This window comes from Phyllobates terribilis, unplaced genomic scaffold (genome assembly GCF_046119375.1).
Source record: "Phyllobates terribilis strain yellow unplaced genomic scaffold, ASM4611937v1 Scaffold_4__5_contigs__length_816908805, whole genome shotgun sequence".
Lineage (NCBI taxonomy): Eukaryota > Metazoa > Chordata > Amphibia > Anura > Dendrobatidae > Phyllobates > Phyllobates terribilis.
Window position 1 is genome coordinate 478,355,886 of NW_027362764.1, and position 144,179 is coordinate 478,500,064.

A 144,179-nucleotide genomic window follows, 5' to 3' on the forward strand; every position below is an offset into this window, starting at 1 on the left:
GTCATTTTTGACCGGACCTAATAAAGTCTTGATTTTTAGCTAATTTAAGTGTTTTAATTGAAGAATTTTTGCAGTATTATTTTGTATGTGAACCTGGTTGTTTAAAAACAAATGAAAAATGGAATGAAAAACTTACTTTTTATTTTTTTTTGTGTCAAAACATTTAACATGGCTTTATTGGAATATTTATGCATATTGCATATTTGCACATACAAAAATAATTATTCATCCAACTGTAAACTATAACTAATAACAATAAACTAAATGTAATTATATTATTTTCCAACAATAAAAACACCAAAAAAAATTAACAGTTCAGTTTTTTTATGTAAAATGATAAATAAGTCACACGGTGCAAAATTTACTGTTTGCAATTGTCACAGGTATAATTGACATGTCTTTTGCATAAATATTTTCCACATCTGTAACATATCACATTTGATTTGTGATTTCTTGATGTTGGACAGAAGTCGCATCGTTTCCGTTTTAGGCTGGTTGCGTTGCTGGTGGCGTCCGTAGGTATTGTAGCAGTGCTGGTGTAAGCTGTTGGTTCACTTTCTTTATCTTGCTGTTGGATCCTGTGGACAATGGCTGCCGCTCCATCAGCTCTGGGTGTTACCTTTCGTTCTTCAATATATGGGCTAACCAGTGATTTTCCCAACTCCTCTATAAAAAGTCTTCTCTTATATAGTTTATTTTTGTTCCAATTTGGGTCTATTTCCTTCCATAGAACGAATGCATTGTATGCTGACTAGTGTTGAGCGATACCTTCCGATATCAGGAAATATCGTATCGGATTGGATCGGACCGATACCCAAAAAGTATCGGATATCGCCGATTCCGATACCGGAAACCAATGCAAGTCAATGGGACACAAATATCGGAATGAAAATAAACCCTTTCTTTCCTTGTAGGTTAATTCTACATGAAGTAAAACAACTAAGAATAATGTAGAATGTATTACGCGAAAAGCCGGCAATTCATCAGCGGCAGACACCGGTACCCGACAATTTACAACAGAAAGAATAGAGCTTCACACATAGATTAGATAGATAGAAACATGTCAGTCACATATATATGAAGTACAGTGACAGTGTTGATTACTGTACTTGTCATTTAGTGTTAAAATAAAGGATTTATTTTAAAAAAAATTGGCGTGGGGCTCCCCTTAATTTTAGTCTCTAGCGGAGGTTAAGCAGACGGCTGGGGCAGATGTTTGAAGCCTGGGAAGGGGGTAATACCCACGGAGCTTCCCAGGCTACTAATATGAGCCCCCAGCTGAATACCTAGCCTTTACTAGCTATTAAAATGGGGGACCCCCTCAAAAAAATGACGTGGGGTCCCCCCCAATTTAATAGCTAGCAAAGGCTAGGCAGACAGCTGGGGGCTGATATTAATAGCCCAGGAAGGGTGCCATGAATATTGGCCCCTCCCAGGCTAGAAACACCAGCCGTCAGCCTCCCCAGAAATGGAGCATCCATAGGATGCGCCAATTCTGGCACTTAGCCTCGCTCTTCCCACTGCCCTGTAGCGGTGGCAGTGGGGTAATAGGGTTGGGGTTGATGTCAGCTTATAATGCCAGCTGACATCAAGCCCAGGTTAGTAATGGAGAGGCGTCTATAAGACACCCCCATTACTAACCCCATAGTCAAAGTTAAAAAAAAAAACACAAACACCCAGAATAAAGTCCTTTAATTGAAATAAACACACAATTCTTTATTGTTCTAAATTAAACTCTACTTACCATCACGCCCATTCCAGCTGAAGCCAACGATCTCCTGCAATAAAAGAAAAATAATAAAGCAACCTCATCCTTACCTTTCCATGGTTCCCAGGACAGCTTCAGCTCTGCTACATCGAGATGACAGGCTGGAACGCAGCAGAACGCTGCCATCCAGCCTGTCATCCCGCAGACACTGAGAAGCGCAGGCATGCTTGCGCTCCTCAGTGTCTCTCTGTGACGGCATCCAGATGAGCCGAGGTCATGTCCAATGAACTCAGCTCACCTCATGCACGTCACTGACAGCGTGGGAGAATTCTCCTGCACTCAGCGCTTCAGCGTGAGAATTTTCCCACGCTGTCAGTGACGTGCATGTCGTGAGCTGAGTTCATTGGACATGACCTCACCTCATTCACGTCACTGACAGCGTGGGAAAATTCTCACGCTGAAGCGCTGAGTGCAGGAGAATTTTCCCACGCTGTCAGTGACGTGCATGAGGTGAGCCGAGTTCATTGGACATGACCTCGGCTCATCTTTATGCCGTCACAGAGAGACACTGAGGAGCGCAAGCAAGCCTGCGCTTCTCAGTGTCTGCGGGATGACAGGCTGGATGGCAGCGTTCTGCTGCGGTCCAGCCTGTCATCTCGATGTAGCAGAGCTGAAGCTGTCGTGGGAACCATGGAAAGGTAAGGATGAGGTTGCTTTATTATTTTTCTTTTATTGCAGGAGATCGTTGGCTTCAGCTGGAATGGGCGTGATGGTAAGTATAGTTTAATTTAGAACAATAAAGAATTGTGTGTTTATTTCAATTAAAGGACTTTTTTCTGGGTGTTGTGTTTTTTTTAAATACTTTACCAGAAATTCATGGTGGTCATGTCTAATATTGGCGTGACCCCATGAATTTCGGGCTTAGGGCCAGCTGATAATGCCAAGCTGGCCTTAACCCCTTTATTACCAAGTGAGTCACCGCACCAGGGCCCTGGATGAGTTGGGTACAGCGCCAGAAGATGGCGCTTCTATGAACGCGCCATTTTCCGGGGTGGCTGCGGACTGCAATTTGCAGCGGGTGGGGCCCAGAAAGCTTGGGCCTCCTTGCGCTGCGGATTCCAGCCCCCAGCTGCCTAGTTGTACCTGGCTGGACACAAAAATAGGGCGAAGCCCCACGTATTTTTTTTTTTAATTATTTCATGAAATTCATGAAATAATTAAGAAAAAAAGGGCTTCCCTATATTGTTGTGTCCAACCAGGCACAAAAAGGCAGCTGGTGGTTGGGGGCAGCCCGTTTCTGCCTGCTGTACCTGGCTGGACACAAATATAGTGCGACGCCCCACGTTAATTTTTTTTTAATTATTTCATGAAATAATTTTTTAAAAAAAGGGCTTCCCTATATTGTTGGGTCCGGCCAGGTACAAATAGGCAGCTGGTGGTTGGGCGCAGCCCGTTCCTGCCTGCTGTACCTGGCTGGACACAAATATAGGGCGAAGCCCCACATCAATTTTTTTTAAATTATTTCATGAATTTCCTGAAATAATTAAAAAAAAATTGACGTGGGGCTTCGCACTATATTTGTGTCCAGCCAGATACAGCAGGCAGGAACGGGCTGCGCCCAACCACCAGCTGCCTATTTGTACCTGGCCGGACACAACAATATAGGGAAGCCCTTTTTTTCTTTATTATTTCATGAATTTCATGAAATAATTTAAAAAAAAAATACGTGGGGCTTCTCCCTATTTGTGTGTCCAGCCAGGTACAACTAGGCAGCCGGGGGATGGAATCTGCAGCGCAGGGAGGCCCAAGCTTTCTGCCCCCCCCGGGTGCAAATTGCAGTCCGCAGCCACCCCGGAAAATGGCGCGTTCATAGAAGCTGGATGCTGTACCTGGCTGGCATACAAAAATATGGCAAAGCCCACGTCAAAATTTTTGGGAAAAATTAATTAAAAAATAAATAATAATTTAGGGACTGCATCTTTATTAACTCCTCAAATGTCATTTAGTGTTAAAATAAAGGATTTATTTAAAAAAAAATTGGCGTGGGATCCCCCATAATTTTAGGCTCTAGCGGAGGTTAAGCAGACGGCTGGGGCAGATGTTTGAAGCCTGGGAAGTGGGTAATACCCACGGAGCTTCCCAGACTACTAATATCAGCCCCCAGCTGAATACCTAGCCTTTACTAGCTATTAAAATGGGGGACCCCCCCCCAAAAAATGACGTGGGGTACCCCCTATTTAATAGCTAGCAAAGGCTAGGCAGACAGCTGGGGGCTGATATTAATAGCCCAGGAAGGGTGCCATGAATATTGGCCCCCTCCCAGGCTAGAAACACCAGCCATCAGCCGCCCCAGAAATGGCGCATCCGTAGGATGCGCCAACTCTGGCACTTAGCCTCGCTCTTCCACGCTGCCCTGGTGCGGTGGCAGGGGGTAATAGGGTTGGGGTTCATGTCAGCGCCAGCTGCCATGAAGCCCTGGTTAGTAATGATGGGCGTCTATAAGACACCCCCATTACTAACCTACAAAGTGTTAAAAAGAAAAAACACACTACACCCAGAAAAAAATAATTTATTTGAAATAAAACACACAATTTTATTTAATTCTTAGTTTACTAAAAAAAAATAGTTACCTGTCCACGTTCCTGCGCTGATTTCCCATGCACAGCTGTCACATCTAGAGATGGTGACAGCTGTGCATGGCTGCTGTAAGCTCACACTGCCGGGAACACGTCCGCTCCCGGCAGCGGGAGCCACTGACTGAGGTCACCGGAGTGCATTCAGGCAGCGCAGCTCCGGAGACCTCCTTTACGGCACTGCTGTACCGTGGGAATTTCTCACGATACAGCAGGGCCGTAAAGGAGCTAACCGGAGCAGCGCTGCCTGAACTCCGGCGAACCCACTTATGCAATGACGGGGCTGCTTTACGGCCCCATCATTCTAGCGGCGGCAGCGGTTCAGAGCGGTCACATTCTATGTGGCTGCTCTAAACTGGAGATCTTCGTGGGACACTCGTGGACTACTACGGAGGGGTAAGGATAAGGTTGTGGTTTATTATTTTATATTTTATTACAGGAGATTGATGGCTTCGGGGAATTAGGTGTCTAGGTGAGTATAGGTGTAGTTTTTTATTTTTTACTTTATTTTATGTGGCGATCGGCGGGGACAGGTAATGTATGAACTAATTTATTGTAGGTAACCACTGGCCACCAATGACATGTATTTAAAATTTATTGGGGAAACAGTAGGGCAATTTAAATAGCAGGATCAGGCTGATGGGAACTACTGCTCCCATCGAGCTGATCCTGCTGGCACGAGTGGACGGGGGACAGACATAGGCCGATGGGAGTAGTAGTGTCACATCGGCCTATGTCTGCCTGCACGCACACACCCGCAGACACCGCACACACCCGCAGACATCGCACAGACACCGCACACACTCGCAGACATCGCACAGACACCGCACACACTCGCAGACATCGCACAGACACCGCAGACATCGCGCAGACACCGCGCACACCCGCACACATCGCACAGACACCGCACACACCCGCAGACATCGCACACACCCGCAGACATCGCACAGACACCCCGCACACACTCGCAGACACACGCACAGACACCCCGCACACACTCGCAGACACACGCACAGACACCCACACACACCAATCATGATGGGCTGATCGTCTGGGAGGTGAGGCTAACCTGTGCGGCCGTGGGAAAGTTCATGTGAGTTCATGCAATGCAGTCAAGCATAAACTCACGTGAACCCTCTGAGGGCACCGCGGCTACTTCAAATTAACAGCTGATCAGCATCACCTGATACCTCAGCTGTTCATTTGAAATAACCGGCGGGAAAGCACAGCACAGAACGGGAAAGCCGGCGGTGAAGTCCTTTCACTGCCGGCTTCCCCGCCCGGGTCCTTCGCTCCCCGCTCCTTGGTGCTGCGCTCCCCGCCCGGTCCTAACTTACGATCAGGATGGGAGGTGGCGAGGGGAGCGGAGGATCGGGGTGGGAGGCTGCGGGGAAGCAGTATGGGGTTGTGTGATTGTTTAAAAGCCGGCGGCTTTTTACCGCCCGCCGGCTTTTAAACGATCAGGAGAATTCTCCCACGCTGGGATGGCATTCTGATGACAGGCTGGATCTCAGCTGAGCGCTGCCATCCAGCTTGTCATACTTCACAGACACTGCAGAGCGCAGGCATTATGGGAACTTCCGATTCCGGTATTCGATATTGTAAAAGTATCGGAATTAAGTATCGGAATTCCGATACCGCGAATATCGGCCGATACCCGATATTTCAGTATCGGAATGCTCAACACTAATGCTGACACATCAAGCATATTGTAAAAAATCACCATTGGCCACCGATTTGTTTTGCGCTTACAGGTGTAAGTGCCTATCAGTTAATCTAGAGTATCAACAGCCCCTTTTGTAGCATTATATTCTAAAATGATGTCCGGTTTTCTGTCATCTCTATTACTTATTTCACTATCATGATGCATTGTGCTCATCAGAATTACCTGCTTGTGTTTTTTTGGGACGTAAGAAACTATTGTGGTATCCTTAGTAAAATAAAACATAGAACTATAAATGTCTCTCTTACTGAGAATACCTTGTGGCAGTTCTGGCTTATTTTTTCTAATAGTACCCAACATGGTCATTTTTCTTTTCATCAACATCTGCCCTAATTGATATGATGTAAAAAAATTGTCGCATGTGACATTTTGTCCTTTGAGTCCCTGGGTCAAATCCAAGACTACTCGCATGCCTTGATTTTTTTCGGCTCTTTCTCCAGCTTGTTTTCCTATGTATACCTGTGCATTTAGAGCGTACGCACTTTTGCTGTCGCACAGAGTCCATATTTTGATGCCGTACTTTGCAGGCTTACTTGGAATATACTGCCTGAACGAACACCTACCTCTGAACGAGACTAATTGCTCATCTACAGTCACATTGTCACCAGGATTATAAAATATTGGTAGATGTTCTACCCATTTGTTCCACAAATCTCTAATAGGGGCAAGTTTGTCTGTGGCTCTTCTTTCAATTCGATTGCTTTTATTATCAAAACGAAGGACTCTTGAAATTTGATGAAATCTTTTCCCAGACATTGTGGCCGTAAATATGTGGCGACCAGTTTCTGAATCCCAAAAACTACTGGTTGACTCACCGTATGACCTGTAGACTCCTGCTAACAGTAGTAATCCTATGATAGCATTTAGAGCTGTCAAATCTAAAGTATTCAATTTCTCGCCATAAACTTGTTGTCCCTCAATGTTGGACATTTGGATTATGATGTTTTGAATGGTACTATTTATAAACAATTTGAATGCAGATTGTATGTCATCAATTCTTGATATAGCATACCTGGTAGGACCCGGTGTACCTTTTATGATCTTTAGAAGACATTCTACCGGACTGAGTAAAAGACTGCAGGTTCCAAATGACATCTTTGTTCTTTGAAAGGATTTCTTGGATCCCACTAGTTGTCTGGGTTTCCTCATCAGATTCCACTTCAGAATCAGATTGCTCTGCATTGGATTCCCAATCACTTAGGTGGTCCTCCTCTTCTGACACATTCTCAGGCGGGGCATCATCATCATCATCAGAATTAGAGGCGTTTACAAAGTCCTCCAAATCTTTTTCAGTCATTATACGTTTTCTCATTAGGCAAAGAGGCAACACTCTGGAATGAAAACATAAAATATACATAAAAAATAATAATACAATGAGAGAACAAACTATTACCAGTTTTACAATAATAAACACAATTAGGGCCCCATCACACATTGCAAACAAGACCATCCATATAAGCATGCACTCATTCTATCAATTGCTGCTTTACACTATACCATCTAATCAAAAGAATTCAATACTTTGACAATAAAAAAATAGTTTATCTGCTACATACCTGTAAAGATGATCCTTTATAACTCTGTTGTCTGTATATGTCCTTTCTGCTCTCTCTCCAGCTGGACTGAAAATGAAACTGGATAGACTACTATGGCAATTGTCTACTGATAGGATAAAATAAACCCCACCCCCACCCTTTAGGATAAGAGCTCAGAGTAAAGTAAACACACTTTTCAGACAGAATTTATTAGTACTCTTTCAGGTCAGCATTTCACAGAAATTAGATCAGGGAACACAAGTAAAAAAAGAGAATATGTTCATTTACAATATGAAATGTTGAGAACTGAATTGAACGGTTTTACAGGAACAGCAGGGTAAAAATATTTGTCACATAACTATACTGGAAAGTAATCCATCAACAGTATTGTAATGAGAAAATGTATGTATGTGTAAATGTGCATGGACCAAAAGGACCTAAATAAATTGATAAATAGTAGTAGATGTAATATATAGTCCAAAATGAGATTATAGCTCCTTTATTTTACTCATAAAATGGCTGGAGATCACTATAAAAGGCTATCGGTCATTTTTGACCGAAGAGTACAAGTGTATAAAAAATTGTGGAGCAAAAAGTAAACATAAAAAAATATATATAACAATACGCATAGTAAGAAACCCTCAAATGAGGAATAGTCAATCAACCACAAGTTTCAGAACCGCATCTTGCATATTTTAAAAAATACTAAAGTTCAAAATCGGTCGTTTTTGACCGAAGACAACAGCAGGGTTAACTCTCTCAACGAGCTTCTAATTATTCTTGATCACTTCTCTAAGATTTCATACTTTAAGATAAATCCAGATAAATCAAAATTTTACATTTTAATATTGACATTGCCCTAATAAACGATATACAAAGTATTTCAGCTTTTAATTGGGAGGGTGAAGCTATTCTATATTTGGGAATCTTACTAACAAAAAAATTTAACTCAATTATATCCTCTAATGTTAAAGCAATCATAAACACGATATCTAATGATTTAAATAATTTTGATAGATCAGAATTGACATGGTTAGGAAAAATATTGGCGATTAAGGTGATTATTCTTCCAAAAATTCTATATATTTTTAGGACTCTACCCCTGCCAATCTCTTCCTTCTACATAACTAAACTTCAAAATATGATAAATAGATTTGTCTGGGGTGGTAAGAGAGTGAGGATTGTCAGAAATACCCTGTATAAAAATAAGCTGATGGGTATGGGTGGTTTGGGCCTTCCAAACCTGTTCAGGTATTTCTTTTCGAATCTAATCAAACAGAGTGTGGTTTGGGGAGAGTGTCTCTTCTCCATGGCTGGAACTAGAGTTTGCTCTGAACGGCAATTCTTCTCTCCAGAGCTTACTTTTAAAGCATCTGTTTAACCCAACTTCTCCTAAGCTAGCGCATCCCATCTTCTTGGCTACATTGGATGCATGGGAAAAATTGGCAAGATCCAGTAAAAAATGTTTGAGATATGATCAGATTAATAATTTTCCTTTGTCCTGCTTGAAACTTCTGAGTAAATGGAAGGTTCCTGATTCTTGGTCCTCTGCTGGACTCAAAAAAATTAAAGATTTATTTAACGGATAAATTTTTATTCCTTTTAGAGACATTAAAACTAAATATAATTAGTTGAATCTAGACTTTATGGAATATTTACTGATCAAAAACGCTATACAGAATTTGTTAATTGATAAGTCTATTTTGTCTAACGAAGTTAGCCTTCTTTTGAGTAATATTGACAAAAAAATGTTCTGGAATACTAAAAATCTTTATAATTGCCTTCATTTAGACAATTCTATGGATAAGAATTCCCATATGAGTAAGTGAGTGATTTTAATAAATCCTATTGCTTGTTTCAGTGGGAAAACAGTCTAAAATATACTTATGCTTCAAATGTAGCCATGTCTCTTCATAAATCACACTATAAGCTATTCTCCAGGTGGTACTATACCCCTACAAAACTTGCCCATATGACTCCAGGTCAGTCTCCCTTATGTTGGAGAAATTGGGGATATAATGGGGACTTATTTCATGTCTATTGGAAAAGTCCACAAATTAGAAAACTATGGAGTCAAATCTCCGAATTTATTAACCCTCCGTCACATACAATATCGGTTCTAACGAGTTCTCATACAATGTGACTGTCAGGCGCAGGCTAGAAAAATACCTATAATATCTAATGTTTGCAATTTCAGTGCTCTAAAAGTGATCAGTGACCTTCATAGGGATGTAATAAAAGAGACTACACATAATCAGGTGCAAAAAAAACCATTTACTTAACATAAAACTAATAACTCTGAAATACAAACATTTCAAAACTCCCGCCAAATAGTCCCCAGTTCGACTCTGTCAAAAAACTCTACAAAGAAAATTTATGTAAACAAACTTAATTTTAAGGTACCTTAAGTACTATTAAACACATATTCAATCAGAATTAGATCCTGAAGTTTCCCCAGAAAAATTACACTTGCAGAGCAAAGAGCAAGACTAACACATCATTTTTGCATGTGTCAGGCAGATTGCATTATGACATTTGTGACATTCATAATTAGAAAGCCTTCTGATTCCGCTTTCTGTGGTGCAGGTGGTGCATCTCCTTCTTTTGGGAGGTGGTGCAGGTGGTGAATTTTCACTATCATCTTCTGGGCGGAATCTTTTGAGCAGAACTTGAAGGCGAGAGGGGATACTGATTGTTTTCATACTTCTCCTGCGTAGCTCTCCAAGCACTAGTTCATGGGCCAATTTTTTCAGATAGAATGGTCTACGGAGTGGTTCAAGCTTGTTTTCAAGGTAAATGACTTGTGAATTTATACCACCCAAATTCAACATAGCAAAAAATATGACCATTGGCCAGCGTTTGGTGTTTCTGCTGACGTTGAAAGTTGAGCACATCTGATCAGCTGTATCAACACCCCCTTTGGTTGCATTATGAAATGTAATTATCTCCGGGTTTTTTTGTGCCTCAGTCCCAGGATCGATGGCATCATCATCATGAAGTGTTGATAGAAGAAGTACAATTTTTTTTGCTTGTGGTACATAGGAAACCAAAACCTTTCCATTATGGAATGCAAACATACTGCTGTACTGTTGTCTCCCTTTCACACTTACACACTGTGTAGGCAATTCTTATTTATTTTTTCTTACAGTTCCGACATATGAAAGCTTCTGCATTTTCAGATAATCAATCAGATCACAATTTGAAAACCAATTGTCAGCTGTTATATTGCGACCCGAACCAAATAAGGGCTCAGCCAGTCTTTTTACAACATCACTGGGTTTGTTGCTGACACAGTAAGGACCTTCTGGTTGTTTTCCTGCATAAACTTCCAGGTTGTAAGTGTAGGTCTTACTGGCATCAACAAGGGCATACATTTTTATTCCATATTTGTTAGGCTTTGATGGAATATATTGACGAAAGGCACATTTACCACGAAAACCAGGGAGCATTTCGTCAATAGTGAGATTCTCCCCAGAGCAATAGCTTTTTTTTACAGTTTTCAACAAATTTTTGGAATATATCACAAATTGGAGCAAGTCGGTCATGTGTTTTACGCTCGGTTTGGGTAGATCTATCGTCAAACCGAAGGCAACGAATTAGAAGCTTGAATCTGTTTATGGACATAACAAGGCCAAATTTTTCAACTCCATCCCCATCTTTACTCCAAAGTTCCTCCAAACTTTGTCTATTTGCCCTATAAGCTCCTGCTAGGTATAATAATCCAAAAAAGCACGCAGTTCTATTTCATCTGTGGCCTAGATGGTTCTGTTGCAGATGAACTTGTCCTTTATAATGTCTATATATTGGTTGGTATATGTGACAATAGAGTCCAGAATGTCATCTGTGAATAAACTATTCCAGCATTCAACTGCAGTTTTTGCATTACTTGCAGTTCCTATAACTGCAGGAAGGTGAGTAATAATGTTTTGAGGTTCCCTACGTTTTTTCTGGAGTGGCTTCTTGTTCCATTGTTTTTTTTTTATCTTTTCCCATATAATAAGATTCTACATCTTCATCCTCATCACTGTCACCATCTTGCTCTATTTCAGAATCCACTTCACATACTTCCACCTCATCATGAGAATCAATCTCACTTTCCTCTCCTAAATCCTCATTCAGTGTGGGGTCTGCATCATCTAACAGCATGTTTGTTACTTCCTCAACATCAAGGTTTTTTGATAAATTGTACATTTTCCTCTCCATTTCAGCAGATAATCTGAAGCAAGAGAAGGAATATGTGTTAGGGAACTACTGTATATGCCTGAGCAGCACACTTTCTTTTTTAATCTGCCTTATTTCTATGAAATATCCTCACACTTTGTGCTATACATTCATAAAACAAGCTAAATAAACAATTGTGATGAATAAAAACATAAAATACCAACCTTATTGAGTGTGACGTGTTCACATACAATGAGCCTGAGAGATTAGCGCAGATATATCTGTCCTCCTGAAGCTCTGTAATCCAACTGTGGTATGAGGTTTCACAGAGCTGCTAGAGACAGGAGACTACCTGGAGGGAGGGGATCTCCTCACAATCTGGTGAGGAAGGAGAAATTAAAGTAAAAGAGATGTGCCTGTCAGGCCTATTGTATGTGACGGAGGGTTAACAAAATACTTAAATGAAATTTAGAAATCATTCCACAAATGGCTCTTCTCTCACTCAATATGGAAAACTTGGACGACTCAGTTAGATCCATCTTGATTCATATCTTCTTGGTGGTGAAAATTTCGATTGCATTTCCCTCCAAAATTCTCTGATATTATCGAAAAAATAACTGCACATAAGTCATATGAATACAGATTGGCTATTGCAAATGATTCTGTTAGAAAATTCCAAAAAAATGGGAAACTTGGAATCCTTCCCTTGCTTAAAACTAGATAATAATTATAATCTTTGTAAAACTATCTTACTTGTTTCGGATTTAAACACTGCTCAAAAAAATAAAGGGAACACTCAAATAACACATCCTAGATCTGAATGAATGAAATATTCTCATTGAATACTTTGTTCTGTACAAATTTGAATGTGCTGACAGCAAAATCACACAAAAATCATCAATGGAAATCAAATTTATTAACCAATGGAGGCCTGGATTTGGAGTCACCCCCAAAATTAAAGTGGAAAAACATACTACAGGCTGATCCAATGTTGATGTAATGTCCTTAAAACAAGTCAAAATGAGGCTCAGTATTGTGTGTGGCCTCCACGTGCCTGTATGACCTCCCTACAACGCCTGGGCATGCTCCTGATGAGGTTGCGGATGGTCTCCTGTGGGATCTCCTCCCAGACCTGGACTAAAGCATCCGCCAACTCCTGGACAGTCTGTGGTGCAACCTGACGTTGGTGGATGGAGCGACACATGATCCCCCAGATGTGCGCAATCGGATTCAGGTCTGGGAAATGAGTGGGCCAGTCCATAGCTTCAATGCCTTCATCTTGCAGGAACTGCTGACACACTCCAGCCACATGAGGTCTGGCATTGTCCTGCATTAGGAGGAACCCATGGCCAAACACACCAGTATATGGTCTCACAAGGGGTCTGAGGATCTCATCTCGGTACCTAATGGCAGTCAGGCTACCTCTGGTGAGCAAATGGAGGGCTGTGTGGCCCTCCAAAGAAATGCCACCCCACACCATAACTGACCCACTGCCAAACCGGTCATGCTGAAGGATGTTGCAGGCAGCAGATCGCTCTCCACGGCATCTCCAGACGTTGTCACGTCTATCAGATGTGCTCAGTGTGAACCTGCTTTCATCTGTAAAGAGCACAGGGCGCCAGTGGCGACTTTGCCAATCCTGGTGTTCTGTGGCAAATGCCAAGCGTCCTGCACGGTGTTGGGCTGTGAACACAACCCCCATCTGTGGACGTTGGGCCCTCATACCACCCTCATGGAGTCGGTTTCTAACTGTTTGTGCAGACACATGCACATTTGTGGCCTGCTGGAGGTCATTTTGCAAGGCTCTGGCAGTGCTCCTCCTGTTCCTCCTTGAACAAAGGTGGAGGTAGCGGTCCTGCTGCTGGGTTGTTGCCCTCCTACGCCCCCCTCCACGTCTCCTGGTGTACTGGCCTGTCTCCAGGTAGCGCCTCCAGCCTCTGGACACTACGCTGACAGACACAGCAAACCTTCTTGCCACAGCTCGCATTGATGTGCCATCCTGGATGAGCTGTACTTTGATTTCACAGACGTTTGATTTACTTAGAGTTATATTCTGTTGTTTAAGTGTTCCCTTTATTTTTTTGAGCAGTGTACTAATGTAAAATACTGACGATATACTGAACGTAAAATTGTGGCCAGGGTCAAATTCCTTGAAATTAATTTCGAACATTTTGAGATTTGATTAGTTGTTCATAAAAAAAAATTGCTGGCAACATTTGCCACACTTCTGAAGCATCAGGGAGCGGGCTAATGTAGTTTTGCGTTGCTGTACGGGCTTCCTCATAATGCCCTGCAGCTATGACATCTTACGGGATATAATACCTTGTACAGTGGTGGTCAGTACCTGGACCATCACAGGTCACAGTTTTTACAGCAGAGTCGTTTTCCATCTCCAGAGTCACTGGGTAAGTCTCTCTCCTGTAGAGTGTAAGCTCTTATGGTAAGCAATGATCCTCTCACCTGTAGAGCGTAAGCACTTATGGTCAGCGGGGTCCTCTCTCTCACTTGAAGAGTGTAAGCTCTTATGGTAAGCAGGATCCTCTCTTTTGCTTGTAGAATATAAGCTCTTATGGTCAGCGGAGTCGTCTCTCTCTCCTGTAGAGTGTAAGCTCTAATGATAAGCTGAATCCTCTCCCAACTGTAGAGTATAAGTTCTTATGGTCAGTGGGGTCCTCTCTCTCTTTCCTGCAGAGTGTAAGCTTTTATGGTCAGTAGTGTCCTTTCTCTTTCTCATATAGAGTGCAAGCTCTTATGCTTAATGATCTTTCAACTTTCATTGAAAATGGACATACCAGTACATCTGCCCCAAAGTTCTCATGTTACACAGCCAACATCTATCACTAACAGCAGTAACTGATTCCTCGCTCCGATCGACCATTTAGATGCGGCTGTCAATAAACGACAGTGGTAATTTAATGGAACAGTCACCGATACACATGTGCTTCAGATCCCATTGGCCCCCGCAATGCGATGGCAGAGTACCAATGGGCTACCAAGGCAATTGGGGGCCTGCTAGAAGCCCCCCTGGCTGCCATAAGCTATGTTTCATAGGAGACCAACATTTACAGTCTATATTATAATGTACTGTAGTATTGCAGCATATAAAACAAGCAATAAAAGGATCTCATGTTTAAGTACTAAAAATAAAGTAAATAAATTAAAAATATACAAAAATTTGAATTGCTACCCTTTTCCTCAGTTAAAATGTATAAAAACATAAAAAAGCAAAGTATCAAAATATATAATTAATTTACCTATACCATGGTCCAGTCCATTCTACTCCTCCGGTCCATGCTGCTCCTCCGGTCCAGTAGCATGTGTAGATCACAGTGCAGTCACCAACAAAATACTGCTGCACTTTGATTCTAGTCTTTATTCTGCATTGAGCACTGTAATGGGCTCATTATACTGTGGCGCACTATGTGGGGCCCATTGTACTATATGGAAGCAATGTGGGGCCCATTGTACTAAATGGGAATCTAAGAGGTTCAATAAAATGAAAATTACTTTGTAAGGGCCGCAAAGTTATGAGATATGCTTTTCCGTGACCCTGCTGAATATTACATTTTTGGGGGTAGGGTGTCAATAAATGTTTGACCCCGCTCTGTCCACTTCTATGGAAGCAGTGGTGTAATGTGTGACCCCGCTCTGTCTACTTTTATGGGAGTAGTAATGTAGTGGACGGAGCAGGGGTCACACATTACACCACTGCTCCCATAGAAGTGAACAGAGCAGTGTCACACACCAATGCTCTGATAAAAGTGGATGGAGAGGGGTCACACATTAATTGCTCCCCCAACCCATCCCCCAAAAAATTATATTCAGTGGGGTCACACATTACACTACTGTTCCCTTAGAGATGTGACACCGCTCCATCCACTTCTATGGGAGCAGTTATGTAATGTGTGACCCCGCTGTCTACTTCTATGGGAGCAGTGGTGTATGCGTGACCCTGCTCTGTACACTTCTATGGGAGCAATGGTGTAATGTGTGACCCCGCTTTTTCCACTTCTATGGGAGTAGCAATATAGTGGATGGAGGAGTTATGCATTATACCACTGCTCCCATAGAAGTGGACGGTGCAGTGTCACACATTACATACATTAGATACTGCATATCTAATCCCATCCTGTGTGATACACTCTGCTGAGCTCAATATCTAATCCCATCATGTGTGATACACTCTGCTGAGCTCAATATCTAATCCCATCATGTGTGATACACTCTGCTGAGCTCAATATCTAATCCCATCATGTGTTAAACTACACTTAGCTCTGTATCTAATCCCAGTGTCTGTTACTCAAAGCGTATCTAACCCAGTTTATGATACAGCGAGCAGCACCAACTAACAGAATAGGTACTGCCGGCCATCCTTGGTGACACTGTCTTCTTGTCAGTATAACTTTGCAATCACCAACAAAATGGCTCCACACTGTGATCCTAAATTTCATCCTTTCTTATCCTGTTGTAGGTCTTTTTTATTGATAGAAGAAGTGCAGTACATGACACAACAATAATACATTACAGGACACAAAACATAAGAACAAAACTGCAGAACAAGACGACAAAAACCCGACACAAATCACAGAAAATAGAAGCAAAATAAATCAACCAGAAAGGGGAGAAGATTTGACCTACTGAGAAAAACAAAATAACCATCACCACAGGAATATATACATACACTTTTTTTTTATAAACAATAAATAAATATTATAAAACCTATAAAACCACCGGCCCAGCTTCATTCATACTACTTTATACAGTCCAACACAACGTTCACACTGTCCTATATACCCATAAAACACCGTCCTATATACAATATTATATACAATAATACACTATAAACACAAAACACTAAACCTAAATATAATTAACACACAACGTATATATAACCGGAAACTAATACTGACCTACTGGTCCCACAGCCTTACCTTACAGTCACACCCTTACCGCACCTCATTCACACCACAGCAAACCAAAAATAACAATATATACACACAATAGTGACATGGACTAATTTTATTTTTTTTGGTATTTTTATATATATATATATATTTTTTTATATTTTTTTCTTATCCTATTGTAAACACCCAGAAATGGAGGAGAGGAGTGACGTCACACACATGTGAGCAGACACAACCCACATTTGCTGCAGTCGTAATGTGAGTTAGTAGTACACTAGGTTTTCATGGCAAATTTCAGCAGCTGCTCCCCCTTGTGTTTAAAAGTGGAAATACCAAACTTTTTAAAATTATTTTTCATATTTTACTTCATTAAAAACAAATGATAATATTTTTTTAAAAAAATGAAAACATTAATACTTTACATTTTTTTCATACTTTTCATTTTTGTGGGCAAAAAAAATTTTGATGGCATTTTCCGTTTAAGGCTAAGTGCACACGATGCGTATTTCATGCGTATTTTGTGCGGAAAATTCCGCAGCATAAACGCATGAATTACGCATGTTAGCCTTCTGCCATGCTCCCCTATGGCATTCCGCAATTGTAATGCCCACGCTGCGGAATTTTCCACAGCGTTTTGTTGTGCGGAAAATTCCGCAGCATGTCAATTCTTTGTGCGTTTACGCATGCGGAATTGCCATCTACAATGCAGTAGAAAAAGCAAGGCAATTCCGCATCTGCAAAACGCGCGAATTACACGCGAAAAACGCATGCCAAATTCCGCATGCGTTTTCCAGGAAAAAGGACATGCGGAAATGAAGCGGAAATTTCCGCTTCAAATACGCATCGTGTGCACTTAGCCTTAGGGTAAAACCCAGGCAGTCTGTGTCATCAGCTGTCTCATTAGGAATCAGCTGAGATAGCTACTTAAATGGGTTTTCCACCACTTTAATATTAATGACTTATTCTTAGGTTAGGTCATGAATATTTAATTGTGAGGGTCCAGCACCTGGCACACCCACCAATCAGCTGTATTCAGTACCAACAGTGGCCAGATGTAAACAGTATACAGAGCAGTAGAGGCCACTGCCGGGTACTACAGAACAACTCTGATCTCAGTACACTGTTTACATCTGGCCTCTGCTACTACTGAAAACAGCTGATTGGTGGGATTGCCAGGTGCTGGACCCCCTACCAACCTAATATTGATGACCTATCCTGTGAATAGGTCATCATTATCAAAGTGGTGGAACATCCATTTACAAAAAGGTTTCAGCAGTTCACACAGCCAGGCTTTGTGGATGTTGTCTATCTGGGCTTATAAAAGATGTTTGATACGGTGCCACATAAAAGGTTGGTACTTAAAATCAGAGAAATGGGACAAGGAGAAAATATGTGTAACTGGAGTAACAACTGGCTCAGTGATTGGAAACAGAAGATGGTAACGAAACACTTGGATTGAGACATAGTTAACAAAGGGGTACCACAGTGGTCAGTATTGGGTCCTTTTCTTTTTAACATCTATATTAATGACCTTGTGGAGGGCATACAAAGTAGAATTTCAACATTTGCAGATGTAGTTAACTTAGGGTAATCAATGCAGAAGAGGATATATTACAATGGGATTTTTGTAAGCTGGAGGCTTGGGCTGATAAATGGCAATTGAAGTTTAATGTAGATCACTGTAAGGTCACACACTTAGGCCGAGGAAATAAAATGTATTACTATGTACTAAATTCTAGAACAATAGGTAAAACTGTCACTGAAAAAGACTTGGGCGTATGGGTGGACAGCAAGCTCAGCTTTATGACCAGTGCAAGGCAGCTGCTGCCAAGGCAAATAAAATCATGGGGTGTATTAAAAGAGGCATAGATGCTCATGATAAGTACATAGTTTTGCCTCTATAATAGTGACTAGTGTGGCCACACTTTAGAGTACTTTGTACAATTTTAGGCAGTCTATGAGAAGGACACAGCTGAACTATAGCGGGTACAGAGAAGAGCGTCCACGATTTTTAAGGGAATGGGTGAACTGCAGCACCAAGTCAGGTTATCAAGCTTGGGGTTATTCAGATTGGAAAAATGAAGGCTTAGGAGTAGAGATGAGCAAACCTCTAAAAGTTCAATTCATTTCAGATCGGCGAACTTCATGATGTTCTCCAAACAATTCGTTGAACAGTTCGACGAACATATCCGACTCCCATTGGATTCAATGGGAGGCAAAACCAAACGCATACACAACACCTTCAAAGGGGCCCAAAAACAGCCAAAACAGCTCAAATTAGGGGCAGACACCAGGAAAAGTGGCATCAATTGACTCACAGTCTACATTTTATAATGGCACAGCAGCAGTCAGCCATGGGCCATGTGTGAGGTATCAGGGTCTGGGCCAGCATTTACAGCTTTGAATTTAAATTTCAAATTAAGATGAGGTGGTTGAGGGACCAGTGTAGGCCTGCTGTGCTGGGAGCCCTGATACCTCATGCAACAGCTCAAGCTGATTTTCTGCTCAGCCACACTCAAGTGGCCCAAATATCAGCTTTGTAGACTACTATTGCTAGAAAAATTTAAGGATAATAACACAGGTAGTTGACTGAAAGTAAGTGCAGGCCTGCCAGTCTGGAAGCCCTACTGATACAGGCAACACACATGAAGGAGACCCAATCCGGAGTCTCCACATTTCCAAAAATTAGGGACAGACACCACCAAAGTGGCATCAATTTCACCAGCGTAGAACTAATATAATGGTGCACTGACACCCATTCCACTACAGCCAATCCAGCAGATGGAGACCCAATCAGGAGTCTCCACATTTCCAAAAATTAGTGCTAACATCAGCAGCAACAGCAGACACAGAAGCCATGACAAAGATATCACAGACTGCAATTGCGCAAGATCAATGCAGCACAATAAAAACAATGCCATCATCTAGTCTGCACAGTCAGCGATTGGGGTGCAAAAGTCCTTGGAAATCCATGACTTGTTCATCTTTATGAAAGTTAAGCAGTCCACACCTTAAGGGGACAACGGATGCGCTTATCCCTCAGGAAACCACCAGCAGCACTGAATACACGTTCTGAGAGAACGCTGGCTGTCGGGCATGATAAAACCTCCAAGGCGTGACAGGAAAGCCCAGGCCATTCTTCCATTTTTGAAGACCAAAATGTAAAAGGGTCCAACCCCACCCTGATGGTATTGATATTGAGCTCGAGATATTCCTGCACCATCCTCTCCAGTCGTTCACCACGTGTTAGGCTTGCACTCTGTTGTTCTGGTGCACGAGCTAGTCTAAAAAATGTGTGAAAGGACTCACAGAAATTGCTTCTGTCACTTACGCTGCTGCTGCTAATGTTTTTGCATTGATGAATTGATGTTCCTGGGGTTGGAAGTCTAGAGCTGCGATGCACACTGTGTGCCTCACTGCTGTCTTGGGGAAAACCTCTCTTAAGGTTGTCTAAAAGCGTGCTTTGATACTCCAGCATACACGGGTCCCTTTCCAGGGTGGGAAGCATCTGACAAAATTTACTCTTGTAAGGCTATGTGCCCACGATGCAGAAATGCTCCGGATTTTTCCTGAGCATTTCTGCATCTCCCTGGCAGAAAAAACGCATGCGGATTTTACATGCGTTTTTTCAGACAGGGACAAGTGTTTGTCACGCGTTTTGCACATGCGAATTCGCATGTGGGTTGTCAAGCGCTTTCCAAGTGATTTTAGCATCACTTGGAAAAGTGCTTGACAACTTGGTCACACTATATAAATCCATGCAACCGGCATAGATTTTATATAGTGTGACCAAGTTAGTTAAAAAAAAGAATAAAAATGGTAAAAAAAAAATACTCACCTTCCGATGGCCCCCGGTCTCCTTCTCCGATGCGTCCGATCTCCCCGGTGTCTTGCGGTGGTGTAAAAGGACCTTCCATGATGTCATTTAGTCATGTGACAGGTCACGCGTCATGGAAGGTCCTTTTACTCCATCGCGAGCCACCGGGGAGCCAAGACATACCAGATAGAAGACCGCAGACCATCAGAAGGTGAGTATAATGTGTTTTTTTATTTTAAATTTTTTTTTTCTTACAGGTACTATGGTACCCGGGTCTGGATGAGAGTCTCCTCTTCTCTAGACCCGGGTATCATCCACACATTGAATCGCTTAATATCCGCATATGCACATGTAGTCATGCAGATATTAAGCGATTCAAGGCAAGTCAATGGCGGCAAAAACGCTGCGATTCCGCAAAATAATTGGTAGTGCTGCGGATTTTTCCGCAATGATAATCCGCAGCGGAAATTTCCGCAGCATGTGCACAGCACATGCAGATTATCATTGGGGAACATAGCAGACCTAACAAGCGTTTTTTAAGTGTTTGGTAACACGAGCCCCCCTCAATCGCTGTAATACACACACCTGTGTTATGACAGTCTGGAACTTAGAGACATTGTTATCCCTTCGACATCCTCCTCATTCTCTGGGACCACCACCTCCTCCTGCAGGCTATTCAAAGTCTGCTCCAGCATGTACTGTAGATGACCAGAATAGTGATGCTGATGATGGCATTGTCAGCGCTAACCATCTTAGCAGCCATTTCAAAACTGTGCAGAAGGATGCAGAGGTCCTTAATCTGTACCTACTCCGTAAACGTTATTTGTCCCACGTCCGTAGTGCGTTGGCCCAGGCTATACGACATGAGATACTGCATCAGGGCTTGTCGCTGCTGCAACAGTCGCTACAACATGTGCAGAGTGGAATTCTACCATGTTGACACATCGCATATCGACTGGTTAACCGGTAGGCCGAAAGACCTCTGTAGTGATGCAAGTCGATGACCTGCGGGGTGCAAAAAACAGAAGTGAGCACACAGCGACCCTGCTTTTTGCAGCAGCGCATCCAGGCCGGGATAGTGGCGGAGATATTGCTGTACCACCAGAATGAGGATGTGAGCCATGAAAGGCACGTGTGTGAGGTTGTCCTGGAATAGGGCCGCTACCAGGTTCGCACCATTATCGCACACGGCCTTCCCTGGCTCCAGGTTCAGTGGAGACAGCAATTGCTCAAACTCAGCCTGGATCGCTGTCCACAACTCTTGACCTGTGCGACTGCGATCTCCAAGACATTAATTTTAAGACTACCTGATTGCGGTGAGCCCTAGATGCGCAGTACGTAGGTGGTGGGGATTTGTTCTGCACTGTTGGAACGCGTGTCTCATTAAGGCAGAGGTTGAGGGCGCAGGTGGAGACCCTGGAGGTGGAGGAGGCAAAAGCAGTGGAGGAAATGTTAGATACAGAGGTTTGTCCTGTAAGGCTTGGGGATTCCAAGACTTGTGGAGCAGTCCCTTTCCCGTAGGCCTCCACAGCCACCAGAGTCACCCAATGCCCAGTAAGCGAGATGTCACACCCCTGGCCATGCTTACTCGTCCAGGTGTCTGTGGTGAAATGCGCCCTGGCAGACATAGATTTAGTCAAGGAACAGATGATGTTGTCTGTGACATGCTGGTGTAACGCAGGCACAGCTTTCTTAGAGAAGTAATGGCGACTGGGCAACTGGTACTGGGAGACTGCGACGGCCATCAGTTTTCGGAAACCGTCTGTATCAACCATGTGGAAAGGCAGCATTTCCATGGCCAACAGATTGAAGATAGTGGAGTTCATCCTCTAAGCTTTGCCATGTCACCACAACTGCAGGACCGAGGGCTGGCTGCTCTGCAAAGAGAGGGCGAAGTAGGGTGAACACAACAAACTGCTAGACTGTGAGTAAGGTGCAGGCAGAGATGTTACGGTGCATTGAGAAAGATGTGGTGTTCTCGGTGAAGCAAAAACAGCTGGCATGTCCACTTCCGTTACAGCTGACAGCCCCAGACTGTAGCGGATAAACAAGTGGAGTTTCTGTGGCCGAAGAACTGTGTGACAACACTTGGAACGGTGACAGAGGAGGAAGAAGGAGCAGATGCGGTTGATGGGGCAGCCGATGGTTGGTGAGGCCTGCTGGTCCAAATTTTATCCCCATGTGTTGCCAGACTAATGCATGTTTATCGCGCATGTGATGGTTCATGCATGTAGTAGTCAAATTGTTGCAATTTTTCCCTCTACGGAGTCTTTTTTTTGCAAAGATGGCAGACAACGTGAGTTGGCTCATCCTTTGTGGTCTCAAAAAAGGTCCAGGCTAGGCAACCCTTGCTACCCCTGCGAGCTGTAGACCCATGACCACTGCTGGCTACAGCCACAGTTGTGGCTGAGGATGCAGTGCTCGGCGTGGTTGCATCACTCAGTGTCTGTGCAGTAGGCTGCAACATGACCTTCTCGTCTTCCTCCTCCTCCCCAGATGAGCTACTCAGCTGCGTACCTCTGGGTTCACACTAAGTGGGATCTACAACCTCATCATCATCCTCTCTGTTCTCCCATTCCTCGCCCCCAAAGTCACCCTCCTCCTCTTCCTGTCCTGACCCTACTTTGTCCTGCCCCAGATTCAACTTAAAAAAATTTGGGCATCGGTGTAGATGCTTTCCTCCTCTTGAGTCTGTAAATCTTTGGAGCAGACCTCTGATTCCATGGCATAGAATGTGTGAACAGCTCTGTAGACTCGCCCATATGTGGTTCCCTACAGTCAGTTGGGCAGTTGGAGAGTTGTGATGCGGGGGGAAACAAGGGTAATTGGAGTGCCACCTCTGTGGACTGTACAGTTTGTGATGTTAAGGTGGAGGAAGAGGAGGAGAGGCCACTTGATGCAGCGCCTGCCATCCACTGGAGCACATGCGCTTTCTGGCCCCCATCTACAAGGCGTACTGCTGATGCCAAAGAAAGGGAGTGGAGTAGTCCGTCCAGTAACAGAAGTTGTCAGTTGTCTTGGGATAGGATGTTATGGTGTTGGCTTACTAGAGCTTTCACTAACATTACCACCTACCCCACGTACACCTTGAACACCAAGCCCTGGATATAGCAGAATCTCAGCACCAAAAAAAATTACAAGCTGAGATGTGGCCTGCTGTATGTATCACGTTAGTAACAGAAGAAATTTGATTTTTTTTTTACTGTGGATGAGCTCTGGATACAGCTGAATTTCACTGCAAAAAAATACAAGCTGAGATGTGGCCTGCTGTATCACCCTAGTAACAGAAGAAATTAGATTTTTTTCTACTGTGGACTAGCTCTGGACACAGCTGAACTTCACTGCAAGAAAAATACAAGCTGAGATGTGACCTGATGTATCACTTTAGTAGCATAAGAAATTTCATTTTTTTTACTGTGGATAAGCTCTGGATACAGCTGAATTTCACCAACAGAAAATTACAAGCTGCGATGTGGTCTGCTGTATCACGTTAGTAACAGAAGAAATTAGATTTTTTTTTACTCTGGACGAGCTCTGGATACAGCTGAATTTCACTGCAAAAAATACAAGCTGAGATGTGGCCTGCTCTATCACATTAGTAACAGAAGAAATTTGATATTTGAACTGTGGACAAACACTGGATACAGCTGAACTTCACTGCAAAAAAATACAAGTAGAGATAAGGTGTGCTGTATCACTTTAGTAACAGAAGAAATTTTTTTTTTTTTTACTGTGGACGAGCTCTGGATACAGCTGAATTTCACCACACAAAAAATACAAGCTGAGATGTGGCCTGCTGTATCACGTTAGTAACAGAAAAAATAGATTTTTTTTTACTCTGGACGAGCTCTGGATACAGCTGAATTTCACTGCAAAAAATACAAGCTGAGATGTGGCCTGCTCTATCACATTAGTAACAGAAGAAATTTGATATTTGAACTGTGGACAAACACTGGATACAGCTGACCTTCACTGCAAAAAAATACAAGTAGAGATAAGGTGTGCTGTATCACTTTAGTAACAGAAGAATTTTTTTTTTTTTTACTGTGGACGAGCTCTGGATACAGCTGAATTTCACCACACAAAAAATACAAGCTGAGATGTGGCCTGCTGTATCACATTAGTAACAGAAGGAATTACATTTTTTTTACTGTGGACGAGCTAAGGATACAGCTGAATTTCACCGCCAGAAAATTACAAACTGAGATGTGGCCTGCTGTTTGTAGCACAGTGGTAACAGAAAAAATGAGAGTTTCAAAGGTGTATGGAAAGAGAAAAAAAAAAGTTTAAGAGCAGTCTTCGCTCGAAACACGTCTGGTAGCACAGCCCTTCTTGGTGCCCCTGTGTTTCCCTTTCAGTATTGTTTTTCTACTAGCTGGAGTTACATTATTGGCATTTGGATATTTTTTAAAAAATTCTAAATAAAAGATATTTGTTTTTACTATTGGAGTCTGTGGAGCTGAATCATCGTCTTTCCTATTAACTTTCAAAGGTGTACGCCTGCATGCAGCACAATATTAGCAGTGTACAACAGAGTTCTATGCTGAAATGTGGCCTGCTGTCTCTGTCTAGACCACACTAATAGCAAAAACGATTGATCTGTTTGAAGGTCGATTTCACAGCCACACAGGATCCTATCTATCTAAACTATCTGACTTAAAAACAACTGCCTAGCTAACTATCTCAAATCTCTCAGTATACAGGAGCAGCGTCAGGAGTAGCCTCTCTGCGCTGTTACACTGACAAAATGGTGCTAAAACAACATGTCCGCTCGCTATATGGAGAGGGGCATGTGACTTCACCAGCCATTGACAGAATCCCTTGTGTCTGGACATTGTGCCCTGATTGGCTTGGCGGAATCTGCAAACATTAACCCCTTTACCCCCGAGGGTGGTTTGCACGTTAATGACCAGGCCAATTTTTACAATTCTGACCACTGTCACTTTATGAGGTAATTACTCTGGAACGCTTCAACGGATCCCCCTGATTCTGAGAATGTTTTTTCGTGACATATTGTACTTCATGATAGTGGTAAAATTTCTTCGATATCACTTGCGTTTATTTGTGAAAAAATCAGAAATTTGGCGAAAATTTTGAAAATGTAGCAATTTTCAAAATTTTTATTTTTATGCCCTTGAATCAAAGAGATATGTCACACAAAATAGTTAAAAAATAACATTTCCCACATGTCTACTTTACATCAGCACAATTTTGGAACAAAAATTTTTTTTAGTAGGGAGCTATAAGGGTTAAAAGTTGACCAGCGATTTCTCATTTTAACAACAAAATTTACAAAACCATTTTTTTAGAGATCACATCACATTTGACATGACTTTGAGGGACCTTTATGACATAAATACCCAAAAGTGACACCATTTTAAAAACTGCACTCCTCAAGGTGCTCAAAACCACATTCAAGAAGTTTATTAACCCTTCACGTGCTTCACAGGAATTTTTGGAATGTGGAAGAAAAAAATGAACATTTAACTTTTTTCACAAAAATGTTACTTTAGACCCAATTTTTTTTATTTTCGCAGGGGTAACAGGAAAAAATGGACCCCAAAATTTGTTGTGCAATTTCCCCTGAGCATGCAGATACCCCATATGTGAGGAAAAAAAACACTGTTTGGGTGCACGACAGGGTTTGGAAGGGAAGGAGCTCCATTTGACTTTTTGGATGTAAAATTTGCTTGAATAATTAGCGGGCACCATGTTGCGTTTGGGGAGCCCCTGATGTGCCTAAACAGTGGAAACCCCCCACAAGTGACACCATTTAGGAAACTAGACCCCTTAGGGAACTTATCTAGATGTGTGTTGAGCACCTTGTACCCCCAGGTGCTTCACAGAAGTTTATAACATTGAGCCGTAAAAATAAAATTTTCACATTTTCCAACAAAAATGTTTTTCAGCCCCCAATTTTGCATTTTGATAAAGGTAACAGGAGAAATTGCACCATGCAATTTGTTGTGCAATTTCTCCTGAGTAAGCCGATACCCCATATGTGGGGGAAAACCACTGTTTGGGAATACGGCAGGGTTCGGAAGGGAAGGAGCGCCATTTGACTTTTTGATTGTAAAATTTGCTTGAATAATTAGTGGATGCGCCCCTGATGTGCCTAAACAGTGGAAACTAGACCCCTTAGGGAACTTATCTAGATGTGTGGTGAGCACCCTGAACCCCCAGGTGATTCACAGAAGTTTATAACATTGAACCGTAAAAATAACATTTTCACATTTTTTCAACAAAAATGTTTTTCAGCCCCCAATTTTGCATTTTCACAAGGGTAACAGGTTGCGTTTTGGGAGTCCCTGATGTGCCCAAATAGTGGAAACCACCCCACCCTCCCCCCAGTGACTCCATTTTGGAAGCTACACCCCTCCAGGATTTTATCAAGGGGTCTTGAGTGCAAGTGCTAGCTATTTAAGTTTGCATCAGGTACTAGGGTATGCACCAAGTATCGCGGGTGCTCAAATGACATGCTCGAGTCCCTGCCCCGCATGTTTTTTTTATTAGACACCCAAAAAAAAACATGCGGGGATCGCTCGTGCATGGCAGGCAATCCCCACAAGTTTTTTTTGGCTCTATAACAGCTGCAAAACATTTGGGGAGGAGACTCGAGCATGTCACTTGAGCACCCACCATACTCGGTGCATACCCAAGCACCCGATGCAAACTCAAGTAGCGAATACTTGCGCTCACTAGTCGCCATATTGTCGTCATTTTTTTTTTCTTTACTTCTGAAAAAATCCCAACCCCAACCCGAACCTTAGCCCAACCCTAACCCTAGCCTAAACCTAATCTTAGCCTAATCCTAGCCTAACCCTAACCCTAACACTAGCCAAACCCTAACCCCAATACTAGCCCAACCCTAACCCTAGCTCAACGTTAACCCAAACCCTAGCACAACCCTAGCACAACCCTAACCCTAGCACAACCCTAACCCTAAAGTTTATTTTTTACGCCGTTCCTCGTGTGGTATAAGTGATTAGACAACGTTATTCTTCGGGTCGGTGAAATTACAGCGATGCCAGATTCATATCGGGTTTTTATGATTGACAGCTGTCACACACTAAAAGACGCATTCTTTTGCAAAGACTAGTTTTTGCATTGCCATATTTTGAGAGCTATAATTTTTCCATATTTCGGCCGACAGAGTCATGTGATGGCTTGTTTTTTGCGGGACAAGTTGACGTTTTTATTGGTATCATTTTCTGGCAAATTACATTTTTTGATCGCTTTCTATTCCGATTTTTGGGAGGCAGAATAAACAAAAGCCAACAATTCAGGAATTGTTTTTTGGGGTTTTTTTTTATGTCGTTCTGCGTGTGGTAAAATTTATAAGGTAGCTTTATTCTTTGGGTCAGTACGTTTACAGCGATACCGCATTTTTTTATTTTTTTTATATTTTGGCGCTTTTACACAATAAAAACTATTTTATAGAAAAAAAAATTGTTTTTGCACTGCTTTATTCTGAGAGCTGTAACTTTTTTATTTTTCTGTTGTTGGAGCAGTATTGCAGCTTGTTTTTTTCAGGACAAGATGACGTTTTCAGCGGTACCATTTTTATTTACATTTGTCTTTTTGATCACGTTTTATTCCATTTTTTGTTTGGCGGTATGATGATAAAACGTTTATCGTTTTATGTTTTTTTGTTTTTTTTACCGTGTTCACTAAAGGGGTTAACTAGTGGGACAGTTTTATAGGTCAGGTCGTTCCGGACGCGGCGATACCAAATATGTGTACTTTTATTGATTTATTTATTTTTTTCATAATAAATAAATATTATGGGTTCAATATATTTTTATTTTTGGGGATTATTTTTTTCATTTTTTTTTTTTTATATTTTTACTATTTTTTTTTTTTCACTTTTCTACTTTTTTTTTTACTTTTACACATTGTCCCACTAAGGGACTTTCACTTTTTGCAGCCTGATCGCCTGCATGGCATAGAGAGCAGCAGCTCCCTATCCATGCAGCCTGTCAGCGCTGCACAGGGAGAAGTTACTTTGGTCGTGCACTGCGCATGACCAAAGCAACTTCCTGCCTCCTGGTGACCCGGATGTTATCATGATGATGTCGGGTCACCATGGCAACATCCGGGACCGGATTCAGACGCCGCTGGACGCTGGCAGAGAAGGTAAGTATAGCGCTTACCTCCTCCTGCCACCGGAATGCTGCGATCGATTTCGATCGCAGCATTTCGGGGGCTAATGTGCCGGGAGCGATGCCAATCAGCTGACACCCGGCGGCAATCTCGCCCGCACCGCTTGTGTGCGGGCGAAATTGCCAGGGCGTATTAATACGTATCAGGCCCATAAGGCCCAGGGCACAGATACGTACTAATACGCCCTGGGTCTGAAAGGGGTTAAGTTAAGAAAAAAAAAAAAAAAACTCTACCTCCTCCCCTCATCAAACACGTTCCCCCTGCTCATCATGCAGCACCACTACCCTAGCCAAAGTCCTAATAAATACGGTAGTGGAAACGCAATCATTTCCCGCACTTTTGCCGAATTGGGCCGATTTTCAGTAAAAACGCTCGGGTGTCCGAACACGAATCCGAATGTGCAATGTTCGTGACGAATTTGAAAAAAACAAACGTTATTTGAACATGTTCGCTCATATCTACTTAGGAGCAATCTTATTACAATATACAAATATATGAGGGAACAGTACACTTAGGCCTGCAATGGTGACAAGGAGACATCCTCTACTTCTAGAGCAGGGATTTCAAACTCAAATACACAGAGGGCCAAAATTAAAAACTTACACAAAGTTGTGGGCCAACCTTGATATTGATTATAAAAATGTCTACAATTGAAGAAGTTTTTCTTTATTGCCGAGAGCAGATTTTGGATGCATGTGAACATAGCCTTTAATATGAATTTAAATGATTCATGTGCCAGTAGTTTAGTCAACATGAGTTTCATCTCATGATTAGCCAGACTAGCAAGATATCACCTGTGCGCTGCACAATGAACAGATGATGTCACACTAGGCCGGCGAATCAAATGCTCTCGGTTGGACTCGGTTATAGCAGTTATGAAGTAAAATAAACTGCTGGATTGTGAAATACTGGAAAACTTGGCTGGTGTGCTTTAATTGACCCGGTGCAGCGAGTGTCCCCCAGCATGATGACTAGCGCTGCCTTACAGTATATATATATATATATACACATATATATATATATATATATATGTACAGTGCCTACAAGTAGTATTCAACCCCCTGCAGATTTAGCTGGTTGACACATGCGGAATTAACTTGGCATTGTGACATTTGTACTGTAGATCAGCCTGGAAATGGGAAATGCACTGCAGCAAATTTTTTTTTTTTTTTTTTTTTTAAAAACATTAAAAGTTAATTCAGAGTGTCATTTATTATTCAACCCCTCAAACCACAAGAATTCTGTTTGGTCCCCCTAAAGTATTAAGAAGTAGTTCAGACACCAAGAATAATGAGCTTCACATGTGTGGATTAAAGATCTCTTTTGCCAGCCTTTTCTGACTATTTAAGACCCTCCCCAAACTTGTGAACAGCACTCAGACATGGTCAACATGGGAAAGACAAAGGAGCATTCCAAGGCCATCAGAGACAAGATCGTGGAGGGTCACAAGGCTGGCAAGGGGTACAAAACCCTTTCCAAGGAGTTGGGCCTACCTGTCTCCACTGTTGGGAGCATCATCCGTAAGTGGAAGGCTTATGGAACTACTGTTAGCCTTCCACGGCCAGGACAGCCTTTGAAAGTGTCCTCCCGTGCCGAGGCCAGGCTTGTCCGAAGAGTCAAGGCTAACCCAAGGACAACAAGGAAGGAGCTCCGGGAAGATCTCATGGCAGTGGGGACATTGGTTTCAGTCAATACCATAAGTAACGTACTCCACCGCAATGGTCTCCGTTCCAGACGAGCCCGTAAGGTACCTTTACTTTCAAAGCGTCATGTCAAGGCTCGTCTACAGTTTGCTCATGATCACTTGGAGGACTCTGAGACAGACTGGTTCAAGGTTCTATGGTCTGATGAGACCAAGATCGAGATCTTTGGTGCCAACCACACACGTGACGTTTGGAGACTGGATGGCACTGCATACGACCCCAAGAATACCATCCCTACAGTCAAGCATGGTGGTGGCAGCATCATGCTGTGGGGCTGTGTCTCTGCCAAGGGGCCTGGCCATCTGGTCCGCATCCATGGGAAGATGGATAGCACGGCCTACCTGGAGATTTTGGCCAAGAACCTCCGCTCCTCCATCAAGGATCTTAAGATGGGTCGTAATTTCATCTTCCAACAAGACAACGACCCAAAGCACACAGCCAAGAAAACCAAGGCCTGGTTCAAGAGGGAAAAAGTCAAGGTGTTGGAGTGGCCTAGTCAGTCTCCTGACCTTAACCCAATTGAAAACTTGTGGAAGGAGCTCAAGAATAAAGTCCACATGAGACACCCAAAGAACCTAGATAACTTGGAGAAGATCTGCATGGAGGAGTGGGCCAAGATAACTCCACAGACCTGTGCCGGCCTGATCAGGTCTTATAAAAGACGATTATTAGCTGTAATTGCAAACAAGGGTTATTCCACAAAATATTAAACATAGGGGTTGTATAATAATTGACCCACACTTTTATGTTTAAAATTTAATAAAATTCAACTGAGCAACATAACTTTTTGGTTTGTAAGATTTGTGCTTCTGTTCATAAAACCTACTCTCGTTTGCAGTTTGAAGGCTCTAACTTATTTGCATCTTATCAAACCAGCTAAATCTGCAGGGGGTTGAATACTACTTGTAGGCACTGTACATATACACACACAGACATGTAGAATATACCCATATACAATATATATATATGTGTGTTTACTAGATCTATATGAGTACTTATTGTAACTGTATATATATATATATATATATATATATATATACATATATATATATATATATATATATATATATATATATATATATATATATATGTGTGTATATACACTGCTTAAACAACAGAATATAACTCCAAGTAAATCAAACCTCTGTGAAATCAAACTGTCCACTTAGGAAGCAACACTGATTGACAATCAATTTCACACAAATGGAATGGACAATAGATGGAAATTATTGGCAATTATCAAGACATCCTCAATAAAGGAGTGGTTCTGCAGGTGGGGACCACAGACAACATCTCAGTACCAATGCTTTCTGGCTGATGTTTTTGTCACTTTCGAATGTTGGTTGTGCTTTCACACTTGTGGTAGCATGAGAGCCGTGCAAAATGACCTCCAGCAGGCCACAAATGTGAATGTGTCTGCACAAACGGTTAGAAACCGACTCCATGAGGGTGGTATGAGGGCCCGACGTCCACAGATGGGGGTTGTGCTCACAGCCCAACACTGTGCAGGACGCTTGGCATTTGCCACAGAACACCAGGATTGGCAAAGTCGCCACTGGCGCCCTGTGCTCTTCACAGATGAAAGCAGGCTCACACTGAGCTCATGTGACAGACGTGACAGAGTCTGGAGACGCTGTGGAGAGCGATCTGCTGCATGCAACATCTTTCAGCATGACCGGTTTGGCAGTGGGTCAGTAATGGTGTGGGGTGGCATTTCTTTGGAGGGCCACACAGCCCTCCATGTGCTCACCAGAGGTAGCCTGGCTGCCATTAGGTATCGATATGAGATCCTCAGACCCCTTGTGAGACCATATGCTGATGCGGTTGGCCCTGGGTTCCTCCTAATGCAGGACAATGCCAGACCTCATGTGGCTGGAGTGTGTCAGCAGTTCCTGCAAGATGAAGGCATTGAAGCTATGGACTAGCCCGCCCGCTCCCCAGACCTGAATCCGATTGAGCACATCTGGGACATCATGTCTCGCTCCATCCAACAACGTCACGTTGCACCACAGACTGTCCAGGAGCTGGCGGATGCTTTAGTCCAGGTCTGGGAGGAGATCCCACAGGAGACCATTCGGAACCTCATCAGGAGCATGCCCAGGCGTTGTAGAGAGGTCATACAGGCACGTGGAGGCCACACACAATACTGAGCCTCATTTTGACTTGTTTTAAGGAGATGACATCAACATTGGATCAGCCTGTAGTGTGTTTTTCAACTTTAATTTTGGGGGTGACTAAAAATCCAGGCCTCCAATGGTTAATAAATTTGATTTCCATTGATGATTTTTGTGTGATTTTGTTGTCAGCACATTCAGCTTTGTACAGAACAAAGTATTCAATGAGAATATTTCATTCATTCAGATCTAGGATGTGTTATTTGAGTGTTCCCTTTATTTTTTTGAGCAGTGTATATATACAGTATACAGTTAGGTCTATATATATTTGGACAGAGACAACATTTTTCAAATTTTGGTTCTAGACATTACCACAATGAATTTTAAACAAAACAATTCAGATGCAGTTGAAGTTCAGACTTTCAGCTTTCATTTGAGGGTATCCACATTAAAATTGGATGAAGGGTTTAGGAGTTTCAGCTCCTTAACATGTGCCACCCTGTTTTTAAAGGGACCAAAAGTAATTGGACAGATTAAATAATTGTAAATAAAATGTTCATTTCTAGTACTTGGTTAAAAACCCTTTGTTGGCAATGACTGCCAGAAGTCTTGAACTCATGGACATCACCAGACTCTGTGTTTCCTCCTTTTTGATGCTCTGCCAGGCCTTCACTGCAGTGATTTTCAGTTGCTGTGGGCCTTTCTGTCTGAAGTTTAGTCTTTAACAAGTGAAATGCATGCTCAATTGGGTTGAGATCAGGTGACTGACTTGGCCATTCAAGAATATTCCACTTCTTTGCTTTAATAAACTCCTGGGTTGCTTTGGCTTTATGTTTTGGGTCATTGTCCATCTGTAGTATGAAATGACGACCAATCAGTTTGGCTGCATTTGGCTGGATCTGAGCACACAGTATGGCTCTGAATACATCAGAATTCATTCGGCTGCTTCGGCCCTGTGTCACATCATCAATAAACACTAGCGACCCAGTGCCACTGGCAGCCATGCATGCCCAAGCCATCACACTGCCTCCGCCATGTTTTACAGATGATGTGGTATGCTTTGGATCATGAGCTGTACCACTCCTTCGCCATACTTTTCTCTTTCCATCATTCTGGTAGAGGTTGATCTCGGTTTCATCTGTCCAAAGAATGTTCTTCCAGAACTGTGCTGGCTTTTTTAGATGTTTTTTAGCAAAGTCCAATCTAGCCTTTTTCTTCTTGATGCTTATGAGTGGCTTGCACCGTGCAGTGAACCCTCTGTATTTACTTTCATGCAATCTTCTCTTTATGGTAGATTTGGATATTGATACGCCTACCTCCTGAAGAGTGTTGTTCGCTTGGTTGGCTGTTGTGAAGGGGTTTCTCTTCAGCATGGAGATTATTCTGCGATTATCCACCACTGTTGTCTTCCGTGGGCGCCCAGGTCTTTTTGCATTGATGAGTTCACCAGTGCTTTCTTTCTTTCTCAGGATGTACCAAACTGTAGATTTTGCCACTCCTAATATTGTAGCAATTTCTCGGATGGGTTTTTTCTGTTTTTGCAGCTTAAGGATGGCTTGTTTCACCTGCATGGAGAGCTCCGTTGACCGCATGTTTACTTCACAACAAAACCTTCCAAATGCAAGCACCACACCTCAAATCACCTCCAGGCCTTTTATCTGCTTAATTGAGAATGACATAACAAAGGGATTGCCCACACCTGTCCATGAAATAGCCTTGGAGTCAATTGTCCAATTACTTTTGGTCCCTTTAAAAACAGGGTGGCACATGTTAAGGAGCTGAAACTCCTAAACCCTTCATCCAATTTTAATGTGGATTCCCTCAAATGAAAGCTGAAAGTCTGAACTTCAACCGAATCTGAATTGTTTTGTTTAAAATTCATTGTGGTAATGTCTAGAACCAAAATTAGAAAAATGTTGTCTCTGTCCAAATATATATAGACCTAACTGTATATTTATATATATATCTATATATATAATACACAGGTACAGTGTGTATATTACATGCAGGGCTGCCACAGGGCCCCATACTGTCAAAATTACCGGGCCCCCTTTGAATCTTCCTAGGTCACTGGGTCACTGTATCCTGACCCAAAGGGGTTCTGGGCAACAGAACAGGCATCAAAGTGGGCAAATAGCCAATTTCACACAGATTTAAATAAGTAACTAGTGTTTTTCGGGGGTTAAATGACATTGGGCCACTGATCTCATGCCACTATTACATACATAGTGGTGGCATGCATGAAATTCAGGTCACTCTACTCTGGCCCAAAGGTGTTCTGGGCATCAGAACGGGCATGGGCAAATAGCCAATTTCACACAGATTTGAATAAGTAACTGGTGTTTTTCAGGGGTTAAATGACATTGGGTCACTGATCTCACACCACTATTACATACATAGTGATGGCACGCATCAAATTCAGGTCACTCCACTCTGGCCCAAAGGGGTTCTGGGCATCAGAACGAACATCAAAGTGGGCAAATAGCCAATTTCACACAGATTTGAATAAGTAACTGATGTTTTTCGGGAGTTAAATGACATTGCACCACTGATCTCACGCCACTATTACATACATAATGATAGCCAGCATCAAATTCAGGTCACTCTACCCTAGCCCAAAGAGGTTCTGGGCATCAGAATGGGAATCAAAATAGGGAAATAGCTAGTGTTGAGCGAGCACTAAAATGCTCGGGTGCTCGAAGCTCGGGCCGAGCTCACCGTGATACTCGTGTGCTCGAGCCGAGCATTTTTGCGGTGGCACCCCCGGCACTCTGTAGAAAGCCTAAAAAGTGCCCAAAACGATAGTGACAGTGTTCAAATGACATGGGGACAGCATGGGGATCGCCCCAGGAAGCATTTCTGACCCCCAGGTCACTGCTGTCAACAACGTGGTCAGAGGTATTAAACCACTTTTACGGGCTCACAATAAAACGTTCAAACGCTAAACTGAAACAGTTTTCCTGTGAAATATGTTAAGGAACTTCCTTTCCAGAGTAAACACTTGTGTATAAGGTAAAATAAATAACCAAAAACAAAAATACTCCTCCACACCTTGGACTATGTTCACAAGTAGCATTTTTTATGCGTTTTTGCACTTTTGTATTGCTTTCAACCGTGACAAATGCATTCACCAGGAAATGTCATTTTAACATTTTACAACCTTATCTGGCCATGTGCTGTGTGACACATGCATACAGTGCTGAAAAGACATGGGAACAGCATGGGGAAGACCCCTGAAAGCATCTCTGACACCCAGGTCACTGCCTAAAAGTGTGCCCATCAGAAGTGATCCTTGCCGCATCAGAAGATGCAGACTTGCAACTATGCCCGTGCAAGTCCTTGTCCCAGGGCAGTGTTCAATTGTACCTCCCCCATTCCTTGCAATGCAAGCGCAAGTATGCAGCCTGCCACCCACCCAACCCCAGGCTGCAATACCATATTGCTTGCTTGCACTTGAAATTGGGCCTTTTAGGCATGTGGAGGCGGAATCTGGCCACCACGTCATGGCTGCGTCGGCGGCCTGGTATCCATACTCGGTCCCCAGCCGCCCCTATTTCTCCTGGGAACTTCCCCCACACTTTTCTTAGCTTGGCCTGCTTTAGGGCAGCATTGGCAGAGCCCAACAGACAACCAGACTCCTCCGGTGGGCCCTGGCTTCTCCATCAGGGGAGTTGAGAGTGCCAAGGTGAGAAGCATGATGATGATAGAAGTTAGCATCTGCTTTGTTTTCTTGGAATGCAAGCGTAAGTGTGCAGCCTGCCACCCACCCACCCCCAGGCTGCAATACCATACTGCACTTGAAATTGGGCCTTTTAGGCATGTGGAGGCGGAATCTGGCCACCACGTCATGGCTGCGTCGGTGGCCTCGTATCCATACTCAGTCCCCAGCCGCCCGGCGGCCGGGTGCCCATGCTTGGTCCCCAGCCACCAGGGGGCGGTTGGGTGTTCATAAACGGTCCCCAGCCGCCCCGCGGCCGGGTGCCCACACACGGTCCCCAGCTGCCTGGGGGCGGTCGGGTGTCCATAAACGGTCCCCAGCCGACCCTATTTGAAGGACAGCCTAACCACAAACACGTGGACAAGTGAATGTGGCCAGGGATGGTCCATCTGATTGACGCCTTCACACTGGGTTAATATTGTGGAAGCCGGAACACAGTTGGACACTGGGATGCAACACGTCCTCCAGACATAGAGGATTGCGGGTCCTGGGTCAATCAGGCTTCAACACAAAGTTCAGAAGGTAGACAGCAGCAGTGGTCGGCCTCCTACACAACGATTAAATTATTCATGATCATGAGGCCATCCATCTCCTTAGCTTTCTGTTCCTTGGAATGCAAGCGCATGTATGTAGTAGCGGCTAGGCCTGAGGTGGTCAGCGTTTTGGCGCATATCCTACCTCCTCCAAGGATTGCTGGATGTTTTCCTGCTACTATCCCAGTTCTATGACTCCCGTTAAAACAAAGCTTCAGGTGATGAATGATGGATGAGGTGGTGGCAAAGGAGAAAGAGCAGGAGGAACAGGGACCATTCACATCAATATCAGGCCAGTCAACCACACATGTCTTGTAGGATATGTTTCTGTACCAAAAGGAGCGGTTCGGCGACACAGTTATAGGGCATACAGTGAGTGCAATGCCTACCAAAAATTTCAAGGCACTCCAATGTCCCTTTGAAGTGACAGCTCAGAGGGCCTTAACGAAACCGTTTTTTCCATTTATAGCAACTGGGTTTCATGTACACTGCTGGCCTAAGCAGTGAATGGAAAGCTTTCCAAAAATTATGAGGAACTGCAATGCCCCTTGATACAGACGTGGATTACAGCATACTAAAAACCTTCTACCCATTATTGGGGAGTGGGTCTCCCTTAGTGTTCGCCTATGCATTGAAAAGCAAAAGCTGACTAAAATTAGGAGGAAATGCAATGCCCGTTAGAAGAGTGGTGGAGGTCGCAGTAGCTTAACAAGATGGTTTTAATGCCCCTTGGAAGAATGGTGGAGGTCGCAGTGGAATAAAAAGACAATATCAATGCCCCTTGGAAAAGTGGTGGAGGTCGCAGTAGCTTAACAAGACGGTTTTAATGCCCCTTGGAAAAGTGGTGGAGGTCGCAGTAGCTTAACAAGACAGTTTTAATGCCCCTTGGAGAAGTGTTGGAGGTCGCAGAAGCTTAACAAGACGGATTTAATGCCCCTTGGAAGAGACGTGGAGGTCGCAGTAGCTTAACAAGATGGATTTAATGCCCCTTGGAAAAGTGGTGGAGGTCGCAGTAGCTTAACAAGACGGTTTTAATGCCCCTTGGAAGAGACGTGGAGGTCGCAGTAGCTTAACAAGACGGTTTTAATGCCCCTTGGAAAAGTGGTGGAGGTCGCAGTAGCTTAACAAGACGGTTTTAATGCCCCTTGGAAAAGTGGTGGAGGTCACAGTAGCTTAACAAGACGGTTTTAATGCCCCTTGGAAAAGTGGTGGAGGTCGCAGTAGCTTAACAAGATGGTTTTAATGCCCCTTGGAAAAGTGGTGGAGGTAGCAGTAGCTTAACAAGACGGTTTTAATGCCCCTTGGAAGAGACGTGGAGGTCGCAGTAGCTTAACAAGATGGTTTTAATGCCCCTTGGAAAAGTGGTGGAGGTCGCAGTAGCTTAACAAGACGGTTTTAATGCCCCTTGGAAGAGACGTGGAGGTCGCAGTGGAATAAAAAGACAATATCAATGCCCCTTGGAAAAGTGGTGGAGGTCGCAGTAGCTTAACAAGACGGTTTTAATGCCCCTTGGAAGAGACGTGGAGGACACAGTAGCTTAATAAGACGATTTCAATGCCCCTTACAAGAGCCATGCAGTACAGCATATTAAAAACATTATTCCCATTATTGGGGAGTGGGTCTCCCATAGTCTTTGCCTATGCCTTCCAAGCAAAAGCTGCCAAAAATTAGGACGGAGGAACTTGCAAAGCTGGCAACACGGACGACGGTCTCCCTGGTGGTATAGTGGTGGTGGAGGCTGAGGATAAGGAGAAGAGCAAAAAACAGCCAAAATGAGGAAGCGTACACCCATGTGTGGGTGTGAAGCGGTGCATGGGAATACACCTACAGAAATAACACAGTGGATTTGACTTTATGTTACTCTGCTGTAATTTGAGGGTGATGAGAAGTCTGGCCTAATCCAGCCCTTGTTCATTTTGTCAGTTGACAGGCGAGTGCGCTTATCAGTTATAATTCCCCCAGCGGCACTAAAAACACGCTCCGATAACACGCTAGCGGCAGGGCAGGCCAGGACCTCCTAGGCGTACAGAGCGAGTTCATTCCAAGTGTCCAGCTTGGATACCCAATAATTAAAAAGCACAGAGGAATCACGGAGGATGCTGGTACGGTCGGCAAGGTACTCCCTCACCTTCTTTTGAAACTTTCCACTCCTTGGGAGAGTACCCCGCGCCTCAGGGCCTGTAAGCTGGGCGGGTCTCAGAAAACTGTCCCAGAATGTTGACAGTGTTCCCCTGCCTCTGCTGGATTGGAGTTGCATCTCTCTCGCCTGTAAGCCTTGGTTGGTCAACAAACTGTGACCTCTGCCGCTAGCGTGTTCAGATGGGAATTTTTTTTAAGGAGTTCTGCAGCAAGGGCCTTCTGGTACTGCCCCATTTTTGTAGACCTCTCCACCTCAGGAATAAGAGAGTGAAAGTTCTCTTTGTAGCGGGGGTCTAAAGGTGTCACCAACCAGTAATGACTGTCACCCAACATTTTGACAATGCGAGGGTCACAGTTAAGGCAGCGTAACATAAAGTCAGCCATGCGTGCCAGACTTGTAACGGGCAAGACTTCCGTGTCCTCACCAAGATGACGACTGACCATGCTCTCCTCCTCCTCCTTCTCCGCCCCCCTGTCCTCCGGCCACCCATGCTGAACCAACGGTATGACAGTTGTACAGGTACTACCGTCTACAGCGCATGATACCAGCTCCTGTTCTTCCTCCTCCTCTCCCTGATTGTCCCCCAATGCACATTGGGATGAGATGAGGCTGGGCTGTGTGTAATCGCCCATTATGGCTTCTTGATCCAGCTCATCATACTCTGGCTTCAATGCCTCCTCTTTAATTCTCTGCAGAGAGCATTGCAAAAGACAGACAAGTGGGATGCTGACGCTAATGATGGCGTCATCGCCACTCACCATCTTGGTGGACTCCTCAAAGTTTGTCAGGATTGTACATATGTCAGACATCCAGGTCCATTCCTTATGTGTGGAGTCTGACCTGAATATCGACGGCCTTGTAGCAGCTGGTACTCCACAACTGCTCTCTTCTGCTCACAAATCCTTTGCAACATGTGGAGGGTAGAGTTCCAACGTGTGGGGACATCACACACCAGTCAGTGTGCCGGAAGCTGCAAACGCTTCTGCAACACAGCAAGGGCGGCGGAAGCTGTAGCCGACTTGCGAAAATGAGCTGACAGGCGCCGTACTTTGACGAGCAGATCTGGCAACTCGAGGTACGATTTAAGAAACCGCTGAACCACGAGGTTAAGCACATGAGCCAGGCATGGTACGTGTGTGATCTCGCCTCAGAGCCGCCACCAGGTTACGGCCATTGTCACACACAACCATGCCTGGATGTAGGTTCAGCGGTCTCAGCTACAGATCTGCCTGCTCTTTCACAGCTGTCCACAACTCACCTAAGCTTATGAGTTTCAGCACAGCCTGTTGCCGCTTGGCGGAGGCAGTACTGCAGTGCTTCTAGCTTGTAACTGATGTGGTGATATCTGAGATAGAGGCTGAACATGAGGAGGAGGAGGAGGAGGATGCGCAGGAGCTGTACACTGTGGGGGCAACTGACATAGGGCCCGCAATCCTCGGTGTGGGGAGGATGTGTTCCGTCCCAAGGTCCGACTGGGTCCCGGCTTCCACTATGTTTACCGTCAGGGAGATGTACCATCCCTGGTCACAAGCACTTGTCCACGTGTCCATTGTCAGGTGGACTCTCCCAGTAACTGCGTTGTTGAGGGCACGGCAGATGTTTTGGGACACGTGCTTGTGTAGTGCGGGGATGGCACACCGGGCAAAATAGTGTCGGCTGGGGACCGAGTACCGAGGGACGGCCATCGCCATAAGGTTGCGGAAGGATTCCGTCTCCACCAGCCTAAAAGGCAGCATTTCCAACGCAAGCAGTCGTGAAATGTGCGAATTTAGGACTGTGGCCTGTGGGGCGTTGGCTGCGAATTTGCGCTTTCGTTCAAAGCTCTGGGATATGGACAATTGAACGCTGTGGTGGGACGTGGACGTTGATGCTGTTTCTTGAGAAACTGCCATAACAAGTGAAGACTGAGAGGAGGGGGCATCTTTGCATGCAGTATGGACAGGGGATTGCCTTGCACGCAGAACAGGGGGTTCTATTACACACACAACAGCGGAAGAAGCAGTGGTGACACCCGCTGACACTGATCGTGGACCCTGGGGTTCGCCCCACAAAGTCGGGTGCTTTGCTGCCATGTGCTTGATCATGCTGGTGGTGGTCAGGCTGGTAGTTTTGTCACCCCTGCTGATGCTGGCATGGTAGGTGGTACAAATGGCCTTTTTGGGGTTATCAGCAGAGTCTTTAAAAAAATTCCAGACTCTGGAAGACCTACCGGTTGTACTGGCAACGTCCCTCGTGTTGGTGTTACGGGGAACTGTTGCCCGCCTTCTGTGTGCGGCCACCACACTGCTTCTTCCTGTCTGTTGGGGTACTCTGCCTCCCTGCCTCTGTGTGCTGCTGGCCTCGCTCTGCGTGTCCTCCTGCCACGTTGGGTCAGTTACTAGATCATCCACCACCTCCTCCTCTTCCACTTGCGCACCACGATCCTCCTCCTCACTTCGTGGCAATTGTGTCTCGTCATCGTCCACCTCTTGTGACAAATTGCCAGCGTCGACTTCCTCTGGCCGTGGCTGTTCAAATATTTGGGCATCGCTACATGGGATCTCCTCTTCCACCACTTCAAGCGGAGCAGGCGAGGGGCACAAATATGGAAATGGACCAGTGAACAGCTCTTCAGAGTGTCCAAGTGTGGGATCAGTTGCTGTCTGACGACACTCGGCATGGTGGGAGGAAGGAGCATCAGGGTGAGAAGGAGTGTGCGGTCGAGACTCACGGCTACTAAAACTTGACCGTGTGGAAGACAGACCGGAGGTGGTGGTGCCCAGGTAACTGGAAGTATTATCTGCTATCCAATTAATAACCTGTTCACACTGATCAGTTCGCAATACTGGTGTTGTAGTGTGCTTCCCTAGTAATTCGGTCAAGAAGTGGGAGCGAGAAGATGTGGCTGTTGGTTGTGGCACATTTTCATCTTGGCCACGGCCCCGTCCTCTACACGCACCATTACCAGAATGTCCAGTTCCACGTCCCTTGCCACGCGCCTTGCCTATTGTAAATGAAGTAAAATAGCTTACACTCGCACTATCAATGGAAAAAGGGTAATAAAAAGGAGTTTTGACCCGTGGAACTGCAAAACCACAGTTCTAGTTATCTGGCCTACACCAGACACTATTACAGTTTTTTTTACGGAAAAAATGCCAAAAGCAGGATAATACAGAGATTTGACCCGTGGAACTGCAAAACTACAGTTCTATTTCTCTGGCCTACACCAGACTCTTTTAAACAGATATATTTGTGTCTGAACAGTCAGGGAGACACTATTACAGTTTTTTTTACGGAAAAAATGCCAAAAGCAGGATAATACAGAGATTTGACCCGTGGAACTGCAAAACCACAGTTCTAGTTATCTGGCCTACACCAGACTCTTTTAAACAGATATATTGGTGTCTGAACAGTCACAGACACACTCAATTTTTTTGGGGGGGTGGGGGGGGGATACCAAAAGGTTAATAAGATGCATATTTGTACAGTCTGACTGAGGAAAAAGAAAAGATACAGGATTTAGATGAAAAAAAAAGGATTTTTCCTGGCCCCTGAGACCGGGGATAAGTCTAGAAATTTGACCAACAGGAGCACACAGGACTGTAATGCAGCGTTTGCTGGTATAACCACTGCGTTTCCTATACAGCCTGCCTGCCTGATATCTGGGATGGATATTAGTCCTGAGAAGGACTGTTTGTTTGATTTGGCATGCTTTAGAGACCCTACACTACCTATTTTGCACTATATATCTCTCCCTGACTCAGCAGCACTCTCCCTACACTGTCTGATCTGGAGCGACTGTGTCCAAGATGGCGGCACCTGGTGTTAAATACTCGAGGTGATGCTGTGCGGCCAGCCAATCACTGTAATGCCCACAAACAACATGGCTGCGGCATTACAGTGACTGGCTGGCAATCCCTGCATGTTCATTGGCTCTGTAAAGAGCGCCAAACGTGCAGGGTGGAGACTCGAGCTCCGGCCAAAGTAAGGCGGAAATGCTCGGTGCTCGCCGAACATCCCGAGCATGCTCGCTCAACACTAGAAATAGCCAATTTTGACAGATTTTAACTGGTGTTTTTCTGGGGTTAAATGATGTTGGGCCACTGATCTCTCACCACCATTACATACATAGAGATGGCCCACATCAAACTCTGGTCACTCTACCCTGGCCCAAATGGGTTCTGGTCATCAGAACATGCATCAAAGTGGGCAAATAGCTAATTTTCACAGATTTGAATAACTGGTGTTTTTCAGGGGTTAAATGACGTTGGGCCACTGATCTCACACCATTATTACATACATAGTGATGGCCCGCATCAAATTCAGGTCACTCTATCCTGGCCCAAATGGGTTCTGGGCATCAGAACGGCCATCAAAGTGAGCAAATAGCCACTTTTCACAGATTTGAGTAAGCGTTACTTATGGGCCACTGATCTCACGAGTTCTGCGTGTGGTGTATGGCCAGCGTGAGTGCTGTGTGCGATATAAGGGCATACTGAGTGCTGCGTGCGATATATGGCCAATGTGAGTGCTGTGTGCGCTATAATGCCAGCGTGAGTGCGGTGTGCGTTATAATGCCAGCATGAGTGCTGTGTGTGCTATATGGCCAGCGTGAGTGCTACGTGCAGTATGTTTGTAGTGTGGAGTAAATGAGGAGTGGCAATGCCCACTCAGTAGGTTCATCATTTTTTACACAACTAAGGTAGAGTAAATTACACCAAAAAAGTACAACAGTCCAAGGCTTAAGTAACATTTCTGGTGGAGCAGTACAGCAGTTGCAAGATGTGTTTTAATCACAAATATGCACATGTTTAAAAGACATGAAGAAACTGGAGCAAGTTCAGAGAAGAGCAACCAGAATGGTGACCGGTCTGCAAACTATGTCCTATGAGGAACGGTTAGAGGATTTGGGAAAGTTTAGCTTGCAAAAGAGAAGACTGAGAGGAGACTTAATAGCTGTCTACAAATATTTTAAGGGCTGTCTTCAAGTCTTCAAACAGAAGCTGGACAGACATTTATCTGAAATGGTTTATTGAGTCCTGCATTGAGCAGAGCAGTAGCATAGCTACTGGGGGCGCAAAGGGTTATGGGTCCACTCAAAAGTTTCTCCCTCCCTGAACCGAACCCCTAGCTACGCCTCTGGAGTTGGGGTTGGACACGATGACCCTGGAGGTCCCTTCCAACTTTAACATTCTATGATTCTTATTGGGTTGCTCCACTACTTTTAGGCTATGTTAACACATGTTGGGTTTTTCAGCGTCACAAATGTGCAGCAAAACCTAATCTCTGGCAGGAAATTAGCTGTGTCAAAAACGCAGGTTATGCGTTTTTTGTGCATTTTTTTAAGCGTTTTTTTCACTGTCCTTCTGTCTCTATTTATGCATGTACATAAAGTTCTGTGAAGAGAAAGAACCCCTTTCTATTTTGCCATCAAAAACGCTGGAAAAAACGCTGAAAAAACGCTGATGCAAATTTTGGTGCATTTTTGTTGCGGTTTTTTCAGCATTTTTTTCACTACCCATTACTTCCTATGGAAAAAAAAACGCTGAAAAAATGCTGAAAGAAGTGACATGCTCTATTTTCCAAAAACTCAACCAACGCACAAAATACACAACAACAAAAAAACCATGATGTGTGAACAGAGAATTCTGGTTTCTCATAGACTTTTCCGGTACAGCAAAATGCAGCTGAAAATTTTCATAAAAATCTGCAGCAAAAAACGCTGAAAAACCCAATATGTGTGAACATAGCCTTATGTTATCGGGTTTGTAGAGTTCCAACACCTGCAAACTGAGTAGAAAAAACAATGGAATGAGGGGAACCAAAGGCAATTTTGCACAGGGTACCATTTATCTCAAGGCCGACCCTGATGCTAATCCACAAGATAAAGGGCAAACAATTTGCAGTCAGTTGGTCCCTCAATTAAAAGTAATGAGAAAATGGAGTGTTCCATTGTTCAAGGTGGAATGGGTATGCCTGAGCTAAATCTTACCTTATCACCTAAGGCACAGCAAGCTATTGGAGAAGTCTTTAGGCTGTGTGCCCACGATGCGTTTTTGGAGCGTTTTTTGGTGCATATTTGCATCGCGTAAACGCTCCAGGAACGCATTGCATACCTTATCCCTTATCCTATGACATTCTGCAAGTTCTGTGCACATGGTCAGGATTTTTTCTACGCAGATTTTACTCACAGAAAAAATACGGACATGACCAATTCTTGTGCGTTTCTGCATGCGTATTTGCCTATACAATGCATTGGAAAAACGCATGGCATATACGCATGCAAAAACGCGTCAAATATGCATAAAAAACGCATGCGTTTTTCTGCCAAGGATATGCAGAAATGCTCAGGAAAATTTCGGCTTCATTTCTGCATCATGGGCACTAAGCCTTAGGCTATCTCGGACAGACTGTGCAAGCAACTCAGGCAAGAAAGGTCGTCACGCAGGGTTAATATCAACGGGTCACATCAAGGACAAAATAAGAATGAAAGCAGGTAGTCAAAATACTAGCTGAGGTCATAAAACGGGTTAAATAAGGTGACATAACAGGAGAAAGAACTAGGCCTATAGATCAGGTAAGCAGTAGAAATGAGCAAACATTTCAATGTTCGGTTTACGACTGTCGAATTTCCAATATTCGCAGATTAATTCATCGAACATATCCGAACCCCATTGGATTCAATGGGAGGCAAAACCAAACGTATACACAACACCTTCAAACGGGCCAAAAAGCTGCCAAAACAGATCAAATTAGGGGCAGACATCACCAAAAGGCATTAATTTCACTAGAGTAGAAATAGTATAATTAGGACCAACACCTCTTCCACTACAGCCAACCAAGCAGATGGAGACCCAATCAGGAGTCTCCACATTTCCAAAAATTAGTGGTAGACACCTCCGAAGTGGCATCAATTTCACTAGACCGACACCTTTGTTCTGCAAGCCTTGGGGATTCCAAAACTCGAGGAGCAGCCCCTTCCCCACCTGCCCCCATAGCCACCAGAGTCAGCCAGTGCCCAGTCAGCGAGATGTTACGCCCTTGGCCATGCTTACTAGTCCTGGTGTCTGTGATGAAATGCACCCTGGCAGACATAGATTTAGTCAAGGAATGGGTGATGTTGTGTGCGACATGCTGGTGTAGCGCAGGCACAGCTTTTTTAAAGAAGTAATGGTGACTGGGCAACTGATACTGGGGGACTGCGACGGCCATCCGCTTTCAGAAACCATCTGTATCACCAGGTGGAAAGGCAGCATTTCTGTGACCAACATATTGAAGATGGTGGAGTTCAACCTCTTAGCTTTTTCATGTGTAGGAGGAAACAATTTTTACGTGATTACAACTGCGGGACTGAGGGCTGGCTGCAGTACTGAGAGCGGGCGGAGTACAGTGAGCCGGACAAACTGCTGGACCGTGAGTGAGGTGCAGGCGAAGATGTTACGGTGGATTGATAAAGTTGTGGTGTGCTCGTTCTCTGACATCGGTCAAAAACAGCAGGCATGTCCACTTCCGTTACAGCCGATGGGCTTTCACTCAGCCTGACTGGAGCGGGTAAAGAACTGGAAATCCTGTGGTCGGAGACCTGCGTGACAATACTTGCACGGTAACAGATGAGGAGGAAAAAGCAGCAGATGTGATTAATAGGGTGGCTGATGGTTATTGAGATCCGCTGGTCTGCATTTTATCACAGTGAGATTGCCAGAGCAATACATGTTGATTGCGCATGTGAAGGTTCATGCATGTAGTTGACTAGCCCAGGGGGATGGGGATGACTTGGTACCCGGGCCTTTAGCCTGACCTTTAGGGATGTCGCGGTGGTCGGCTCCCGGGCCAGTACCCTGGGTCGCTCCTTTAAAAGGGTTGGTGATCTGTTAAGTTTATAAAAGAGTTCGTGACGCCACCTGTGGCTTCTGGTGATGGTCACCAGCGCTGTGCAGTCCACTGAGGCTGGTAGTAAGGCAGCTGGATGGTATAGCTCCCCACAGGTGGAGCTAGGCCTCAGGGCAGTGTATGAACGGGGTATGCAGGACGGAGAGACTCAGCCGGGTCAGAGCAAAAACAGGGACTGACACAATAGTCACTTCAGTATCTTTTACTGATGGAAATTCAGGCACTCCCCAGAGCACTGTAGGGTGAAGGGTGTATGTCCGGATCCTCCCCAATGAGCGTGTTTTGGGCCTCCTGTTTCTTGCCTCTGCGTAGTAAGTTTCTGACCTGCCTGGAGCTAGGCCTAACTTTGTCTCTGTCCTGCGCTGGCTGACCTTGTGGTAGGGCCTTCTCTTGGAGTGCACGCTCCCGACCTACGGGGCCTATGTGTCTCCTGGCTCTAGTACGTATCAGCACTTTAGCGATCCTGGGACTTGTAGTTCTTCAGGGATTCCGGTTTATCTTACTGGGTCATGGAGATTCCGGTAAGCTTCGGACCCGGTGTCCGGTAACTGCTTCTTCGGGGTGAGCTAGTTAAGCTCCTCTGCCCCCTATGAACTAACTCTCTCTTCTCGCCTTCGGCCTACTCGGGCCCTCAATAGGCTACTCACACTAACGGCAGCTTGCCGCGCTTCACCGATCTTATGGGCGCCGGCACACCTAAAGCTCACCTCTCTGAGCTACAACTAAGTCTAGAACACGCTCCACCGCAGACTGACCTCTCTCAGGCTTCTATTGCAGGAACTCTCTCAACAGGTTTGCTCTCTGTCAGTTCCAGTCTAGACTAACTGAGCTCGACTCTGCATTCAGGTTTGTCTTGCTGAACTCTCCAGAGGAACTGAGCTGCCTGGCTCCACCTTCCCTATTTATCTATCCCTAACGGGCTCCCTCTGGTTGTCTGAGGTTGAAGGTGGAGATGTGTGAATGGTTATGGGGGCCTCTTGTGGAGGAATCCTTCAATACACCCTTCTAGGATTTGTGATACCAAGCACAGCTGGGCTTCACATAGTAGTCAAATTATTGCACTTTTTCCCTCTACTGATTTTTTTTTGCAAAGTTGGCAGATAACGTGAGTTGGTTCATCCTTTGTGGTGTCAAAAAAGGCCCAGGCTAGGCAATCCTTGCCGCCCCTGTGAGCTGCAGACCCACGACCACATAGAATGTGTGAACAGCTCTGCAGACTCGCACATCTGTGCTTCCCTACTGTCACTGGGGCAGTTGGAGAGTTGTGATGTGGGGGGAAACAAGGGTAATTGGAGTGCTACCTCTGTGGACTGTACTGTGTGTGATGTTGAGGAGGAGGAAGAGGAGGAGAGGGCACTTGAAGCAGCGCTTGCCATCCATGCTCTTTCTGGTCCTCATCAACAAGGCATACCGCTGTGCGGCTGCCAAAGAAAGGGAGTGGAGTAGCCTGTCCAGTAACAGAAGTTGTCAGTTGTGTTTGGATAGACAGTGACGGTGTTGGCTCACTAGTACTTACACTAACATTACCACCTACCCCACGTAAACCTTGAACATCAAGCCTATTCCCCCTTCCACCACAACCTCGCTTTTTCCCACTCATGTTGCTCAGATAGTTTGGTAGGAGCACGCTATTAGCAACAAAAAAAAATGATTTTTACTCTGCACAGCTCTGCACACAGCTGAATTTCAGCGCCACTAAATGACAAAGTGAGGTACGGCTTGCTGTATCACGATAGCAACTGAAAAAACATAGTTTTCTTTTACTCTGCACACAGCTGAATTTTAGCGGCACTAAATGAAAAGGTGAGATATGGCATGCTGAATCACAATAGCAACTGAAAAAAATATAGGGAGGGGCATGTGATTTCAGCAGCCAATGGCACAAGCCCTTGTGTCTGGACATTGTGGATGGTTCCTGTGCCCTGATTGGTTAGCCACAAATTGCACACATAAAGTTAAGGGAAAAAAAAGATTACAAGCACGCTGCTCCTCTGAGCTCTCCCCACCCCCTTCCCTCATCAAATACGTCACCCTCGCTCATCATACATCACCACTATCCTAGCCAAAGTGCTAAAAATACTTTAGTGGCAATGCAATAATTTCCTGCACTTTTACCAACTTTTTAGGGAATTTTGCCGATTTTAAGAAAAAATGCTTGTGTGTCTAATCACGAATCGAATGTGCCATATTTGTGCCAAATTTGAAATTGGCAATCATTTTTCAAACATATTCGCTCATCTTTAGTGAGCAGAACTTTTTGACTGGCAGAGGAAATTAGAGGCCCAGGAATTTAAATAGCAACCAGCCCCGCCCAGGGCTCTCAGAAAGAAGTAATCAAACCCAAACAACAATTAACCCAATAGCACCATGATCTAGCAGCACCAAAAGGAATAAAACAGGATTGTACCAGTCATGCGTCACCCACAACAAAGGCACAGTGGTGTTCAGTAGCTGAAGCAGAAATAGAGGGGCCAAAAACCAGCACAGATGTTACATTAACATGTTAGGTTATAGGTTGAACTTGATGGACTTATGTACATCTTCAACCTTAAAACTATGATAGTTTTGATGTGGTTGGCAGTAGGCATTTTATGAGAAGAATATGCCATTTTAGTAACTACCCTGCTACATTATATATAAATATAGAAGTGGTAAAGAGAAAGATCAATGATCTACAAAGTATTTATCTACTGCAAGAAATATCTTACTGCTGGCTGTCTTTTGTATTTCCGGTGTTTAACTACCTTCATAAAACCAAGCTAAATTCAATTATTTCTTTTACTGTGGTTAGTGGATTGCGCTCATAAAAATTAATTCTTGTAATTATTTTAATTACACTGCAAAATATCTTTTAACGATGATAATGTATATCCATAAGAAGTAATTTTTCGTGCATTGCTAACTTATTTAGCGTAACAACAATAACAATATCAGTTGATTATGATTAGCTCCCATGACTCCTTCCGATAATAAAGTTTTTTAATTAATTCTAGAACTGAAAAGGATTTACTGATGATCTAGTACTAAAACAGATTTTTTGCATATACAGATTAACAAGCATATAACATAACTGTGATAGTGTCTCATGTTGAGCTTTTAATGAGCTTAAATAATTTTGGATATAGTGTAACATCCTATATATGGCATATACATCAACGGAGAGAACCTGAACACAGCACGACCTATCACTTGTGAATGTGGTCTATTCTGAAAAACACTGGGTTTCTCAGATCAGTCTAGTTGTTGTCATCTCATGAACATTAGAAGCAACCTCTTTTTTTCTTTTTTAACCCCTTTACCCCCGAGGGTGGTTTGCACGTTAATGACCAGGCCAATTTTTACAATTCTGACCACTGTCACTTTATGAGGTAATTACTCTGGAACGCTTCAACGGATCCCCCTGATTCTCAGATTGTTTTTTTTCGTGACATATTGTACTTCATGATTGTGGTAAAATTTCTTCGATATCACTTGTGTTTATTTGTGAAAAAAAAACAGAAATTTGGCGAAAATTTTGAAAATGTAGCAATTTTCAAAATTTTAATTTTTATGCCCTTAAATCAGAGAGATATGTCACACAAAATAGTTAATAAATAACATTTCCCACATGTCTACTTTACATCAGCACAATTTTGGAACCAAATTTTTTTTTATTAGGGAGCTAAAAGGGTTAAAAGTTGACCAGCGATTTCTCATTTTTCCATCAAAATTTACAAAACCATTTTTTTAGGGACCACATCACATTTGAAGTCACTTTGAGAGGTCTTTATGACAGAAAATACCCAAAAGTGACACCATTCTAAAAACTGCACCCCTCAAGGTGCTCAAAACCACATTCAAGAACTTTATTAACCCTTCAGGTGCTTCACAGGAATTTTTGGAATGTGGAAGAAAAAAATGAACATTTAACTTTTTTCACAAAAATGTTACTTTAGACCCAATTTTTTTTATTTTCGCAGGGGTAACAAGAAAAAATGGACCCCAAAATTTGTTTTACAATTTCCCCTGGGCACGCAGATACCCCATATGTGGGGAAAAAACACTGTTTGGGCACATGGTAGGGCTAGGAAGGGAAGGAGCGCCATTTGACTTTTTGATTGTAAAATTTGCTTGAATAATTAGCGGACGCCATTCATAAAAATGAAAAAGTGGAAAAAAAAACACTTTTTCATTTTTACGAATCAATTTGTGAAGCACCTGGGGGTTCCAAGTGCTCATTATGCATCTAGATAGGTGCCTTGGGTGGTCTAGTTTCCAAAATGGGGTCACTTGTGGGGGAGCTCCAATGTTTAGGCACACAGGGGCTCTCCAAACGCAACATGGTGTCCGCTAACAATTTGAGCCGATTTTCCATTCAATTTGTTAGCGGACACCATGTCGCGTTTGGAGAGCCCCTGATGTACCTAAACAGTGGAGCTCCCCCACAAGTGACCCCATTTTGGAAATTATACCGCTCAAGGATTTTATTAAGGGGTATAGTGAACATTTTGAACCCAGAGGTACGACACAGAATTTGATAACATTAGGTCATCATATTGAATAAGTTGTCATTACTCTTGAGCGCAAGTGCTCGCTACTTGAGCTTGCATCAGGTACTCAGGTATGCACCATGTATCACGGGTGCTCAAGTGAAATGCTCGAGTCTCCGCCCGTATGTTTCACGGTTATTAGACACTCCAAAAAAAACATGCGGGGATCGCTCGTGCATGGCAGGCAATCCCCGCAAGGTTTTTTTTGGCCGCGAAGCATATGGGGCGGAGACTCGAGCACCCGCGATACTCAGTGCATACTCGAGCACCCAATGCAAACTCAAGTAGCGAGCACTTGCGTTCAACACTAGTTGCCATATCGTCATCTTTTTTTTTTTTTTTTTTTATCTTTTGAAGAAAAAAAACAACCCCAACCCTAACATTAGCACAACCCCAACCCCAGCCCTAGCATTTATTTTTTACGCCGTTCCTCGTGCGGTATAAGTGATGAGATTACTTTATTCTTCGGATCGGTGCGATTACAGCGATACCAGAATCGTATCGGGTTTTTATGATTGACAGCTGTCACACACTAAAAGACACATATTTTGTAAAATCTAGTTTTTGCATTGCCATATTTTGGCCTACAGAGTCATGTGATGGCTTTTTTTTTGCGGGATGAGTTGACGTTTTTATTGGTGCCATTTTCAGGCATGTGACATTTTTTGATTGCTTTCTATTCCAGCTTTTGGGAGGCAGAGTAAACAAAAACCAACAATTCAGGAATTGTGTTTTTTTACATTTTTTTATTCTACTCCGCGTGTGGTAAAATTAATAAGGTAGCTTTATTCTTTGGGTCAGTACGCTTACAGCAGTACCACATTTATATAGTTTTTTATGTTTTGGCGCTTTTACACAATAAAAGCTATTTTATAGAAAAAATAATTTTTTTGCATCGCTTTATTCTGAGAGCTATAACTTTTAGATTTTTCGGATGATGGAGCTGTATGGCGGCTTGTTTTTTGCGGGACGAGATGATGTTTTCAGGGGTAGCATTTTTATTTATATTCGTCTTTTTGATCGCGTGTTATTCCATTTTTTGTTTGGCGGTATGGTGATAAAGCATTGTTTTTTGCTTCGTTTTTTATTTTTACCGTGTTCACTGAAGGGGTTAACTAGTGGAACAGTTTTATAGATTAGGTCGTTACGGACGCGGCGATACCAAATATGTGTACTTTTATTGTTTTTTTGCTTTTTTTTCATAATAATATTTATTGATGAAAAAACAAGGGGAAAGGGAAAGGGAAAACGTATGTCAGCTCACCATGTAATAGCTAGACTCATCCAGTCCCAACGAAGTCTTGCAGCGGAGACGCCCAGGTCATGGGCTACCAAGGTTCAAGTAATAAGAAAGCAAGCAAAGATGTCTCCAGCTGGACCAGGGTTGTATATATCTTGTTAAAACTTCACTTTTAATTTCAAATTGTAAAAGCCAAGGATGAGTTACAAAATGAGCAATATAGTGGCTCTTAGGTACAGCACATTCCAACGCACTTCGGCTAAACCTTATTCATGGAATATATACAACCCTGGTCCTGCTGGAGACATCTTTGCTTGCTTTCTCAATATTTATTGATGGGTACATTATATTTTTATTTTTAGTGGATTATTTTTTTTATTTTTTTTTAAATATTTTTACAATTTTTTTTTTTTTTTTTCACTTTCTGGGAGTTTTTTTACTTTTTTACCTCGTACCACTATGGGACTTTCACTTTTTTTATTCTGATCGCCTGCATAGCATAGGGATTGAGCACCATCCCTGTGCCATGCAGGCAGTCAGCGCTGGACAGGGAGAAGATAGTTTGGAGATGCACTGCGCATGTCCAAAAAATCTTCCTGCTGTCTGGTGACCCGGATGTTGTCATGACGACATCGAGTCTTCATGGCAACACCCAGGAAGCCCCGGCAGACAGCGCTGGAGGCCGGAAGAGGAGGTGACTTCGATCGCAGCATTGCGGGGGTTAATGTGCCAGGAGCGGTGCGGGACCACTCCCTGCACATAGTAAAGGGTGTCAGCTGTGACAATCAGCTGACACCAGGCGGCGATCGCGCCCGCACAGCCTGTGTGCGCGCGCGATCGCGATGACGTACTAATACGGGTCAGGCTCTTAAAGCCCAGGGCACTGACGCGTATTAGTACGTCTTGGGCTTTAAAGGGGTTAAAGGAACCTGACAGGATGATTTTACTACTATAATTAGTAGTATGACTGTATAGGTCCTAATACAACAATAAAAATGGCTTTGTAGTAATCTAGTATACCACAGCTGAGAAATCAATCTTTGAAGTCACATGCAAATCAGCCCAGTGTGCCTCAACAGTGAGCACTTTCAGGCTAATTTTTCATGTAGTTTCAAAACTTGATTTCTCAGTTATGGCATATCAAATTATAACAAAGATATGATTTTTTTCCTATTTGTACTAGGACAGTGATGACCAACCTTTTGAGCTCAGTGTGCTAAAATTTGTTATATTTTTAATATATGTACTGTATTTATTAATAAAACAAAAAAAAATAATTCTTTACCTTACCTTAGTGACTTTTTTGCTGCTGAATTTCATTTGCTAAATCTGCAATTGAAGGTTGGTATTTCGTACACTTCAAGCCCAAGCAAGCGCTACTAACTTCATCTGTCAGTCGGTTTCTTTTATTGGTTTTAATATTATTTAATGCTGAGAATAAAGTAGAGGGAAACATTGTGAGTAAAGCCATCGCTAGATTTTTCAGGGTGCTAAAACTGTCCTATAATCGGTTCCAAGCATTCCAAATTTCCTGTTTGTAGTGGTACTCCTCTTCATTCTTTAAGTGATTCCTTTCCAGATTCTCAACCATTGACCTCAAGTCAACAAACACCTGAGCCCAGATGCTGTCTTGAAATTCTGCAAGTTGCATCTCTAAATCATCAATTTGCATCCATTGGAAACCATTTAATTCCAAACTACTGTAGACTACTACATCCGGATGCTTAATTATTTTCATTGTCTGTTCCAGGCTTCTAAATTGTTTAAATATTTTGCCGAACTGGTCAAGTAACGAGTTTAAAATATGCCGGTACTTTATATGCAAGCCCCATTTCATTTTGTACAAGTGCGCTGGCCTTCTCAAAATACTTTGTTACTCAAGGAAAATACTTATAAGTTTTAGTTTCTATATCGCGCTTAAAAATTTTAAGTTTACTTTCAAAAGCTTTTATGTATCCAAACATAATGTCAATACTTTTGCAAAAACTTTCAGTTCAGTTCATTCATATGACAGAGAGATCTGTGAAAAAAATCAGTGTGTTGACCCACTTATGATCATTGAGCTGAGGAAAGTTTGCCAGATCCTTATCGTTAAGAAATACCTTAATTTCTACAAAGCATTCCACAAACCGCTCAAGAACCTTTCCTTGGCTCAGCCATCTTACATTATTGTACATCAGCAGTCTCAACTTCCTGTAAAGTTGACTCAACTTCCTGTAAAAGTGCAGAAAATTCTCACTTGTGAAGGGGTGGAGCAGCTATTAAATTCTCTATTTTTGTTACAATTGACATTAAGTCATTTAATTCTGTGAATCCTGCTTTGGCACATAACACCTCCTGATGGATAATACAATGAAAAGGCACAAGTGGACATAGCTTCCATAAACAATTTTACAAATCCCACTTTTTTTCCCACCATGTTGGGTGCCCCATCTGTCGTAACTGACACAACTTCAGAGATATCAATGCTTAGGTCATGGAATTTTTTTATAACAACCTTACATATTTGGCTTCCTGATGTACTTATTGGCACTGATTCTAACTTTATAAACTCTTCTCTCGCTATAAGACCATTAGAATATCGACCAATAATGGGCAACTGGGCATTTGATGTGATATCAGTAGTTTCATCAAGAGTAGAGATGAGCGTTGTTCTACTCGAACTGTTCGCCAATCTCAAATTCGAGCTGTTTTGGGTGGTGTTCGAGCCGGTCGGCGAACACGAACAATTTGAGAAAAATTCGGCTGTTCGAGGTTATGTTCGATAACTGTTCGTGCACCAAAATCATAACTGGATTTTTTCTCAGTAATGATGAAAATTAATGTTAATACGCAGTTTGAGTGTACAGCGGGGCGGGGGGAGGGGCAGGGGATGGATCTCTGCAGGAACAATGAAGATCTCCATTTTTTTTTCTCTTTCCCGCATTTGCAGTGGGGAGGTGCAATCTGTCAGCCTATCAGCAGCGCACACACGGAGCGAAGTGCTTTTTTTCACACAAGCAAGGGCATGTGTGATTGGCAGTGTATGTCACATGTCCTTGCCCTATAAGACCAAGCCATTTTCCCCGTCGCCACCATTTTCTCACTGCTGCAGCTGCGTGTTAGACGGCACCGCTGTTGCTGTGTGCGCTATACCTTGTTAATTTCAAGCCAATTTTCGCACAAATATACAGATAGCTTGGGAGTAGGGAATAGTTGTGATTGCAGTCCTTTTAAGGACTAGGTTACAGCATTTCCTACGACTTTTATCAGGCAGGTCTGTGCTCTTAAATAGATAGATTGTGGGAGTAAAGACTAATTGTAATTGGAGTCCTTTTCAGGACTAGGTTACATCAGTTCCTATCAGTTTTTGCCAGGCAGGTCTGTGCCAGTGCTGTGCAAGTTTTTTTCACAGCATTTGGCTGAATCTAGCAAAGCTAATCCTTTTTGGCCTATTGCAGAGTGTGTTAGTCAGTGGAGTAGCCTATCTGTGTTGCAAGATATACCACCTGTGTATAGAATACCAATTTTTTTACTGCACCTAGTGAAGTAAAATCTTTTGGGCATAGCATCATTCTATTAGTCCATCTATACTGACCTCCATCAGGTTGCAAATTAAAAATAATTTTTTTCTGCATCTAGCTCTGAAAAAATATTTGGGCTTCTAGCAGTGTGTGGGACTTGGTCTATTAGTCCATCTATACTGACCTCCATCAGGTTGCAAATTAAAAATAATTTTTTTCTGCATCTAGCTCTGAAAAAATATTTGGGCTTCTAGCAGTGTGTGGGACTTGGTCTATTAGTCCATCTATACAGACCTCCATCAGGTTGCAAATTAAAAATAATTTTTTTCTTCATTTATCTCTGAAAAAATATTTGGGCTTCTAGCAGCGTGTGGGACTTGTTCTATTAGTCCATCTATACTGACCTCCATCAGGTTGCAAATTAAAAATAATTTTTTTCTGCATCTAGCTCTGAAAAAATATTTGGGCTTCTAGCAGTGTGTGGGACTTGGTCTATTAGTCCATCTATACTGACCTCCATCAGGTTGCAAATTAAAAATAATTTTTTTCTGCATCTAGCTCTGAAAAAATATTTGGGCTTCTAGCGGTGTGTGGGACTTGGTCTATTAGTCCATCTATACTGACCTCCATCAGGTTGCAAATTAAAAATAATTTTTTTCTGCATCTAGCTCTGAAAAAATATTTGGGCTTCTAGCAGTGTGTGGGACTTGGTCTATTAGTCCATCTATACTGACCTCCATCAGGATGCAAATTAAAAATAATTTTTTTCTGCATCTAGCTCTGAAAAAATTTTTTGGCTTCTAGCATTGTGTGGGACTTGGTCTATTAGTCCATCTATACTGACCTCCATCAGGTTGCAAATTAAAAATAATTTTTTTCTGCATCTAGCTCTGAAAAAATATTTGGGCTTCTAGCAGTGTGTGGGACTTGGTCTATTAGTCCATCTATACTGACCTCCATCAGGTTGCAAATTGAATAAAAAAAATTTCTGCATCTAGCTCTGAAAAAATATTTGGGCTTCTAGCAGTGTGTGGGACTTGGTCTATTAGTCCATCTATACTGACCTCCATCAGGTTGCAAATTGAATAAAAAAATTTTCTGCATCTAGCTCTGAAAAAATATTTGGGCTTCTAGCGGTGTGTGGGACTTGGTCTATTAGTCCATCTATACTGACCTCCATCAGGTTGCAAATTAAAAATAATTTTTTTCTGCATCTAGCTCTGAAAAAATATTTGGGCTTCTAGCAGTGTGTGGGACTTGGTCTATTAGTCCATCTATACTGACCTCCATCAGGTTGCAAATTAAAAATAATTTTTTTCTGCATCTAGCTCTGAAAAAATATTTGGGCTTCTAGCAGTGTGTGGGACTTGGTCTATTAGTCCATCTATACTGACCTCCATCAGGTTGCAAATTAAAAATAATTTTTTTCTTCATTTATCTCTGAAAAAATATTTGGGCTTCTAGCAGCGTGTGGGACTTGTTCTATTAGTCCATCTATACTGACCTCCATCAGGTTGCAAATTAAAAATAATTTTTTTCTGCATCTAGCTCTGAAAAAATATTTGGGCTTCTAGCAGTGTGTGGGACTTGGTCTATTAGTCCATCTATACTGACCTCCATCAGGTTGCAAATTAAAAATAATTTTTTTCTGCATCTAGCTCTGAAAAAATATTTGGGCTTCTAGCGGTGTGTGGGACTTGGTCTATTAGTCCATCTATACTGACCTCCATCAGGTTGCAAATTAAAAATAATTTTTTTCTGCATCTAGCTCTGAAAAAATATTTGGGCTTCTAGCAGTGTGTGGGACTTGGTCTATTAGTCCATCTATACTGACCTCCATCAGGTTGCAAATTAAAAATAATTTTTTTCTGCATCTAGCTCTGAAAAAATATTTGGGCTTCTAGCAGTGTGTGGGACTTGGTCTATTAGTCCATCTATACTGACCTCCATCAGGTTGCAAATTAAAAATAATTTTTTTCTTCATTTATCTCTGAAAAAATATTTGGGCTTCTAGCAGCGTGTGGGACTTGTTCTATTAGTCCATCTATACTGACCTCCATCAGGTTGCAAATTAAAAATAATTTTTTTCTGCATCTAGCCCAGCCAATAGTTTTGGCCTAATACCACAGTTTGGCCACTCAGCTCTGCTCGGTTACCATCCATTGTTTTTTTGTGCAAACAACTCCAGAGTTGTGAATTAGTTAACCACCAAAATGAGTGGAAAAAGGCTGCTGCTGGTGGAAAGGGGAATAGGCGTGTTGGGAAGGGGAAAAAAGGTTGTGTCCGTGGGGTAGGTGCAGAAGAAAGACCATCTTCCAGCCAAACTAAAATGTCTACTTCTTTTAGCGGACAATGTGATAAGATCCCTTTCTTATGGCCACGCCAATCGCTACAAATTCCAGATGAGGCACAAAAACAGCAGGTGCTTCAACGGATATCAAGTGCTCCTTTAAGTGGGCTCTCCTCCACATCAACTTCAACATCACAAATACTCCAGTCCTCAAAGGTGTCACCCAAATCGCACTTGCTTCCTCACAGCTCCCAAATCTCCAGCTGCCCGTCTGAGTATGAGGTAGAACAGATGGTTGAGTCTGCAGAGCTGTTTACTCATACTATAGCCTGGGAATCAGAGGTCGACTCCAGCGCTTCTGTGAATCCAGACGAGGAAATGATCTGCACTGATGCCCAGAATCTTTATGAGTCGGATCCAGGACCAGACGCAGAAGGTTCTGACCATAATGTAGACCCTCATTCCCAAACTGTAACTCCTGTTGGTGGAGACAATGAGGAAGACGATGATAAGACTCAAATACCTGATTGGAGCGACAACTTTAGTTTTTTGTCAGGGCAGGAACAGGTTGGCTCTGAGGACGACGGGTGTGATAACGCACAGGGTGATGATGATGAGGTCGGAGATCCCACTTACTGTCAACCCACAGTCAGCCAAGAGATGAGGTCAGCAGAGGAGGTGGAGGAAGATGCTAGTGACGACGAGGTCAGGTTGCGCCTTCCTGGACAGAGACGTAGTACTGGAAGCACGTCAACAACTGCATCCTCAAACACAACTCTGCCTCTCACCACAAGTCGTGGTGGCTCTTCAGGTCGCATGGGTGCTAAGCCTTGCATAGCCTGGGCATTTTTTCAGATCGATAAAGATGACCCAACTCGTGTTATCTGTAACATTTGTCAGCAAAAGCTAAGTAGAGGCCAAAAAATACATAGTTTGAGTACTTCATGCATGAACCGCCACATGGACATGAAGCATAAGTTGCAGTGGGAAGCTCAGTGTGCTACAATGCGGCCTAGCCGGCCGGGCCAATCACCGTCTGCCATATCTTGTGCATCCGCGGCCTCTTCATCCTCTGTGACTGGGGGGACAGCAGTCACACCTGTTTTGGGGCGCAGACCTGCCACCTCTTTACCCGCAACAGCCAGCGTGATTGGCAGGTCATCATTTTCTTTGGAGGTGGTAACACCAGCTGGTGTTGAGCGCTGTCCGACATCGATAGCACCACCTTTGGATCAAGGCAACCTAACATGTCCGCCTGCATCTTCCTCACAGACCGGCAGTTTGCCGGGGACACCCTTATCAACCCCGTCTAAGCACAATAGCCAGCCCTCGGTCCCTCAGATGTGGACAAGTAAAAGACCATTTCCTCCTAGCCATGAGAAAGCTAAGAGGTTGAATTTCACCATCTGCAAGCTCTTGGCTACAGAAATGCTGCCTTTCCGCCTGGTGGACACAGAGGATTTTCGAGACCTTATGTCCGTCGCAGTGCCCCAGTACCAGATGCCCAGTCGGCACTACTTCTCAAAGAAAGGTGTGCCTGCGCTCCACCAGCATGTCGCACACAACATCACCGCTTCTTTGAGAAACTCTGTGTGTGACAGGGTGCATTTCACCACAGACACTTGGACGAGTAGGCATGGACAGGGGCGTTACATGTCGCTGACTGGGCACTGGGTAACTATGGTGACAGCAGGACAAGGGGCTGCTGTCCAAGTCTTGCCGTCCCCACGAGTTGTGCGTCAATCCTCTTTATGTCAAAGTTCCTCCACTGCTTCTGCCTCCTCAACCTCCTCTCGGTCTTCCACCTGCACCCAAAGCCTGTCTGGTCATGCCACAAGCTTTCTAACTGCGCAGAAGGGATCCTGCACACCTCCTTACTATGCTGGCAGTAGGGCTCAATGTCATCAGGCGGTTTTTACATTGAAATGTCTGGGAAATGTGAGTCACACAGCTGAGGAGTTGTGGTCAGCTCTGGAGAACCAATTTCATGAATGGTTGTCTCCACTGGACCTGAAACCAGGGAAGGCCGTGTGCGACAATGCTGCAAACCTGGGTGCGGCCCTTCGCCGGGGCAATGTCACACACGTGCCTTGTATGGCTCACGTGTTGAACCTGGTTGTCCAGCAATTTTTAGCCCACTATCCCAGACTAGATGGCCTTCTGCAGAGGGCACGGTCGCTGTGTGCTCACTTCCGCCGTTCGCATCCCGCAGCTCAGCGACTTACATCTCTACAGAAGTCGTTGGGCCTGCCACTTCACCGGCTAAAATGCGATGTGCCTACCCGGTGGAATTCAACTCTGCACATGTTGCAGCGACTGTGGCAGCACCGACAAGCCCTGGTGCAATACGTTCTGACGTATAGCCTGGGCCAACGAGATTCAGAGGTGGGGCAAATCACGCTGGAGGAGTGGTCTCAGATCAGGAACCTATGCACCCTTCTGCACAGTTTTGAAATGGCGACGAAGATGTTTAGTGCTGACGATGCCATTATCAGCATGACTATTCCGGTGATTTACATGCTGGAGCACATGTTAAACAGAATTCGGAGTCAGGTGGTGGCACAAGAGGAGGTGGAGGAAGTAGAGGAGGAGGAGTTGTATGCGGAAGGGCTAACATCTGCAAGGTCCAGACGGTCGGCAGCACCAAGGCGGCAGGCATGTGAGGGTGGGGGAGATGGTTTTACCAGGGCGCATGGTAGCAGCCAAACTAGTGAGGAAGGTGCAGGAGCCCAGGAAGAAGTGGAGGACGAACTGATGGAAGACTCATCAGATGAGGGAGACCTTGATCACATTTCTGTTGTGCGAGGTTGGGGGGAGAGGACAGAGGAAGGAAGCATGATTGTTACCTCGCCACCAACACAACAGGGACTTGGTGCTCCTGGATGCGCAACACACATGAGTGCCTTCTTGCTGCACTACCTGCAACATGACCCTCGAATTGTGAGAATTAGAAATAATCCTGACTACTGGGTTGCCACACTGTTAGATCCCCGGTACAAAAGTAAATTTGCAGAAATTATTCCTGCCATAGAAAGGGATGCACGCATGCAGGAGTATCAGCAGAGACTGTTGCAGAATCTTACATGTGCTTTTCCACAAAATACCAGTGGTGCACGTAGTGAATCTCACAGTTCCAACTTGCCAACCGTGGGACCGTCAAGTGTTCAGCACTCAAACCGTAACAGAACCACAGTATCTGCTGGTAACATCAATTTTGCGGAATCATTTCACCACTTTTTTAGCCCATCCTTTGCAAGGCCACAGGAGACAAGAAGTCTGACACATAGTCAACGCCTAGAGACGATGGTACAGGAGTATCTCCAAGTAAACATTGAAGCCACGACTGTGTCACTGGACCCTTGCTCTTTTTGGGCTTCCAATCTGGATAAATGGCCGGAGCTAGCCACTTACGCCTTGGAGATCTTGTCATGCCCCGCAGCCAGCGTTCTGTCTGAACGTGTGTTCAGCGCTGCTGGTGGTGTGCTGACAGATAAGCGCACGCGGCTCTCCACTGATAATGTAGACAGACTCACGTTCATAAAGATGAACAAATCATGGATCCGAAACGACTTTTCTACCCCTGTGTCATCCTGGGGAGAGTAAAAGCTTGATGATTGGTTAAAATCACCCTACCAACCGTTTTAAGCTTTCAAATTACTAATCATGTTTATCTGTATCTTGACTGGAAAATAATTTGGGCTTTGTAGCAGTGTGCAGCACTGATCCTATTAGGCCATCTATAATAAGCTTCACCAGATTTAAAATTAAAAATAATTTTTAGCTGCATCTAGCCCGGAAAATAATTTTGGGGCTCCGAGATGCGCAAGACACATAAGTGCCTTCTTGCTGCACTACCTGCAGCATGACCCTCATATTGTCAGAATTCGAAGTAATCATGACTACTGGGTTGCCACACTCTTAGATCCCCCAAACTTTTCGATCAACCTTTTCATTTTAATAAAGACCAAAAAAATGGTCATTTTTGAAATTATAAGCATTAGCAGGTTGTTAGAAACTGAAATCAAACAGTTTTCAACTCAAAACTTTATTCTAGGTGATGTTACATTTTCACATAGGACCCCTTGTTCGAAAGGAGCTTCTGAACTCTCTCGTCCATTGAATTTGTCAGGTTTTGGATGGTTTCTGCTTCAATTGTTTTGCATGAGGATAGAATACCCTCCCAGAGCTGTTGCTTAGATGTGAACTGCCTCCCGCCATCATAGACACTCCTTTTAATGATGCTCCAAAGGTTCTGAATGGGGTAGAGGTCAGGGGAGCATGGGGGTCACACCATAAGTTTGTCCCCTTTTATGCCCATATCAGCCAGAGATGCAGATGTTTTATGTGCAGCATGAGATGGTGCATTATCATGCAGAAAAATGATCTTGCTGTGAAATACACGGTTCTTCTTCTTGAACCATGGCAGGAAGTGCTGTTTGAGAAAATCCACATACATTATGGAGTTCATCTTTAGCGCCTTCAGGGATCCTAAAGGGGCCGACAATCTCTCTCCCCATGATTCCAGCCCAAAACATTACTCCACCTCCTCCTTGTTGGCGCTGTAGCCGTGTTTGCGTGGGGTGTCCATCAACCAGCCATCCTCCACTCCATTCATCTGGACCATCGAGCGCTGCACGGCACTCATCCGTGAACAAAACAGTTTTGAAATCAGTCTTCATGTAATGTTTGGCCCACTGGAGCCGTTTCTGCTTGTGTGAAGTGGATAGAGGAGGTCGACAGGATGGCATATGCACAGCTGCAAACCTCTGAAGGACCCTGCGTCTTGTTGTTCGGGGGACGTTGGAGGCACAAGCAGCTTCAAAAACTTGTCTGCTGCTATGACAAGGCTTTTTTGCCGCTGCTGTTTCAACCTGACGTAATTGCCTGTAGGAAAGAGTCCTCAATTTGCCCTTATCAGCACGCACACGTGTGTACTGTGAATCAGCTACATACTTCTTGATTGCCAAGACACTTCATCCTGATCATCGCACAATGTTGATTGTAGTCATGCCTTGACCTAAACACTCCACAATTTGTTGCTTCTCAGCAGCCGACACATCCTTTTTCTTTCCCATTTTGGCAGAAAATGTAGGCTGCTAAATAATGTGAGAGAGCCTTCTTAAGTAGTCTTGCCTTTCATTGGACACACCTGCCAAACTAATTAGCACAGGTGTCTGCAATTGCTTACAGTGATATAAAGAGCCCTGACACACATCACCATCAATGAGTTTAACTGACAAACAAACAAATTCTTCCCTTATCACTCCTAAACACTTTTTGCATAATAATTTGGAACGCGGTGTACATGTGCTTTTCATCAAAACACCAGTGGTTCACGTAGTGAATCTTACAGTTCTAACTTGCCAACCGTGGTCTGTATGGAATTGTTCAATAAAGGGCCCAAAATTAAGATAACATAGATGGGAGAGGTCTCTATGAATAGGAATTCCTAAGTATTTGATACCCTGTGAGGGCCAGGCAAAGGGAAAGTTGGACTGGATGGAATCCTATATGGATTTAGGGAGGGAGACATCGAGGGCCTCAGACTTCGCTGCATTGATTTTAAAATTTTACCATGTAACAAAGTGATCTATTTCAGCCATAACAGCAGGGATGGATATATGTGATTGAGTGATATATACTAGGACATCATCAGCAAATAGAGAGCACTTGTACTCGGTGCCTCCCACCTCAATCCACCTAATATTGGGGTTATGGCGAATTGATGAGAGCAGGTGCTCCGTCACTAGGATGTATAAGAGAGGGGACAGAGGACATCCCTGCCTTGTCCCATTGGTGATTGTGAAAGGTGATGAAAATGTTCTGACGCACCCCCTGGGCCTTGGGACACCCGGAGCCGGACACTTTTTGGTGGATGCTGGTGGTTGTAGTCTTCGTGGCGGCGATCCGGTTCCGTGGCTCAGGGCGGTCAAACCAGTGGCGGAACTATTTATGTGGTTTTGATGTTTAAATGTCCGACTACGCCACCCGTGGATTGCGGTCAGAGTGAACCGCCGCTACAGGGCAGACCGCTAAGGCTGGTGTTGTGGGTGCAGCAGAGCGTAGCATAACTCCCCACGGGAGGAGTATAGCCTCAGGGCAGTGTATGCGGAGGATGGGGGTGATGGTGCAGGGCAGCAGCAGTAACGACACGGAGTCAGTGATGCAGTTCAGGGCCTTTACTCACAGTTCTTATTATCCAGACCACGTCTGCAGGTAACGGCTGCCCACGTCGTACTGTGCTCACCAGGTGAGGGGCTCAGACAACTCCCAGATAACTTTGGAGCGCTTCACAGGACCCCCTTTGTGTGTCCTTTGTCTGGCCTTTCTTACCAACACTTCTGTCCGGCTGCCTCGGGCCTCCTCTTGGTAAACTTGGCGCCAGTTTCCCTGACCCTATGTGGTGCCTTCCTAGCGGGTGGAGCAAGGGGCTGCGCCACATAAAATGTCAGAACCTCCGGTTTCTAGCTGAGGGTCGTTTCCTGCCTCCACTAGTTCGGGGACCGGTCTCCCCCTTTGGCCTGACCCCTCCACGCAGGTGGATTCGGGCGTGCGGTGGCGACTCGCCCGTCCGCACCCCTGGGATCCCTTCATTCCTCGTTCCTGGAGCCTTCTCCGCTCCTCTTCCTTCCTTCTCCCTCTTGCAGGCCTGGGCCTCTGTTACTAGGCCCGCCTCCGGAGCAGAGCTCATGCAGAGCCCCTGCTCCCTGCCACTTCTGCTCAGACTTCTCTGCACTGAACTAAGATGGTGCCCACCTTTTATACTCCCTTCTCAATGCACCCAGGAACTGCTTCCTCCCTGCTCCTGCACTGCAGGGTTCCCCTTCCTCAGTGTTCCCTCCCCCCACTCCAGCCAGGGACAGGGACTGTCGTGCCCATCTCAGGGGCATATTGGTCGCCCTGCCCCACGGCAATGTGGTGTAATGCATGCAGGTGTCGGGTCCTGATCCACACTCCATCCTTATCTGAGAGTGAGATATCACACCTCTGGGTGAGGTGCAATACGTCTGTAGCAACCGAGCCCTCGGTGCTACAGTTCCATTTATCTTCAGCCTAGGTGACGTATTGTGATACAGGGCCGTGATTTTGGCTATAAAAGGGTCCCCTAGACCCCTACCCCAAGCTTTTTAAGAGAATCATATATGGCGTGCCAGGAGACTCTATGGAATGCTTTCTCAGCATCCAACGAGAGTATCTACTTACAAATTTTTAACTGCATCTAGCCCAGGAAATACTTTGTGCCTAGTAGCAGTGTCTGCTAGTCAGCGGATTATCCCGGCTGTTAAGCAAGCTACACCACCTGTAGTTTGGACACTTAATTTTTTCAAAGGAAATGCTTCGGGACCACGGGATACTTAGTGAAGAGCATCAGGAGGCACCCCAAGGCATAGGGGCTGGGACTGGCACTAGGATGCCTTGCGGTGGACAGCCGAGCTCGATCCTTATAAAAGCTTTTTAACTGCAGCAGCTTTAGTGGACGCTACTGGAGCTGGAATTACGCGGCTGCTGGCATGAGACTTGCCCTCCAATAGATCCTTGTAAATGGATTTAAAGTGTATTCATTCAAATTAGAGGGACAATTTAAATTAAAAAGCTTAGAGCTGCCTCCACCACAGGGGGGCTCTCTCGACCCACCAGCGGACAGGCACCAGTATTGGGAGAGGGGGGCTGGCCGTCAGGGTTCACCGCGGCTCTGGCACAAACCCGGCGACACGGAGGTGGCACGGGCAGGAGCGGACTGGCCGTCTCGGCTTCTCACTTTTTGGATTTTAGAAGGGCATGACATGCCTATATCTGTGTCTCCCCCTCCTTTTACTCCTCCACCTCTTTTCTTTTCGCATGACTATATGTACTTGTCACTTTTCCATGTGTTAGTTGTGTCTTCTGAGCAGTTTGTCAGCTTTTGGACACCTTTGAAGGTGTTTTCTATGTGTTTCTATGTGTTTTTGTTTGCCTGCCATTGGTTTTAACGGTGTTCGAAGGTGTTCGACGAACAGTTCGACGAACAGTTCGGCGAACACACGGGTGTTCGACGAACCGAACCGAACTCGAACACTACGGGGGTGGCTCAACACTAATCAAGAGAGATCGAAAAATATTTCCAATTATTTAAGTCTCCTTTTAATTGTATGTTCTTGTTCAGTCTCATTATTTTGTCTGGTAACTCAGATATTCGCTTAATAATTGCATCTTTATTCTGCATATCGTGAAATAGAATTGATGCAGAACTTAGAAGACTTTCTTTAATAAATTCTCCTTCACTGAGGGCTTTTCCATGCTGAGCTATGGAGTGAGCAATGCTGAAACTTGCAGATGTTAAATTTGTAGAGGCTCTTACAAATTGAAGAATAGAATTTGATTGACTCTTATAGAGGAATAGCTGCCTGGAAATGTATTTCTTTCTTTCATTCTCACTTATTTTTCAAGAGCTGGGAATGATTAGTTTCAAAATGTCTATTTATATTTCACCTTCTTTTTACTACTGTTTCGTTACACAGTACACAAAATGATCTGCTGTTTCTGTCGATAATACCGTACATCTCGGTCCATATCTCTTGAAAGGGTCAACTACGGCTACTTACCACTTCCTTTATTTAATCTTGCTTTTTTATTTTTTGAGCTCTCCATCAGGGGAGCCGTGACAGGAGATAGATAGCCTGTTAGCTCTGCAGGCAATTAGTGGTTAACTAGAGTCTTGGATGAGGTGTTCCTTACCCCCAGAATTGCTAAGCAGTAACTGTGTTGGGGTACAGTGGTAGCACAGTGAGGTCTTGGCAGGGTTAACTGTCTCTTATGAGGTGTTCTCTTCCCCGAGTATTGCTGAGCGGTAACTTTGGTGGGTACACTGGCAGCAGGGTGAGATTTTGATAGCTGCTTTAAGATAATGGCCGGGGTATAAGGAGCACACTTGCCTGAGATGATTCTCTTATCCCCCTTTAGTCATTGGAATGGACCTTGGTCCAGTCGTCTGCCGCTGACAGGGCAACTCTGGGACACAGTTCTAGTGTTCCCAGCTGTCTGGGTGCAAGTCCGCAATAAATTTAGTGAGGGTGGGAGCTTTGACTTAGCTGTCTAATTAACAGGCTTCACTAATGGAGGTAAGATGACCGCCATTCACGCCGTGCTTTCAGCAGGAGAGTTCCCCTGCCTCCGGATGCTGTTAGCCTGCTGTGTGTCAGCAAAAACGTCTTTGCATGTCACCTCTGACACATGTGTCATAGGTTAGCCATGACTGTACTAGGATCCATAAAACCATACCAGAAGTTTCACTAGTAACATCATCCTGACAGGTTCCTCTTAAACCTGATAAGTATTTTACCCTGTGAATTAAATAATTAAAAGATTTAATGAATAGTTATTAAAGTTAAGGTAATACAATTAAATGTGCACTCAGTGCTGTAACTAGAGTCTGTGCCCCCAATGCAAGATTTGAACTTGGGCCCCTACCTGTTTGTTGGTCTGATGTAAAGGGGGCTGTAGCATTGTAGAACCTATAAAGACATATGTGTTCATCCCTTTGTAATAATGTCCCCCATCCTGTAATAATGTTCCCACCCTGGCCCCTTCTTGTAATAATGTTCCTATCCTGGACCCCTTACTGTAATAATGTCTCCTATCCTGGGCCCCTTCCTATTAGAATCTAAAAGAAAAAACAGAAAATCACACTGTATGATTTTTAAATAATTAAATTGCATTTCATTGCATAAAATAAGTATTTGATCACCTACCAACCAGCAAGAATTCTGGCTTTCACAGACCTGTTGGTTTTTCTCTAAGAAGCCCTCCTACTCTGCATTTATTACCTCTATTTATTCCACCTGTTTGAACTCCTTATCTGTACAAAAGACACCTGTCCACACACTCAATCACACTCCAACCTCTCCACTATGGCCAAGACCAAAGAGCTGTCTAAGGACACCAGGGACAACATTATTGTAGATCTGCACAAGGCTGGGATGGGCTAGAGGACAACAGACAAGCAGCTTGGCGAGAAAGCAACAACTGTTGGCACAATTATTAGAAAATGGAAGAAACACAAGATGACAGTCAATCTTCCTTGGTCTGGGGCTCCATGCAGGACCTCGCCTCGTGGGGTAAGGATGATTCTGCACGGGAGGACCTGTCAATGACCTGAAGAGAGCTGGGACCACAGTCTCAAACATTACTGTTAGTAACACACTACGCCGTCATGAATTAAAATCCAGGGGGGTTCACGCCAGCACATGTCCAGGCCTGTTTGAAGTTCACCAATGACCATCTGGATGATCCAGAGGAGGCTTGGGAGAAGGTCATGTGGTTAGATGAGACCAAAATAGAACTTTTTAGTATCATCTCCACTCGCTGTGTTTGGAGGAAGAAGAAGGATGAGTACAACTCCAAGAACACCATCCCAACAGTGAAGCATGGTGGGGAAAAATCATACTTTTGGGTTGATTTTATGCAAAGGGGAGAGGACTACTGCACCGTATTGAAGGGAGGATGGATGGGGTCATGTATCGTGAAATTTTGGCCAACAGCTTCATTCCCTCAGTAAGAGCATTGAAGATGGGTCATGGCTGGGTCTTCCAACATGACAATGACCCAAAACACACAGCCAGGGCAACAAGGGAGTGGCTCCGTAAGAAGCATTTCAAAGTCCTGGAGTGGCCTAGCCAGTCTCCAAGCCTAAACAAATAGAAAATCTTTGGAGGGAGCTGAAACTCAATGTTGCTGTCATGATTCTGTTGTCAGATTACCCAGGCCAGGGGCTCTTTCCCTGTCCCTAATGCTAGGGGCGACCTAGCTATCCTTGCTCCCTGAATTACTTCTGATGGTGAAGATGCTTGGGTCAATAACCTTGCTGAACTCCTCAATCAGCCCCATATCTGTCGCCCTTGTCCACCCAGGGAAGTGGGGAGGAATAGTGTATGTATATACACAAAACAGACAAACAAGGAAGGACGTACAGGGATAAATGAAAATAACAATTGTAATGCACACGCCCGGGCTGAGCGGCGTGTGCGTGTGATTCCACTGGAAAGTGCCGGAGAGTGAATGCCTGGAGGGGCGTAACTAGGTATTCACCCGATCCGACCAGGGTCGCACGACGACATACGACGCCAGTGCACCAAGGAGGAACCAAGCAGAGGGACCAGGTGCTACTCCAGGACAGACCCCGGACACGGCTGTTGACCCACACAGGGGAATACAGGAACAGACAGGTTAGGCTGGCACACAGACTGGTGGGTATAGGCAGGCACGACTGGTATGCAGGCAGGCGGGTATGCAGGCAGGGGGGTACAGGCAAGCACGGCTAGAGTGCAGACAGGGAGGCACTAGCAGGTAGGAACACAGGCAGGATAGGACCCAGTACACACTGGGACTCAGGAACAGAACCACAGATGTGGCGGACAAACACAGCAGAGTAAGGCCGCCTAGAGTGGTGAGCGAGAGCAGGGCAAGACGAGACCGCCTAGAGCGGTGAGCGTGAGTAGAGCAGGACGAGGCCGCCTGGAGCGGTGAGCGAGAGTAGAGCAGGACGAGGCCGCCTGGAGCGGTGAGCAAGAGTAGAGCAGGACGAGGCCGTCTGGAGCGGTGAGCAAGAGTAGAGCAGGACAAGGCCGCCTGGAGCGGTGAGCAAGAGTAGAGCAGGACAAGGCCGCCAGGAGCGGTGAGCAAAAGGTCAGAGCTGAGCGAGACTGCCGGAGCAGTGAGCAAGGAGTCAGAGCAGAGCGAGACTGCCGGGGCAGTGAGCAAAGGAGTCAGAGCGGAGTGAGACTGCCGGAGCAGTGAGCAAAGGGTCAGAGCGGAGCAAGACTGCCGGAGCAGTGAGCAAAGGGTCAGAACGGAGTGAGACTGCCGGAGCAGTGAGCAAAGGGTCAGAACGGAGCGAGACTGCCGGAGCAGTGAGCAAAGGGTCAGAGCGGAGCGAGACTGCCGGAGCAGTGAGCAAAGGGTCAGAGAGGAGCGAGACTGCCGGAGCAGTGAGCAAAGGGTCAGAGAGGAGCGAGACTGCCGGAGCAGTGAGCAAAGGGTCAGAGCGGAGCGAGACTGCCGGAGCAGTGATCAAAGGGTCAGAGAGGAGCAAGACTGCCGGAACAGTGAGCAAAGGGTCAGAGCGGAGCGAGACTGCCGGAGCAGTGAGCAAAGGGTCAGAGCGGAGCGAGACTGCCGGAGCAGTGAGCAAAGGGTCAGAGCAGAGCGAGACTGCCGGAGCAGTGAGCAAAGGGTCAGAGCAGAGCGAGACTGCCGGAGCAGTGAGCAAAGGGTCAGAGCAGACCGGGACTGCCGGAGCAGTGAGCAAAGGGTCAGAGCAGAGCGAGACTGCCGGAGCAGTGAGCAAAGGGTCAGAGCAGAGCGAGACTGCCGGAGCAGTGAGCAAAGGGTCAGAGCAGAGCGAGACTGCTGGAGCAGTGAGCAAAGGGTCAGAGCAGAGCGAGACTGCCGGAGCAGTGAGCAAAGGGTCAGAGCAGAGCGGACAGGGCTCTGTACACACGGAACAGGCAGGAAGGGAAAGGCAGAACCAGATACCCACAGGGTACTTACAGTGAAGTAGCGAGTGGACCACTAACTCACAAACGGGAGTACAGTGACAACGAGCAGGAGTTAGGTACGAGTTCAGACTCTGCAGAAAAAGGAAAGGTACGGACATAGAGAAACACAGGAAACAGGCTATAAGAGTATACAGACAAGAACAGACACAGTAGCAAGATACAGGAGCGGGTCTAGGTATGCAGCCCCTAGAAGGCGGGAGGAACAGGCTAGGAGCGTGTTCAGACAGGACAGACAAGATACAGGAGCGGGTCTAGGTATGCGGCCCCTAGAAGGCGGAACGAACAGGCTAGGAGCGTGTTCAGACAGGCCTGAAAATACAGCCTCCAGGAAAGGCAGGCAAGCAAACACAGAAAGGGACCTGGCATATTCAGAGTGAAAGAGCACACACACTGAATGAAACACAATGCTCAGGCAGGGTTTCTTGGGAGGAGCTGGGTTAAATACCAGATGACAGACAGCAATAGGCTGAGGACGCACAAGGGGTGTGCCCGCAGCAGGTACAAGAAACAGGAAGTGATTGGGCGCCGCCCTTAAGCAGCAGAAACAGAGGTAAACAGACAGCATGGAGGGAAGCCAGGCTAGCAGACTGGACTGGAGATCAAGTGCGCGCTCTTGCACAGTGGGAGATGGACCACTATGCAAGGACGCCGCCAGGTATGTTACAACAATATTACAAACATGCACTCACAGACAACAGAGAGGAACACCAGGGAGAAAAGGAAGGGAAACTAAATAGTATCAAATACTTATTTCATGCAATGATAAATGAATGTAAAAATCATTCAATGTGATTTTCTGGATTTTTTTTGACATTCTGCCTCTCACAGTTGAAGTGTACCTACGATAAAAATTATAGCCCTCTCCATTCTTTGTAGGTGTGAAAACTTGAAAAACCGGCAGTGTATCAAATTCTTATTTTCCCCACTGTATGTATATGGGTTTATTTTACTACTGATATATTTATTACAGTAAAGTAGTTGGTTATTGTGCTTTTTCAACATGTTCTATTAAAAGGGCTTTTTGGTTATAGCATTCTGGCCACTTATGAACTAAAATAATTAAATCAGCTATTACTCATCTTCCCCCAGTCCAGCACAGCGTCTCCGCCACTGATCTGTCTGTTTATTGTTTGCAGCATAATGTCACTACTACAGAGCACATCACCACTGCAGTCAATCACCGCTGCAGCCAGGAAACAGGTACTGGAGAAGGAACTTTAAATTAGTGCTGGTTCCTACCTGACCTATAAATTTGTAGGCTTTTGCCTAGGACAGGCATGTTTGATAAATATTAGGTCAGGGTCCCATAAGAGAAAGGTCACCTTGTCATGTCTGGTGGGCTCTCATGAATTGGGCAATTCTAATTACCTTCATTTTATAAATATATTTTATATAGCAGTAATGAAGGATTCAGGAGCAGCAGTGGAAAGGAAGCATAGGACAAGGGGAGGGTGAGTAACATCTGATTATATTATTTTAACCCAGTGATGCCATCAGAGGCCAGAATACTAAAACCATAAAACCCCTTTAAGAACGAGGAGCAGATTTGCAAAGCTTGTCATCAATCATATAAACACTATATAATATCTGTTGAACTCATCTAATAATAGTTACAATAAACTACATCTTTCCATAGTAATGCTATCGCTCTTGCAGTAACATGAAAATACATAGAATAAAATAAAGTATATATTGTCAAAGACAATATTCTCAATTATAAATACATCAATGTGCGAATAGACAATTGTTAAACTGGGAGATGTCAGTTTATCACACTGCTAGTCGTCAGTCTTTGATCAATACCTTACTAATGGCTGAAAACATCCTTTTGGTAATAAATGTCTTCCACTGATTGATTTTGCTGTCCACCCAATACCACACACTAGGCAGATTCAATATTCTATCTTTGAGTGACATAAATCTTGTTCTTTCAAGCTTTGAATATAAGGAACAGTAATTTATTGTAAATGGGTATGTATACAGATCAATGAACTTTAAACCTTTTACCATAGAGATTAATTTCACAGATACATATTACTGTAAAATCTCATTCCCAAAGTCTTAAAAAACTCAGCTTGTACCTTTATGACCCAGCAACATTAACAGCATTGAATGTCATACAAACAGTCATTTATGCAGAGTAGCTCTATGGGAGGTAAGCGTAGCAGACGCAATACGGCTAGTGGCTGATATTTAACACATAAGCATTTATTCAAAGTAGCACTCCAGCATTTTTTTTTAATCTACTCCTTTGGCTATAGATATACCTTTGGCTATAGGTAATAAGTGCATGCATTAAAATTTTTACCCAATACTTCCTTCTTCCATTTCCCTATTCGCTGCAGTCCCCATAGCATAATAAACGTAATATGTAAAAATCCTTATACTCACCTTACCACTCACCTCTCTGGACTCTCTGATACTCAATGCCACATCACCAGTCTGTTATCGTCGCATCTCCTGATCTCCGCCGCTCCCTCTGGATTCCCTAGGCCTCTCACACTGTGTTAAAATTCTGGCATTCATGAGGCCCGAAGGGTTCTACGCAAGTCTTGATGTCATGCGCAAAACCCTCACAGTCCCATGAAAGTCGAAAGTCCGGCACAGAGCTAGAGGCCTAGGGAATCCAGCGGGAACAGCAAGGGATCATAATATGCTATGGGGATAGGATGGGCGGTATTGAGTAGCTGAGAGACCCGAGAGGTGATCTGTAAGGTGAGCATGAAGATTCATTTATTTTTTAATTTTTTGATGGCCCATTATGGTTCAGAAAAATTGTGGCCATCTCTAATCTTTTGTTAATGCTTTGCTGTGTTCAACTATTTATAGGAGAAAAATGTATGGGTAAGTGGGGAGCAGAGAAAATGTGTATATTCAAACAAAATTATAAATACAAAAGTGTTGGCACCCTTGAAGTTGTTCCAGAAAATTAAGTATTTCTCCCAGGAAAATAATTGCAATTACACATGTTTCGTTATACACAATTTTATTTCCTTTGTGTGTATTGATATTTATAGGAGAAAAATGTATCGGTAAGTGGGGAGCAGAGAAAATGTGTATATTCAAACAAAATTATAAATACAAAAGTGTTGGCACCCTTGAAGTTGTTCCAGAAAATTAAGTATTTCTCCCAGGAAAATAATTGCAATTACACATGTTTTGTTATACACATTTTTATTTCCTTTGTGTGTATTGAAACAACACAAAAAAATATGATAAAAAAGGCAAATTGGACATAATTTCACACAAAACCCAAAAAATGGACCAGACAAATTTGTTGGCAACTTTCCAAAATTGTGGGAAAAAACTTTGTTTCATGCATGTGATGCTCCTTCAAATTCATCAGTGGCAAGTAACAGATGTGGGCAAAATGAAAATCACACCTGTAACCAGATAAAAAGAGAAGTTGACTCAATCTTTGCATTGTGTGTCTGTGTGTTCCACACTAAGCATGGAGAACACATTGATTCTCCATTGATTATGTCCACGGTGCGCAACATAATCAAGAAGTTTACAACTAATGGCACTGTAGCTAATCTCCCTGGACATGAGTGGCAGAGACAAATTGATGAAAGGTTGCGACACAGGATAGTCTGGATGGTGGCTAAGCAGCCCCAATCAAGTTCCAGGGTGCATCAGTTTCAGCGCAAACTATCCGTCAAATTTGAATGAAATAAAACGCTATGGCAAGAGACCCTGCCATATATACAGTGGGGAAAATAAGTATTTGATACACTGCCAATTTTGCAAGTTTTCTCTCCTACAAAGAACAGAGAGGTCTGTAATTTTTTATCGTAAGTACACTTCAACTGTGAGAGACAGAACCTAAAATTAAAAACCAGAAAATCACACTGTATTATTTTAAAATAATTAAGTTGCATTTTTTTCCATTAAATAAGTATTTGATCACCTACCAACCAGCAAGAATCCTGTCTCTTACAGACATGTTTTTTCTTTAAGAAGTCCTCCTACTCTTATTATCTGTATTAATTTCACCTGTTTGAACTCGTTACCTGTATAAAAGACACCTGTCCACACACTAAATCAATCACAAGCAGTAATGGCATATTGCTTGGATATGCTATCACATACTTTTTCGGAAGGGTCCAACTTCTGTGACCAAGACAGATCCTCATTATGATGGAGTTGCTCATTATGTTGTTGTTGCTTCACAGTATTTCCCTGTATCTGCATTCTATACCACTCGGAATTTTTCTATTGAAATATAGAAATATTGCCTTTCAGCTGACTTTCATCTAATGTGTAGACCAACAGAGATGTTTCTATTAATTTGTTTCTTGCCTCAATAACCAAGGATGTCTCACTTTCAGTATCTGAAAAAAGGAAATTAATTCTGAAAGTTTATTAACTGAATGACTTTCTCAGTTTATTTATTAATTTTCATGTTTTCTGTACAGATCAAATTTTCCTTTCCCCTTAAATGACCTGTACTGATGAAATGTTATCAATACATTTAAAGCTGTTGCATAGCTTGGATAATAAGATCCATTTAGCTTGGTCTGGCCTCTATAACATTTTGTGGATCTTGAAATCTGAAAGTATTTTGAGTATGCAAACGTCTGTGCCAAATATATCTTATTATAGGATAATAGATAAAAGGTTTTACCACAATTGTTTTACAGCAGTCTATGTATCCTAACTCGGTAAAGATTATCATTACCTTATTAACACTACATCTGTTTATTTCCCTATAACATTTAATTGTCACCTTTTCTGAGAGTTTTGGAAGACAAGTTGCAGAATATCAGAATATCTGCAAAATTGATGCATTAATACCATATTTTGTATTTTCTAGAAAACATATAGATTGTCAGATGGGGAGCCAAGCTATCGTGATGCATGTGTGGTGGTTTTGTACACCACTCCCTGATGCCCTGATGGTGTTTATACAATGGGCGCCATTGTATATAGCACAACATAAGTGAAGTCTTTCTGAAAATATAGGACCCAATTTATTAAGACTGGCATTGAGCACACCAGTCTTAATGATCGGTGTCTAATCTCACAAGGGAGTGAAGCGGCACCAGGTCTCGTCTTCAGCCTTACAATCTGTGACCTCTGACCAGAGTACAGAACCTGACTGGCTCGCAGCTTACAGGTAGTGTTCGCCAGAAGCAAAAGCTATTTATCACAAAGATAGATTTGAGCAGAAAGACAGCACCCACCAACAGTCGCTGACACGGAGTCCTTTAATCCAGACTGGACATTTCAGAAACAGCAGATGGCTAGGGGTTGCGGGGGTGAGATGAAGACGACGGCGCACCAAACTGCACTTCTACGGGTCCATTAAATTTAAACTTTGTTCCTGAAATGTCCAGTCTGGATTAAAGGACTCTGTGTCAGAGACTGTTGGTGGGTGCTGTCTTTCTGCTTGAATCTCCTTTTTGATTAATGATGGGCGTGCTGGCATAATAGCTACCTAATTCGTTAGTGCCATCAGAATTTTATCATACAGTGCTCGGACTCAAAGTGTCACAGATGATCCATTCACACCTCCGTGAAAATGATGGATCCAAGAATGAGATCCGAAAAACTCAGAGTACACCCTTTTCTGATCTGATGTTTTACTGGGTCTGTGTGATATCCAATAAAAAAATTGGCAGCACACAGATATAGCTGGGATTTCTGTGGCTATCACTGTACATGGTGACATGTAGCTACTAATGTATGAGTTGTAGCTGTACCTATATTTGCACCCTGTACCTGGATCTGAAATCACATAAAAAGGAAAGGCACAAAGTTTGTCCAGTTTTTGTCTGTGTGGGGTACATTAAAGATTTATTTATCCATCTAGAAATCAATTTAAATGAACAGCCTTGTTAATTTTCTTGTAAACATTACAGCCGATGACTATACAGAAGTAGGCTCGCTTGTTTATAGAGTTAAACAGTTTACATAGATTGTCTAATGTTATAGAACATTTTGCTTCACAGCGTATTAAAAGCAAGCTGTGTACATCAGCTAATAAGAGCCATTTGGCGGACACAGGCTTTTATGAAGTTTTGTGGTGTTGGGGCTCTAAAGGCTTTTTACTAAAGTAAGAAATAAAAGGTTGTGCTAAATCTGGCAGATTGATAGATAACAGAAGGAAAGTTACAACTCAGTAGTTTTACAATAGCGTTGGTGCCTAAGCCTCAAAGTTTGGGCAGGCTTTTGTTCTTTAATACATACTGCATTATTATTAACCTTTTAGTGAAATACTTGATCTACTATACCAGTAGTCCCCAACATTTCGTACTTTGAAAGATCATCGCTAAAATAGAAGCCAAAGCCATTACTACATCACAGCATAATGTCAGTAATTGAAAGAGGGTTGCGATGCAATCCACAAGTTACTGTGAAACACAAGACACAAAAAATCAAACTCAGGATTTTTTACGATTTGCTCGTAATAAAGCGTAAAAAAATCAAATTACATGTCACAACACAACAACATTCACTTCTTACAATATTCTGCAATGTAGCAGCAGCATAGCGTAATCTTTGGTTGCATGGCGTGTGTTACGACCTAAGTCACCCCATCCTTGGGCATCTTTCAGATAAGCATATCTCATTCTCCATATTTGGACCGGCTGTAAGTCTACCGACCTAAACAGACAGCCTCATAGGCATATATGAGCTTGCTATTTTGGGTCAAGATATGTACTGCTAGTCCGTGCCTTGCTATCCATATATGGAGCATGAAATATGTTTTTTTGTTTGTGAAAATATTGTACTTCGTGGTAGCGGTAAAAATTTGTTTGATATGACTTGCAGTTATTTGAGAAAAAACTGAAATTTGACGAACATTTCGCAATTTTCAAACTTTTAATTTTTATGCCCTTAAACCAGAGAGTTGTGTCACACAAAATAGTTAATAAATAACATTTCCCACATGTCTACTTTACATCAGCACAATTTTTGAAACATCATTTTTTTTGTTAGGAAGTTAGAAAGGGTTTAAAGTTGACCAGTGATTTCTCATTTTTCCAACAAAATTTACAAAACCATTTCTTTTAGGGACCACATCACATTTGAAGTGACTTTGAGAGGCCTATATAACAGAAAATACCAAAAAGTACACCATTCTAAAAACTGCATTCCTCAAAGTACTCAAATCCAAATACAAGAAGTTTATCAACCCTTCAGGTGCTTCACCGGAATTAATGGAATGTGGAAGGAAAAAATGAACACAACTTTTTTTCACAAAAATGTTAATTTAGACCCAAATTTTTTATTTTCACAAGGGTAACAGGAGAAAATGGACCCCAAAATTGATTGTGCAATTTCTCCTGAGTATGCTGATACCCCATATGTGGGGGAAAACTACCGTTTAGGCGTATGGCAGGGCTCAAAAGGGAAGGAGCACCTGATGTGCCTAAACAGTGGAAATCCCCACAAGTGACCCCATTTTGCAAACTAGACCCCTCAAGGAACTTATCTAGATGTGTGTAACAGGAGAAAATGGACCCCAAAAATTATTGTGCAATTTCTCCTGAGTACGCAAACACCCCATATGTGGGGGAGAACTACTGTTTAGGCGCACAGCAGGGCTCAGAATGGAATTGAATTCTTGATCCTCTGACATGCCAAAAGCAGCAGAAAATCCCACAAGTGACCGCATTTTGGAAAGTACACCTTTTAAGGAATTCTCTCAGAAGGGAAGGAGCCTCTATTGACTTTTTGAACGCAAAATTGTCTGTAATCAAAAGTGGACGCCATGTAGTGTTTGGAGAGCACCGATGTGCTTAAACAGCGGAAACCCCCCACAGGTGACCCCATTCTGAAAACTAGACCTCTCAAGGAACTTATCTATATGAATGGTGAGCACCTTGAACCCCCAAGGCTTCACAGAAGTTTATAACTTAGAGCCGTGAAAATAACAAATCAAATTTTTCCCACAAAAATGTTCTCTTAGCCCCAATTGCTTTATACTTACAAGGTTAACAGAAGAAAATGGACCCCAAAATATGTTGTGCAATTTTTGTTGAGCACACCGATACCCAATATATGGGGAAAACTACTGTTTGGGCGCACAACAGTGCTCAGAAGGGAATGAGCGACATTTCACTTTTGAAGCGCAAAATTGGTTGGAATCATTAGTGGATGTCATGTTGCGTTTGGAGAGCCCCTGCTGTGCATAAACAATGGAAACCCCCCACAAGTGACCTAATCTAGGAAATTAGACCCCTCAAGCAATGTATCAAGATGTGTAGGGAGCACCTTGAATCCCCAGGTGCTTCACAGAAGCTTATAACGTAGAGCTGTGAAAATAGAAAATCACATTTTCCACAAAAATATTTTTTAGTCCCAATTTTTTTATTTTCACAAGGGTAACAGGAGAAAATGGAATCGAAAATTTGTTGTACAAGTTCTCTTGAGTATGCAGATACCCCATGTGGGGGAAAACTACTGTTTTCCCCCACGGCAGGGCTCAGAAAGGAAGGAGTGACGTTTTGGAATGGTCTGCAGGTGTCATGTTACATTTGGAGAGCCCTGATGTGCCTAAACAGTGGAAACCCTCCACAAGTGACCTAATTTTGAAAAACTAGACCCCTCAAGGAATTTATCTAGATGTATGGTGAGCATCTTGAACCCCCAGGTGCTTCACAGAATTTTATAACGTTGATCTGTGAAAATGAAAAAATATATATTTTTCCCGCAAAAATATTGTTTTATCCCCAATTTTTTTCATTTTCACAAGGATAGCAGGAGAAAATGGACCATAAAATTTGTTGTGCAAATGTGACCCCATATGTGGTCAGAAACTACTTTTGAAGCACAATGCAAAGCTCAGAAGGGAAGAAGCACCACATCGGAGTTCAGATTTTACTGGAATGGTTTGAGGGTGCCATGTGCAGAGGGTGCAGAGCCCCTGAGGTGACAGAATAACAGAAACCCCCCATAAGTGACCTTATTTTACAAACTACACCCCGCAATGAATTCATTTAGGGGAGCAGTGATCATATTGACCCAACATTGCACCTCACAGAATTTTATACCGTTGGGAGTTGAAGAAAGAATAATTTAATTTTTACCACTAAAATATTGTTTTAGCCCCAAGTGTTTAATTTTTCTAAGGGCCAGTAGGAAAGCATGGACCTCAGCTTGATGTAAAAATTTCTCCTGAGTGCACCAATACGCTACATGTAATCGGGAAATACTTTTCAAGCAGAGTTCAAAGCTTAGAAGGAAAGGAGCATCATATTATAGTGCAGATTTTACTGTTATGGTTTCTGGGTGCCATGACCCACTGGGAGAGCCCGTGAGGTGTTAGAACAGCAAAACCCCCATAAGTGACCCCATTTTCTAAACTACATCTCTGAATGAATTCATCTAGGGGTGCAGTGATCATATTGACACCACAGAATTTTATACTATTGGGCAGTGAAGAAAAAATAATTACATTTTTACCACCAAAATTTTGTTTTAGTCCCAGATTTTACATTTTCACATTGGGAAATGGATAAAAAATGCACCAAAATTTGTTCCACAATTTCTGCTGAATGTAGAAATACCCCATATGTGACTGTACAGTACTGTTTAGGTTAACGGTAGACAGAGTCCAGTCCAGGGTGGTTCAATAAAAGATGAAGGTTACTCTGCCATTATCAAGACCTTTAATAGGTCGAAACATTGTATTTTTAATAATCGCAGAATAAACTTCATCTTTTATTGAACCACCCTGGACTGGACGCTGCCTACCTTTAACATGGGTGATGTTTTTCCAGTTGGGTTCCTTGGAGCTTCTGGATGTGTGTCCTGACATTGAGTGCTGTCAGCTTTTCTTTATTGTACAGTACGTCTTAGTCATACGACGAGACTCGCGAGTGATGGAGCGCTATATGCCTCCTCGAGCACAGATTTTCCTAAAATAGTTTGCGGACTCCAGATACTGAGCCCCTAAATACTAAAAGGGCAGAATACCCTCCTCAAGTGACCCCATTTTAGAAATGATACACCTTTGGAAATGTATCTACAGGTCAAGTTATTATTTGACTCCAAGGGTATTTTCCAGAAAAAAGTAGCAGTGGATGTTGCTGAGTGATAATGCAAACTGCCATTGTAGTGCCCAGTACATTGCAGTGCCCAGTACATTATGCCCAGCTTGTGCTTCTGGAGACATGCACCCGTAAGTTAGGCGGGTTCTCATCGCTACAGAATGCCAAACATGTGCAGGCTAAATGTGGTTTAGGCATACTGGGGCTCAGAAGGGAGGGGGGCATTTGGATTTTGAACTGCAGAATTTGCTGAATTTCTTTTGGAGGTCGAGGAGCCAATTTGCTTTTCCAGAGCCTTTGTACTACCAGCAACGTGGAAGCCCCACTGAGTGGGGAGTTACTTTTTTTGTGGATTGATTTGAAGCTTTTGTTGGGAAAATTTTACATAACGTTATGGATCACATTTATCCATCACTCTACACTGAGTAGTTACTTTGAGATTTCCATCTAAATTACCGAGTGACGTGATTCAGATGAAACCCCCGAGAGATCCATTCACTATAATGAGGCAGCAGTGTTACTCTGGACGCCATCTGGCCTCTGTTAAGCGTTATCTTATATTTCTGAAGTGCACACAACTGTGGCCGACCGTGCTTTTATGCATGCCTAAAAATATGGTCACCACCGGATCATATGCCAGACAGCGTCCACAGTGCCTCCACCTGTCTCATTATAAGGAATCTTCCGCCGGGGGTTCTGTCTGAATCACATTTTTCAGAGATTAACACAGTTGTAAGCGCTCAGCGTAGAGCGCAGGATAAGTGTGAGCCGAGCCTTACTGCGATCTTTGGGAGGCAGAATGAACAAATCAACAGCAGGTGAAGAATTGGTTTTATTTATTCTTTTATGCCGGTCCTCGTGTGGTATAAGTGATTATTCTTTGGGTCGGTGCGATTACAGCAATACCAGATTTACATTGTTTTTTTTATATTTGGCTCCTGTAAAACACTTATTTTTTTTACATAAAAATATAAATTTATGGGTACAATATACATATACACTGCTCAAAAAAATAAAGGGAACATTCAAATAACACATTCTAGATCTGAATGAATGAAATATTCTCATTGAATACTTTGTTCTGTACAAAGTTGAATGTGCTGACAACAAAATCACACAAAAATCATCAATGGAAATCAAATTTATTAACCAATGGAGGCCTGAATTTGGAGTCACCCCCAAAATTAAAGTGGAAAAACACACTACAGGCTGATCCAACGTTGATGTAATGTCCTTAAAACAAGTCAAAATGAGGCTCAGTATTGTGTGTGGCCTCCAAGTGCCTGTATGACCTCCCTACAACGCCTGGGCATGCTCCTGATGAGGTTGTGGATGGTCTCCTGTGGGATCTCCTCCCAGACCTGGACAAAAGCATCCGCCAACTCCTGGACAGTATGTGGTGCAAAATGACGTTGGTGGATGGAGCGAGACATGATGTCCCAAATGTGCTCAATCGGATTCAGGTCTGGGGAACGGGCGGGCCAGTCCATAGCTTCAATGCCTTCATCTTGCAGGAACTGCTGACACACTTCAGCCACATGAGGTCTGGCATTGTCCTGCATTAGGAGGAACCCAGGACCAACCACACCAGCATATGGTCTCACAAGGGGTCTGAGGATCTCATCTCGGTACCTAATGGCAGTCAGGCTACCTCTAAAGAGCACATGGAGGGCTGTGTGGCCCTCCAAAGAAATACCACCCCACACCATTACTGACCCACTGCCAAACCGGTCATGCTGAAGGATGTTGCAGGCAGCAGATCGATCTCCACGGCGTCTCCAGACTCTGTCACGTCTGGCACATGTGCTCAGTGTGAACTTACTTTCATCTGTGAAGAGCACAGGGCTCCAGTGGCGACTTTGCCAATCCTGGTGTTCTGTGGCAAATGCCAAGCGTCCTTCACGGTGTTGGGCTGTGAGCACAACCCCCATCTGTGGACGTCGGGCCTTCATACCACCCTCATGGAGTCGGTTTCTAACCGTTTGTGCAGACACATCAACATTTGTGGCCTGCAGGAGGTCATTTATCAGGGCTCTGGCAGTGCTCCCCCAGTTCCTCCTTGCACAAAGGTGGAGGTAGCGATCCTGCTGCTGGGTTGTTGCCCTCCTGTGGACCCCACCATGTCTCCTGGTGTACTGGCCTGTCTCCTGGTAGCGCCTCCAGCCTTTGGACACTACGCTGACAGACACAGCAAACCTTCTTGCCACAGCTCGCATTGATGTGCCATCCTGAGCAACTTCTGTGGGTTGTAGAGTCCATCTCATGCTACCACGAGTGTGAAAGCACAGCCAACATTCAAAAGTGACCAAAACATCAGCCAGAAAGCATTGGTACTGAGATATGGTCTGTGGTCCCCACCTGCAGAACCACTCCTTTATTGAGGGTGTCTTGATAATTGCCAATAATTTCCATCTATTGTCTATTCCATTTGCACAACAGCATGTGAAATTGATTGTCAATCAGTGTTGCTTCCTAAGTGAACAGTTTGATTTCACAGAAGTTTGATTTACTTGGAGTTATATTCTGTTGTTTAAGTGTTCCCTTTATTTTTTTGAGCAGTGTATATATATATTTGTTTGTTTTTGTGATTTTTTAAATAAATATTTTTACAATTTTTTTTTTAACTTTTTTTCACTTTTCTACTTAGTCCCTCTATGGGACTTTCACTTTCATCTGCCTGATCACTGTTATAAACCATTGCAATGCACGAGCATTGCAGTGGTTTATAACTGTTAGTACTGCACTGACACAAGCTCTTTAGATCATGCTCTGCACATGGTCTAAGGGGCTTGCCATAGCCTGGTAACCCGAATGTCGTTGTTGGGGCAATAATTGGGCCCCCGCATTTATGTCGCGGGGGCGGAGATCAGAGGGCAGCTGAAATGATAGTTACTCTTAAAACAAATTTCCAGTATTAGACAGGACCATCATCTAATGTCAGTTTTTTAGACAGAAATTACCCTCTCAAAAATAGGAAAACACATAAGGGGAGAAGCATCTAATACATCCCAAGTGATAAAGCTCACCAAAACAGCTCTCATCTCCCTCGAAATGAGTGTACTTACTAAAGGACTGTTTTATGTTCCTATAAGTGGTTTTTGCCTTTTTAACTGGGTGAAGGATTTAAATTTATTTGCCAGGAAATTAAGATGGCGCAAATATTTTTCACAACAAGATAAATGCATTTGTACAGACCTCATCATTCCTCTTGACTTACTACCAGACATCAGAGAACTGGTGGAACCTAGTGACTATCCACCAGGCTCGACTGGCATTAGACCTTACACGTCCCCCAAGAACAAGAGCACAAAGTTCCCCCCAGCATCTGGAGACTTGTTCTCTATCGATGTATTTGTCAACATAGTTAGTAAAGAAGAGCTTGCTGAAACAGATCTAAAAATCTTTAGATCAAACCTTTCTAGGGAACAGATACAGGCATTGAAGGATTTAGAAAATAACAAAACGATAATTGTGAAAAAAATCAGATAAAGGGGGAACATAGTTATTATGGATGTTCGTGATTATAAGGAAATGTGTATGAGCATAGGCGGATTATAATGAGGTCAATCTCATTATATGGGCGGCGCCGCGGCACATACCGGCAGACAGTGGCGGGGGGGCCCCCGGACCGCTCCCCCAGCAGCGGCGCACGGCCGCTACTTCTTCTTCTGCCGGGCCAGCACTGCAGCTGTTAACTTCCCTGTGCTGGCCCGGCCGCGTCACTGCTAGGAGACACGGCCCTGTGCGCAGCCGTGTCTCCTAGCTGTGATGTCACGCAGTTCGCGCCCGGCCTGCACTGCTGCACCGGAGAGGAGCAGGAGGACTGGAGCCGAGCAGGGGGATGGTGAGTGTGTGAGAGTGTGTGTGTGAGTGTGTGTGTGTGATTGAGTGAGTGTGTGTGTGTGAGTGTGCAGGCAGATATCATTGTGTGATGTCTGTTTATATGTATTTTTGTGTTTCAAATGTGTTTATGCGTGTATATATATGTCTGGATATGTTTGTGTGTGCGTGACTGCGTGCGGCCTCCCGCTGTCTCTGGGGGGGCGCCTTGCGGCCTCCTGCTGTGTATAGATGGCGCCGTGCGGCCTCCTGCTGTGTATAGATGGCTACGTGTGGCCTCCTGCTGTGTATAGATGGCGCCGTGCGGCCTCCCGCTGTATATAGATGGCGCCGTGCAGCCTCCCGCTGTGTATAGATGGCGCCGTGCGCATGTGGCCTTCTGATGTGTATAGATGGCTACGTGCGGCCTCCTGCTGTGTATAGATGGCTACGTGCGGCCTCCCGCTGTATATAGATGGCTACGTGCGGCCTCCTGCTGTGTATAGATGGCTACGTGCGGCCTCCCGCGCTGTGTATAGATTGCTATGTGCGGCCTCCCGCTGTATATGGATGGCTACGTGCGGCCTCCTGCTGTGTATAGATGGCTACATGTGGTCTCCTGCTGTGTTTAGATGGCGCCGTGCGGTCTCCCACTGTGTATAGATGGCGCCGTGCGGCCTCCTGCTGTGTATAGATGGCTACGTGCGGCCTCCCGCTGTGTATAGAAAGCGCCGTGCAGCATCCTGCTGTGTATAGATGGCTACGTGCAGCCTCCTGCTGTGTATAGATGGCTACGTGTGGCCTCCCACTGTGTATAGATGGCTACGTGCGGCCTCCCACTGTGTATAGATGGCGCCGTGCAGCCTCCTGCTGTGTATAGATGACTACGTGGCCTCCTGCTGTGTATAGATGGCTACGTGCGGCCTCCTGATGTGTATAGATGGCGCAGTGCGGCCTCCCGTCATGTATAGATGGCGCCGTGCAGCCTCCTGCTGTGTGTAGATGGCTACATGTGGCCTCCTGCTGTGTATAGATGGTGCCGTGCTGCTGATCAGAGTCTGCGCAAAGGGACTTTTTCTTTTTTTAGCTAGTTAGAGTAGTGGACATCAATGTAAAAAAAGAAATAAATAAGTTAGAGAAAGAAATTAGAAAAAAAAATAGTAGTTCGTACAGAGTAGTTTTATAGGTAGCGTATTAGAGTAGCGGACATCACAGTGTTTGGTGACATCCGATTTTGTTGTAGAGAAAAAAAAATCGTTGAGAGTAGTTTTATAGGTAGCGAGTTAGCGCATTAGAGTAGCGGACGTCACAGTGTTTGGTGATGTCCAATTTTGTTTTAGAGAAAAAAAAATCATATAGAGTAGCTTGATTTTGTTTTAGAGGGAAAAAAAATAATAGTACAGAGTAGCTTTATAGGCAGATAGGTTCTTTCTTTTGTATAAAAAAAGTTGTTATCGCAGGGTAATTTCTTAGCTAGTGCATAGTCCGTTTTTCGTTGCAGTGTTGATGACGTATGGTTTTCTTTTGCAAAGAAAAGAATAGTTAGCGTCGAGTCCATTTTAAGTGAGTGCATTAGGAGAGCATACGTTCCAGTGTTGGTGATGTCCGTTTTTCTTTTGCAAAAAAAAAATAATTGTTTTCGGTAAGTAAATTTTTAGCAAGTGCGTAAGGGCAGCGTATGTTGCAGTGTTGGTGACGTCCGTTTTTCTTTTGCAAAAAAATAATTGTTTGCATCGAGTAAATTTTTAGCGAGTGCATTAGGGGAGCGTACGTAGCAGTTTTGGTGATATACGGTTTTCTTTTGCAAAGAAAAGAATAGTTAGTGTCGAGTACATTTTTAGCGAGTGCATTAGGGCAGCGTATGTTCCAGTGTTGGTGACGTCCATTTTTCTTTTGGAAAAAAATAATTGTTTGCGTCGAGTCAATTTTTCGCGAGTGCATTAGGGGAGAGTACGTTGCAGTGTTGGTGACGTCCGTTTTTATTTTGCAAAAAAAAAGGTTAGCGCCTTGTAAATTTATAGCTAGGGCATTAGTGTAGTGAACGCCACTGTAATTTTTTTTATACAAAATTTTTTTTTTACATCTGATTTTTCTTTTCATTTTTTTTTTTCTAAGTGTTTCTTCTAAATTTTTCCTTTTTACTTTTTTCTCCACTTTTTTTATCTCTACTTTTTAGAATAGTACCCCTTACACAAGCCCCACAAAATACACGTGTAAAAGCACCACTTACACACACATCCCCAGTGTTTTGAAAAAGAAAACAAAAATGGCCAATTCGTCAAGAAGACGCTATTCGCCAGAGGAGGCATACACATTCCTTGCCTCCGAGACAGATTCAGGCAGTGAGGAAGATCACACATTCCTGTATTCCTCTTCCTCCTCCTCATCTTGTGAGGAAGGACCCCCAGCAAGGCGCCCTAGGACCCAGGCAACCCCTACAGCAATCGATCCCCTGTTATTCTGGATTTCATCGGCAGCTCAGGAATCCAATTTGATGTTTCAGGCCGCACAGATATTGACTTCTTCAAATTCTTTTTCAGTGAGGAAATAATAAATGTTATGGTGGCCCATACAAATTTGTATGCCTATCAATTTTTCACCCAAAATCCCACATCTCATCATACGCCAGATGGACCCGTGTAAATGCAGCAGAGATTATGACATTTTGGGGCATTGTGCTGCATATGGGCATAGTGAAAAAAACAGAGCTTCGTTAATACTGGAGTACTGATATTCTCTACAGCACACCGTTATTCCGTATGGCCATGACAAGGACACGATTTGAAGCAATCTAAAAAATTTTGCATTATATTGATAATGCGCAGTGTCCTCCCAGAGACGATCCCAACGTCTATACAAAAATCGGCCAGTAGTTGAACACTTTAGCAGAAAAGGGACATTGCTATAGATGAATCTGTGGTTAATTTCAAAGGGAGGCTAAAATTCCAACAATACCTGCCCAGTAAGAGCGCATGGTACGGAATTAAACTGTATAAGCTGTGTGAGAGTACCTCAGGGTGCACTCACAGATTTAGGGTCTATGAAGGGAAGGACACCCAGATTGAACCCCCTGAATGCCCCCCTGTTCTGGGTTGTGAGTGGGAAAATTGTGTGGGAATTGCTGCACCCAATGTTGGATAACGGTTATCACCTCTACATTGATATCTTTTATACAAGCATCCTGCTCTTCAAGACCTTCTCTGTCTGAGGCACAGTTGCATGTGGCACCGTGCAAAAAAATCAGAGAGACCTCCCTAAGCTGCTAATTGGGCAACTGCTGAGAAAGGGTGAAAGTAGAGCTCAATGCAATGACAACATGCTGGTGGTTAAGTCTAAGGACAAGAGGGATGTCCTTATCTTGACCACCATACACCGTAACAACAGCTCCCATGTCACTGTCCGAGGTACAACAACACAAGTCCGAAAGCCAGATCTTGGATTACAATGGGGTGTAGATCTCTCAGATCAGGTCCTCAAACCATACAGTGCCATGCGAAAAGCTAAAGTATGGTACAAAAAATTGTCCGTGCACATTGTACAGATGGCACTGTACAATGCTTTTGTGCTGCTTCAATCTGCAGACAATACGGGGACCTTCCTTCAGTTTCAGTAGGTAGTCATCAAGGCCCTAATGTTTGGCACTCAGGAAGGTGATGTCTCAGGTGTGTCAGAGGTGACAGACAGTCGCCCTGTAGTTGGTTGCAGGAGATCTCTATGTTTGACATTACAGACATCTTCTTAGAGGCTGGCTGTCTCTAGGACCCAGCGGCTACCTCCCTCTGGCTAATTCGCTCCCTGGCCTGAGTGTATAAATACCTGGTGTGTCTGAGAGGGAGGTGCCGGTGAGATTCATTACTACTTGTAAGTAGTGATGAGCGAGCACTAAAATGCTCGGGTACTCGTTGTTCGAGTCGAGGAAATTGGAATGCCCGAGTGCTTGGTCCGAGTAACGAGCCCAATAGAAGTCTATGGGAAACTCGAGTATTTTTCCGGCGGCTCCACTCGGTGGTCTGCAGAGGGCCTAAAAATTTCCCAAATCGATAGGCACAGTGCTCAAATGACATGGGAACAGCATGGGGAAGAACCCTGGAAGCATTTCTGACTCCCAGGTCACTGCTGTCATCAACGTTGTCAGAGGTATTGCGCCACTTTTACGGACTCACAATAAAACATACAAAAACAAAACCAAAATGGATTTTCCTGGGAAATTTGTTAAGGAACATCCTTTCCAGGGTAATGACTTGTATATAAGGCAAAATAAATAACCAAAAACAAAAATGCTCCTCCACACCTTGGGCTATGTTCACACATAGCATTTTTGATGCGTTTTTGCACTTTTGCATTGCTTTCAACCAAGACAAATCCATTCACAGGGAAATGTCATTTTAACATTTTACTACCTTATCTGGCCATGTGGTATGTGACACATCATCAGACACATCCTGTTTCATTTATGATAGAGGGACTCTGAAAGTCACAAAGACTATTTTTATAGGGCCATCAGGCGGCCCTTACTATTCTTAAAGGGCCAGCAGCCAGCTATTCTTTGTTGTTCCCATTATTAACGAGTGGGTCTCCTATACTGTTATTGCGTATGCAGTGACTGCAACGGCTGCCAAAAATTTGGAGAAACTTCAATGCCCCTAGCAAGAGATGTAGAGGTCGGAGGGCCTCCTGCAAAAAATGCTCCCATTATTATGAAGTGTGTCTCTCATACTGTTTGACTATGCAGTGAAGCAACGGCTGCCAAAAATTTGGAGGAACTCCAATGCCCCTTGCAAGAGACATAGAGGTCGGAGGACCTCCTGCAAAAAATACTTCCATTATTAGGAAGTGTGTCTCTCATACTGTTGGCCTATGCAGTGAAGCAACGGCTGCCAAAAATTTGGAAGAACTCTAATGCCCCTTGCAAGAGACGTAGAGAGCAGACGGCCTCCTGCAAAAAATGCTCCCATTATTAGGAAGTGGGTCTCCTATACTGTTTGCTTATGAAGTGAAGCAACGGCTGCCAAAAATTTGGAGGAACTCCAATGCCCCTTGCAAGAGATGTAGAGGTCGGAGGGCTTCCTGAAAACAATGTTCCCATTATTAGGAAGTGTGTCTCCCATACTGTTTGCCTATGCAGTGAAGCAACGGCTGCAAAAAATTTGGAAGAACTCCAATGTCCCTTGCAAGAGACGTAGATATGTTGATATGGTACATATGGTGGTGATATGGTGGTGGAGGATGAGGATGCAGAGAAGGAAGAGGACAATAGCAAATAGACAAAATCAGGAAGCGTATACCCATGTCTGGGTGGGAAGACAGAGGTGCATAGGAATAGAGTTAGGCCTTCCAAAAAAACACACTGTATTTGAGTTTATGTTACGCTGCTATTCACCAGTAGCTCACTTTGATGCCTTCACGGCAATCAGAGATTTGCATATTTTCGCGAGGGCTTTAATTTTTAAGAAGCATTTTTTTGATGACAGTCTCCATGATCTTTTCCCTACAGAGGAACAACAGGCTGCGTTAAGGGTAATGGAGGACCTATCAATTGAACATAACACTCCGGTTGGAGGTAAGATTCCTGGCTCTATACGTCCCCGCTCCAAGAAATTCCCTCCTCTCGCGGCTTGCACTAATGTGGATCTCTTTGTATGGATTGTCTCGGGTGAACTGATGGCTCTCCCCCATCATGCCCCCCGTGACAATCTGTCAAAAGATGAACGGGATCGGTTGCAAGCCCTACAAAGGCTGCCTGATATAGTAATAAACCCGGCAGATAAAGGGGGCAATATCGTCATCTGGCCCAGGTCTATGTATGAGAGGGAGGCATATCGTCAGCTCAATAATAAGATCTGTTATAAGAAGCTGACTTATAATCTCCTAATCTCATACATGGCTGAATTAAAATCTATAATTAACAGGGCATTGGACAATGAAATTATCACTAAAGAACTTGCCTCTGCTCTATTGGTATCTGAACCAACGATCCCCACACTCTATCTATTACCCAAAATCCACAAAAATGCCATTACTCCTCCTGGTCGCCCTATCATCTCGGGAGGGGGGAATTTCTTGGAGCATATCAATAGATGGATTGTCTCTCATTTACAACCGCTAGTTGAATGTCTGCCCTCTTTTATAAAAGATACTGTCGAATTACTGAGAAAAGTTGATTATCTATACATTGAGAGCGATACCATCTTAGTGACAGCGGATATAGAGTCGCTCTATACCAACATCAGGCACATGGATGGTCTCGCTGCTGTGAAATTCTTTTTGGGGACGTCAGATCTACCTGGGCCATTAAGGGACCTCATCTTAGAATTACTTGAATTTACACTCACCCACAATTTTTTTGTTTTTAAGGGTTCCTTCTTTCTGCAGCTCCAGGGAACAGCTATGGGCGTGGCCCACACCCCTGCCTATGCCAATCTGTTCCTGGGGCTGTGGGAGAGCAACCTCAACCTGTCGGATCACGTGGTGTCGATGTGCCGCGTCCCCTTTTGGACGCAGTACATCGACGACATTCTCCTGATCTGGCGGGGATCCACGTCATCATTACAGGAATTTATGCTCCAGTTGAATGTTAATGATTGCAACATACATCTCACTTATTAATTTGATGAGCACCATGTAGAATTCTTGGATGTGTCTTTGAGGAGGGATGGCACTAATTGCATACAGACGGATATTTTCCGTAAGCCAACCTCTACGAATATGCTGTTACATGCCTCCTCAGCACATCCAAGACACATGATCCGATAAATACCAGTGGGGCAGTTCCTACGATTACGGAGAATTTGCTCTACTGATGTTGATTTTGAGATGCAGGCCCGGGAACTCAAGGAGAGGTTTTATGCCTGTGGCTACAGCCGCTGCATGGTGAAGACAGCATACAATGGGTCTATATTTACATCCCGTCATAGCCTATTGTATGGTATTGGAGATACAAGGAGTAACAAAGAACAGGTGAGATTCATTACCAACTTCCACTCACAACATATTGGCCAGATCTTGGCACATCTTGAAGGCCGATCCTGTTATCTCCAGGTTCATTCCTGACAGACCCTCTATCACCATCAGACGCTCTAAAAATCTACGCGATTATCTGGTGCGGTCTCACTATGAGGGCTCTATTGGTACCACCTTCCTAGATGGGCAAGCTAGGAGATGTGAATGTGTTCCGTGTAGTCGGTGCGTAGCGTGTCCTAATGTGGAGCGTAGTGATATGTTCTTTAAGTCAGATAGATCTAAAACCTACAAGATCAACAGACTTATCACATGCACTACCAAAAATGTGATATATTTTGCTACATGTCCTTGCGGACTTACTTATGTAGGCTTGACAACTCGTCAATTTAAGATACGGATCCGCGACCATGTTCTTGAGATCATAGTAGTATCTAACCACACGGACACAGTCACATTAAAGACATTACCATGACACTTAAAAATTCAACATAAGTGTGATGTCTCTCTTCTCAGAATTAGGGGTATTGACTCTATTGTACCTAATATACGTGGAGTTAAGGTTGGTCAGAGATTGGCCCAACTAGAATCACGTTGGATATGGACACTGAATACGCTCCACCCAAATGGATTAAATGAAAATATTAGTTATGTACCCTTCCTGTGATCATCCACCCCTATTATTCCATCTCCTTCCATCCGTGCGAGTCTTGATGGTTTAACCTTGTTTTTATTTGTTTTTATATTTTTAAGTTCACATTATAACTATATTTATCTCTATGCTATTTAGGACCTTTTTTGTTCACCTTATTGATCCGGATGTATGGAATTACTTCAATATATCTTTCCGAACATCTTTGCCTTCAGAAACTACTTCATTGTATATTGTATGCTCATGCCTATTGCTGTTGTACTGTACCCGTGTAAATGTTGCATATAGCATATCATTTATTATATATCACAATTTATCTAATGGTCATGTAATGTTATTGTATGTTGCAAGCTTGCTTATGTGACATACTATTGGGATTTCTTTGAATACGTCTCTTTACCATCCTGCTGTTAATTATATGTTATCTGTAAACGTTTTTACTATATATACTCTTTTTTATATATTGGTATGACTAATTTGGGTAGTATTTTCGTATATGAGTACTTACCAGCTCATGTTGTTCGGTTGAATCGTGAAACCTATTAGTCATAATGATTCAAAGATCTAGTCCCCTTATGATGATTTGATTATTATAATATGTTCCTCCTTCGTGATAGTGACTAATAAGTGGGATGGGGTCTATATTATGTGTTTAAACAGAACAATATATAATAATATGTGTATATGGTTGCACCAAGATTCCCTCCTTCATTGTAATGTGATCATTTTATATATATGTCATTTTTTTGTTACCATCTAAACTCTGCCAGCTCTCCGTATCTCCAGTGTCGTCTGATGTCAGGTCACATGCTTCCTGTGTGTCCTACCGTCGGCTGTCACATGACGTGGACGCCGGCTGGCGTCCCGGTCTCCATGACTATGCCATGTGTCACTTTCAGTCCGCGGTGCCTTCTGGTGCATTTATATATCCCTGCACTGTTCACTTCCTTGTGCATCCTGACGAAGGGAAACCAAAACGCGCATCGGGGCGGTAGTTCCACGTGTTCAGCCTCCATTCTATAAATGCCTTTGTACATGCCTCCTTTTTGGATTCCCTGGTATGTATATACAGGGTTATGGTGACCCTTGGATTACTTGATGACCACTTCGATATGTGTGTGTGTTATATACTTTTGTATTAGGGGCAGCCTTGAGTTGGATCATTTCTTTCCAACCATTCAGGCATATGTACAGGGCTCTGCGGGTATTACATCTTGGTACATCTATTTATATAGAATCTATTGTTTGATTATCATTCCCTATTTATCATTTGTACCGCTTACCTGACAGACTCACCGAAAATTGGGTATATATACAGTACAGACCAAAAGTTTGGACACACCTTCTCATTTAAAGATTTTTATGTATTTTCATGACTTTGAAAATTGTACATTCACACTGAAGGCTTCCAAACTATGAATTAACACGTGGGATTACATACTTAACAAAAAAGTGTGAAACAACTGAAAATATGTCTTATATTCTAGGTTCTTCAAAGTAGCCACCTTTTGCTTTGATGACTGCTTTGCACACTCTTGGCATTCTCTTGATGAGCTTCAAGAGGTAGTTACCGGAAATGGTTTTCACTTCACAGGTGTGCCCTGTCAGGTTTAATAAGTGGGATTTCTTGCCTTATAAATGGGGTTGGGACCATCAGTTGTGTTGTGCAGAAGTCTGGTGGATACACAGCTGATAGTCCTATTGAATATACTGTTAGAATTTGTATTATGGCAAGAAAAAAGCAGCTAAGTAAAGAAAAACGAGTGGCCATCATTACTTTAAGAAATGAAGGTCAGTCAGTCCGAAAAATTGGGAAAACTTTGAAAGTGTCCCCAAGTGCAGTTGCAAAAACCATCAAGCGCTTCAAAGAAACTGGCTCACATGAGGATCGCCCCAGGAAAGGAAGACCAAGAGTCACCTCTGCTTCTGAGGATAAGTTTATCCGAGTCACCAGCCTCAGAAATCGCAGGTTAACAGCAGCTCAGATTAGAGACCAAGTCAATGCCACACAGAGTTCTAGCAGCAGACACATCTATTCAACAACTGTTAAGAGGAGACTTTGTGCAGCAGGCCTTCATGGTAAAATAGCTGCTAGGAAACCACTGCTAAGGACAGGCAACAAGCAGAAGAGACTTGTTTGGGCTAAAGAACACAAGGAATGGACATTAGACCAGTGGAAACCTGTGCTTTTGGTCTGATGAGTCCAAATTTGAAATCTTTGGTTCCAACCACCATGTCTTTGTGCAACGCAGAAAAGGTGAACGGATGGAGTCTACATGCCTGGTTCCCACCGTGAAGCAGGGAGGAGGAGGTGTAATGGTGTGGGGGTGCTTTGCTGGTGACACTATTGGGGATTTATTCAAAATTGAAAGCATACTGAACCAGCATGGCTACCACAGCATCTTGCAGCGGCATGCTATTCCATTCGGTTTGCGTTTAGTTGGACCATCATTTATTTTTCAACAGGACAATGACCCCAAACACACCTCCAGGCTGTGTAAGGGCTATTTGACCAAGAAAGAGAGTGATGGGGTGATACACCAGATGACCTAGCCTCCACAGTCACCAGACATGAACCCAATCAAGATCGCTTGGGGTGAGCTGGACCGCAGAGTGAAGGCAAAAGGGCCAACAAGTGCTAAGCATCTCTGGGAACTCCTTCAAGATTGTTGGAAGACCATTTCCGGTGACTACCTCTTGAAGCTGCTGTGACGTGCCACCCTTATGGTTTTAACCATCTGCACTCTGCACTTTATCCCCCTTTGTGCTTGTTATAATTGTCTAATAAAATTTATATTTCTTTGTGTAAATACTAGTGGCCTCTTTTCATCGTTTTTTCTGGTTTGGTTTGTTGTTGCTACTGACGATTTGGCCCTGATATGGTCCTTATAATGGTAGTTGAGAGATATCTATGTACAGATAGTGTATAATCTATGTTCCCTATCGGGTACATATACTACCACTTTTTTCCATGAATTGTAATTACTATCATTTGGTGGTGTTAAGAAATCTGGCCCAATCCAGCCCTTGTTCATTTTTATAAGAGTCAGCCTGTCAGCATTTTCAGTTGACAGATGGATGCGCCTATCGGTTATAATTCCATCGGCGGCACTAAAAATCCGCTCTGACAAAACGCTAGCGGCAGGGCAGGCCAGGACCTCCAAGGCGTAGAGAGCCAGTTCATGTCAGGTGTCCAGCTTGGATACACAATAATTATAAGGCACAGAGGAATCACGGAGAACATACCCCGCGCATCAGGGCTTGTGCGATGGGGGGTCTGAGAAAACTGTCTCAGAACTTTGACAGTGTTCCTCTACCTTTGCTCGATTGCATTTGTGTCTCTCTCGTCTGTACTCCTTGGTTGTCCAACGAATTGTGACTTCTGCCACCAGCGTTTTCAGATGGGAATTTTTTAAATAATTCCGCAACAAGGGCCTTCTCATACTGCACCATTTTATTAGGCCTGTCCTGCAAGGGAATCAGAGACAGAAAGTTCTCCTTGTAGCGTGGGTACAGAAGTGTCACCAACCAATAATGACTGTCAACCAAAATTTGGACAACGCGAGGGTCAAGGGAAAGGCAGCGTAACATAAACTCAGCCATGTGTGCCAGACTGCAAAGAGGCAAGACTTCCGTGTCCTCACCAAGAGGACGACTGACCATGCTCTCCTCCTCATCCTACTCCTCTTCCTCCTCCTCCCTGTCCTAGGCTATTCACGCTAAACAGACAGTATGTCAGTTGTGCAAGTAGTACTGTTTATAGCGCAGGAAACTAGCTCCTGTTCTTCCTCCTCCTCTTCCTCATTGTCACCAAATCCACGTTGGGATGAGATGAGGCTGGGCTGTGTGGTATCACCCTGTATGGTTCCTTGCTCCATCTCATCGTGCTCCGACTGCAATGCATCCTCTTTAATTGTGAACACAAAAAGCAAAGACACACTAAGAAGAATTAAAATTCCCCCAAATATTCAAGAAAAAACACAGCAAAAACACAGCAAAAAGGCAGCAGGGTAGTGCAAAAAGGGTAGTGCATTTAGTTCTGAAGATCTGGGCAGGTAAACACTGCTGCCCTTTTTTGCTGTGTTTTTTGCTGTGTTTTCTCTTTAATTGTGAGCAGAGAGAGAAACAGGATGGTGACGCTAATTATGGCGTCATCCCACTCATCATCTTGGTGGAGTCCTCAAAGTTTTGGAGGATGGTACTTATGTCTGACATCCATGTCCACTCCTGAGGTCTTATGTGTGGAGTCTGACCTGAATACCGATGGCCTTGTTGATGCTGGCAGTCAACAACTGTCCTCTTCTGCTCACAAATCCTTCCGAACATCTTCAATGTAGAGTTCCAATGCGTGAGGACATTGCTGATCAGTCGGTGAGCTGGAAGCTGCAAACGCTGCTGAAGCACAGCAAGGGCGGCGGAAGCTGTAGCTGACCTTCTAAAATGGGCACACAGGCGGCGTACTTTGACAAGCAGATCCAACAAATCCGGGTAGGCTTTGAGAAACCGCTGAACCATGAGGTTAAGCACATGGGCCAGGCATGGTACGTGTGTGAGCTCGCCTCGCCTCAGAGCCGCCATCAGGTTCCGGCCATTGTCATACAAATGGAAAAGTCAACAGCTCTTTTAAGTGTCCAAGTGTGGGATCAGTTGTCTCCGGGCACTCGGCATAGTGGGAGGAAGGAGGATCAGGGTGAGGAATACGCGGTCCAGACTCACAGCTACTGAGACTTGATCGTGTGGAAGACATTGTGGTGGTGGCTAATAGACTGGAAGCATTATCTACTATCCAACCAATAACCTTTAGACACTGCTCTGTGTTCAATAGTAGTGTTCTGCGGTCCCCTATTAATTGGCACAGGAAGGTCGAGCGACAAGATGTGGGTGTTTGCTGTGGCACAATTTCAGCTTGCCCACAGCCACGTCCTCTGCTTGCGCCATCACCATCACGTCCACTTCCCCATCCCTTGCCACGCACCTTGCCCATTCTTAATGGGGAGGACAATATTTTCCACATTCACGAGAAATGTCTGATTTTGGAACGCAGTTATATGTGATATGTCTGACAGAGAACTACAATTTTAAATTGCAGGCCTGTAATTTGCTAATACCATCCTTCACAGACACCTAGTGTGAATAGCTTGACCGACACACTGCAACGAAATGAAAATGGAACAAATGTCTGATTTTGGAACACTTTTATAGGTGTTATGTCTGACAGAGAACCACAGTTTTAAATAGAAGGCCTTTAATTTGCTAATACCATCCTTCACAGACACTTAGTGTGAATAGCTTGATCGACACACTGCAACAGAATGAAAATGGAAGAAATGTCAGATTTTGGAACACTCTTATAGGTGTTATGTCTGACAGAGAACCACGGTTTTAAATAGCTTGGCTGTAATTTGCTAATACTATCCTTCACAGACATCTAGTGTGAATAGCTTGACCGTTACACTGCAATGGAACGAAAATGTAAGAAATGTCTGATTTTGGAACACTCTTATAGGTGTTATGTCTGACAGAGAACCACGGTTTTAAATAGCAGGCCTGTAATTTGCTAATACTATCCTTCATAGACACCTAGTATGAATAGCTTGACCGACACACTGCAAGAGAATGGAAAAGGAGGCCAATATTTTCCACGTTCAGTTTAAATTTCTGGATTTTTATCACTAAAATATGGAACAGATCTGGCTTTATTCTGCAGTGAGAACAAGGAAATGGAGCAGAAAATGGTGTACTCTGGATTGCTTTTAAAGCAAATAACCAGGATTAAGAAAAAAAAAATTTCCCTGGCCCCTGATATCTGGAGCTATGTCTACAAATATCTGTAAGAACAGCAGCAGCAGGAACATTCAATGGACCCTCCTGCACTATATGCACTGCAGTCTGCCACATACACTGCCTGCCTGCCTAATTCCTGCTATCACCACTGAATATATGCAGCTGGATTGGTCCTCAGAAGGACTGTTAGTTCAGATGGATATATATATATATATATATATATATATATATATATATATGTATACTAGCAATTGAACCCGTTCTACGCCCGGGTGGCGAGCATTTTTATTGGTAAATTTTTAATTTTATTAAATTATCCTGCGCCATTTGGTTTAAAGATGTCTGTGAATTTTCATATACAGCGTCTTCAGTAAAATGGCGCCACAGTGTGGTATGCACATGTGCTGACTCCGGTGCCTCACTGCGCAGGCGCCACCCATCCCGTCCAGCATATATAAGATGTACTGAGAATACAGGGGGTGTACTCACTTACGCTGAACACTGTATATAACGTACTGAGAATTCAGGGGGTGTACTCAGTTATGCTGAGCACTGTATATATAATGTACTGAGAAAACAGGGGGTGTACTCACTTACGCTGAACGCTGTATATATAACAGTAAGAATACAGGGGGTGTACTCACTTATGCTGAATGCTGTATATAATGTACTGAGAATACAGAGGGGTGTACCCACTTAAGCTGAGCGCTGTATGTATAACGTACTGAGAATACAGAGGGGTGTACTCACTTTTGCTGAGCGCTGTATTTATAATGTACTAAGGATACAGGGGGTGTACTCACTTTTGCTGAACGCTGTATGTATAACGTACTGAGAATACAGGGGGTGTACTCACTTACGCTGAGCGCTGTATGTATAATGTACTGAAAATACGAAGGGTGTACTCACGCTGAGCGCTGTATGTATAACGTACTGAGAATACAGAGGGTGTACTCACTTATGCTGAGCGCTATATATATAATGTCCTTAGAATACAGGGGGGTGTACTCACGCTGAACGCTGTATATATAACAGTGAGAATACAGGAGGGTGTACTCACGCTGAATGCTGTATGTATAACGTACTGAGAATACAGGGGGGTGTACTCATTTTTGCTGAGCGCTGTATGTATAACGTACTGAGTATACAGGGGGGTGTACTCACTTTTTCTGAGCGCTGTATGTATAACGTACTGAGGATACAGGGGGGTGTACTCACTTATGTTGAGCGCTGTCTGTATAACGTACTGAGAATACAGGGGGGTGTACTCACTTACGTTGAGCGCTGTATGTATAACGTACTGAGAATACAGAGGGTGTACTCACTTACGCTGAGCGCTGTATGTATAATGTACTGAGAATACACGGGGGTGTACTCACTTACGCTGAGCACTGTATGTATAACGTACTGAGAATACAGAGGGGTGTACTCACTTACGCTGAGCGCTGTATGTATATCATACTGAGAATACAATGGGGGGTGTACTCACTTATGCTGAGCGCTGTATGTATAACGTACTGAGAATACAGGGGGGTGTACTCACTTACGCTGAGCACTGTATGGATAACGTACTGAGAATACAGGGGGGTGTACTCACTTACGCTGAGCACTGTATGGATAACGTACTGAGAATACAGAGGGTGTACTCACTTATGCTGAGCGCTGTATATATAATGTCCTTAGAATACAGGGGGGTGTACTCACTTACGCTGAATGCTGTATATATAACAGTGAGAATACAGGGGGGTGTACTCACTTTTGCTGAGCGCTGTATGTATAACGTACTGAGAATACAGGGGGGTGTACTCACTTTTGCTGAGCGCTGTATGTATAACATACTGAGAATACAGGGGGGTGTACTCACTTTTGCTGAGCGCTGTATGTATAACGTACTGAGTATACAGGGGGGTGTACTCACTTTTTCTGAGCGCTGTATGTATAACGTACTGAGGATACAGGGGGGTGTACTCACTTATGTTGAGCGCTGTCTGTATAACGTACTGAGAATACAGGGGGGTGTACTCACTTACGCTGAGCGCTGTATGTATAACGTACTGAGAATACAGAGGGTGTACTCACTTACGCTGAGCGCTGTATGTATAATGTACTGAGAATACACGGGGGTGTACTCACTTATGCTGAGCACTGTATGTATAACGTACTGAGAATACAGAGGGGTGTACTCACTTACGCTGAGCGCTGTATGTATATCATACTGAGAATACAATGGGGGGTGTACTCACTTATGCTGAGCGCTGTATGTATAACGTACTGAGAATACAGGGGGGTGTACTCACTTACGCTGAGCACTGTATGGATAACGTACTGAGAATACAGGGGGGTGTACTCACTTACGCTGAGCACTGTATGGATAACGTACTGAGAATACAGAGGGTGTACTCACTTATGCTGAGCGCTGTATATATAATGTCCTTAGAATACAGGGGGGTGTACTCACTTACGCTGAATGCTGTATATATAACAGTGAGAATACAGGGGGGTGTACTCACTTTTGCTGAGCGCTGTATGTATAACGTACTGAGAATACAGGGGGGTGTACTCACTTTTGCTGAGCGCTGTATGTATAACATACTGAGAATACAGGGGGGTGTACTCACTTTTGCTGAGCGCTGTATGTATAGATGCACTGAGAATATATATATAATGTCCTTAGAATACAGGGGGGTGTACTCACGCTGAACGCTGTATATATAACAGTGAGAATACAGGAGGGTGTACTCACGCTGAATGCTGTATGTATAACGTACTGAGAATACAGGGGGGTGTACTCATTTTTGCTGAGCGCTGTATGTATAACGTACTGAGGATACAGGGGGGTGTACTCACTTTTTCTGAGTGCTGTATGTATAACGTACTGAGGATACAGGGGGGTGTACTCACTTATGTTGAGCGCTGTCTGTATAACGTACTGAGAATACAGGGGGGTGTACTCACTTACGCTGAGTGCTGTATGTATAACGTACTGAGAGTACAGAGGGTGTACTCACTTACGCTGAGCGCTCTATGTATAACGTACTGAGAATACAGGGGAGTGTACTCACTTACGCTGAGCGCAGTATGTATATCATACTGAGAATACAATGGGGGGTGTACTCAGTTATGCTGAGCGCTGTATGTATAACGTACTGAGAATACAGGGGGTGTACTCACTTACGCTGAGCACTGTATGTATAACGTACTGAGAATACAGAGGGTGTATTCACTTATGCTGAGCGCTGTATATATAATGTCCTTAGAATACAGGGGGGTGTACTCACTTACACTGAATGCTGTATATATAACAGTGAGAATACAGGGGGGTGTACTCACTTTTGCTGAGCGCTGTATGTATAACGTACTGAGAATAAAGGGGGGTGTACTCACTTTTGCTGAGCGCTGTATGTATAACGTACTGAGAATACAGGGGGGTGTACTCACTTTTGCTGAGCGCTGTATGTATAACGTACTGAGAATACAGGGGGATGTGCTCACTTTTGCTGAGCGCTGTATGTATAACGTACTGAGAATACAGGGGGGTGTACTCACTTTTGCTGAGCATTGTCTGTATAACGTACTGAGAATACAGAGGGTGTACTCACTTAAGTTGAGAACTGTATGTATATCGTACTGAGAATACGGTGGGGTGTACTCAGTTATGCTGAGCGCTGTATGTGTAATGCACTGACAATACAGGGGGTGTACTCACTTATGCTGAACGCTGTATATATAATGTACTGAGAATACAGGGGGGTGTACTCACTTACGCTGAATGCTGTATATATAACAGTGAGAATACAGGGGGGTGTACTCACTTACGCTGAGCGCTGTATGTATAACGTACTGAGAATACAGGGGGGGTCTACTCACTTATGCTGAGCGCTGTATGTATAATGTACTGAGCATACAGGGGGGTGTACTCACTTATGCTGAGCGCTGTATGTATAACGTACTGAGAATACAGGGGGGTGCACTCACTTATGCTGAGAGCTGTATGTATAACGTACTGAGAATACAGAGGGTGTACTCACTTACTCTGAGCATTGTATGTATAACGTACTGAGAATATGGGGGGGTGTACTCACTTATGCTGACGCTGTATGTGTAATGCACTGACAATACAGGGGGTGTACTCACTTACGCTGAGCACTGTATGTATAACGTACTGAGAATACAGAGGGTGTACTCACTTATGCTGAACGCTGTATATATAATGTACTGAGAATACAGGGGGGTGTACTCACGCTGAACGCTGTATATATAACAGTGAGAATACAGGGGGGTGTACTCACTTACGCTGAGAGCTGTATGTATAACGTACTGAGAATACAGGGGGGTGTAGTCACTTACGCTGAGCGCTGTATGTATAACGTACTGAGAATACAGGGGGTGTACTCACGCTGAGCACTGTATGTATAACGTACTGAGAATACAGAGGGTGTACTCACTTATGCTGAGCGCTGTATATATAATGTCCTTAGAATACAGGGGGGTGTACTCACTTATGCTGAATGCTGTATATATAACAGTGAGAATACAGGGGGGTGTACTCACTTTTGCTGAGCGCTGTATGTATAACGTACTGAGAATAAAGGGGGATGTACTCACTTTTGCTGAGCGCTGTATGTATAACGTACTGAGAATACAGGGGGGTGTACTCACTTTTGCTGTGCGCTGTATGTATAACGTACTGAGAATACAGGGGGATGTGCTCACTTTTGCTGAGCGCTGTATGTATAACGTACTGAGAATACAGGGGGGTGTACTCACTTTTGCTGAGTGCTGTATGTATAACGTACTGAGGATACAGGGGGGTGTACTCACTTTTGCTGAGCGCTGTATATATAACGTACTGAGGATACAGGGGGGTGTACTCACTTACGCTGAGCATTGTCTGTATAACGTACTGAGAATACAGAGGGTGTACTCACTTAAGTTGAGCACTGTATGTATAACGTACTGAGAATACGGTGGGGTGTACTCACTTATGCTGAGCGCTGTATGTGTAATGCACTGACAATACAGGGGGTGTACTCACTTATGCTGAACGCTGTATATATAATGTACTGAGAATACAGGGGGGTGTACTCACTTACGCTGAATGCTGTATATATAACAGTGAGAATACAGGGGGGTGTACTCACTTACGCTGAGCGCTGTATGTATAACGTACTGAGAATACAGGGGGGGGTCTACTCACTTATGCTGAGCGCTGTATGTATAATGTACTGAGCATACAGGGGGGTGTACTCACTTATGCTGAGAGCTGTATGTATAACGTACTGAGAATACAGAGGGTGTACTCACTTACTCTGAGCATTGTATGTATAACGTACTGAGAATATGGGGGGGTGTACTCACTTATGCTGAGCGCTGTATGTGTAATGCACTGACAATACAGGGGGTGTACTCACTTACGCTGAGCACTGTATGTATAACGTACTGAGAATACAGAGGGTGTACTCACTTATGCTGAACGCTGTATATATAATGTACTGAGAATACAGGGGGGTGTACTCACGCTGAACGCTGTATATATAACAGTGAGAATACAGGGGGGTGTACTCACTTACGCTGAGCGCTGTATGTATAACGTACTGAGAATACAGGGGGGTGTAGTCACTTACGCTGAGCGCTGTATGTATAACGTACTGAGAATACAGGGGGTGTACTCACTTTTGCTGAGCGCTGTATGTATGACGTACTGAGAATACAGGTGGGTGTACTCACTTTTGCTGAACGCTGTATGTATAACGTACTGAGAATACAGAGGGGTGTACTCACTTTTGCTGAGCGCTGTATGTATAACATACTGAGAATACAGGGGGGTGTACTCACTTTTGCTGAGCGCTGTATGTATAATGTACTGAGAATACAGGGGGGTGTACTCACTTTTGCTGAGCGCTGAATGTATGACGTACTGAGAATACAGGGGGGTGTACTCACTTATGCTGAGCGCTGTATGTATAATGTACTGATAATATAGGAGTGTACTCACGAATGTGTCTCTCTCTTCCTCTCTCTCTTGTCCTGGACATATTTTCGTCATGGCGCCACACTGAGTATGCTCAGTCTATCGAGGCTTCAGACAGAGGGACGCATCTCCGGTTATATTATAGATATATATATATGTATATATATATGTTGTGGAATACCTATACTAACAGGACATTCAATGGACCCTCTGTATCATGCACAGCAGTCTGCCACATACACTGCCTGCCTGCCTAACTCCTGCTATCACCACTGAATATATGCAGATGGATTAGTCCTCAGAAGGACTGTTAGTTCAGCTGGTATATATATATACCGTATATACAGTACAGACCAAAAGTTTGGACACACCTTCTCATTTAAAGATTTTTATGTATTTTCATGACTTTGAAAATTGTACATTCACACTGAAGGCTTCAAAACTATGAATTAACACATGTGGAATTATATACTTAACAAAAAAAGTGTGAAACAACTGAAAATAGGTCTTATATTCTAGGTTCTTCAAAGTAGCCACCTTTTGCTTTGATGACTGCTTTGCACACTCTTGGCATTCTCTTGATGAGCTTCAAGAGGTAGTCACCGGAAATGGTTTTCAGTTCACAGGTGTGCCCTGTCAGGTTTAATAAGTGGGATTTCTTGCCTTATAAATGGGGTTGGGACCATCAGTTGTGTTGTGCAGAAGTCTGGTGGATACACAGCTGATAGTCCTACTGAATAGACTGTTAGAATTTGTATTATGGTAAGAAAAAAGCAGCTAAGTAAAGAAAAACGAGTGGCCCTCATTACTTTAAGAACTGAAGGTCAGTCAGTCCGAAAAATTGGGAAAACTTTGAAAGTGTCCCCAAGTGCAGTTGCAAAAACCATCAAGTGCTACAAAGAAACTGGCTCACATGAGGACCGCCCCAGGAAAGGAAGACCAAGAGTCACCTCTGCTTCTGAGGATAAGTTTATCCGAGTCACCAGCCTCAGAAATCGCAGGTTAACAGCAGCTCAGATTAGAGACCAGGTCAATGCCACACAGAGTTCTAGCAGCAGACACATCTCTACAACAACTGTTAAGAGGAGACTTTGTGCAGCAGGCCTTCATGGTAAAATAGCTGCTAGGACAGGCAACAAGCAGAAGAGACTTGTTTGGGCTAAAGAACACAAGGAATGGACATTAGACCAGTGGAAATCTGTGCTTTGGTCTGATGAGTCCAAATTTGAGATCTTTGGTTCCAACCACCGTGTCTTTGTGCGACGCAGAAAAGGTGAACGGATGGATTCTACATGCCTGGTTCCCACCGTGAAGCATGGAGGAGGAGGTGTGATGGTGTGGTGGTGCTTTGCTGGTGACACTGTTGGGGATTTATTCAAAATTGAAGGCATACTGAACCAGAATGGCTACCACAGCATCTTGCAGCGGCATGCTATTCCATCCGGTTTGCGTTTAGTTGGACCATCATTTATTTTTCAACAGGACAATGACCCCAAACACACCTCCAGGCTGTGTAAGGGCTATTTGACCAAGAAGGAGAGTGATGGGGTGCTACGCCAGATGACCTGGCCTCCACAGTCACCAGACCTGAACCCAATCGAGATGGTTTGGGGTGAGCTGGACCGCAGAGTGAAGGCAAAAGGGCCAACAAGTGCTAAGCATCTCTGGGAACACCTTCAAGATTGTTGGAAGACCATTTCCGGTGACTACCTCTTGAAGTTCATCAAGAGAATGCCAAGTGTGTGCAAAGCAGTCATCAAAGCAAAAGGTGGCTACTTTGAAGAACCTAGAATGTAAGACATATTTTCAGTTGTTTCATACTTTTTTATTAAGTATATAATTCCACATGTGTTAATTCATAGTTTTGATGCCTTCGATGTGAATGTACAATTTTCATAGTCATGAAAATACAGAAAAATCTTTAAATGAGAAGGTGTGTCCAAACTTTTGGTCTGTACTGTATATGTTGTGGAATACCTATACTAGCTATGAAGAAGCAAATCTCTCCCTGAAGCAGCAGCAGCTTTCCTTACTCTGCCTGATTCCGGGGTAGACTGTGATGAGCATGGTGGAGCCCGGTCTTATATACACCTGATGATGCTGTCCGGCCAACATGGCTACGGCATTACAGTGCATGGCAGGCAATCCCTGCATGTTCATTGGCTCTCTAAAGAGTGCCAAACATACAAGGAGGGGACCCGAGTTCCCGCCCGAGCAACTCGGAAATACTCGCCGAGCTCGTTGAGCACAGTGATGCTCGGGCGGGTACCGAGCAGTGGCGAGCATGTTTGCTGATCACTACTTGTGAGGCTTTAGCAAGAGCAGTACTTCGTCCTCTCTGGAGCTTGAGGCCGTGTGGACATTTGTCTGGAGTCATCTAAAGCTAAGCAATCCCCCCCTGTTTGTCTACCCTTGTTGTCTATAGAGTTTAGTGGAGATTGACTAGTGCTCATCTCCTCCCTTCCCTAGCCTTAGCCATACGCCATGGAAAGTCACGACGAGGAACGCGTGCGGCGATTGGTGAAGAGCCAATATAGGGACGGTAGTTGAGATAGGGTGACACTAGACCAGACTAGGACGTCTCCACTCCCCCCTTTCCCTAGTGTCTGGGCTCCCTTTCCCTCTGTGTTGCACTAAGTCTTTCCCACACCCTGTGTGACAGGTGAGGTTCCCAATACTTCTGAAACTGATAGTGCCCGTATCGTCCCAGGTCAACATTTTCCAGGAGAGGTTCCCCAAACAGCGAAGAAGGGAAGAACACAAAAAGGGTGCAGAGTATGCTACAAGAGGCGAAAGGACACGATTTACCATTGTGAAACTGTCATGGGTGTGCCAGAAGTGACAGACAGTCGCCCTGCAGTTGGTTGGAGGAGATCTCTTCGTTTGGCATTACAGACACCTTCTTAGAAGCTGCATCTCTAGGACCTACCTTATTATTGCTGATTAACACTCTAGCCGGGTGTATAAATACCTGCTGTTTGCTAGAGGGAGGTGCTGGCGATATTCACATGACCCCTTGTGAAGGCTTGAGGAAGAGCAGTACTTACTGATCTTTGGAGCTAAGAGGACGTGTGTACATCTCTCTGAAGTTGACTAACGCTAAGCTATTTTCCCTTTTTGTTCCCTCTTGTTGTCTTTAGTTGCTAGTGGGGATCGACTAGCGCTCATTCCCCCCTTCCCTAGCCAGGTCCATACGCCAGGGAAAGACAGGGCTAGGTTCCTGTGCGGCGATTGGTGCGGAACCAATATAGGGACGTTTAGGGGAGTCAGGGAGATATCAGGTCAGCCTAGGAGGTCTCCACTCCCCCCTTTCCCTAGAGTCTGGGCCCCCTTCCTTTCGTGTCACTTAGTCTTTCCTGACACTTTGGGGGGTTTTTGTGTGTGTTTTTTGGGCGTGGACTTTTTTTTTCTTTTCTCCATTGGTATGGGTTCAGTTGCAGAGCTCGCAGAGCGACTGCGCAGTTTATCTCTGGAGGTGAATGACCGCTGCTGTGAGGTTCAGCAACAGCATCAGCGGCTACAAGTCGCTAATGTGGGGGTCTCTGCAGGTAGGCCTGTCTAGCCTGAACCCAAGGTTGCCCTTCCAGACAGATTTTCAAGAGGTAGGGACAAGTTTTTTGTATTCAAGGAGGCTATATTTTAAACTTCGTCCTTACTCATCCAGAAATGAGGAGTACCGGGTTGGAATTGTGATCTCTCTAATGCAGGGAGATCCTCAGTCGTGGGCGTTTTCTTTACCACGGGATTCGGTTTGTCTCCAGTCTGTGGAGGGGTTTTCTGGACTCTGGCCCTCATCTAACATGACCCTGACTGAGTCGCCTTGTCTGAGTCTAGGCTACGTCGCCTTCAGCAGGGGAATCAGTCAGTGAGACGTACAGTTCAGAATTCCGTAGATGGGCAACGGATTCTAAATGAAATGACTCAGCCCTTAGAAGCCAATTTTGTTACGGTCTTACTGAAAGGTTGAAAGATGCCTTGGCAGTATAGGAAAACACTCAGTCCTTGGATGCTGCCATGTCGTTGGCCATACGTCTTGATAGTCACCTTCGGTATAGACGGGTGAGACCACCTTCTCTGGGCCTTCTTGTCAGGGTTATGTACATCTGCCGGGAGAGCAGTCTGGCAGTGAACCAGTACTGAGGGAGTTGGAGGAACCCATGCAGTTAGGGGGGGGGCTTTACATCATGCATTTCTCTGGAGATTCGCAAGAAAAAAGGCGTATTTTTTTTGTGGGAAAAAGGGACATTTTATTGGGACCTGTCCTTCAATTCCTAAACAAAAGGAGACTCGATTAACTCTTGATAGTCTGGAGTTGGATAAGCAAGGGGTGCATTTCTGGCCAACCTGCAGTTCCCAGTTTGGCCTGACAGCAGAGGTAGTGCTAGAGAGCAAAACCGAGAACATTTCTGTATTTGTTGACAGTGGAGCCAGAGTCAGCATGGTTGATGCTGAGTTTGTGAAAACTCATGGTCTTGTTTGCTGTACTTTAGCTAAACCTATTTCCATCTCCATCAACTCGGCGCCACTTGCACAGAAAGCATTTACTCAGATTGTACATGATCTAAAATTGAGGGTGGGGTCGGTTCATTGTGAAATAATCCCTTGCTGGGCCCTGAACAGTCTTCCCACTCCAATTGTACTGAGTCTTCTGCGGCTGGTAAAACATAATCCGTTGGTGGGTTGGCAAATCGGGGAGATTATTGAATGGGGAGATTACTACCATGACAACTGTTTAGATATTTCCCTTGCTACTATCTCTACGGAAATATTACCTGCTTTTCTGTCTGTTTTGAGGACGTTTTTCTGGGAGGGGGTGTCAGGAATTGCTTCCTCATCGTGCATATGACTGTCCTATTAACCTGATCCCCGGAGCTAAGCTACCGAAGTCCAGACTGTATAATCTTTCTGGCCCTGAGAGACAAGCCATGAAGGATTTCATTGTGGAAAGTCTAGAGAAGGGACACATTCGGCCCTCATCTTCGCCTGTGGCGGCAGGGTTCTTCTTTGTGAAAAAAAAAAGATGGCGGTCTACGTCCCTGTTTAGATTTCCGGGAATTAAATCAAATTACCATCCGAGATCCATACTCTCTTTCTCTGACTCCTGATTTGTTCAGCCAGGCTGTAGGAGCTAAGGTATTCTCCAAGTTGGATTTAAGGGAGCCTACAATCTGGTTAGAATCAGAGAATGGGACAAATGGAAAACAGTGTTCAATACCCCTTAAGGGCATTTTGAGAGTCTGGTTATGCCTTTTGGTTTGTCCAATACACCTGCGGTATTCCAGCATTTCATAAATTATATTTTCCATCATTTGGTGGGGAAGTTTGTGGTGGCCTATCTGGATGATATTTTGGTTTACTCACCTGATTTTTAGACTCATCGGGGGCATGTTAAAAAGGTGTTCCAGATATTAAAGGATAACAAACTCTATGCCAACTGGAAAAATGTGTTTTCGCAATTTAGGAGGTGCAGTGTTTGGGGTACTTGTTGTCATCTTTGGGTTTTCGGATGGATCTGGAGAAGATCCATGCAGTTATTGATTGGGACCGTCCCGAGAACCTGAAGGCTCTACAACGATTTCTGGGCTTTACTAATTTTTTCTGGAAATTCATCTAAAATTACTCAGTAATTGTGAAACCCCCTACTGAATGACTAAGAAAGGGTCTGATTTTTCCAAATGGTCAGAGGCCTCCCTCCAGGATTTTTTTTCCTTAAAGAATTATTTTGCCACTGCACCTATAATCAGTCAACCCGATCTTTCCCAGCCCTTTATTGTGGAAGTTGATGTGTCGGATGTAGGGGTTGGGGCTGTGTTGTCTCAGGGTGCGTCCCCTGGTAAATGGCATCCATGTGCCTTCTTTTCTAAAAAATTGTCTTCGGCTGAGAGAAATTATGACGTGGGTAATACGCAACTGTTGGCGATCAAATTGGCGTTCGAGGAATGGCGACATTGATTAGAGGGGGCTGTCCATCGTATTACTGTTAATACTGACCATAAAAACCTGTCATATCTCCAGTCAGCTAAACGTCTCAACCCTAGGCAAGTCATATGGTCCCTGTTTTTTACTAGGTTCAATTTTGTTGTCACTTTTCGTCCAGGGGTCAAAAATGTCAAGGCTGATGCTTTGTCCCGGAGCTTCCCTGGTGGCGGTGACCATGCGAACCCGTCCCTTATATTTCAGAAGGGGGTAGTCATTTCGGCATTATATCCTGAACTGGAGGGTGAGGTGTTGGAGGCTCAGGGGGATGCCCCTGCCTCCTGCCCTCCAGGAAGGTTATTTGTAACATCCAATCTACGCCGTAAGGTTATTAAAGAACATCATAACTCTGTGCTTGCTGGTCATCCAGGAGGTAAGGCAACCACAGACCTCCTGTCTCGTCGTTTTTGTTGGCCGGGGTTGCATCAGGATGTGATTGAACATGTATCTGCTTGTAGTATTTGCACGCGTTCTAAGGTTTCGCATACCCGTCCATCTGGTACTCTCCTTCTGCTACCTATCCCTAGTAGGCCACGGACACACTTCTCCATGGATTTTATTACCGACCTACAGGTTTCTGCAGACAAAACGGTGGTTTTGGTGGTTGTAAATAGGTTCAGTAAAATGGTTCACTTCATCGCATTACCTGCACTTCCTAATGCCAAACACTGGCTCAGGTGTTCATAAATGAGATTGTGAAGATTCACGGGGTTCCCTCCGATATGTTGTCAGATCGGGGGACCCAATTTGTTTCCAAGTTCTGGAAGGCATTCTGTTCTCGACTTGGGGTGCAGCTGTCCTTTTCCTCTGCCTTCCATCCTCAGTCAAATGGACAGACCGAGCATGTCAATCAGAATCTGGAGACCTACCTCAGGTGTTTTGTCTCTGAAAATCAGGAAGATTGGGCATCCTACTTATCGCTGGCAGAATTTGCCATTAATAATTATTGACAAGAATCCACTGGCAGGTCACCGTTCTTCGGTGCATACGGCTACCACCCACAGTTTGTTACCTTTAGTGGGGCAGAAGCTTCGGGAGTTCCTGAAGAGGAACGGTTTGCTTCGTCGCTCTCCTCGGTTTGGCGGGGTGTTCTGAGTAATTTAAAGATCATGGGAGACAGGTATAAACGTATGGCTGACAGAAAACGCTTGCCAGGTCCGGACCTGAATGTGAATGACTTTGTGTGGTTGTCTACCAGGAATATAAGATTGAAAGTTCCTTTTTGGAAGTTGGGCCCTAGGTTTATTAGTCCCTATAAAATAACTGCCGTCAATAACCCAGCAGCATTTTGTCTTGAACTTCCTTAGGCCCTTAAGGTCCACAACATGTTTCACAGGTCCTTACTCAAGAAGTATGTGGAACCTCTTTAGCCCTCACCTCTACCACCACCCCTAGTAATGGTTGATGGTAATCTGGAGTTTCAGATTTTGAGCATTCTAGATTCTAGTCTCCAACGTCGTTCACTACAGTACTTGGTGAACTGGAAGGGTTATGGTCCAGAGGAGAGGATGTGGGTTTCAGCATCAGAGGTGAACGCTCCCAGGTTGGTTCATTCATTCCACACCTCTTATCCTGAGAAACCCGGTCCTGAGTGTCTGAAGGCCACTCGTAGGGGGGAGTATTGCCACAGGTGTGTCAGAAGTGACAGACAGATGCCCTGCAGTTGGTTGGAGGAGATCTCTTCATTACCTTCTTAGAAGCTGTCTCTCTAGGACCCAGGGGCTACCTTCCTCTTGCTGATTAACACCCTGGCCTGGGTGTATAAATACCTACTGCTTGCTAGAGGGAGGTGCTGGTGATATTTACATGACCCCTTGTGAAGGCTTGAGGAAGAGCAGTACTTATTCCTCTCTGGAGCTAAGAGGAAATGTGCATCTCTCTGAAGTCGACTAAAGCTAAGCTATTTTCCCTTGTTTGTTCCCCCTTGATGTCTTTAGTAGCTAACGGGGATCGACTAGCGCTCACCCCCTCTTCCCTAGCCAGGTCCATACGCCAGGGAAAGACAGGGCTAGGTTCCTGTGCGGTGATTGGTGCGGAACCAATATAAGGACGTTTAGGGGAGTCAGGGAGATATCAGGTCAGCCTAGGAGGTCTCCACTCCCCCTTTTCCCTAGAGTCTGGGCCCCCTTCCCCCCTTCGTGTCACTTAGTCTTTCCTACGTGTTGCGTGACATAAACCTGCCCTGAGAAACCTGGTCTTTGCATTAAGGATTGCTTCAAAGCATACCACACATCCACAAATGAATAAAATTAGTTTTTTACCCTGTTGACATAGCACACTTTTATAATCTGATGTACAGTACTAAGCACAACTTGCACATAACACCACATTATCAATTCATACACCAGTAAAACCAAAAGCATTATAATCATTACTATAAAATTATGCCTCTAGATAATTTCCTTGGGGGGGGGGTCTAGTTTCCAAAATATTTCCACATGTTGGGCATTTCCACTGTTTAGGCACATCAGGGACTCTCCAAAAACGACATGACGCCCGCAGACCATTCCATCAAAGTCTGCATTCCAAAACGTCACTCCTTCCCTTCCGAGCCCTGCCGTGTGCCCAAATAGTGGTTTTCCCCCACATATGGGGTATCAGCTTACTCAGGAGAAATTGCACAGCAACATTTGGGGTGCATTTTCTCCTGTTACCCTTGTGAAAATAAAGAAATTGGGGCTAAAAGATCATTTTTGTGGAAAAAATTTGATTTTTTTATTTTCATAACTCAACGTTATAATTTTCTGTGAAGCACCTGGGGGTTCAAGGTGCTCACCACACATCTAGATAAGTTCCTTGAGGGGTCTAGTTTCCAAAATGGGTCACATGTGGGGGGTTTCCACTGTTTAAGCACAACAGGGACTCTCCAAAAGCGACATGGCGTCCGCTCTCAATTCCAGCCAATTTTGCCTTCAAAAAGTCAAATGGTGCTCCTTTCCTTCCGAGCTCTGCCGTGCGCCCAAACAGTGGTTTTCCCCCACATATGGGGTATCAGCGTACTCGGGAGAAATTTCACAACAACTTTTGGGGGCTATTTTCTCCTGTTACCCTGGTAGAAATAAAAAATTTGGGGCTAAAAAAATATTTATGTGGAAAAAATTTGATTTATTTTTCATGGCTCTATGTTAATAACTTCTTTGAAGCACCTAGGGGTTCAAAGTGGTCACCACACATCTAGATACTTTCCTTGACTGGTCTAGTTTCCAAAATAGAGTCACTTTTGGGGGATTTCCACTGTTTAGGCACATCAGGGGCTCTCCAAACGCTACATGGCTTCCGCTCTCAATTCCAGCCAATTTTGTGTTCAAAAAGTCAAATGGTGCTCCTACCCTTCCAAGCCCTGCCATTCGCCCAAACAGTGGTTTTACCCAACATATGGGGAATCAGCGTACTCAGGAGAAATTGTACAACTTTTGGTGTTTATTTTCTCCTGTTGCTCTTGTGAAAATAAAAAATTTGGGGCTAAAAATCATTTTTGTGACTAATAAGTAAAATGTTCATTTTTTTCTTCCACATTCCATTAATTTTTATGAAGCACCTGAAGGGTTAATAAACTTCTTGAATGTGGTTTTGAGAACCTTGAGGGGTGCAGTTTTTAGAATGGTGTCACTTTTGGGTATTTTCTGTCACATAGACCCCTCAAAGTCACTTCAAATATGATGTGGTCCCTAAAAAATGTTTTTGTTAATTTTGTTGTAAAAATGAGAAATTGCTGGTCAACTTTTTAATCCTTATAATGTCCTAAAAACAAAAAAAATTGTTTCCAAAATTGTGCTGATGTAATGTAAACATGTGGTAAATGTTTATGAATTATTGTGTGTGACACAACTCTCTGATTTGAGGGCACAAAAATTAAAAATTTGAAAATTGCTAAATTTTCAAAATTTTCGCCAAATTTCCATTTTTTTCACAAATAAACGCAAGTCATATCAAAGAAATTTTACCACTATCAAAAAGTACAATTTGTCATGTAAAAAAATCTCTGAATCATTAAGATCCGTTGAAGCATTCCAGAGCTATTACCTCATAAAGTCACAGTGGTCAGAATTGAAAAAATGGCCTGGTCAGAAAGGTGAAAACAGGCTTCGGGGTGAAGGAGTTAAAGCATTGCTATTGATAATGCATTATTTGTAAATATATCATGACTTGGGACCTCTTGTGCAGCAATAGAAAGGTATCTTGGTTTTGATCCATGAAGAGAGTGAATGATATATATCTGGCCATTGGGCCACCGTAATCTTGACATACGTATGGGAATACAGCATTGTAAGAGACTGAAGTAGTTAATAATTTAGGGGTTGTCTAGTCTATGAACCACTATATGGAACCATGGATAATATATTAACTTATGTCTATACTATTGGAAAACAAACTCTTAATAAGATCTAGCCCTGATGGGAAACATTATGATTTTGAGCCGCAATAAAGAATAGATTTGAACTACACCAGATAGAATCTCAGAAAGAGGGGAGTGGCAGGATGACCCTGCCTCCTAGCGATGCTTGCATGGTTTATCCACTCCCTTGAGATGGATGATTGGCTGCCGGCACACAGGGAGTAGTTCTGATGGAGACTCCTGGTGTAATAAAAGCCGGTTGCCATGGAGATGACCGACGCTCTGAACATGTGATCGGCAATGAAGCATGCACATAAATGAATGCTGGTTGCCATGGAGACAACCGGATGTTGTGAACACGCAACCGGATGTGACAAATGTATACTGAGCAGAAATCAGACTCCACCCTTATGAATGACATCAACGATATTCGCCTCTCCATGGACTGTCTAAACAAAGATGGGCTGTGCCGCCCATGGACATGGCGATCTGATCTGCGTGCAAAAAATAGGTGATACATGTGAGTGTTCAAACAAGGAATTCCATGGTGGGAGCTGTATTCATCATGGAAGTTTTGTGAGAACTTAGAGCTATCTCGTCTACCCAGATGAACTGGGTTACTATGGTAACGACAAACAATATGGTGGTTTAGATACGCATTAAAGTGGGACCACGCCCCTGGAAGTGAGGTAGGACACCCTCAAAGGGAGATAATTGTGGTTTATTTAAACCGATAGAGAAGATGTGTGGGTATCTCCCCATTTTCTACCAAGAGGTGGCAGCACTCTGCACCTCCAGCAAGAATACCCACCTCTGTGGGATTTTCATCTATTTTTTGTTTATTATTCCTGGGGTTTTCCTTCTGGACACTAGGCACTTTATGAATACTGAGACACTTTTCGCTGTATGTTTGTTTGAACCAATATGGGCCTCATTTCACCTGTGCCTTTCCCCCTTGACAAGTACACTCCTCTGATGACTTCTGTTTACTGAGAAAGAAACGTTTCGGGAGGGATTTTTGGGGGCATACAACATTAGAGCTACACTAGGGTACTGCCCTTGTTAGGGCAGGAACAAACACAAAGGGCGTGACGGTAGATAAATTGGATCAACTTTTCTACTGCTGATGAAACTCCTTGTATCCAAGCTATATATTTACATTACAGATCGTGGGCCCGCAGCCTATGGGGTGGAGGAGGTGAATTTTTTTTTCTTCTTAATTTTGCCTTATATACAAGTCATTATCCAGGTAAGAGTGTTTCCTTACAATTTTTCCTGTAAAATCCATTTTATCTTCAGTTTTGTATGTTTAAGGCCATGTTCGCAGGTTTAGTATTTGGTCAGTACTTTACATCAGTATTTCCAAGCCAAACCAGGAGTGGGTGAAAACTGCAGAAGTGGTGCACGTGTTTCTATTATACTTTTCCTCTGATTGTTCCACTCTTGATTTTGGCTTACAAATACTGACCAGATACTGAACGTGTGAACGAGGCCTTATTGTCAGTCCATAAAAGTGGAGTAATACTCTGACAACATTGTTCCCAGCAGCGACCTGGGAGTCAGAGATAAGACAAGGCGTCTTCCCCATGCTGTTCACATTGTATTTGAGCACTGTTTCCACTGTTTACATCAATTTCAGCGATTTTCCTGCCCTCCTTTTAGGGTCTTCCAGAAAAATGTTTGAGTTTCCCATTGACTTCCATTATACTCTTTACTCAAGTCAAGCCCATCCGAGTGACCGACCTGCTTGATTAGAGTACCGAGCACTTGGGCATTTTAGTGCTCGCTTATCACTACTGCAGAATAAATAGAGAGATGGTCACTCTTACATCCATTGTTACAGAAAAAGCCTTGTGTCTAAGGGCCCCGTCACACTAAGCGATGCAGCAGCGATCCCGACAACGATACGACCTGTCAGGGATCGTTGCTGCATCGCTAATACATCGCTGGTGAGCTGTCAAACAGGCAGGCTCACCAGCGATCAGGGGAGCAGCGATATCGTGGAAAGAATCGTTCCACAATGTCCTGCTCCCATTACCAGCCTGCTGCAAGCAGGAGCAGGCTGGTAACTATGGTAAACATCGGGTTACTAAGTGCGCGTGTGCCCCTAGTAACCCGCTGTTTACCATGGATACCACTCTGCTACGGTGCGCGGGAGCCTCCGCGCACCGTAGCAGAGTGGTATCCATGGTAAACAGCGGGTTACTAAGAGCGCGCGTGCCCCTAGTAACCCGATGTTTACCATAGTTACCAGCCAGATCATTGGTCCCGCTGGTCACACACAGCGATGTGTGCTGACCAGCGGGAGGCCAACGACCAAAAAATGGTCCAGGACACTTTGCAACGATCAGCGACCTCACAGCAGGGGCCTGATCGCTGCAAAGTGTCACACACAGCGACATCGCTGGTGAGGTCGCTGGTGAGTCACCAAAACCGTGACTCAGCAGCGATATCGCTAGCGATATCGCTATGTGAGACGGGGGCTTAACTCTCCAGTGGACAACAGCCAACAAACTTCGTGGAAGTCCTGACCTATTTCCTGCCACACAGTGGTTCAGCGGCCACAGTTTCTAATGTGCAGTGATTTGATGAACAATGCTCTGGTGTTCAGACCTAGATAAATAATTTAAATTATTCTGGATTCTGCTAAAAATTAGACATCCAGTGGTAGCATTATTATGGAGATCCTCCACCGTACTAGCACAGGGACCCTATACTGTGTTACTTATAAAGTCTAAAGAATATGTAATTTTGAGTTTTGTGTCTCTTTCATTTTATAAAGTTAGCAATCATTATGACCTTTATCCTAATACTCTCATACTACCCTGGGGTTGGGTGTGGTGCCCTATTTACTTTCCAGCCCAGTCACTAACGATAACCTGCTTCATTTTCATTCAGCTATCATCACAGAAATCTAAAATACAACTATTACACTTAAATAGTGTTTTAGTGATTTTTTTTTATCAAACAATCCACACTTGTAATGTTTCAGCCCAATTTTACTGGACCCCTTTTAAAACAAAGATCTCTATCAGCAACATTTAAAGGGAATCTGATAAGAAATTCAAACTGCCCAAACCACGGTCAGCATGAATCAGATCAGTCTGCATTATTTCAGCCATTCTACTCTGAAATAATAAATAATCAAAAATGTGGAGATGTAGGGGTGAAAATTAGAGGGAGAAATAAACCCCATAGTAGGTGTAGCGCCGGCGTCCCTGCCCTCTGCTAGGCAGGGACGCTGTTCCCCTCACCCCTCTGCTCCAAGCCCGGCGTCCTCCTCCCGCTCTGCTGGCAGCGCGCGCTCCTTCCTGGCCACTGTGCTTAGGGCGCGCGCGCGCTCCCTCCCTCTTAAAGGGGCCGCGCGCGCCGTCCTAAGGAGTCCCCGGCCAATGGCCGGAGGACTTCACTAGTGTTGAGCCACCCCCGTAGTGTTCGAGTTCGGTTCGGTTCGTCGAACACCCGCATGTTCGCTGAACTGTTCGTCGAACTGTTCGTCGAACACCTTCGAACACCGTTAAAACCAATGGCAGGCAAACAAAAACACATAGAAACACATAGAAAACACCTTCAAAGGTGTCCAAAAGCTGACAAACTGCTCAGAAGACACAACTAACACATGGAAAAGTGACAAGTACATATAGTCATGCGAAAAGAAAAGAGGTGGAGGAGTAAAAGGAGGGGGAGACACAGATATAGGCATGTCATGCCCTTCTAAAATCCAAAAAGTGAGAAGCCGAGACGGCCAGTCCGCTCCTGCCCGTGCCACCTCCGTGTCGCCGGGTTTGTGCCAGAGCCGCGGTGAACCCTGACGGCCAGCCCCCCTCTCCCAATACTGGTGCCTGTCCGCTGGTGGGTCGAGAGAGCCCCCGTGTGGTGGAGGCAGCTCTAAGCTTTTTAATTTAAATTGTCCCTCTAATTTGAATGAATACACTTTAAATCCATTTACAAGGATCTATTGGAGGGCAAGTCTCATGCCAGCAGCCGCGTAATTCCAGCTCCAGTAGCGTCCACTAAAGCTGCTGCAGTTAAAAAGCTTTTATAAGGATCGAGCTCGGCTGTCCACCGCAAGGCATCCTACTGCCAGTCCCAGCCCCTATGCCTTGGGGTGCCTCCTGATGCTCTTCACGGAGTATCCCGTGGTCCCGAAGCATTTCCTTTGAAAAAATTAAGTGTCCAAACTACAGGTGGTGTAGCTTGCTTAACAGCCGGGATAATCCGCTGACTAGCAGACACTGCTACTAGGCACAAAGTATTTCCTGGGCTAGATGCAGTTAAAAATTTGTAAGTAGATACTCTCGTTGGATGCTGAGAAAGCATTCCATAGAGTCTCCTGGCACGCCATATATGATTCTCTTAAAAAGCTTGGGGTAGGGGTCTAGGGGACCCTTTTATAGCCAAAATCACGGCCCTGTATCACAATACGTCACCTAGGCTGAAGATAAATGGAACTGTAGCACCGAGGGCTCGGTTGCTACAGACGTATTGCACCTCACCCAGAGGTGTGATATCTCACTCTCAGATAAGGATGGAGTGTGGATCAGGACCCGACACCTGCATGCATTACACCACATTGCCGTGGGGCAGGGCGACCAATATGCCCCTGAGATGGGCACGACAGTCCCTGTCCCTGGCTGGAGTGGGGGGAGGGAACACTGAGGAAGGGGAACCCTGCAGTGCAGGAGCAGGGAGGAAGCAGTTCCTGGGTGCATTGAGAAGGGAGTATAAAAGGTGGGCACCATCTTAGTTCAGTGCAGAGAAGTCTGAGCAGAAGTGGCAGGGAGCAGGGGCTCTGCATGAGCTCTGCTCCGGAGGCGGGCCTAGTAACAGAGGCCCAGGCCTGCAAGAGGGAGAAGGAAGGAAGAGGAGCGGAGAAGGCTCCAGGAACGAGGAATGAAGGGATCCCAGGGGTGCGGACGGGCGAGTCGCCACCGCATGCCCGAATCCACCTGCGTGGAGGGGTCAGGCCAAAGGGGGAGACCGGTCCCCGAACTAGTGGAGGCAGGAAACGACCCTCAGCTAGAAACCGGAGGCTCTGACATTTTATGTGGCGCAGCCCCTTGCTCCACCCGCTAGGAAGGCACCACATAGGGTCAGGGAAACTGGCGCCAAGTTTACCAAGAGGAGGCCCGAGGCAGCCGGACAGAAGTGTTGGTAAGAAAGGCCAGACAAAGGACACACAAAGGGGGTCCTGTGAAGCGCTCCAAAGTTATCTGGGAGTTGTCTGAGCCCCTCACCTGGTGAGCACAGTACGACGTGGGCAGCCGTTACCTGCAGACGTGGTCTGGATAATAAGAACTGTGAGTAAAGGCCCTGAACTGCATCACTGACTCCGTGTCGTTACTGCTGCTGCCCTGCACCATCACCCCCATCCTCCGCATACACTGCCCTGAGGCTATACTCCTCCCGTGGGGAGTTATGCTACGCTCTGCTGCACCCACAACACCAGCCTTAGCGGTCTGCCCTGTAGCGGCGGTTCACTCTGACCGCAATCCACGGGTGGCATAGTCGGACATTTAAACATCAAAACCACATAAATAGTTCCGCCACTGGTTTGACCGCCCTGAGCCACGGAACCGGATCGCCGCCACGAAGACTACAACCACCAGCATCCACCAAAAAGGGTCCGGCTCCGGGTGTCCCAAGGCCCAGGGGGTGCGTCAGAACATTTTCATCACCTTTCACAATCACCAATGGGACAAGGCAGGGATGTCCTCTGTCCCCTCTCTTATACATCCTAGTGACGGAGCACCTGCTCTCATCAATTCGCCATAACCCCAATATTAGGTGGATTGAGGTGGGAGGCACCGAGTACAAGTGCTCTCTATTTGCTGATGATGTCCTAGTATATATCACTCAATCACATATATCCATCCCTGCTGTTATGGCTGAAATAGATCACTTTGTTACATGGTAAAATTTTAAAATCAATGCAGCGAAGTCTGAGGCCCTCGATGTCTCCCTCCCTAAATCCATATAGGATTCCATCCAGTCCAACTTTCCCTTTGCCTGGCCCTCACAGGGTATCAAATACTTAGGAATTCCTATTCATAGAGACCTCTCCCATCTATGTTATCTTAATTTTGGGCCCTTTATTGAACAATTCCATACAGACCACGGTTGGCAAGTTAGAACTGTAAGATTCACTACGTGAACCACTGGTGTTTTGTGGAAAAGCACATGTATACCGCGTTCCAAATTATTATGCAAAAAGTGTTTAGGAGTGATAAGGGAAGAATTTGTTTGTTTGTCAGTTAAACTCATTGATGGTGATGTGTGTCAGGGCTCTTGATATCACTATAAGCAATTGCAGACACCTGTGCTAATTAGTTTGGCAGGTGTGTCCAATGAAAGGCAAGACTACTTAAGAAGGCTCTCTCACATTATTAAGCAGCCTACATTTTCTGCCAAAATGGGAAAGAAAAAGGATGTGTCGGCTGCTGAGAAGCAACAAATTGTGGAGTGTTTAGGTCAAGGCATGACTACAATCAACATTGTGCGATGATCAGGATGAAGTGTCTTGGCAATCAAGAAGTATGTAGCTGATTCACAGTACACACGTGTGCGTGCTGATAAGGGCAAATTGAGGACTCTTTCCTACAGGCAATTACGTCAGGTTGAAAGAGCAGCGGCAAAAAAGCCTTGTCATAGCAGCAGACAAGTTTTTGAAGCTGCTTGTGCCTCCAACGTCCCCCGAACAACAAGATGCAGGGTCCTTCAGAGGTTTGCAGCTGTGCATACGCCATCCTGTCGACCTCCTCTATCCACTTCACACAAGCAGAAACGGCTCCAGTGGGCCAAACATTATATGAAGACTGATTTCAAAACTGTTTTGTTCACGGATGAGTGCCGTGCAGCGCTCGATGGTCCAGATGAATGGAGTGGAGGATGGCTGGTTGATGGACACCCCACGCAAACACGGCTACAGCGCCAACAAGGAGGAGGTGGAGTAATGTTTTGGGCTGGAATCATGGGGAGAGAGATTGTCGGCCCCTTTAGGATCCCTGAAGGCGCTAAAGATGAACTCCATAATGTATGTGGATTTTCTCAAACAGCACTTCCTGCCATGGTTCAAGAAGAAGAACCGTGTATTTCACAGCAAGATCATTTTTCTGCATGATAATGCACCATCTCATGCTGCACATAAAACATCTGCATCTCTGGCTGATATGGGCATAAAAGGGGACAAACTTATGGTGTGACCCCCATGCTCCCCTGACCTCTACCCCATTCAGAACCTTTGGAGCATCATTAAAAGGAGTGTCTATGATGGCGGGAGGCAGTTCACATCTAAGCAACAGCTCTGGGAGGGTATTCTGTCCTCATGCAAAACAATTGAAGCAGAAACCATCCAAAACCTGACAAATTCAATGGACAAGAGAGTTCAGAAGCTCCTTTCGAACAAGGGGTCCTATGTGAAAATGTAACATCACCTAGAATAAAGTTTTGAGTTGAAAACTGTTTGATTTCAGTTTCTAACAACCTGCTAATGCTTATAATTTCAAAAATGACCATTTTTTTGGTCTTTATTAAAATGAAAAGGTTGATCGAAAAGTTTGGGGGATCTAAGAGTGTGGCAACCCAGTAGTCATGATTACTTCGAATTCTGACAATATGAGGGTCATGCTGCAGGTAGTGCAGCAAGAAGGCACTTATGTGTCTTGCGCATCTCGGAGCCCCAAAATTATTTTCCGGGCTAGATGCAGCTAAAAATTATTTTTAATTTTAAATCCGGTGAAGCTTATTATAGATGGCCTAATAGGATCAGTGCTGCACACTGCTACAAAGCCCAAATTATTTTCCAGTCAAGATACAGATAAACATGATTAGTAATTTGAAAGCTTAAAACGGTTGGTAGGGTGATTTTAACCAATCATCAAGCTTTTACTCTCCCCAGGATGACACAGGGGTAGAAAAGTCGTTTCGGATCCATGATTTGTTCATCTTTATGAACGTGAGTCTGTCTACATTATCAGTGGAGAGCCGCGTGCGCTTATCTGTCAGCACACCACCAGCAGCGCTGAACACACGTTCAGACAGAACGCTGGCTGCGGGGCATGACAAGATCTCCAAGGCGTAAGTGGCTAGCTCCGGCCATTTATCCAGATTGGAAGCCCAAAAAGAGCAAGGGTCCAGTGACACAGTCGTGGCTTCAATGTTTACTTGGAGATACTCCTGTACCATCGTCTCTAGGCGTTGACTATGTGTCAGACTTCTTGTCTCCTGTGGCCTTGCAAAGGATGGGCTAAAAAAGTGGTGAAATGATTCCGCAAAATTGATGTTACCAGCAGATACTGTGGTTCTGTTACGGTTTGAGTGCTGAACACTTGACGGTCCCACGGTTGGCAAGTTGGAACTGTGAGATTCACTACGTGCACCACTGGTATTTTGTGGAAAAGCACATGTAAGATTCTGCAACAGTCTCTGCTGATACTCCTGCATGCGTGCATCCCTTTCTATGGCAGGAATAATTTCTGCAAATTTACTTTTGTACCGGGGATCTAACAGTGTGGCAACCCAGTAGTCAGGATTATTTCTAATTCTCACAATTCGAGGGTCATGTTGCAGGTAGTGCAGCAAGAAGGCACTCATGTGTGTTGCGCATCCAGGAGCACCAAGTCCCTGTTGTGTTGGTGGCGAGGTAACAATCATGCTTCCTTCCTCTGTCCTCTCCCCCCAACCTCGCACAACAGAAATGTGATCAAGGTCTCCCTCATCTGATGAGTCTTCCATCAGTTCGTCCTCCACTTCTTCCTGGGCTCCTGCACCTTCCTCACTAGTTTGGCTGCTACCATGCGCCCTGGTAAAATCATCTCCCCCACCCTCACATGCCTGCCGCCTTGGTGCTGCCGACCGTCTGGACCTTGCAGATGTTAGCCCTTCCGCATACAACTCCTCCTCCTCTATTTCCTCTACCTCCTCTTCTGCCACCACCTGACTCCGAATTCTGTTTAACATGTGCTCCAGCATGTAAATCACCGGAATAGTCATGCTGATAATGGCATCGTCAGCACTAAACATCTTCGTCGCCATTTCAATACTGTGCAGAAGGGTGCATAGGTCCCTGATCTGAGACCACTCCTCCAGCGTGATTTGCCCCACCTCTGAATCTCGTTGGCCCAGGCTATACGTCAGAACGTATTGCACCAGGGCTTGTCGGTGCTGCCACAGTCGCTGCAACATGTGCAGAGTTGAATTCCACCGGGTAGGCACATCGCATTTTAGCCGGTGAAGTGGCAGGCCCAACGACTTCTGTAGAGATGTAAGTCGCTGAGCTGCGGGATGCGAACGGCGGAAGTGAGCACACAGCGACCGTGCCCTCTGCAGAAGGCCATCTAGTCTGGGATAGTGGGCTAAAAATTGCTGGACAACCAGGTTCAACACGTGAGCCATACAAGGCACGTGTGTGACATTGCCCCGGCGAAGGGCCGCACCCAGGTTTGCAGCATTGTCGCACACGGCCTTCCCTGGTTTCAGGTCCAGTGGAGACAACCATTCATGAAATTGGTTCTCCAGAGCTGACCACAACTCCTCAGCTGTGTGACTCACATTTCCCAGACATTTCAATGTAAAAACCGCCTGATGACGTTGAGCCCTACTGCCAGCATAGTAAGGAGGTGTGCAGGATCCCTTCTGCGCAGTTAGAAAGCTTGTGGCATGACCAGACAGGCTTTGGGTGCAGGTGGAAGACCGAGAGGAGGTTGAGGAGGCAGAAGCAGTGGAGGAACTTTGACATAAAGAGGATTGACGCACAACTCGTGGGGACGGCAAGACTTGGACAGCAGCCCCTTGTCCTGCTGTCACCATAGTTACCCAGTGCCCAGTCAGCGACATGTAACGCCCCTGTCCATGCCTACTCGTCCAAGTGTCTGTGGTGAAATGCACCCTGTCACACACAGAGTTTCTCAAAGAAGCGGTGATGTTGTGTGCGACATGCTGGTGGAGCGCAGGCACACCTTTCTTTGAGAAGTAGTGCCGACTGGGCATCTGGTACTGGGGCACTGCGACGGACATAAGGTCTCGAAAATCCTCTGTGTCCACCAGGCGGAAAGGCAGCATTTCTGTAGCCAAGAGCTTGCAGATGGTGAAATTCAACCTCTTAGCTTTCTCATGGCTAGGAGGAAATGGTCTTTTACTTGTCCACATCTGAGGGACCGAGGGCTGGCTATTGTGCTTAGACGGGGTTGATAAGGGTGTCCCCGGCAAACTGCCGGTCTGTGAGGAAGATGCAGGCGGACATGTTAGGTTGCCTTGATCCAAAGGTGGTGCTATCGATGTCGGACAGCGCTCAAGACCAGCTGGTGTTACCACCTCCAAAGAAAATGATGACCTGCCAATCACGCTGGCTGTTGCGGGTAAAGAGGTGGCAGGTCTGCGCCCCAAAACAGGTGTGACTGCTGTCCCCCCAGTCACAGAGGATGAAGAGGCCGCGGATGCACAAGATATGGCAGACGGTGGTTGGCCCGGCCGGCTAGGCCGCATTGTAGCACACTGAGCTTCCCACTGCAACTTATGCTTCATGTCCATGTGCCGGTTCATGCATGAAGTACTCAAACTATGTATTTTTTGGCCTCTACTTAGCTTTTGCTGACAAATGTTACAGATAACACGAGTTGGGTCATCTTTATCGATCTGAAAAAATGCCCAGGCTATGCAAGGCTTAGCACCCATGCGACCTGAAGAGCCACCACGACTTGTGGTGAGAGGCAGAGTTGTGTTTGAGGATGCAGTTGTTGACGTGCTTCCAGTACTACGTCTCTGTCCAGGAAGGCGCAACCTGACCTCGTCGTCACTAGCATCTTCCTCCACCTCCTCTGCTGACCTCATCTCTTGGCTGACTGTGGGTTGACAGTAAGTGGGATCTCCGACCTCATCATCATCACCCTGTGCGTTATCACACCCGTCGTCCTCAGAGCCAACCTGTTCCTGCCCTGACAAAAAACTAAAGTTGTCGCTCCAATCAGGTATTTGAGTCTTATCATCGTCTTCCTCATTGTCTCCACCAACAGGAGTTACAGTTTGGGAATGAGGGTCTACATTATGGTCAGAACCTTCTGCGTCTGGTCCTGGATCCGACTCATAAAGATTCTGGGCATCGGTGCAGATCATTTCCTCGTCTGGATTCACAGAAGCGCTGGAGTCGACCTCTGATTCCCAGGCTATAGTATGAGTAAACAGCTCTGCAGACTCAACCATCTGTTCTACCTCATACTCAGACGGGCAGCTGGAGATTTGGGAGCTGTGAGGAAGCAAGTGCGATTTGGGTGACACCTTTGAGGACTGGAGTATTTGTGATGTTGAAGTTGATGTGGAGGAGAGCCCACTTAAAGGAGCACTTGATATCCGTTGAAGCACCTGCTGTTTTTGTGCCTCATCTGGAATTTGTAGCGATTGGCGTGGCCGTAAGAAAGGGATCTTATCACATTGTCCGCTAAAAGAAGTAGACATTTTAGTTTGGCTGGAAGATGGTCTTTCTTCTGCACCTACCCCACGGACACAACCTTTTTTCCCCTTCCCAACACGCCTATTCCCCTTTCCACCAGCAGCAGGCCTTTTTCCACTCATTTTGGTGGTTAACTAATTCACAACTCTGGAGTTGTTTGCACAAAAAAACAATGGATGGTAACCGAGCAGAGCTGAGTGGCCAAACTGTGGTATTAGGCCAAAACTATTGGCTGGGTTAGATGCAGAAAAAAATTATTTTTAATTTGCAACCTGATGGAGGTCAGTATAGATGGACTAATAGACCAAGTCCCACACACCGCTAGAAGCCCAAATATTTTTTCAGAGCTAGATGCAGAAAATTTTTTTATTCAATTTGCAACCTGATGGAGGTCAGTATAGATGGACTAATAGACCAAGTCCCACACACTGCTAGAAGCCCAAATATTTTTTCAGAGCTAGATGCAGAAAAAAATTATTTTTAATTTGCAACCTGATGGAGGTCAGTATAGATGGACTAATAGACCAAGTCCCACACACCGCTAGAAGCCCAAATATTTTTCAGAGCTAGATGCAGAAAAAAATTATATTCAATTTGCAACCTGCTGGAGGTCAGTATAGAAGGACTAATAGAACAAGTCCCACACGCTGCTAGAAGCCCAAATATTTTTTCAGAGATAAATGAAGAAAAAAAATATTTTTAATTTGCAACCTGATGGAGGTCAGTATAGATGGACTAATAGACCAAGTCCCACACACTGCTAGAAGCCCAAATATTTTTTCAGAGCTAGATGCAGAAAAAAATTATTTTTAATTTGCAACCTGATGGAGGTCAGTATAGATGGACTAATAGACAAAGTCCCACACACCGCTAGAAGCCCAAATATTTTTTCAGAGCTAGATGCAGAAAAAAATTATATTCAATTTGCAACCTGCTGGAGGTCAGTATAGAAGGACTAATAGAACAAGTCCCACACACTGCTAGAAGCCCAAATATTTTTTCAGAGCTAAATGAAGAAAAAAATTATTTTTAATTTGCAACCTGATGGAGGTCAGAATAGATGGACTAATAGACCAAGTCCCACACACTGCTAGAAGCCCAAATTTTTTTTCAGAGCTAGATGCAGAAAAAAATTATTTTTAATTTGCAACCTGATGGAGGTCAGTATAGATGGACTAATAGACCAAGTCCCACACACCGCTAGAAGCCCAAATATTTTTTCAGAGCTAGATGCAGAAAATTTTTTTATTCAATTTGCAACCTGATGGAGGTCAGTATAGATGGACTAATAGACCAAGTCCCACACACTGCTAGAAGCCCAAATATTTTTTCAGAGCTAGATGCAGAAAAAAAATATTTTTAATTTGCAACCTGATGGAGGTCAGTATAGATGGACTAATAGACCAAGTCCCACACACTGCTAGAAGCCCAAATATTTTTTCAGAGCTAGATGCAGAAAAAAATTATTTTTAATTTGCAACCTGATGAAGGTCAGTATAGATGGACTAATAGAACAAGTCCCACACGCTGCTGGAAGCCCAAATATTTTTTCAGAGATAAATGAAGAAAAAAATTATTTTTAATTTGCAACCTGATGGAGGTCAGTATAGATGGACTAATAGACCAAGTCCCACACACTGCTAGAAGCCCAAATATTTTTTCAGAGCTAGATGCAGAAAAAAATTATTTTTAATTTGCAACCTGATGGAGGTCAGTATAGATGGACTAATAGAATGATGCTATGCCCAAAAGATTTTACTTCACTAGGTGCAGTAAAAAAATTGGTATTCTATACACAGGTGGTATATCTTGCAACACAGATAGGCTACTCCACTGACTAACACACTCTGCAATAGGCCAAAAAGGATTAGCTTTGCTAGATTCAGCCAAATGCTGTGAAAAAAACTTGCACAGCACTGGCACAGACCTGCCTGGCAAAAACTGATAGGAACTGATGTAACCTAGTCCTGAAAAGGACTCCAATTACAATTAGTCTTTACTCCCACAATCTATCTATTTAAGAGCACAGACCTGCTTGATAAAAGTCGTAGGAAATGCTGTAACCTAGTCCTTAAAAGGACTGCAATCACAACTATTCCCTACTCCCAAGCTATCTGTATATTTGTGCGAAAATTGGCTTGAAATTAACAAGGTATAGCGCACACAGCAACAGCGGTGCCGTCTAACACGCAGCTGCAGCAGTGAGAAAATGGTGGCGACGGGGAAAATGGCTTGGTCTTATAGGGCAAGGACATGTGACATACACTGCCAATCACACATGCCCTTGCTTGTGTGAAAAAAAGCACTTCGCTCCGTGTGTGCGCTGCTGATAGGCTGACAGATTGCACCTCCCCACTGCAAATGCGGGAAAGAGAAAAAAAAATGGAGATCTTCATTGTTCCTGCAGAGATCCATCCCCTGCCCCTCCCCCCGCCCCGCTGTACACTCAAACTGCGTATTAACATTAATTTTCATCATTACTGAGAAAAAATCCAGTTATGATTTTGGTGCACGAACAGTTATCGAACATAACCTCGAACAGCCAAATTTTTCTCAAATTGTTCGTGTTCGCCGACCGGCTCGAACACCGCCCAAAACAGCTCGAATTTGAGATTGGCGAACAGTTCGAGTAGAACAACGCTCATCTCTAGACTTCACCATATATAAGGCACCTCCTCCAAAATGGAGGTGCCCGAGCAATGTTGTTGCACTGTTCACTACTCTGCTTCAGCCCTCAGGTCCCGTTGCCAGTTACCTGCCAGATTCCTGCCAGTTTGCTGTCTGATTCCTGCCTGATATTCTGCTTACCTGCCTGCTAGCCTGAGGTCCGACGGTCTGCCTACCGATTCCTGTCAGTCTGTCTAAGGACCAGCTTGCCCGCTCACCTGGGAGCGCTCCTCTGCTACCTGCCTGCTAGCCTGAGGTCCGACGGTCTGCCCTCCAACTCCTGTCAGTCTGTCTATGGACCAGCTTGCCCGCTCACCTGGGAGCGCACATCTGCTACCTGCCTGCTAGCCTACCTGGAGGCTCCGCCGTCACGTGCTGTGACCACCTGCCATTCCAGAGACTCCTGCCTGCTCACCTGGGAGTGCACACCTGCTACCTGCCTGCTAGCCTACCTGGAGGCTCCGCCGTCACGTGCTGTGACCACCTGCCATTCCAGAGACTCCTGCCCGCTCACCTGGGAGCGCACACCTGTTACCTGCCTGCTAGCCTACCTGGAGGCTCCGCCGTCACGTGCTGTGACCACCTGCCATTCCAGAGACTCTCGCTTGCTCACCTGGGAGCTCACATCTACCATCTGCCTGCTAGCCTACCTGGAGGCTCTGCCATCACAGGTCGTACCTACCCTTTACCCAGAGACTGCCCCGGTCACTTGCCGTGACCTCCTGCCCGTTCATCCAGAGACTGCCCCGGTCACTTGCCGTGATCTCCTGCCCGTTCATCCAGAGACTGCCCCGGTCACTTGCCGTGACCTCCAGCCCGTTCACTCAGAGACTGTCCCGGTCACCTGCTGTGACTGCCTGCCCGTCTTCCCTGGTCGCCACCCGCTCCCTTACAAGGACCGCCCCCTTGTATAGTAGCTCAGAGGTTCCGCCTCCCAGACCCGTTACAGTTTGCTCGGGCCATGGAACCCGGTGGCACCCAAGCTCCCTCACTCTCGGACCTGTGTCATGAACTGTCCCGTCAGAGGTCCCAACAGGAGTCCATCCTGGGTCACCTGCGGAATGTCAATACTCGCCTGGACACTCTGACTGCTCCACCAGCAACCACCGCCAGAGCCATGACTCGCAATCCGGCAGCTCCGCTGCCCACCAATACTATGGTATCCTACCCCGGACCCCGGCTTTCTGCACCTCCTCGCTTCGGAGGCGACTCCGCTCAGGCTCAGGGCTTTATAAATCAGTGCACCCTGCACTTTGAACTCCTGTCCTACCAGTTTAACTCCGACCGGGCCAAAATTGCCTTCATCATGTCCCATCTCATCGGGGAGACCCTGGCCTGGCTAAATCCTCTATGGGAGAGAGGAGACCCCCTGGTGTCCGACTTGCCTGCCTTTCTCACGGCTTTCCGGAAAGTCTTCGACGAACCTGGACGGAAGACCTCATCCGCATCATCTCTGCTACGCCTCCGTCAGGGAAGTCTCACCGTGGGCCAATATGCCATACTGTTCCGTACCCTTGCCTCGGAGCTGGCCTGGGATAACGACGCTCTGGTATCTGTCTTCTGGGAGGGTCTGTCCGGCCGTATCAAAGATGAACTTGCCGGTCGAGACATTCCTACCACTCTCGATGACCTAATAACTCTTGCCACCCAGATTGACCTACGGTTCCAGGAGCGTGCCAAAGAAGTCACCCGTGAGAGGAGGTTTCCACGTCTAGCTCCTACTTTTCAGAAATCCGTCACTCCCTCCGTTTCTCCCCAGGTACACTCTCCTGAGCCTATGCAGGTCGACCAGACCAAAATGGTCAAAACCCGTCAGGACTTACGCCGTGCCGAGGGGAGCTGCTTCTACTGTGGCAGTAAGGAGCACCGGATCCGTACCTGCCCGGAGAGGTCGGGAAACGCCTGTGTCTAGGTTCGCTCAGAGAGGTCGACCTAGACAAGAATAAATCCTCTCCATCTCTGCTGCTGTCAGTCTCAATTATCTGCGGGGAGAATCGTTATTTCGAACTAGCCCAACTTGACTCTGGAGCGGCCGGGAATCTTATTTCACAGGCCCTGGTAGAAAAATACCGCATTCCCACCAAACCTCTGGCTATACCATTATCTGTCGCTGCTGTGGATGGGGGCCTCTTACCACGTCCCATCCAACTCATCACCGAATCCGTAACTCTGCAGGTGGGAATGCAGCATTCTGAGAGCATCTGTTTTCATGTTCTGCCTGGACTCTCTCACGCCCTCTTACTAGGTCTACCTTGGCTCCAGAGACATGCACCCGTGCTTGACTGGCAGACCGGAGAAGTCCTTCGCTGGGGACAGGACTGTCATAAGACTTGTTTGGTTCCTGTTCATCCCGCCCGTCCTTCTCCTACCCCAACTAATCTACCTGGACTTCCGATTCCCTATTGGTCATTTGCTGATGTCTTTAATAAAAAGGAGGCAGAGACATTACCCCCTCATAGACCATACGACTGTCCTATCGACCTGTTACCCGGTACTACGCCTCCCCGTGGGCGTATTTACCCATTGTCCGCTGCTGAGACCCGGTCAATGTCCGAATATATTGAGGAAAATTTGGCCAGGGGATTCATCCGGAAATCTACCTCCCCAGCGGGAGCAGGCTTCTTTTTCGTAAAAAAGAAGGACGGCTCTCTCCGTCCCTGTATAGACTATAGAGGCCTTAACCAGATCACGGTGAAGAATAAGTACCCCCTTCCGCTCATTCCAGAATTATTTGATCGTCTGAGGGGGGCTAGAATCTTCACCAAACTGGACCTCCGTGGGGCGTACAACCTGGTCCGTATCCGTCAAGGGGATGAATGGAAGACTGCATTCAACACCCGGGACGGCCACTATGAATATCTGGTAATGCCCTTTGGTCTCTGTAACGCTCCTGCCGTCTTTCAAGAGTTGGTCAATGACATCTTCCGGGATCTTCTCTACTCCTGCGTAGTGGTGTACCTGGACGACATCTTGGTCTTCTCTCCGGATCTCCAGACTCACCGGAGAGACGTTCGTCAGGTCCTGCTCAGGCTCAGGCAGAATCACCTCTTCGCTAAATATGAGAAGTGCCTCTTTGAGCAGACCTCGCTTCCGTTTTTGGGCTACATTATTTCTCAGACCGGCCTTCGAATGGATCCAGAGAAACTGTCTGCCATCGAGAAATGGCCCCAACCGGAGGGGTTGAAGGCCATTCAGCGGTTCCTGGGCTTCGCCAACTACTACCGCCTCTTCATACCGCACTTCTCTTCCCGGACTGCCCCAATTTCCGCGCTCACCCGTAAGGGCACTAATCCCAGAGAGTGGCCACCCGAAGCAGAGGAGGCCTTTCTTTCCTTAAAACAGGCCTTCTCTTCCGCCCCGGTGCTGCATCGCCCAGATAGCAACAAGCAGTTCTTCCTGGAGGTTGACGCCTCCTCCTCTGGAGCCGGAGCGGTACTTACCCAAAAATCATCTTCCGGGAGAATGGTAACTTGTGGCTTCTTCTCCAAACTCTTCTCCTCTTCTGAGCGCAACTATTCCATAGGAGATCGAGAGTTATTGGCCATCAAGCTGGCATTGGAGGAGTGGCGTTACCTGCTCGAAGGGGCTCTTCACCCGGTAATAATTTACACTGACCACAAGAACTTGGCTTACCTCCAGCATGCCCAGAGACTTAACCCGCGCCAAGCTCGGTGGTCCTTGTTTTTTGCTCGCTTTGATTTTATTCTTCATTTCCGCCCGGCTGACAAAAACATCAAGGCGGACGCCTTGTCCCGATCTTTTCTGGTGTCTGATCTCGAGGAGGAACCGAAACACATCATCGATCCCGCCAGAGTAATGCAGGTGGCTCCCGTGAGTCTAAATCGTCTCCCTCCCGGTAAGACGTTCGTATCAGTACCTGATCGGGAGAAGATCCTACACTAGGGTCACTCGTCTAAACTAGCTGGCCACGCCGGTCAGAAAAAGACCCTCCAGCTTATTACCCGGCACTACTGGTGGCCTACCCTGCACAAGGACGTAATAGACTTTGTTTCTGCCTGTGTGTCCTGCGCCCGCAACAAGGTTCCGAGACATCTGCCAGCCGGTCGCCTCCTTCCGCTCCCAGTACCTGCTGCCCCCTGGCAGCATATAGCAATGGACTTTATAACTGATCTCCCCGTCTCTGCCGGTTGTACGGTCATTTGGGTGGTCGCTGACCGCTTTTCCAAGATGGCTCATTTCGTTCCCCTGCCAGGCCTCCCGTCTGCACCCGAGCTGGCTAAAGACTTTATCCGCCACATCTTCCGTCTTCATGGCCTGCCCCTCCACATCGTGTCGGATCGTGGGGTACAGTTCACCTCACGCTTCTGGAGAGCCACTTGTAAACTGCTAGACGTCACCCTGGACTTCTCCTCCGCTTACCACCCACAGTCTAATGGTCAAGTGGAGCGGATCAATCAGAACCTGACCAGTTACCTCCGGCACTTCGTTAATGCCCACCATTCAGACTGGGTGGATCTCCTGCCATGGGCCGAATTTTCTTACAACAATCACGAGAGCGAATCTTCCTCCAAATCCCCGTTTTTTGTTGTCTTCGGTCAGCATCCTCGGATCCCATTTCCCGTCTCCACCTCGGTGGACAATCCGGCTGCGGAATCTCTTGTTAACAAATTTTCCTCCATATGGGAGAGTACCCGATCCGCACTCCTTCTGTCATCCGAGCGTATGAAAAGACATGCTGACAAAAAACGTCTGGATCCTCCTCAATTCCGTCCAGGGGATAAGGTCTGGCTCTCGTCCCAGTATGTCCGGCTCAAGATTCCTTCCTATAAGTTAGGGCCTCGGTTCATCGGTCCTCTGGAGGTCATCAGTCAGATCAACCCGGTGGCCTATAAATTGAAACTCCCGGCCAACTTGCGGATCCCTAACTCCTTCCATGTATCTCTCCTCAAACCTGTGGTACTTAACTCTTTTTCCAAGTCTACAGGTACTCCTCCTGCTCCGGTTTCCGCTGAAAACGAATTTGAGGTAGAGAACATTCTAGACCAAAAGGGTAAGAGGGAAGACCTTTTTTCTAGTAGATTGGAAGGGGTTTGGTCCTGAAGAGAGAACGTGGGAGCCCCGGGAGAACATCCATGCCCCTCTCATCCTAGCTAAATTTCTCTCTGGCCTAAAAAAGGGGGGGCCTAAAGGGGGGGGTACTCTAGCGCCGGCGTCCCTGCCCTCTGCTAGGCAGGGACGCTGTTCCCCTCACCCCTCTGCTCCGAGCCCGGCGTCCTCCTCCCGCTCTGCTGGCAGCGCGCGCTCCTTCCCGGCCACTGTGCTTAGGGCGCGCGCGCGCGCTCTCCCTCCCTCTTAAAGGGGCCGCGCGCGCCGTCCTAAGGAGTCCCCGGCCAATGGCCGGAGGACTTCACCATATATAAGGCACCTCCTCTAAAATGGAGGTGCCCGAGCAATGTTGTTGCACTGTTCACTACTCTGCTTCAGCCCTCAGGTCCCGTTGCCAGTTACCTGCCAGTTTGCTGTCTGATTCCTGCCTGATATTCTGCTTACCTGCCTGCTAGCCTGAGGTCCGACGGTCTGCCTACCGATTCCTGTCAGTCTGTCTAAGGACCAGCTTGCCCGCTCACCTGGGAGCGCTCCTCTGCTACCTGCCTGCTAGCCTGAGGTCCGACGTTCTGCCCTCCAACTCCTGTCAGTCTGTCTATGGACCAGCTTGCCCGCTCACCTGGGAGCGCACATCTGCTACCTGCCTGCTAGCCTACCTGGAGGCTCCGCCGTCACGTGCTGTGACCACCTGCCATTCCAGAGACTCCTGCCCGCTCACCTGGGAGCGCACACCTGCTACCTGCCTGCTAGCCTACCTGGAGGCTCCGCTGTCACGTGCTGTGACCACCTGCCATTCCAGAGACTCCTGCCCGCTCACCTGGGAGCGCACACCTGTTACCTGCCTTCTAGCCTACCTGGAGGCTCCGCCGTCACGTGCTGTGACCACCTGCCATTCCAGAGACTCTCGCTTGCTCACCTGGGAGCTCACATCTACCATCTGCCTGCTAGCCTACCTGGAGGCTCTGCCATCACAGGTCGTACCTACCCTTTACCCAGAGACTGCCCCGGTCACTTGCCATGACCTCCTGCCCGTTCATCCAGAGACTGCCCCGGTCACTTGCCGTGATCTGCTGCCCGTTCATCCAGAGACTGCCCCGTTCACTTGCCGTGACCTCCTGCCCGTTCATCCAGAGACTGCCCCGGTCACTTGCCGTGACCTCCAGTCCGTTCCCTCAGAGACTGTCCCGGTCACCTGCTGTGACTGCCTGCCCGTCTTCCCTGGTCGCCACCCGCTCCCTTACAAGGACCGCCCCCTTGTATAGTAGCTCAGAGGTTCCGCCTCCCAGACCCGTTACAGTAGGACTAAATGTAGTAAGGACTACCGAAGTACATAATATAGAAGACAAAGAAAAGGAAAAAACTTCGAAAAACATCCAATAATAGAAAATTTATATACTTTATTAGCAAAAAAGGAAACACAAATGGATCACAATAAGAATATAAAAACACAAGAGGAGGGAAACATATGAGCGAGCAAGGACAAACGGCTAGCATAGACAAAGAGCAACCTCATGAGAGACACTTATGCAAAAAATGCAGATCGTGAATCTATATATCCAGTAATAGAAAGTCAATGGAAAAGGTCAGGTGAATTAATTCAGGTCACAGGTATCTAAATACCTTAATAAACAGCATGTCAAAACCATCCCAATATTAAACCCTTGGTGATATCATGTTATTGTGGCTTGACAAGAGAACTTAGGTAATATTGAAAAAACAAGGGGAAAGGGAAAGGGAAAACGTATGTCAGCACACTATGTAATAGCCAGACTCATCCAGTCCCAACGAAGTCTTGCAGTGGAGACGCCCAGGTCATGGGCTACCAAGGTTCAAGTAATGAGAAAGCAAGCAAAGATGTCTCCAGCAGGACCAGGGTTGTATATATCTTGTTAAAACTTCACTTTTAATTTCAGATTGTAAAAGCCAAGGATGAGTTACAGAATGAGCAATATAGCGGCTCTTAGGTACAGCACATTCCAACGCGTTTCGGCTAAACCTTATTCAGCAAATCCCACGTGTGGGTCACATACTCACAATCCCCCTGACGAAGGCATCCCCAGCCGAAACACGCGTAGGGTAGAGGGTGGTGTGTGAGCACGAGGCTTCGGCTCCAGTCTGACATTGTGAGTATGTGACCCACACGTGGGATTTGCTGCTAGACTGCAGATTCTGTCTTTCTTTTCCATGATAGCTGCATTTACATCTGACTTCGATTTTGACACACATGTATTTATCAATCCTCCCCTTTTCCCCTTTTGGGGATATTAGTGGTAGATCTGGGCTGGAATATCTGCAGCTAGCTTGCTAGATATAATGATTAGCACTTGTACCTATTTATGTTATCCTTCCAGCGCCCACACTGTCAATTTCTACATAGACTTTGAATAATACTTACCTCTGCTTGAGTTACCTTTGGTTGGGGCAATTTCGCTGGTCACATGTTCTATCCATATTATACCGTGATATTACCTAAGTTCTCTTGTCAAACTACAATAACATGATATCACCAAGGGTTTAATATTGGGATGGTTTTGACATGCTGTTTATTAAGGTATTTAGATACCTGTGACCTGAATTAATTTACTCCACCTTTTCCATTGACTTTCTATTACTGGATATATAGATTCACGATCTGCATTTTTTGCATAAGTGTCTCTCATGAGGTTGCTCTTTGTCTATGCTAGCCGTTTGTCCTTGCTCGCTCATATGTTTCCCTCCTCTTGTGTTTTTATATTCTTATTGTGATCCATTTGTGTTTCCTTTTTTGCTAATAAAGTATATAAATTTTCTATTATTGGACATAATAATAAAAATCATTAAAAAATAAAAAAATCACCAAAAAAATAAAAAATATTAATCCAATAAATACATTTATCTGTGTAAAAAAAAAAAATAAAAAAAAAAGTACAGAGTACACATATTAGGTGTACCTATAAAACTGCCCACTATTTAAACCCTTCTGTGAACACCATAAAATAAAAGAGTGAAAAACAAGGCAAAAAACAATGCTTTATCATAATACCGCTGAACAAAAAGTGGAATAAAACGTGATTAATAGGAAAAAAATAAATAAAAATGGTATTTCTGAAAACGTCCTTTTGTTCTGCAAAAATCAAGCTGCCATACAGCTCCAACAGCGGAAAAATAAAAAAGTTACAGCTCTCAGAATAAAGCAATGCAAAAATAATTATTTTTTCTATAAAATAGTTTTTATTGTCTAAAAACGCCAAAACATAAAAAAACTATATGAATGTGGTATCGCTGTAATCGTACGGACCCGAAGAATAAAGCTGCCTTATCAATTTTACCACACACGAAACGACATAAAAAAAATAATTCCTGAAATGCTGTGTTTTTTTCATTCTGCCTCGCAAAATTCAAAATAGAAAGCAATCAAAAGATGTAACTTGCCCGCAAATGGTACCAATAAACGCGTCAACTCGTCCCACAAAAAACAAGCCATCACATGACTGTCAACGGAAATATGGAAAAATTTTAGCTATCAAAATATGGCAATTCAAAAACTTGTTTTTACAATAAAAAGCATCTTTTAGTGTGACAGCTGTCAATCATAAAAACTCGATATAAATATGGTATCTCTGTAATCACATCGACCTGAAGAATAAAGTCGCCTAAAGACTTATACTGCACGAGGAATGGCATAAAAAATAAATAAAACCAATTCTTCACCTTCTGTTGAGTTATTTTTTCTGCCTCCCAAAGATCGCAGTAAGGCTCGGCACACATTTATCCTATGCTGAGCACTTACAGCGGAATTGCCGTGTAAATCTCTAAAATACGAAATTCAGATGGAACCCCCGGTGGAAGATTCCCTGTAATGAGGCACATGGAGGCACTGTGAACGCTGTAGGACCAGTGATCCGGTGGTGTCTGTCTTTTTAGGCGTGCATAAAAACACCATCGGCCACAGTTTTGTGTACTTCTGAAAAGAAGGACACTGCTGAACAGAAGCCAGATGGAGTCCAGAGTAACGCTGCTGCCTCATTATAGTGAACGGATCCCTCGGGGGTTTCATCTGAATCACGTCACTCTGAGATTTTGATGGAAACCCCAATATAAGAACTTAGCGTAGAGCGCCAGATAAATGTGATCCAAAATGTTATGTAGAATGTTCCTAACAAAAGTTTCAACTCAATTCACAAAAAAAAGCAAGTCCCCACTCAGGTCCATTCATCTGTTAACCCCTTTAAAGCCCAAGACGTATTAACACGTATCTGCGCCCTGGGCTTTAAGAGCCTGATACGTATTAATACGTCATTGCGATCGCGCTCGCACACACGCTGTGCGGGCGCGATCGCCGCAGAGTGTCAGCTGATTGTCACAGCTGACACCAGCTCCCAGCACATTAACTCCCGCAATGCTGCGATCGAAGTCAATCGCAGCATTGCGGTGGCAGGGGGAGGTGATCGCAATACTCACCTCCTCTTCCGGCCTCCAGCGCTGTCTGCCGCTGCTTCCCGGATGTTGCCATGACGACCCGATGTCGTCATGACAACATCCGGGTCACCAGACAGCAGTAAGATAGTTTGGTCATGCGCAGTGCATGACCAAACTATCTTCTCCCTGTGCAGCGCTGACAGCCTGTATAGCACAGGGATGGTGCTGCATTCCTGTGCTATACAGGCGATCAGAATAAAAAAAGTGAAAGTCCCATAGTGGGACAAAGTAAAAAAGTAAAAAAAATGTCAGAAAGTGAAAAAAAAAAATAAAAAACAATTGTAAAAATATTTAAAAAAAAATAATAATAATCCAGCAAAAATAAAAATATAATGTACCCATCAATAAATATTATTATGAAAAAATAAAAAATAAATAAAAGTACACATATTTGGCATCGCCGCGTCTGAAACGACTTGACCTATAAAATTGTCCCACTACTTAACCCCTTCAGTGAACACGGTAAAAAAAAAAAATGAAGCAAAAAACAATGCTTTATCATCATACCACCAAACAAAAAATGGAATAACACGCGATCAAAACAACGCATATAAATAAAAATGGTACCACTGAAAACGTCATCTCGTCCCGCAAAAAACAAGCTGCCATACAGCTCTATCAGCCAAAAAATAAAAAAGTTATAGCTCTCAGAATAAAGCAATGCAAAAAAATAATTTTTTCTATAAAATTGCTTTTATTATGTAAAAGCGCCAAAACATAAAAAACGATATGTGGTATCGCTGTAAACGTACTGACCCGAAGAATAAAGCTACCTTATCAATTTTACCACACGCGGAACAGAATAAAAAATAAAAACAATTCCTGAATTGTTGGTTTTTGTTTATTCTGCCTCCCAAAATCGGAATAGAAAGCGATCAAAAAATGTCACGTTCCCGAAAATGGTACCAATAAAAACGTCAACTCATCCCGCAAAAAACAAGCCATTACATGACTCTGTCGGCCAAACTATGGAAAAATTATAGCTCTCAAAATATGCGATGCAAAAACTAGATTTTACAAAAAAAATGCGTCTTTTAGTGTGTGACAGCTGTCAATCATAAAAACCCGATATGATCCTGGTATCTCTGTAGTCGCACCGACCCAAAGAATAAAGTCGTGTAATCACTTACACCGCACAAGGAATGGCGTAAAAAATAAACTCTTGGGTTAGGGTTGTGCTAGGGTTAGGGTTGGGGTTGGGGTTAGGGTTGTGCTACGGTTAGGGTTAGGGTTGGGCTAGGGTTAGGCTAGGGTTAGGGTTGGGATTTTTTTCAAAAGTAAAAAAAAAAAAAAGGTGCTCGGGTATGCATTGAGTATCGCGGATGCTCAAATCTCCGCCCCATATGCTTCACGGCCATAAAAACCTTGCGGCGATTGCCTGCCGTGCACGAGCGATCGCCGCATGGTTTTTTTGGGTGTCTAATAAAGGTGAAACATGTCACTCGAGCACCCGTGATACATCGTGCATACCTGAGTACCTGATGCAAACTCAAGTAGCGAGCACTTGTGCTCAAGACTAATTACAACTTATTCAATATGATGACCTAATCTTATCAAATTCTGTGTCGTACCTCTGGGTTCAAAATGTTCACTATACCCCTTGATAAAATCCTTGAGGGGTGTAGTTTCCAAAATGAGGTCACTTGTGGGGGGTTTCCACTATTTAGGCACATCAGGGGCTCTCCAAACACGACATGGCGTCCGCTCTCGATTCCAGCCAATTTTGCGTTCAAAAAGTCACACAATGCTCCTTCCCTTCTGAACTCTGCCGTGTGCCCAAACACTGTATTTTCCCCACATACGGGGTATTGGCATACTCAAGAGAAATTGCACAAAAGTCCATTTTCTCCTATTACCCTTGTGAAAATAAAATAATTGGGGCTAAAACATCATTTTTGTGGAAAAAGTTTGATTATTTTATTTTCACGGTGTTATAAACTTCTGTAAAGGACTTGGGGGTTCAGGGTGCTCACCACACATCTAAATAAGTTCCCTGATGGGTCTAGTTTTCAAAATGGTGTCACTTGTGGGGGGTTTCCACTGTTTAGGCACATCAGGGGCACATCCGCTAATTATTCAAGCAAATTTTACATTCAAAAAGTCAAATGGTGCTCCTTCCTTTCCGAACCCTGCCGTGCGCCCAAGCAGTGGTTTTCCCCCACATATTGGGTATCGGCTTACTCAGGAGAAATTGCACAACAATCTGCATAGTTCAATTTCTCCTGTTACCCTTATGAAAATGCAAAAGTGGGGGCTGAAAAACATTTTTGTGGGAAAAATGTGAAAATTTTATTTTTACGGCTCAATGTTATAAACTTCTGTGAAGCACCTGGGGGTTCAAGGTGCTCACCACACATCTAGATAAGTTCCCTGAGGGGTCTAGTTTCCAAAATGGTATCACTTGTGGGGGGTTCCACTGTTTAGGCACATCAGGGGCTCCCCAAACGCAACATGGCATCCGCTAATTATTCAAGCAAATTTTACATTCAAAAAGTCAAATGGCGCTCCTTCCCTTCCAAACCCTGCCCTGAGCCCAAACAGTGGTTTTTCCCCACATATGGGGTATCTGCGTGCCCAGGGGAAATTGCACAACAAATTTTGGGGTCTATTTTTTCCTGTTACCCCTGCGAAAATAAAAAAAAAATTGGGTCTAAAGTAACATTTTTGTGAAAAAAAGTTAAATGTTCATTTTTTTCTTCCTCATTCCAAAAATTTCTGTGAAGCACCTGAAGGGTTAATAAAGTTCTTGAATGTGGTTTTGAGCACCTTGAGGGGTGCAGTTTTTAGAATGGTGTCACTTTTGGGTATTTTCTGTTATAAAGACACCTCAAAGTGACTTCAAATGTGATGTGGTCCCTAAAAAAATGGTTTATAAATTTTGTTGGAAAAATGAGAAATCCCTGGTCAACTTTTAACCCTTATAGCTCCTTAATAAAAAAAAAATTTGGTTCCAAAATTGGGCTGATGTAAAGTAGACATGTGGGAAATGTTATTTATTAACTATTTTGTGTGACATATCTCTCTGATTTATAGGCATAAAAATTCAAATTTTGAAAATTGCAAAATTTTCAACATTTTCGTTTTTTTCACAAATAAACGCAAGTGATATCGAAGAAATTTTACCACAATCATGAAGTACAATATGTCACGAAAAAACAATCTCAGAATCAGGGGGATCTGTTGAAGCGTTCCAGATTAATAAACTCATAAAGTGACAGTGGTCAGAATTGTAAAAATTGGCCTGGTCATTAAAGTGCAAACCACCTTGGGTTGTAAAGGGGTTAATGAACATATAGGGGCTTCCACGTTACTGGTGGCACAAAGGTTCTGGAAAAACTAAATGGCTTCTCGCCCTTCAAAAGAAATCCAGTGAATTCTGAGCTCCCAAATCCAAATGTTCCCCTCCCTACTGAGCTCCACAGTGTACCTAAACCGCAGTTAGCGTCCACATGTTTGGCATTCCTGTAGCAATGAGAGCCCGCCTAATTTACGGCTGCATGTCTCCAGAATCACGAGCTGAGTTGGGCACAACGTACTGGTCACTACAATGTACTGGTCACTACAACGGCAGTTTGCAATTTTCACTCAGCAACATTTACTGCTGCTTGTTTCTGGCAAACACCCATGGAATCAAGATCATCACACCTGCATATAAATTAACAAAGGGGTATAATTTCCAAAAAGGAGTCACTTGAGGGGTATTCTGCTCTTCTAGCACTTAGGGGCTCTGTATATGGAGTTCGCAAACTATTCTAGGAAAATCTGCGTACCAGGAGTTCCTCACGAGTCTCGCCAATGGCTAAGCAGTATTGAACAGCCACATATGGGGGGGTATTTCTACATTCAGCAGAATTTGTGGGACAAATTTTGGTGCCATTTTTACCAATTTCCCAGTGTGAAAATATAAAATCAGGGGCTAAAACAAACTTTTGGTGGTAAAAATTTAATTATTTTTTCTTCACTGCCCAATGGTATAAAATGCTATGACACACCTGTGGTGTCAATATGATCACTGCACCCCTAGATGAATTCATTGAGAGGTGTAGTTTGTAAAATGGGATCACTTATGGGGGGTTCAGCTGATCTGGCACCTCAGGGGCTCTACCAATGTGACATGGCATCCTCAAACCAGTCCAGCAAAATCTGAACTCCAATATGGCGCTTCTTCCCTTCTGAGCTTTGCACTATGCTTCAAAAGTAGTTTTCAATCATGTATGGGGTATCTGAGTACTCAGGAGAAAATGTACAACAAATTTTGGGGTCCATTTTCTCCCGTTACCCTTGTGAAAATGCAAAATTTGGGGCTAACATTCTAGCGAGAAAAATGTGATTTTTTTTGCATTCAAAAATTCAAATGGCGCTCCTTCCCTTCCAAGCCCTGCCATGTGCCCAAACAGTAGTTTTCCTCCACATATTGGGTATTGGCATACTCAGGAGAAATTGCACAACAAATTGCATGGTGCTATTTCTCCTGTTACCCTAATAAAAATGCAAAATTTTGGGATAAAAAACATTTTTGTGGTAAAAGTTTTATTTTTTTATTTGCACGGCTCAATGTTATAAACTTCTGTGAAGCACCTGGGGGTTCAAGTTGCTCACCACACATCTAGATAAGTTCCCTTAGGGGTCTAGTTTCCAACATGTTGTCACATGTGGGGAACTTCCACTGTTTAGGCACATCAGGGGCTTTCCAAACGTGACATGGCGTTCGCTAATTATTCCAGCAAATTTTACATTCAAAAAGTCAAATGGCGCTCCTTCCCTTCCGAGTGCCCAAACAGTAGTTTTCCCCCACATATGGGGTATCAGTGTACTCAGGAGAAATTGCACTATAAATTACATGGTGCAATTTATCCTGTTACCCTCGTGAAAATGCAAACTTTGGGGATAAAAAAACATTTTTGTGGGAAATTTTTTTTTTTTTAATTTTCATGGCTCAGCATTATAAACTTCTGTGAAGCACCTGGGGTTTCAAGATGCTCCCTACAAATCTATACAAGTTCCCTGAGGGATTAATTAATATACAGTGTCACCAAAATGATTAGCCTCTACAGCAATAATCAAAAACACATTAACAGAGCTCCCATAGTGTCTCTATTAAAATGAGGCATAAATTAATTGTTAAAAAATTGTAATTTTATTATGAATAAATATAAAACATACATAAAATAAGCAAAGGTATCAGAACAAGTAGCAATCAAGTAGCAAAGCATATGACAGATTAGATTTTTTATATTAAATGTTTTATAATCCTTCCTAAATTAAATTCAATTCTGAAATTTAAATATGCTAATAGATGTTGATGAGCGAGATGCTATAATAATTTTGAAGGTGCTAGTGCTTTAATCATAAAATCAATACTCCCTATATCTAATAGCAGCAATAAGTAATGAAAAAATTGCAAAGTGCCAATATGTGTCAGAGCATAAATAAGTAAGATGCAAATACCTAAATTTATTTACTTTTAACACATTATTTCAGCTGTTCAGGGTATTGCACATGGAGGAATTTGAATATAAATGTAGTTCCCTGAGGGGTCTAGTTTCCAGAATGGTGTCACTTGTGGGGGGTTTCCACTGTTTAGGCACATCAGGGGCTCCCCAAATGCAACATGGTGCCCGCTAATTATTCAAGCAAATTTTACATCCAAAAAGTCAAATGGCGCTCATTTCCTTTTGAGCCCTGACGTGCGCCCAAACAGTGGTTTTCCCCCACATATTGGGTATTGGTGTGCTCATGAGAAATTGCACAATATATTTTGGGTTCCATTTTCTCCTGTTACCCTTGTGAAAGTAAAAAAAATTGGGTCTAAAGTAAAAATTATGTGAAAAAAAGTGAAATGTTTATTTTTTCCTTTCACATTCCATTAATTTCTGTAACGCACCTGAAGGGTTCATACACTTCTTGATTTTTGTGGTTTGGTTTCATGGTTTTTAGAATGAAGTCACTTCTGGGTATTTTCTGTTATATAGACCCCTCAAAGTCACTTCAAATGCGATGTCGTCGCTAAAAAAATGGTTTTGTAAATTTTGTTGTAAAAATGAGAAATCGCTGATCAACTTTTAACCCTTATAACTTACTAACAAAAAAATGATGTTCCCAGAATTTTGCTGATGTAAGGTAGACATATGTGAAATGTTATTTATTAACTATTGTGTGTGACATGACTCTCCGATTTAAGGGCATAAAAATTAAGTTCACATGCTGTTGTGCAAATGGAATAGACAATAGA